The sequence below is a fragment of the Corvus moneduloides genome, chromosome 2 (genome assembly GCF_009650955.1).
Source record: "Corvus moneduloides isolate bCorMon1 chromosome 2, bCorMon1.pri, whole genome shotgun sequence".
In the NCBI taxonomy this organism is placed as follows: Eukaryota; Metazoa; Chordata; class Aves; order Passeriformes; family Corvidae; genus Corvus; species Corvus moneduloides.
Window position 1 is genome coordinate 95,974,814 of NC_045477.1, and position 128,459 is coordinate 96,103,272.

Genomic DNA, 128,459 nt, shown 5'->3' on the forward strand with positions numbered 1-128,459 from the left:
GGGCAATTCTGTATTTCAATAAGTTTTGTAACTTAAAAATATTACTAGAGACCTTTTTATTTTTCTGCCTGATAATTCCCTTAAGAGAACTTGTACGTTTGAAAATTTTGCGTTCTCTTGAACTCAGTGTGATTTTTATGCTTCTTAGAGGAGAATCTCTTCAGCTCTACAATACTTATCCTTTCAGGGACACATTTTCCTCCACACTGACGGCACATTAAATTTATTGGAAGCTGCACATCTCAGAGAAAACCGACATGATAAATCTGACTGTGCCGCTGCCCTTTCTGAGAATCTAGAATTTTTTTGCTTATAAGCTCTATTATTTTATAAAAAGTGAGAGGAAGAAAAAGGTATTACTGTATTTTAACCCATTACATTTCCAGAAACTGAAATCTCGTTTCATGCTTTCCTGAAAGAGTAAGAGTCACAGAATAATCTTCCCAGCTGGGCTGGCTTTCAGCAATGAACTTGGCTGACCTTAGAAGAAAAACAAAATTGCATTATGCCAGACAGAGTCCAGATGCCCTGCCTTTTTCCACAACAGCTCTTGTACATAGAAGCTTAAGGACATGAGGCTGTTGAAGGAAATCCTTATGACATATGACATATGATCCTAGGTAAAACCTTAAAATACAGAGGGGGAATGAAGCCACTGCAATTTTTTTTTCACAAGCATATCTTCTGCTCGGTTGATATTGCTATAGTTCATCTTAAATTGCTACCATTAATTTAGTGAATTAGTCATCAACTATTTACAGCTAGACACAGAAGCATTTGTCATAAACATCAGAAGAAGAGAAGAAAAATAGCTTTTCCTAACACTATTGTGTGTTTAATTTTGCCACATAATGTGTCTGAAGTCATTAGTCACTGGTGTATTTCTTTCTGGAAAGGGCAAAAGATCAGTTATAAAGTTACCCAACAAAATTATAAAGTATACATATTTTCTGCTGCATAACACAAGACAGTCACAACAGGAGATACTGTCTCACATCCTGAATCTGTAAATTTTATCAGAAGACCAGAAAAGTCTGCTTCCTCTAATGTAGTCCTTTTCCCTCTCTTCTGCCTTGTCTTCTTCAGGATGAACATTCCCAGGTGTCTCAGTTTCTCATCACAGAAATGATGCTCCAATCCTTTAAACCTCTTTTTGACTCTCTGATGGACTAAGAGTATGTTCATGTCTCTGTCGTACTGAGACAGCACTCCAGGTGTGCTCAGACTAGTGCTAAGGATGCCCTCCCTCACCTACTGGCCGTGCTCTTCCTAAAGCAGCCCAGGGTGCCATTGACTTTCTTTGCCACAGGGGCACATTCCTGGATCATAGCCAACTTTTCTGCCCTGCAGGACTTCCAGGTCCTTCTCTGCAAAGCTGTTATTTTATGCTGTCTACTGTGCACCTTTTTCCTCCACACATACATGGAAGCCAACATAGAAACAAGAGAAAAATTGCCATGGGAGGCATAGGATTATTATAATATTCACAAATCTTGTAGATGCTTTAAGTCACACACAGTTTTTATACCCTCTACTGTGGAAAAAAAAACCAAATAAGTGGTTTCTCATGTATACATTTTGTTGGGACCCAAGCTCAGCACCTCTGGGTAGAGCTGGATGGGGCTCTTTCATCTCTCAGTAGGTAATTTACGATGACGCATGAGTGGTAATTTGCTATCTTAAATAAACATATAAGTGAGTGATGACTGTGGAAACAGGGTATGCAAGTTACGGTTTGCCTGGAGGGATTTAATTTCTCCACTGAACATTCTCATGCAGCATCTGAGCTCTGCAGCCTGGTGATTAATCTTCCTGAACACCAGACTGCTTGTAACAGGTTCTGGAGGTTCCTATCTGGAGTGTGCAGCACTGCTAATTGGAAAATCCACAGAACATCTGACGTGTGTGGTCCTAAATGAGCCTGGCTTATTAAGTATATTTATTAATGCCTCTTGCAGTCAGATACACAGAAATATTGTGGGTAAAGCTATTGGATGCACCTAGGAAGAATAATTAATCTTGTAAACAAGCCAGCAGAGGAGTGGGATATAAATCAAGGCATCTGCTACCTTATGTCACCTTAAGTGTAAAGGAAATTTTTGTTGTCTTTGGTTGAATGCTGTGTGATACCTTAGCAAAGCTCATCAGCATGTTTGCAGCAATGTCCAAATACTGTACAACAAAGAAGGAATTAATACCCATGTATATGAAGAAGTAAAAGTTGCAGTGATCAGATGACTGTTTTTACAGACAGATATCAAGAAAAATAGTGTATTCTATCATAATGTAGTACTAAACTATTGTCTAAGTGTATGATAGATGTTCTGCCTGTGGTATGTAGTATCTGGCCGTTGATGGACTGGATTTACCCCTGCTTTTAATCCAAAGAACTACAGAAGGACTCATCTATGCTAAAGGGTATGAGAATAATGCCTCTGACTGCAAAAAAAAAGTAGAACTGAATAAGAACATGGTTTGATGTGAGACCATTAACATATTGTAAACAGATTAGGCAGATAAACATAATGATAAAAGTGTACAGAACATGAAAGACACAACTCTGAGTGTCTCCCTTATTGCACTGATGAAATTTAAGCAGGAACCAAGGAGACACTTCGGATTTCTTCCTGTACAAGCTTCCCAGAATACACCCCGACAAACCTTGAATTAGGCTCTGGTCAAGTTCCAAGGCATGCTCTGATTCTGATGGAAGGCAAAGTATTTCAGCTTTCCTGTTCAGACAAAACCAGCTGGCATCTGTTGGCTAGTTGAGGCCATAAAGGACTAAGCTACCGGTCATCAGTGCAAGATGGCTGTCAATGACAGTGTTCATATTCAAGCTATATAAAAAACCCCACTGTGATGCTTTTCAGAAATACTCTGAAAAGTCCCTGAATTCTCACTGTCAGTGTGACAGTGAGCTTTGCTTTAAAGTGCAAAGAGCATTTGCTATCTGCTGAAAGCTGAGAAGCACAGAGGCTGCCAGTGCCACTCCTGCCCCTTGCAAGGAGACCATACAGCTCCATACCATTATTTAAAAGACTCTTGTTTACTTTGGCTGCTTTAAACCACTAAGCTTTCCTCGCACCCTGTGCGGGGACAGAGTGCAAGGAGACCACATGCTGCTCTGTGCTTCTTCTCACAGCAGCATAACTCAAGCTGTGTTCTTAAGCAGCTCATATCATAATCTTACAAGCTTTATTATCTTTGGCACAGCTATAGAAGAATAAGACAATCTTCAGGAAAAATTCTAAGCCCTCTCCACCTCCAGTCAAATCCATTAGGACTAAACTGCACTAACCTCTAGACTGGCATTAAGACTGGATGAGAATTTCAAGTGTGATTTAGGTATTGCTTTCTGGGAACTTTTTCTTTATTCTTACTATCTGTCAAACCTTATATAATTCATGGATTTTTTTTAATATAGTGAGCTGAAATGGATGTTATGCATTAATATTTTATCTTGAAATCAAGACAGTAACTGTTTATTATTAAGGTCGTGACATAGGCTAAAAGCATTAAATAATATCTGTGAAGTTATTTTAAATTTTGAAACAATTCTTCACAGAGTTAAGCATTATAAGAATTGTTAGAATCTGCAGGCTTTGGAAGAGAGGAATGATTTGTTAATCCAACTCAGCAGATGATTTCTAGAACTTTACAGTGGCAGGATGTACTTTCTCCTTCACAGTCTGGGCCACAGCTTCTTAGTGAAATACAATGACAATTAATCTCTGCTCAGTATTCCCACAGCACATTGTGTTCATTGTCCACTACAGCTCCCATGTGTGACTAAACAGCGTCTGTAGTACCCACTGTAAATGCAAAGTTTTTTGTGATCTCTAAATAGGAATGATGGCACCAAGCCACTCACCTTCTTCCTTTTAAAGCACAAAAACTCCTTCAGAAAACACTAAGTGACAGAAACACCAACCAGCACTGCTGCAAACAATTTTGAGTAGACTGCATTTCCTTTCCATTATCCTGGACCAACACCTCCAGCTCAAATATAAAGCCTTTCTCATCTAGGCCACTCCTATGTCCAGCTCCAGCAAATCACCCTGTCATATCAACAGCTTTCTGCTTGACCACTCACTGGAGTCTCCCAGTCAGGGAAGTTCAATCTTCCAAGCTCCTCTCAGCAGGGATAGGGGCTACAGAAGCCTGAGAGGCAACAAAAATCTTGTCCCAGTAGCACCATGCAATGAGAAGTTTCTAGAAGTGCCCCCTCTTTGAGAGGTGGATTGCACTGTGTCCCAAACTTTACTTTGCTCTCCTCAATATCAGTATTTCATTTTCCATACTCTTCAGCTACTCTACATTTTGTTGATGTCATGTCAATCTGAACAAGAATTTCTCAAAGTGAGGACATAGCACACAAAGTTCACTGTAGGACTTGCCTTGAACTCAGCCTCATTTATGTTTGATTTTAAAAGCTGGCTTTCTACATTTTTAACAAACCCTGCAATACAAGTTGAAGGTTAGATCCACAGTACGAGTTTAAGCACTTCTAACTGGTGCAGTGCAACTCAGAAGAACAAGGTCAGACATCCTGGCATCCTCAGATAACTAATGGAGAGAATTAGGCACAATTCCAAAGGGTAATACAGAAATATCACATGCCCAATACAGAAAGCAGCCAAGAAATTTTAGTTAATTAATAAGTTTCACCTCCATCCTAGAGATTAGACATGGTCCTTTTGCAGTCTTGAATGAGGTACCCTCTCCTAGCAGAAAGTACCTTGAGATGCTTTCAGGAAGAGGATTTAAATCAGTCCTGAACTGTGTTAAAAATACGTGTTTCTTAGGAGTAGGTCCTCCCCATATGTCTATACAATGTTCTGAGTAAGAAAAACACCCATGAATTCTCTGCAGCTCAGCAGTCAAGATCAGAGCTTTCAAGGCTGAGAAGAGAAATGCAAATATCTTACTTTGTAGCCTGCAGATTATAACATTAACCTGAGCATGGAAGGCTTGGGCTCTGGTTTACAGGGTGACTAATTCCTAGTGGTCTTGCCAAGTAATCTCAGGGTGTCTGGACTATACACATCTGTCAGAGACTGAAATATTATAGTTTATGACTTAAATATTTCCATGAAGGACTTTTAAAACTGTATTACAAAAGCTGCAGAGAGGACTACCGAACCCTGAATGAGGCCCTGACTGAGACCTTACACCACTCACTGATGAAGATAAGATAAACAACTCAGGGCTGGGGACAGTCACGGAGCACAAGCTTAACACCTCCAAGGTGGAGACCACAGCCCCAGAGCTATCAGCTGCCAGGCTTGCACAGACCCTCCACCAAAGGGTGGGGGGAGAGAGGCTTTGGGTGTGTGTTGGAAACGCCTCTGGTCAGAGGCGCAGTGACCGCCCATCCTGCACTGTGCAGAGGAGCCCAGCTGAGGGGTCCTCACTGCGGGGGGAGAAGCTTATCCACAGCAGAAGGGGTGACATGGCCCACCACAGGGGCTGCCCTCAAAGGGGTCCCCAGACCCTGCACCAGAACACCAGAGATGATGCAACAGACCCTCAGTGTTGCAAGGGACAGTGTGTCAAGCTGGCCCCTGCAAGAGAGATGTGGGTGTTCCCACCTGGCCCAAAGCGTATATTAATCCACGGGATTCTGTACTCTCTGGCGTGTGGTGGCGTGTGGTGGCGTGTGGCAGCGTGTGGCACCATGGCACAGTGTGTGGCACCATGGCACAGCATGTGGCAGCATGTGGTGGCATGCGGTGGAGCATGGCAGCGTGTGGTGGCATGTGGTGGCGTGTGGCAGCGTGTGGTGGCATGGCACAGCGTATGGCAGCGTGTGGTGGCGTGTGGCAGTGTGTGGTGGCGTGTGGTGGTGTGTGGCACCATGGCACAGCGTGTGGCACCATGGCTCAGCGTGTGGCAGCATGTGGTGGCATGTGGTGGAGCATGGCAGTGTGTGGCACCATGGCCCAGCGTGTGGTGGCATGTGGTGGCATGGCACAGCGTGTGGCAGCGTGTGGTGGCATGTGGCAGTGTGTGGTGGCATGGCTCAGCATGTGATGGCGTGTGGCAGTGTGTGGTGGTGTGGCACAGTGTGTGGCAGCGTGTGGCAGTGCGGCCACGGTGGCGATAGGGGACCCTCACCACGAGCAGACCAGATGGAGGGGAGCAACGAGACATCGTTGGGACCCTCGGATGGGTGATCTGCTTCCACCTAACCCCTGTCACCTCTCCCTGCCCCCCCAGCCCCCCACGCACACTTCTTTTTCTATTTCTTTCTTTCTTTCTTTTCTGTTTCCTTCTCTTTGTTTGTCTACTATTAAATAAAATACATCCATTTTTTGGCATCAACATCTAACCTCGTTTCGTTTTAATCTCGTTTCTGGGAATATTTTGAACCTTCTGAGTTCTTTCCGGTTTATGCTCAGAGACTTAGCTTGCTTTCCTTTTCTGGGTTTAAACCACATCGTAACAACATCTTGTAGGGCAGAGTAAATTAAAAGGAAGTGTTCTGTAGATCTTCACAACACCAGCAGGAAAGTCTTCTGCAACTCTAAGCAACACCTGATGTTCTGAAAGTACTTTAGAATTCAATGATATCCCACAGTGGAAAAGTAAACTTCATCATTATCATGCAAATATTATGGTGTGTTGCTAAGGCTGCATAAAAATACTACCTCTACATCTCTTTTCCAAAGTAGTGATGAAATAGGTTTTACAAACTGAAATACTTGCTTGAAATATGACATAAAAAATTAAATATCTATATTACTCTCATACTTATCAGACGTAAAGAAAAAGATGGATATTTGGAAAGTGGCAATTTATTATACTGCCAGTAAGAAAATCTAAAATTGGAAAGCAATAACTGGTTTTCACAGTAGCTCCAGAATTCTTGAGTTAAATTAGCCCTTGATTAAGTCTGCTGCATTCTTTTGGTAAGCAGGATTGCAGGATTGTTCTGCTTAAATTAGAACTTCCTCATTTTATAAGCTTTCACCCAAAGCACTTAAAAAAATTTAAAAAAAAAAAGCACAATACTGTTGAAAGAGCTGATGTTCTCTTTGTTTGCAAATGCAGTGAATAACTAGTTCACGTGTAGGCTGTAGAACATGTTTTAAATTATCTCTACAGAGGTAAGTAAAGAAGCATTTTTCAGAATAAGTAAATTTACATTAATTCAAAAGCACAAAAATAATGATGCTTATTGCTTTCCTTTTCTCTGCAACCACCATTGATTTTTGATGTGTGTATTAGCAGCATCATGCAGGACACTCTTTTATCTTTTTCTGTCTGGCTTTGCAAAAGCATCTGCACTCCTTAGAGCTCTTCTTCATTCCAGTGCACTCTTCTCTAAGGCAAAAAAATGGCCTATAAAATGTTTTGGAAGTTAATTTTGAACCAGTACCAGAATGGCTCTTAAAAGCAAGCCTTTACTATAAAATCCTGCTTCCAGCTACAATTTGCTGAGGTCTAATGGCCATCTGACAATTAAACACTCTGTACCCAGATATGAAAGAAAGCAGATACACAAAGAACTCTCAGTATTTCTATATCCCAGCTAGCAAAAGCTCCAATTCAAAATGTAGCTCTCCGAGCATATGCCAAAGAATGGAGAGGACAGGTCAGAGGGCCAGTTGTTTGCGTCACCAGAGGTTTCACAAGACAGAATGCATTAAGAATATTTATGAGTTGGATGAGCAGAGTTGCCCGTAATGCAATTGCAGCTCATTTAATTGAGAAAAGGGAATGAAAAATGCTTACCTCAACATGTCTGCTTAAGCCGTCATCTGATTTACTCCATTTGTATCAATACAGGAAGTCAAAGAAGCAAATTGAATTTATGGACCAGTGGAAGATAAACCAATTTTCTCAGAGAAACCCAAGTATCATTGCTCATACCTCAGTCTCCTCTTCTGTTTTCACATCAGTCATTGTACACAGCACTTTTACACAGCAGTAAACCAATTTAAATGATCCATACATGCCAGCTATTGTACTGCTCACACACCATACCTCCAGTGCAACTTTGCTCTCTGTAGGGCAGCTGAAGCAGCACAAATCACCATGCAGCACCCTGACAAGGGTGAGGGTCCTGGCACAGACATCCCCACTCCCCTCAGCTCTTGGTGGCCTCAGAAGGGAAGTGCCAAGATGCTAGATCCTCATGCTCCCCTCTTCTCATGTAAGTCTGTTCACTTGCAATGAGGTGTCCAGCTGTCAGGACTCAAAAGTGCTCCCATTATACTGCTTAGTACCAATTTAATGACAATCTTGCCCTCCCACCAGCCCAAGTCCTTTTTTTATGGTTGACATAAACATGTGTGCCTTTCAAGGCTACTTGTTTTAAGCAGCTTTTTCAAATATCTCAGTTAATTCCAACTGAAAAGCAACAGTGTGTCAAAGACAAAGCTTTAATGTAAATAGGCATGGATTTGAAAATGCAGCTGACATGCCAGACATTTTTCTAGACTTGGCATTTCTCTGACAGAAAATGCCAGACTTATCAGAACTGAAATGTTCTAGAGAATATGTTGGCAAAACATCCAACTGACTCAGGGATGTTCCCATGGAAATCTGCTTTGTCGCTGGCCCATGTGACCTCACCTCTTTTGTCCCCTCATGTCTCCAATGACCAACATGATGGGGAGCCAGGGAGCCAGGAATGAATCAGTAAGCACCTCCAGAGCAAAGGAGTTCTATTTCTAGGGAGCCTATGAAGTGGGTTTTGCTTTTTGAAAGACAGTGTTTCACAGTGGTCCATGATGGGAATCTAACCCAGGACCTTCATACCCACAGAAGCTTCCTCCCTTTTGAGCCGGATGCAGGGAACTTTGGGATGCTCAGCTTCTACTACATTTACTGAAAACATGATCTTCTCTGGTGTATCTTCCCATGCTTCTCAGTATAATTTGTTTCATAGTAGGCTTTTGGCTGAAATCCCCCACTATTTGAAATAAATGGACCCAGACAACAAGCACCTCCTTTTGTAGGCAGGGAAGGTTGTCTTGATGACAAGGTCATCAAACAGCCATCTGCTGTAGCCAAAACAAAAGTAATCATGAAGTTGCCTCAGGGACTGGAAAACTTACAAGATCCAGGCTATTTCCTCTTGTTTTGGCCTCTTTTCCCTAGAAAGGGAAATAATGCAGGGATAAAGAGCAGCAGAGTGCACTGCAACTCATATGCTAGTAGGAAGGACATCTGTGAATCTGGGCCAGTCCCTTGTGTTTTCACTCTTGGAAGGAGTTGCTAAAGCAGAGTGTGGGCCAAGTTCCCTAAGAGGTGCTTGGAGAGTTAGAAAAGCCTAATTTGACAAGGTCACCACAAAGCAGACTGACCTAAGCTACTTTGCAGAGGTAGTGTAGACTTTCTAACTGGGGTTCAGCTGACCTTTGGCTGCCAGATGACATCCTGGTTCAGGATGCAGATCCCTATGCTGCCTGCATCTGAAGTTAGACAGAGTGCACCCCACCCACAGCGCTGAGCACTTCAGTATGCATTTTCAAACACATCAAAAGTGGGTTTTCTCCACATGGACATAAGGTCATTCTGTCCTTGGTATGTCGTGGAGGAGTTCCACCAAAATCATTATAGAGGTATGATTACATGCAATTCTCACTGCTCATTCTCCATTTTTTTCTTAGTCAAGATCAGGTATGCAGGATAGTTATTTTCCTGTTTGACAAAGTGCTTTCAGATCACTCTGGGAGGAGAGCTAGATGCCATCTCCTTGCCCTCAGGAGATTGTGCCTGCCTTCCCCACACAATAATGATACACAGGAATCTTGAGCAGCACTAGTCTGGTCAACAATGGCCACAGATTGGAAAATGTGTATTTGTGCACTCAATTCTAATCCTTTAAGCACAAAACAGCAAATTGCAAAGGGCACACGATTATTTTTGGTGCTCACGTCTTAGTTCCAGGATAAATTACTAAATCACTGAAGTTTACCACCATCAAAACATAAGCTTACAAATGGCAGAAAGTGCTAATACACATGGCTTTCTGGAGTTCATGATTAATGTTGAAGCAGAAAAGCTCCAGGCTGATTTAAATTGGTCCTCATCTTGACAGACATTAACAAAGAAGGGGCTTTCTTTTCTGATTTTTTTTGAGGGAGTGGTGGTATAATTATATAAAGTTTTAATTCAATAACTAGAACTGCCAAACTCAGCGGGAGAAATAACACATAATGACTAGACGTTAGAGAAGAATGATGCAAAAACCATCAAGGCTGTAGCTGTATCATTTATAAGGACAACACAGCCTGGAGAAAGACTGTGTACATTTTAATACAGTGACCCCAGAAAGTAGACTTATATAGAATTAACAAACAAGCAAGTATAATCTATTGTTTATGACAGGCAACAAATACACAGCCTTGGCAACAGAGTTATTTATCCGTGGACGATGGATAGCATGGAAAACACCACCAGCAATAAATGATTTCCCAGTTCAAACAGAGATGTCCACAACCCTAATGTGAAAGGATCACATTTGAAAACAGGTAACATGACTCTGTCTCTATGGCCCTTCTTTCCTGGACATTTATTTACTGATGATCAATCTTACTAATTCAAAATTATAGTTTCTCCACTCATTCTCCATTGCCATCAATGTTCAAATCTGGACTTAAGTGATCTTATTCTTCTGTCCTTAAGTTCACCAGTAAATGTTTGGATTCATCATTTGGGAAATTCAAAATTGGCAGGAAAAAATACCAACACAGCTTCTGTATCATAAGCAGTGATACATATACTCCGTCTGTGATGGTCGTCTTCTTTCAGCAGATCCCATAGCTGTCCCATCTTTGAGGTCTCCTTTGCTTAGAGCTGCCTTTTTAATAGATGAGCCAAACTTTTGTCCTCCCCACACCCTTCTTTATGACTTTCTTCTTGAAACTGGTGTCTTTTATTTGCTATTTAGCAGCTCCACAGACACTTTTCATGTACTTCTTTGTAAGGAAGTCCTGTCCATGGCCAGGTGATAACTGGGGGGCTCTTTATCAGGAAAACAGAGAGACAGTAGATCTGTAAAGAGTTATTTTGTTCAACAAAACAGCCCTTGAGAAAAAAAATAGTAAATTGCTGCTCTATTCCCACATCTCCCATAGTGTGTCCCAAACATGCCAAAATAAGTAAGAAACACATGCTGCTCTCATTCTGCAGAGTAATCAAGGTAGGGCTCTTGAACCTCTGAGTGGACACAGTCACAGAGCAGATACACATAGAAACATTTCTAACCAAGTTAAACTAACTCCAGCAAGTTCTCAGTTTCTCTTGTGCTTCCTTCAAAGTAGGTTGACCCACTACAGGAAACTTTAGTCACATAAACTGATAGACGGCAAATTGAATCAAAACCAGACCACCCTTAACTTGTTACCACTCCAAAGTGCTCCCACTGATAACAACTTCTCATTTTTTAACAGACTCTGGCTTTTGTTTATTTTTGGGTCACATTTACAAGCAGTCTCAATATTTCTGAACAACTGCCAGTCCAAAATTTTCTTTTCCCTTCTATTTTGGTTGTGTAAGAGTATTTCATATGTTTGGCTCATTAACTTTATGCTCTCTTGGAAGTGAAGGCAAAAGCTCTGCTTCAAGGCATAATTTGCATGTAGCTGACAGCAGCAATTCATCAGGTTCTTGGACCTTAATATATATAAGAATCTGGGCTTCAGCTTAATTTCTAAATCAAGTAAATCTTCAAAGCCTTTTCAGACAGCATTTTCTAAAAAAAAAAAATCTTATTAGTTAAAATATTGTAATTGTCAAGGCATCACTGCATTATGTAGGCTATAAACAGGGCTATATGCATTTAAAATCATAAAAGCTTCATTGCTGTAAGGTAACACATGGCAGAATAATATGTATTGCTTCATACACACATATTCACCCTTTGATATCAGACCTCAAGGTCTACCTGGGGGAAAGTCTGGGAATTCTCATTTGTAAGATATTTCTAAGAAGACTATTAAAAAATTCTATACTTTATGAACATTTAAAATTACATGTGTTGGTTTATTAAATTTATGCTATTACTTTGTATTTTATTTAGGCAACCTTTCTTTTCCAAGAGGTTGAAATCACCTCAAAGATTATTAACCTTTCTAGATAGAACATTAAACATACTAAAAAACCCAAACACCTGAATTGTTCTCCCAGATGAAGTTAGTGGAGGGGTTACCCTTGATTTTGATTGAGGTATATTTTAACTGTTTAGAGCCAAATGCAGCCCAGAGCTGAAGAGGAATATGGAAAACAGAGAACACCACTGTAGAAAAGCAGTCCAGAGACATCTGAGAGTGCTAGGAACTCTTTAACTGTGCAGCTGTCACAACTGCATTTGTGCTTTTGTCCTGTACCAAAGGGGTGCTGATTTCCAAAGTCTCAGTTCAGGCTTAATCCTATTCTGGCAGATTGATTCCGGTCTCAGACCGAGATCCCTCCGCAGCTCAGCTCTGAAGCACTCCCACACCTCCATTCTGTCAGCCCACCAGTTCAGAACACACCGATAGGTTCAGATTTTCCCTGAGGTCAGTGGAGTCAAGACCGCTTTTTGTCCAAGAGTGGTCCTGGTTTCTCCAAAACTCAAAAATTTTACTTTGCTTGATTGTTTATTTTTTTCCTAAATACAGCTTATGCATTGAAGCCTAAGATTTGTGGGACCTGCATTCTTTATTTACCTGAAGTGGTTCAAAATCACCTCAGCTATCAATGAAGGCGTGTTGAAGCTGCGTCTCTATGCTGTGGCCAGACTGACTCTAGCCAGGGCTGTCCTAGGACACTCAACCAGAAAGGGGGCAATCCTAAACACCAGTCACAGCAGCCAGTATCTATCTATTAAAATACACAAACTGTGTCTGGAGCAAGGACTGGAGTCAGCTTTTCATGCCTGCCTGCAGCAGTTGTCACCACATTACCAAGTGTTTTGTTCCTCCTAACCTTATTCTCCTTTCAGCTCATTTTTAAAGTACACACAGGCCCTTCTCCAGAGAGCAAGCTGAGAACATCCCCACACAAAACAGCCTCCTAGCTGTGGACGTGGCACTTCTGGAAAGTTTTAGCTTGCTACCAGCTCAGCATAGGCTTAGCTGTACTTGTGGGCAAGGGCTTTGGTCCTGGCCCACATCTTGCAGTTGCAACAGGCCCCAGGACATTTCTGTGATTTCACCGTATACCAAGGACTATCATGGCAAATTACAATTATGCCAGTTAGCTGAGGTTCAAGCTTGTGGTCTGAGATGCACAGTGTACATGGCCATGCCTGGATTGATTATGCTAAATTTTAAGAAAACTGTAATCCAAATGTCATTGTTAATCAAACTTTCCCTTTAAAAACATCAAAACAGGACAACTCAATGTTGTAATCAATACACATTTACAATACACTGTTTTATGGACCATTTGCTTGACTGACAGATGCAAAAAGAAAAATTAGGCTGTCTGCTAGTTAATTCAATCCTTGACTAAGTTTTGTGTTGGCTATTTTTCCCCTTATGCAGACATAAACATTGCATTTGTAATGGCCAGTTACAAACCCCATTGTTAAAATTATTAGTACTCTCATGTTTCACCTGTTGCTTTATTTTATCTAAAGAAAACAATATAAATGACAAATAAGGTACTAATAAATTTCAGTTTGAAAGAAGATGAAACTAATATTTGTAGAATTTTTATGTTCTGTAAGGCCTTTTTACTAAGCAATTAGAAAGCCTGAAACCACTGATTTACAGATATTCTTTTCATCAAACATACATTTAGAAAATGTTTGCATCACTTTTATAAGTTTATTTATTTTATGCAATCTAGAACAGGAATTTATCTATCTTGCAGTTTATTCTTTACTTTAGTCTATAATCTGAAAATACATTAATCTTCTTTGGTAATTTGCTTAAAAGGAAACAAACTGAACTTGCAGGAACCAGTATCACAGCTCCTTGGGAGGACAAAAGTAAAAAGAGATGGAGATGCAGCTTAAGGCACCATAATTAGTTGCTGTTATGAAATTAATTAACATCTGGCTGGCATTGGCAACTACTGACATTATTGTGGTGTCATGTTACATGATGAGTAAGGGGAGAAGAAAATTTCTAGAAGAATGAAGATCTATTTTTCTGGGCCTGTTCCTACCAACTAGAAACATAGGAAGAAAACCACACAATGTATCCCTTGCCCAGTTTATAAATGTTTCTATCTTCGATGATATCTACCTTTTTTTTCCTTACTGTTTTTCTGAGAGTATAAAAACTCCTAAAACTAAACCAAATTTACTCTGTAGTCATGTTTTTGTTTGCACTATACATTCCTTTGCACATCCAATAACACTAGTGCAATTAAAGTTTTACTTGCTGCTCAAATCAGCAGTGATTGTATGTATTTTCCCTGCTAGTTCATACACTAACCTTTCAGAAGTCTAGACTCAGCAATGAAAACAAAAGAAGGAAAAAGCTAACCTGATGGAAGGAATCTGTTTTTCACAGAAGCACATTTTTCTGTTTTACTGATTCAAACCAGTCCTTAAAGCCATTCAGATGTTACAGTTTCAGAGGAGCACTAAAGCAGAAACACTCCAGAGCATTTAAAGTCCAAGAGTAATTAAATGTAAAGGAGGTGGAGCATTTATCAGTAGAATTAGTTCAGTTTTTTTAAACATGAACAGGTCAAACTGAACCATACCAAGCTGTGCTTTTGTATTCCTGTTTTTCCTTAAGTAGCTGCACTATGGTTATAAGTTCATTCTAATTATGCTTTCTGCTTGGTAGCATGCCAAAAGGGCCCTTCTTCATCTACTCTGAAATGTTCCTGTTTCCTTCTGTTCTGCCTCAGTAGCTTCTGAACCTGCCACCTAGGTACACACACAACAGCAGATACATATAACTACACCCTTTACAGAAAAACTTCTGTCTCCAAGGCAAAAATAGAACAGATTGATGGGATCAGTATTAAACTGGTTCCCTCTAATGAGTTAAAGACTCCCATCTGTTCCATATACTAATGTGGTTGAAGTCTGCAAGGAGAAAAAAAAGATCAATACAAATTTATGGGCTCTTCATAAGCATTAAATTAGCAGCAGAAAAATGCAGGGTTGTGTGAAAGGAATGCTCATGATCCTCCACTGAGGCTTGTAAAGCTAACTGAGCACAAAATTATGTAATTATGGTGTTAAATAAGACTTCTAGGGTAAAATATCTAGAGGATTAAAAAAAAAATATATGCTCGCTACAGCTTTGACAATTAAAAAAGCCTTTTCAAAAGGAAGTCTGCGCCATCCATCAATCTGTTTACTATCAGCTACCCCCTCACTCTCTCCCTTTCTGCTTTTCCAGTTTATCATTTTAATCTTCAGCATTTCCAACTCCCCCATCTAATTCCCTGCTGCTGTGTAATTCCCCAGATCTTTACTTCATCAAGGTATAATTTTTTGGTACACAGAGTCAAAGGTTTGTTACATTTCCCCTTTGGACTTTTGACCCCTTTCAAAGATTTTTTTTTTAAAGTCCTAATGATTTACTGTCTCCTCCAGCTGTTAAGCCAGACAGTTCCTTCCAAACTGCAACGTACAAATGGTAGGTATTGAGTCTATTGACATGTAAAAAAAAAAAAAAAAATCAAACAGAAAAACTAAAAAAGTCTTCAGTTCCTGCTGAAGTCAACCAAAATACAGGTAAGCAGTCATGCTGGCCCAGATCCCCCCCCAAAATCTAAGTCCTCATTCTTTGCTGTTTCATCCAAGTCTAAGAGCTCTCTACCCAATCTGGTGGTTGTCCTAGACACAGCCACAGAGCCTCTTTCTCTTCATACAGTGGATCTCGCAGAGGGTTTTTTGTGAAGTGACCGGTTTCCAATAGGTGAAGAGTCAATGATGCCATGACCTAGCCTAATCTTTTAATCAGAGCTTCTCCTAGGAGATAGGATACATAGGTCTGAACCTTCTTTGCCTTGAAGGGGAAGTGCTCAAAAGGCAGAAATCCTCCCATCTGTTAGCAAATGCTTCAATCACTGGCGATTTAATCAAAAAGGAACACCATACCTACTTCTTGTATGTTATAAAAAGAAAAAATTGTAGTCATGGCTGCATTTTAAAAAATGTCTGGGAAAACGTGCTATGAATTTAATTAAAAAGCTTATGAAATCAAGCCCTTTGGAGGGATACAGGCAGAAAAAGACCCTTTTCCATCTTCCCGATGGTGACCTGTGAAGTCTCTTTCCTGCTGAGGCCAGGCAGTAAAACAGATGTGAAGAATTGTCAGTCAGCACAGGAGCCATGGCAGATGATTAGGTAGGGGAGCAGGATTTTCTGGATCTAAATGCCTTCTCAGTGTCCCTCTACTCAGCAAAAAGGAAAGGTTGCTGTACTGCAATAGTCTTTCTTGGTAATGAGTCAAAAGTACTTTTATGAATATAGCTTCAAGTACTGCTCCGAGGTGTCAGGGGCATAAATAGAATTTTATATCATAATACTATAATTAGAATGTTTTCAGGAGTCAGTATGTTCCCTGTTTTTACAGAACTACATAATTCTCAACACAAAGGACTACTTTCCATGTGCAGCTACAGCAACAAACGTGAACAAAAACATTGCTTTTTGGGGATCATGTAAGTTTAGTGACAGGCTTTATTTTCTGTTTGTTAGTAAGTTGCTGATAAATAGTGCTAGCCTTTACTGTAGTCTAGTTAGCATTGGCACTGTAGACCAACATACAGATTAAAATCAACACTGAGAGTAAACATCAACTATGCATCTACAACTTGGAAGTTAAGGAAGGCAGCTTCTCTAAATTAGAAACAAAGCAGTGTTTAGTTGTCATTGTTTGAAATTTGGTCAATTTTAAAGTTGGTTCTGCCTACAGAGGTGGCAGAATGGCTGCGGCTTGATTTGTAACAAGACCTTTTTTAGGTTTGGGGCTTTTCAACTGAATCCATTTCTTTTCTCCTTCTCTGCTTTGCAAGAAAGTACTAGGGACCTTTATCCATTCTTCCAGGTTTTCAGATTGCAGAGAAAAAAAATTATATGTACAGCTCCAGTGAGATCCCCGCTAACAATCTGCATTACCTGCGGAGAAGTTAGAGTAGGAATTCAGAGAATAAGTAAAACAAAACCTATAAGGTCATCAGAAAAACACTGCTGAAAAGCCTCAGTGTTCAGAAGCCTTTCATCCTTTCAGATACTCGACATGAGAGAAGTTCAGTCTGGCTAAGAATCACCATTACTTGTATAAGAACTTTATCAACATTTCCCAGATGCACACTAATACCCCATGGCTATAAGCAGTCTAAAGTTTTCTGCTGCTAAAAGACGAGTAAGTGAATGAGTCCTGGTGAGCAGAGGCAGAGGGAAGAGTGGAAAGCTTCCACATTCTGTTTTGAGCCACTACATGTGTCAGTATTTCTATTATGAGTAATGACTCAGAGCCAAAGGAGATAACTGCAAAACATATCATCAAAATCAAATTACAAGGTGAACATAATTTGTTTCTGAGTACGGACATAATTCCCATGTTCTGGTTTGCTGGGAAGCTCTTTGAATCAAGACATTCAGACTCTGTATTGAAATGTATTTAAAACCTTGAGTTGATGCTTAGAGATCTCTGACCAAGTTCAGAAACATTTGTCCATGTGTTTAATTAACTCTATAAAACTCAGGGAACTACTGTCATTCTCCTTGCAACCATTGCACATCAGTTCTGACCGAGCTGTTCCCATAGCTGAGATCCTAGGTCCCTGTCCCTGTTCAGGTCTTCCCAACTGGGCCAAGATCTGAGCTAAGACCTTCAGGCAGGTTAGCAGGCTGCACACCAACCCAGCAGAGAAGCTCTGCTGAGTTGCCGCATCCAAGCAGGCTCTTCCTGAAAGCACCACAGCTCATTCCAACCTGATTTAAAGGTCTTCCTCCCTCCAGACTGTTTCATATGCATGCATCTTCCTTCATGTCCTGTTGAGGTTTAGGAATGTTCCAACTCCTTTTGTTAGGTCTTGTCACCCCATTAAAATTACTGGATAATAACAGAGTTACAAGGTGCTGAACAAGCTGGTTTGCATGCAAGCTCCAGGAGTGCTGCACAGACTAGCCCAGGCCTTGGCTACCTGGTTCTCTTGTGCCTCCACCTGTGCTTCCTCCCCATTCGCCCTCACCAGAGCTGGACTAAGCCCTCTGCCCAGTCTTTTCACTACAGTTTTCTTCTTTTCCCCTTCCCAGCCTCAAGTGGCAGCAATCTTCCTTTTCCTCATGAAGCCATCAGAGCAGAGTTGGTGAACAAGCAGGGTCACGTGGGAATGGGTGGGTGGATGAGGGGGACAGCCAGTGCAGATGCAGCAATTCCCATACTTCAGGGAAGGTGGACAAACTCCTGCTGTCATTCTGCTCCACCATGGGGTGAAGCTTCTATCAGGAAATATCTACGGCCCCTCTTGCCATCCAAATGAGATAGAGGAGTGACAGAGACCCAAAAAAGGGGAGAGGTTCATGTCCCAAGTCATGTATCTGAAAATGTGCAGATTCCTTGACTAAAAGGTCTAATAATATTGAAATACTAACTAGTGTGTGATAACACCATTATCAGCACAGTCAATGCTGCTGACAGTATCCTTGTTCACTAAAACAGGACATCTTTAAATATCTCATCAATCCTTGATTCAGAAGGAACCATTGACCTTTTAGTTTAAACCTTGGAACTAGAATTTCACCTATTGTACTCCATATTATCCCCAAACTTTGGCTGAATCTGAATCAAGTATTTCAGAAATATGTCCAGCCAAGTTTCTTAAAGTTCCAAAGTTCTAGCAGTGGGAATACATCACATCTACCTTGAATTGCTTCAGGAGATAGGCATATTCACCATTTAAAACATCTGCAACTTGTTTAAAATTTTTATTTCCTAGCAAAGATCCCAGTCCTGAGTTTTCTGTTGTTGCATTAAAGAGCTGTTGCTTTTCTGAAGCTTTTCCTCCATGTAGGAAGTATTTCCTATCTGTAGGCAATGAGGAAATCACATCTGCAACTTGAATAATTTAAGGTCATTTGTTCAGGTTTCTACCTGTTCTCCAGACTACAGCTTAGACTCTTTCAAAACTTTTTCAGCTTTTCAGAAGAATTCTTAAAATTAGGACTTCAAAGCTGAAGCGTTCCCGTGATGGCCTTGCCATCACACAGATGCCCTGCCTCGCCTCCTACCTGTGCCTTTGCTGATACCTCCCAGGTCACATTAGCTCTTTGGCTAACTACCTCAATGGAAATGCCTATCCTGTTAGTTCTACCTTCCTCTTAAGACCTTTTCAATGTCAGCACAGCAGTGTCCCATCTCAAAAGCAGGACCTACATTCTTTGTTTCAAAATCCAGTCTACAGTTGTCTTCAAAGGCCCATAACTCAGATCAACCCACTTACAGAATAATCCAACTCATTCCATATGACTAGCTTGTCCCTCTCTTTATTTACTTACCCAGTAGGTTGAGATCATCTGCAAATCTTGCGAGTGATAATTTTCTATTGTCTCCCAGTTGATTGATAGACATATTAAGAATCCCTTTAATTTACTCACGAGGTACATGTTTGATAAGAAAAAGCACATTTACAGGGAAGATTAGCAGGAAGAAAGACTGACATCTGCCATCCAAACAAGTATTTTGATGTTTAGTGCACAAGAGAGAGGACCAACATAGAATAAAGACAACAAAATATTTTAAATTCCAAGTCCCTCCACCCACCATGCATAACTCCTCTACATCAGTTCCTCATTCAGAAAAAGCTTTTTGTCTTCACAAGCTACATATTCTTATTCTTTATTTGAGACAATGCCAATTTCAAAGCAGCAGCTCCATTCCATCTTCTTTAAACACAATGGAAACTTTCCAGGTCATGCATTAGATGCAGGATGAGATTCATGAGATCCTTTACTCTTTATTGTAGTTTTCCAACTGTATATTTATAAAGCATGTAATAAATTTCAAAGTTGATTGTTTAAGCAGGACAATTTTGATATCTCTGGTCCCAGACAGAGGTCCTGAGACTTTCAAAAATTTAAAGCAGGAAATATATACAGGCAAATTCAAAGGCAGCTAATCTGCCTTTGTCATTTTTATTGTTGTGTTCAGCTAGTACACAGAAAGCTTGAAAAGCAGTTGATTAGATCAAACACATCAGCCCTGGAAGCAACAGGCAATTGCCACTGTCCCAGACACACAGCTAACCATGCTGACCATTGAAAGTCTAAAAGTGATAAGCCCTTGAAAAAATCATTTTTCAGTCTTCCACCCTCCACATTTCTCCATGGGGCAAGCCAGCCTCTATGAGGTTACCCTGAAAGTAAAACAAAAACATGGCAATGATTCAGGGATGCTGATGCAGAAACACATGATTCATGCCTGAAGGGAAAAATCAGACTCCAAGCTTATAAAACAAGCAAGCTGCTTCTCTCATGGGCTTGCAAAAAGAGAAATAGGGGGATCAAAAGAAACCTCAGATGTTCAGTGCCACTAAGGGATAATTCATGAGACCTTAGGACTATATTCTGCTAGGAGAATATACTCTACACTACACAGCAGAATCACAGTACGCTACTACTCACATGGAAAGAAATCAGCTAGTCAATCAAAAGCCAGCATGGTTATGTATTTTATTCCCCTTCCCTGAGCTGAAAGTATTCAAAACACTTTCTTTTCCCCATCTGAGTTTTGTATCAATATTCGCAAATGACCTGAGGAAAAATAAGTGAAGTTATAGAAATGTTTTAAGTAAATAAAATAGTGAAATGAATCCTTGCAGTGAGTGGCAGGGAAGTTAGAATGAATACAGAATGCAAAAGTTACTAGAATACTGGCAAACAGAAGGAAATAATTATGATCAAACAGTGAAAAAGACTCCCAGTAGCACACATAGTAATAAAACCATTTACAGATTACTAAGAAAACATTCCCTGACCATAATTGAGGGCATCTATCATTTTGTGGGTGCAAAATTTGGAATATCTGCAGCAAAACCTTAAGGGGGCAGAGTTCAATCTCTTTCTAGTTGAATGCGGTCTCAAAGTACTACCTGTTCCTGTTAGAAGCTGCTGGGAAAGCAAAAACACATTGCAAGCTTTCTCTTTTCCAAGAGAATGTTTCAATCATGGTTGGTAGCTCTCTATTTTGAAATTCTATATTTAAAGTAAACCATTAATTTACATTGTCTTATATTTCTGCTCTCCTGGCATTTATTATAGATTTGTGTTTGGAGTGAAAAGTGGGAATTGGGTTTGCATATTTTTATGCTTGTTACTTTACACAGGCTTCTCTCTGTAATACATGATAGCTCTGGTCCTCAGTGGCCTTATGTTGCTCTCACACGTGTGCCCAGAAGTGCTAGAGAATTGCCACGTTGTGTGTGAGAAAGATGGTTAAATCTACTCATTGCCCTACAGAGCAGGAGATATAATTTATCATCTGGAGTACAGTTGAGTTGCTAGGATCACTATCTGTTCTAAACATAAAGCACATAGCTTCACCCTTGGCACACATTCCTCCATCTCTCCTGGAGATAATGTTTTTTTACAAATCAGAGTGGGAATGGTGGGAACTCCATTTGTATATCAAGCATAGGATTCAGTCAGCCAACCTCATGTCCCTTGCTCAACTTTGAGAAATCACCAGTGATTAAGAACCATTTTTGCACAGACATGTGGGAGTAGCTGTTTACAATCTCACTCTGAAGCAACTCAGTTTCCAGTCTGGGTTTCTTTCTCAAAGGCATTATAGAAATTGCAAGTGTCAGAGGTTTGAACTGGCACAGAAAAAAAAATTCATTAAGTAATTTTTTCATTTATTATTCTGTCATAGATGAGAATAGCAGTAACACATTTGTTGCATAATATATAGTTGAGACACTCTTCTGTCAACTGTTTTACTACAAACAGTTTGAAAGCAAGTTAAAGAACGAAATGCATACTAACAGAGAAATGCTTTAATCGGAGATTGTAAAACAAAACAGAATAGCGGATGAACCAGGTCCTGTTCATCTGTAAGGGCAGCAGTTATGCCATCAGCTGTACCTCACTAGAATTTGTTCAGGGCAATGGGGAGTTTCATGTGAAAAATCAATGGTTCAATCTTCTCCTGTAAACATCAGGTAGCATAGCTGTCTGCAGCATTCTGGCAGATTCAGGACAAGATGGATGAGATTCTTTCTCTGAAATTTTCTCTCTGAAAGCAGAAAAATGACCAGAGGGTGGCATATTAAAAACAGCACAGTCTTTAAAAAAAAACTGTCTAGAACAATTAGAAAAGCCAAGTACATTGTTTACTTTTTTCCTAATGCAAACTGATAGCCACTCCCCAGTGTGATTTGTCTCATCCAAGCTCAAAAAACTATCAAGTAAAGCAGCAACAAACACAAGCTCCAGCAGAGATGAGCTGCCTCATAATAACATACCACTAAGGCAGCTCTTTGCAAGCAAGTATCAACCCTCTGGCTTCCACGGCAAAGGAGGTAACCCTGGCCCTTCCTAAGGAACTGGGGCAGATCATCATACGAGCAGGTATAGACTGCTGGGTACAAAGAGAGACAGTGGCATTGATTTGAGTGTTCAAGCACTGACTATCACTCCATTCCTACCGAAAGGTGGAAACCCCTGAAGAAGTCACTGACTGCTCTAGGGGCACTGTGAGAGCTCTGGACATCACATGGTCTCACAGGTTCCCTGTGTGTGACATCCTTTGGTACTAGTAACAAGGTGCAGGAAGTGTTAAGTCTCAGTTAAACTCCCATGTAGGTGGAAAAGAGGGTGATGACCCCAGCTCTAGCCATAGTCAAGCAGATGAAGTGGTCAGTGCTGTGACTGACTTATCAAATCTTCTCAAAGAGATATCCTTTTTAGACTGTGACCCTTCCCTTGCAGCATAAAGATGATAGATGGTCATCTGCCTGTTACATCCTCTTTGTCTAAGATGTGCTATATAATTACTTCAGATTGATTCATATACAGGTAATGGATTACAACTCTGGAGCCACTCTTCCCCTTCTATTTCTATTTAATGTCTAAACATTTCTTACAGTATGTTTCCAATTTAATTGAGAAAAAAAAAAGGCAGGAAGAAAGTTACTTTTGCTCAAACTTTATAGTACATTACTGCATAATTTAGATGCAAACTGGAGATTTATTTATAAATTGCAGGCACAACAGCACCTTTCTTCAGTCTATACAAAACTACAAGGTATGACTCACGATTAAGTCATGGCTCACAGACATAAGAGAAATGCTTAAATGCCTTATCTTGTGCTCAGAAACGTTCTACAGTCATTGTGCTCAGTGCACCAGCAAGGTCATATACTTTGCAGCCAGACAAGAGTATTGCAGACTGCCTGAAACATCATCTGTACCCTCTTCTCACTCTGGGAAATGGAAAGGGAGTCTTCCGAAATAGCATTGCCCTCCAGGCTGTATGCAGAGGTCAATACACAACAATGAACTTAAAGACATTGCATCTTTTAATTTGGCCATTGAATACTTCATAAAGGTATTGCCCAAAAAGTCTTGTGTCTCAAAACCATATGTGGTTTAGATGCCCATGAGAATTCTGTGTAGGGGATAAATAAGAAGTGGAGATTTGACCCTTTATGGAGCAGCAGAGTGTAGCAGAGATGACTCAGCCTGTAAGGAACTGATACAACTCTGCATTCAAGGTCGACATAATGAAATTACAGAGTACATTTGAAAGTAATCAGAAGGCAACTCCAATGTTCATTTGGCACAAGATACTCTCTTATCAAAAGAATCAAACTTTGAGAGCCCTAAATAGACTTCTCACATTTCTGTGCAGCCTCAGTTTAATACTCTAAATTGCCCTACAATGGCAATGTAATCAAATAAATAAAGCTTATTCTCTAATGCAATTTACCAAAAAACAAGTTCCAAAACAGCTTCTGCACTACAAGAGTATCCAAGTACATGGCTCATCTTCTGAACCTGCATGTGACTTTGAGTCACTGTCTTCATGTCAAAAATGGAGAAAGGAAATTCATACTGACTTGCAAATTAGAAAAAAATTAGTACCAAAAGCATAATGCCTGCGTATCTATGGAAGCCTTTCACCAAACAATATTAATATACATGTAAGTGTATAGGGGCAGAAAACACACAGGTGGCTGGGAATTTTTTTACAAAGAGGCAATTCAGTACAAGGTAACTTGAACCTGCTAAGTTTCTTTATTTCTCATGGTGCAAACATAGGAATTGTCATACCACTAATAACTATAGACCCATTTAGCACACAGCTTTTAAGTTCAGCCTAAGCAGTTTGTATTACTTTCCAACCAGCTGCTGATATGCTGTATGCTTTCAAGGCACCATCCACACCAGGCTATACATACACAACATATTCAACACAAGCAATTGAACTTACTTCTTATGCTTCACATCCTGGCTAAACAAGTGACAAGGGACTTTTCAAGTAATCTGAAGACAGCATTATGGACAGCGTGACCTAATTCCACAAGAGCCTGATATGATAAAAATGAAATGCTCTCTCTAGCAGGGGCTAAGAAACTGTTCCAGTTTTCTACCCTGCACCTCAGTACCACCAGCATCAATATCAATATCTGAGCTGCTCTCCTCTCATAGCCAGCGGAAAAAAGCAGAAGCTCAGGATTCATCTCTTCTTAAAGACATCTCCTCAGGCTTTTCTGAGGTGAGCAGTGCTCAGCAAGAGGTTGGACTAACTGACTTCCACAAGTGCCTACCAACCCAATTTTTTCTACTACTCCACCTAAAACCCAGATGCCTATTTTTCATCACAAAAGCATTTTGTTCCTGAACTAATGCAGCTCCTCACCAAAACTAATGAAAGATGCAATGTCCTGATAAGAAAATGAGATAAAACCTCTTTTTCCTGCTAGTAGGAGACAGTATATAAGAAGCCATTAAATCTTTCACAGTAGTAAAGAGTTGAATTACTCCATCTATTGTGGAACATAACTTAGAAGAATTATCTTGTTCTACAGAAGGATATCCATACAGTGTCAACACTCTTCTGGTCTGGACATTTAATGAGGAATCAGGTGAGGAACATAGAAGTTACATGCACATGCTGTAACCCTTATTGTCCTAAGCATTCCATCTGGTACTTTCTTTGGAAGGCCCAATCTCTTTTCCTCCATAGGAGTTGTAAAAATTAAGCCTGTAGATTTGAACTAGAACTGCATAAGGTAAACATCTGCCTGTTTCTTCTTAAATATAAGATAGATGATTTATTTCATCTAAACCTTAACTATGTACATCTACGTGAGTTGTCCTGAGCTCCTTATGCTTTAATTAACAAGAGAGGCACAAGGCAATGGTGGCTTACCACACTTTTGTTATTTGCTGTTTAAGCCCAGACAGCAGGTCAGCCCCCAGCCCCACAGTGGGTTGTGTGAAAGAATCAGAAGGTAAAAGAGGGAAAAATCATGAGTTGAGATACAACATGAGTTGAGAACAGGGAAAGCAAAAGCTGCACATGTCAGCAAAGCAGAACAAGGAATTTAACCACCACTTCCCATGAGCAGGCAGGTGTTCAGCCATCTCCAGGAAAGCCTGGCTCCATCACATGCAACAGTGACTTGGGAAGCAAACACCATTATTCCAAATGTTCTACCCTTCCTTCTTCTTCCCACAGCTTTATATGCTGAGCACAACATCATATGGTATGGAATGTCCCTCTGGTCACTTGGGGCCAGCTCCCTTCCTGTGTCTCCTTCCAACTCCTTGTGCACCCCCAGCCCCTGCACTGGTGGGGTGAGAGGCAGAAAAGGCCTTGACATTGTGAAACCCTGCTCAGCCATAGCTAAAACATGCTTTCTGCTATCAACACTGTTTCCAGCAGGAATCTAAAACACAGCCCCTTTGTACCTACTATGAAGAAAATTAACTCTGCCCCAAGGAAAACAAACACACACCTAGTTTGGAAAGGAGTCTTCTCTACAGAAGAAGTTTGTTTCTTTCCATTTACAGGAGTCAGAGTTTCCTTGGGTAGTGAAAAGATAAAGAAAAAGCTGTACATCTAAATAGAGTACAAAGGAACACCAGCTGATGAGCCTGGACATGTCCTGCACACACTAACTGCCACAGCAGGGACAGTCACTATTAAAGTGCCTTCCTTGCAAAGGCCGTCACTGAAAAAGCAAATTCCCTCTTCAAGGGAATATAAATTTAGTAATGTTTGATTTCTGGTTTAGGCTGGAGTTCTGTGTGCAGATGTGGAAAGAATAAGATTACTGTTACTTTAAAAAGCCATAATTTTTACTAAAGACTAGGTAGTTTTAAGGTGCATTTAAGCCTCAGTTTACCATTGCTTATCAAGTTGTTGCCCAGAACATATTTACATAAAGAAGTGGAGTTTTCAGGGGTTTTTTTAAATGCATTAATGCTGCTTTGACTTTCCATGTTCCATGCTGGCACTTTATTTCATAAAATGACACTTAATTTTCACTGATGTCTTTTTATAAGCATGGCAATAAAACAAACAATTTGGTGTTGGACTTGAGTCACAAATGTGTATTATGTCTCAAATACATCCTTGTGACTTTCTTGTCTGGAGAAAAGAAGTCCTGGGGGGAACCTAATAGCAATTTTCCTATAGTTAAGAGAAGATGAGAGACAGAGTGAGGCTCATTAATGAGGGAATGTAGGAGAACAAATGACAGTAATCACAAATTGAAGCAGAGGAAGACCTAACTGGATATAAGGAAAAAAATAATACAATGACATTTCAAGCTTTCAGTCACTACACAGAATACCATTTTTGAATGCCCTAATGACAAAGAGGTCTTGAAATTCCTACATGGGAGGAGTTGTTTTCTGGCTCACCAGTACCTGAAAACCATGTATTCCCTTTCTCCATCCATGGAATTTCTCTTAGGAAGGTTCAAAATGCATCACAAGAATTTATTATTATATTTACAAATGTGCTGTGTCTTTTTTCTGCTAAGAAGAAGAAGAAAACCACAGTTTCCACAATAAAATTATTCCTCTTTGAAAGGGAAAATCCCATATAAAATAAAGTCTGTTCTGTAATCCAGGTAATTTGATGATAAAAATGCCTTCACTCCACGAGTAAATGTCTAAAGGAGAGCAGCAGACTTTCTGCTGCTTTTATTGATTTTGGGCTTTGCTGTGCACTGTCTAGTTGTACACAGTGTCAGCTTTTCATTTTATCTTTTCCCTGTGCTAATCTAGTGGAAGACATTGTACAAGTTAGAATTGAGATCCTTAAGATTAAGATTCATAGTTATGGGCTTTTCCAGTGTCTTTAAGTAATTTAATAAAGCAGTGTATCTGTCAGATTGATGGACGTTGTTCAGATAAGCTCAGCTTTTGAAGATACACCAGACTAATTTCTCCAAGTGAAGACTACATGCTGCACAGAAGAAGAAGAAGAAAAAGAAAAAAGAAAGTAATATTCATAGATATTTCAGGAAGGCAAAAATTTGACTGTGAGAGGACATTACAGTGAGGGAAATTTATTTTCTCTTCCATATCTCTAAAAAGTCCTCATAATTGAAAGATAAATTTCCGTTTTTTTTCTTTCTTTGTTTCTTTTTTTTCCCTAATATATCTCTTCCACTTACCTGAAAGCACACAATATTTCTTTTGTATTGCTTTACTGGCAGCAGAGAGTAAAGGAGGACAGATGGAGCACTCAGCACTATCCCTCAGCACAGTTCATAGAAAGCTTTGCTACACCAAGACTGGCCCAAGAGAAGAATCTTAACTTGGGGGTCCAGCATTCCAATAGTAGGACTTGGACCTTTCACGTCTTCCACCCCTTTGGTAAGGAACAATATAGAAAAAATTGTCAAAAAGTGTATGGAAAGATCCCTTACCACATGCACAGCTGCCTTTTGCTTAACCAAGATTCTGCTTTCCTTATGACAACCCCACTGGTTCAGAAAATTAAGAAGCATTCATATTAACAGTTATTATGAGCACTGCAAAGAAAGGATTTAAGTCAAAATAGGGGGTGAAAACTAAATTAACCATAGCTTGTGGGCAAAGGCATTTGTGGATAAATGCATCAGTAATCATTTAACCACTCACTCAGTGTGTTCAGATGGCTGGAGCATTCAAAGCAATCAAAAGTTTTCACTAATTAGACTGTTTATCCACAGGTATCCAAAGCATTTTGTAAAGTCATGAAGTAAAGAAACAAATGACCCTGTGTTAGATAACTGTCTCTTGCATTTTTGGGGCCAAGCAGTGAAGTTTCCAAATATTTTATACTTGTGTATTGCTTCACACATTGTTTTGAACAACCATGCCCATGATTCTCCACCTACAGAGCCAGAAAAGCTCATGGCTAAGAGTGTGGGAATTATCAGTCTTTCACCTTGGTGGCTCTAATCTTCTGCTTTATAAATCAGAAATAACAATGCCACCATTTTTTTCTGAAGCATTTTAAATATTATGGGCCTTATCTACAAGCAACTAATTCTACAAGCCACATATTGTAGCCTGGCCCCACTGAGGTCCATGGGAAAGTGCCTGTCTATTTCAGAAAGGACAGATTTTTCACTCACTGACTTGAACAACAGATCAGACCTTATTGCTAAGACAGAATTAAAAAATTATTACTATTTTTAAATCTGTTGGCATTTACTTGAAGTACAAAACAACTTGCCATGTCAATTCTATCTCAGCAGTGGATAAGCATAGGCTTAACACTTACAGTGGTTGGCAGAGTGTCATGTTTCAGGTGGATCTGTAGGTGAGTGTCTGTTGGAGCAGCAATCACACATCCTAGTAGAGATGTAATAGGCAGCAGACAGTGGGTTTTTGAACTGACATATTATAGTTGTATGCATGCAGTTACTGCTTACATTAAACCCTCAGAAAAACTTCTCTTCCAGAAAGTTTTGTCAATGTTTTAATATCTTTTTAGACGGTGGTATAGGTTCAGCACCAGCATGTGGGAAAACTCTTTCAGCAATTAAAAGGATCTTGCACAATCACTGAATAGGTATTATTAGATTCCTGTATATCCACTGAGGTTTCACAAAGTTCTGTGTGGTGTCACACAACTTCATTTTAGATGACTGAAAGTAGCCCATTCTGACATTAACACCATATGGCATCTAGCAGCTTACCATAAATGATGAGTTGGCCTCTGTCAGGCTAGAACAAATATAAAGAATGACATTGCTCACTGTTTATCAGCATGAGAAATATTATACTTGATAGAAACTATTTTGATAATGATTCATCGTGTTAATTTAATAATTATTCCCTCTTCCTTTTACAAGGAGAAAATATCATTCTGGCAACGAACAGAGAAACAATAAATTGGGGCAATAATTCGAATAAGAAGAACACACTAAAATCTTGACCAGCATATCTAAGTCCAGATACCAGCAACTGGATAAAGTCGTATCCAACACCTCTGCAGAGGTACAGATAGAACCTGCACTTCCTCTTTACTCAATTGGCTTTTGGTAACAAATCATCATGCTTGAAAATTAGGCCTTTTGTCATGCAAGTATTGTCTCAGATATAAATGACTGATTTTAAGAATATGGTTATAGCATATTTCTTCTCATTTCACTGGAAGACAAGATTTAAACAGGTTAGAGTTTGGCACAGTACATAAATGTATTTTGAGTGCCAAAGAAGATTAAAGTGGGAGCAATAATGGTTGAACCAGTTCAGGGAAGATTAATCCACAGCGAGATTTTAAATACAAACACCCTTCAGACCAAGAAGTCCCACTACTACCTATGCTCAGAATGTGAAAGAGATACTACAAGAATCATAGAATCCTAGAATATTCTGAGTTGGAAGGGACCCCCAATGATCCTTGAGTCCAACTCCTGGGCAGGGCCAGAAGTCACACCATTTGTCTGGGAGCATTGTTCAAATGCTTCTTGAACTCTTGTCAGGCTGGTGCTGTGACTACTTCCCTGGGGAGCCTGTTCCAGTGCCCAAACACTGTCTGGTGAAGAAATTTTTCCTAATATCCAACCTAAACCTCCCCTGACTCAGCTTCATGCCTTTTCCTTGGGTCCCATTAATGGTCACCACAGAGAAGATATCAGTGTCTTTCCCCTGCACTTTCCCTCATGAGGATATTGAAGACTGCGGTGAGGTCTCCCCTCAGTCTTCTCTTCTCCAGGCTGAACAGACCAAGTGACCTCAGCTGGTCCTCATATGGCTTCTCCTCAAGGCCCTTCACCATCTTTATTCCCTCCTTTGGTCACACTCTAACAGTTCAATATCTTTTTTGTATTGTGGCACCCAAAGCTGCCCCCAGCACTCGAGGTGAGGCCGCCCCAGTGCAGAGCAGAGCAGGACAATCCCCTCCCTTGCCCGGCTGGCGATGCTGTGCCTGATGCCCCCCAGGACACGCTTGGCCCTCCTGGCTGCCAGGGCACCGCTGACTCAGGTTCAACTTGACATTGACCAAGAAAGTATGCTGCTCCCCATCACATTTTCCTGATCATTTTTGAATAAATATAATGGTGGCAATTTAATAATGGGATATTTCGTCTGACCCAATTCTTTTATTCAATCTTGAGATCAAGAGAGTAAAAAAAGGAAAAATGGCTAAACAAATGAAAGTGCCAGTAGTCGCAGCCTTCAGTGCTCGGTGACCTCCTCATGGCCCTGAACTTTGTCCTGATTTATATGCGCTATTTTTTCATCTGAAATTTTGCTAAATGTTTCAGAATTAAATTCAATTACTTTAAAAGGATCGATAATGTTGTAAGACATCTCAGAGTAAAGACTGTGCCTGAAATAAATTCTTAACTTCTTTTTTGGAGGGAAAGATATTTGGAATACGCTTGCATGTATGTTCGAAAAATATTAAAGATGTCCCTGAATCAGATTAAGTGCTAGCTCTTTGGGTCCTAATATCTTGGCATGCTGCCAGACAGCAATCTCAGTGATTGAGTCATTTTGTATAGGGAGACGTTCTTCAGATAATGCCCGAGTGAGTCACGAGATCTAATTCCATTAAAAAGAGTCATGAGGCCGACAATCTTAATTACATTTATGCTACTAAGCAGAGGAATGCTTAATGGAAAAGGAAAAGAATAACTCATTTTGAGTCCCTTCCAATGGAATCAGAATAGAAGGAGCATTGCCCATACCTGAAATATTAATTTCTGCAGTCTTCCAGCTGTGAGCTCCACAAGAGCTGGAATGGTCACAATACCATTAGTGAGATTAGAAATGTGGGGTGTGGGGTGGAAGATGCTAGAAGTGATGGTCTGGTGCTTTCCAGAGATTGTAACCTCTGCCTATCTCACTGTGAATGAAATTCTCTTAGATAAGTTCACATGACAAAATAAAACAATTTAATGACTGCTAAGTCTAGATAAACATAGAGTCAGGCACCCCTTCCATTACTCATACAGGCAGAATCCACATTTTACTGTGCTAATCAAAGAGTAGCCTTGTTTTCTGTGTCAGCTGGATGTAACAGAGATGGGGTTTTACTCAGACAACATAAGTAAGGAAAGAATTGTATTTTACACTGTGTTAAACAGCAATTATTTAGAAGATCTGTCTCATAATTTCATGGTTTCTTTAAGACTTAAGAGCTATTCAGAGATTGGCATTTTTTGAAGTCAAAATAAAAATAAATTCCCAAATAATTTTGCTATATTTTCTACTATCCAAAAGGCCCAAAAAGGAGGATAATTAATCTGCATATTTTTTAATAATCCAGTCTTTACACTGGGGTTCTTGAGTTTCATATAAGACAGGGAGATTTCATTCTGCATCCTTCCTTTTTACCTTCATTTGTGAGTACCCCAAAGGAAGCATAAAAAACGGCACCAGGACAGTGTACACCACATGAGGGTGAAACCACAGTAACCTGCCTCACTTGTAGCAAGCCAAGCCACCCGTCACATGTGGCAGGAGCTCTGCTCCATCTGCACCAGCAAGCAGCACAGCACAGCACAGCACCAGGGCTGCAGAGAGGCTGCTGAGGAGCCCCTGCCCACACCGTTTGTGTGTCAGGGCATTGCTTTGGGCTGCTGCAGCTCCAGGACCCAAAAGCCCACGGGCAGCCAGAGCTCACTGGGTGTGTCCCTGCAGCACAGCTGACAGAGACAGGCCAGCAAAAGGACTGCAACATTCATAGACCCTTGAAAATTAGTGACATAGGGGACAAAGGTTCAGTTAGCACTTCCATTAGTCATGAAATTAATATTTTAATCTCTGAACTCCTCAACTACAACGTTTAACGTAATTACTTGACTGCATGTTCCTGCAACTAATTAAAAATAGTCATCATTAAAATCTGGTAAAACAAACTTAATTTACTACTTCATACCTGGTCTTGACTGAAAAGGTGGTTTAATGCCTTGACATAACTAAATTGGTTGTATGCTCCAGACTGCTGAAGCAAGTCTCATATAACAAGATGATCTGTCTTCAAGTCATTTTTGTCTTGACAGTTGCAGACAATGATTTCATCAAGTCTAGCACCAAAATGCCCTATTTTCTTCTCAAACAAATCCTAATCTTGTAATCTCAGGGGAAAATAATAAAGTGTGAAAAGGTAGCACTTCAATCAGTGAATTTTAAAAGCCTTCATCATACAGTGTTTATTTTGTGTCAGAGCAATTAGGTTGTAAAAAATCATAGCAAATAATGAGAGTGTTACTTTAGTCACTGATGTCATCTGAAAAATCACCTTTAGTACCTTTAGTTTCTTCAAATCAGATTTAATTTCTTCATACCACTCTGGAAATAATTCACAGATTCATATTTTATTTTCATTGTGCCTCCTGATATTGAGAAGACAATGATACTGAGCCATAGGCATCTCGGGTTGAGACTATGAACAGAGAGGGACAGGAGGAATGAGTCTTCAGTGTGTTTGGTGTCCCAAAGGACATCTATTCTAGAGGACATATCTTGCAAGAGCCATGCAGGATGATTTGCCCACCTTGCCGAAGACAGCCTGCAGTAGAGCCAGGTATGGAGCCTGTTTCTCAGTCTCACTCCAGGGTTTTAATACCATCCTTCTGATCCAGTTTTTGCACAATCACAATTTACTATTTGTGAAAAAATTATGGGATATAGATGCAAAATCAAATTAAATCACAGGTTATACTAATATCAACAGAGATGTCTGCCTTTGTTCCAGCAATGGGTTATAACCCCTTCTTGTTATCCGAAAGCTTGTATCCAGCATGCTAACAGAAATGAGAGCAACATAAAAGCAAATAGTAATTCAAACTACTGATGTCAAGAGGTGTCTCCTTTTATTGATACTTGATCACTTGATACTTATTTGTACAGCTGACTGAAACATAAACCTTTCCTAAGAATACCTAAATATATCTCTTACCTCATGCAATTAACTACAGTTGTTTGAAAAATACTCACAGAAATAATTAGGAATATTTACATACTATGGTATTTCTTAAATTCTTGGAGTAGAATTTTAGTTCTGTCTTTTCAGATAGATATTCTAGTGGAACAGAGAGGTCAGAAAGTCCTGCAAGAAAACAATAGTAAACACAATCTAAAAACCTTAAGAAGAGTCCACCAATTCCACCCTCACTTGTGTGCCACAGAGCTCCTGCCAAAATGGTGAGCTCTGTCACACTCCTCCACTATGACCTTTGCAGGACATCAGAACAGTGACAGGAGAACTGGCACAAACACAGACACAATGTGCTTAAAAAGCAAGGTAGAGGCAGCAATTGAAAATTCGTAAAAGCATCCTACAAAAACACAATCCTAAAGCTGCAGTGCTGTTTTGTTCTCTCCTCCAACACAATGTTTGCTGAACAGTAACTCGTCCTAATGAATTCATAAGATAAATGGTCATTGGTCAATCAAAGTACAACCCAATCCTTCATGGCAATTCACAGGAAAAATGTAACAAGAATGTGAAGGGCTTAAAGATTAATAACAATTAAAAAATTAATTAAAATGCTTGTAAGAAAAATCTCCCTAAAGCAATCTTCAGTTTGGTCTGCTCCAGCAAATTCATTTTTTAAACTAGCTATTAAAATATAAACTGCCCTGTGAAATATTTTCATCATCTTCTCACAGCCCCTTCCTGAATTTGTTCCAGCAGAGCTATTAGCAGTGATTGAAGGTGAGACAGACAAGACTAAGCTCTCCAGAGAACAAGGCGAGAGACACCTTTCTGCCCTCAACCCATCAACTATAATGAATGATAGGCACAGTGCATGACAGGGACTGAAATAGGAGACTGTGACAAAGACAGGCTTCAGAGTGCTTCAGAATAATTCATTCAGTTGCATTTGGCAGCAGAAGACCATAATATTTTTTGTGTAGCTACACTGTCAATGCAAAAAAATAAAAACATGGGGTGGCATTTGCATGCTGATTCTGTTACAGTCAGAAAGAAAGGAAGAGTGAGTTAATCAGATGTTTTGTTTACATTCTCCCTCCTGTTTCCTGCTGCCCATAAGCACATGGAGCAGTATGAGACAGACACATGAGGCTGACTGGGGAGCAAAGTCTAATTCGTGATATGTTGATTACAGATACTTCTCCTCTCTCCCTCACAAGACAGTCCATGCTAGAAAAACCCACACATTTATTCATCAGCTGTGTTTGGAGTCTGTAATTGTCCCTTTGCTGAAAGAAGAGTTGGAAACATGACATCACTCTTTGAGAGAGGAAAGAGAGCAGGGAGAAGAAACTCAGAGAGATCCAGACCTGATTTGGAAATCAGATTTCAAGAAGACAAGTTGCAACCCAGCCACCAACCCACAGCTGCTATCACATCACATCACAGTGAGTCTGTCTGTGCTTTACCTGCTGAAATCAGTGCCCCCAGGACCCCAATGCCTGTCTGTCCACACAGGCTCACAGGCAGCATCTTGTCACAGCCAGGCAGAGCTCCATTGAAGCAGCGTGTAGCCCAGACTGAATTCAAGAAAGCCATGTCACTTGCTTGGTAGAAGATTTCTGCAAGGGTCTGCCACAGGGGGTGGTGAGGCCAGACAGTATTGTGTGTTTGAAAGAAATGAGATCCAAAAATGGACCCTGAGAGCAGGGGTACTCTCTAACATCCCTAACACAGGCCACTCTGGACAGCCGGGAGCCTGGGGAGATGGAAATATAAGAGACCAAGCTCCCAGGCAAGCCCTGGGCCTCATGACTCCTATCACATCCGTCAGGGCATTTCCTATGTTCAGGTTCTTCTCCATCTCTGATGGGTTTGAGCTAAAAGGAATACATCAAAACCACGAGTTTCATGACACCCAGTGCAGACACAAATTCCTTTCAATATTAGTAACAAAAGCATTCATCTAGGATATAGAAAAATAAATACAATCATTTATTCAATGACTTAAGCAGGTTCAAACTTTCATTCCTCATTCCTTGCGCATCGCTAACATAGAAGCCATTTCAGAAGACAGACAATTTTACCACTTCCCATTGGAAAAACCAGCACAGAGAAAAGAAACAAGCATTATGCTAAACAGAGCACTCACCCTCCTCTGAGGCTTGTTTCGGCACATCTTGGTATTATAATGAATAGTATTTATACAAGAGGTACAAAATGTTTTTCATGGCAGAACTGGTACAGCCAATGGGCTATGCGGGGACTTTCCTTAAAAATGGAAGATGTGGTTTTGAATTCTCATCAGACAGGAGAGGGGACTGAAATTCTGTCTATCACATCACAGATGACTGCCCTGAACACTGAGCTTATTGCTAGGGAGGAGGAAAGATACTTCTTCTGGTGGCATTATACAACCATGATCCCCCACTGTACTTAGACTGAAAATGAGCACAGCTTTCATGAGTTTTGCTCAAGGAGTCCCCAGGGGAGAAAGGCACTTTTCTCAGGCAGAGGACAGACTGGCTCAGCAGGCTGCTTGCCAGGCTCCTCCATGTGGGGTTATTCAGCATCCCCATCTTCTGCACAGAGGTGGTCACTATTCAAACTGAGGGCTGATGACCATTTTAGGAGCTCAGCAGCTAATGCTCCCCTAGGACAACCTTCCCAGTCCAATTTGTGACCTCCTGACAGAGACGGCTAACAATAAATCCTTCCTTCTGCATACTAACACACTGACTGGGACAATCTGCAACCCTCTTCCTTTGATCTAAGCAAAAAGATAAAAGATGATGGATGACAACAGGTAATTTATGAGCTCTTTCAGCATGTTTGGTTCTGTCTAGCAATTTGAATTGTATTTCCCACACAGTTTGCTACCAAAAAGCACTAATGAATTTAAGCAAATAGAACACAATCTCCTGAACATGAAAATACAGCAAGTATGGCTTCACAATGTATGCACAAAAAAAGATTTGGATATTTGCTAGGCAAAAATATCCCCACAACAGCAATAAATATGGTTCAACAAAGCTAATTTCAATATGTTAAATTCTTTTACTGAAGAATTTAAAAAAAACCCAGCATGCCAGTGAAATACCTTTGGCTTTCAATGTACCTACATGGGATGAAACAGAGACCATCTAACAAATGCGCATTTATCAGTAAGTGCCACTGTTTGCCTGTCCATTACAGTTACCAAATCCCACCACTGCCTTTCATTGGAGACACAGTATAGTTGTCAGTAGGAGCTAGAGCTGAAGTACATCTGTAAAAACAGAGTATCTCTCTCATAGTAATTGTTTCATATAATTGGCCAAGGAAATCTTTCTAAATGGCACAACAAAAACATTGCTGCTATTGGCCATTTAGTTTGGAAATGCTGTACAGAGCCATCATTTCTATTCAAACATGGGGATACTGCAAGGGGTTTGACTCAGGGTCTCAATGTGGATGGGAAAGTTCAGTATGTGCTTTCCCCACACTGAAAGCCATGAATGAGAAAAGATGAGTGGTCACCTGATGTTATGTGATGAGTATTTGGAATTTCCAAGGCTACTTCAACCACAAATTCTTTAGGTTCACTCATTAGTAAGAAAAAGTATTCTTCAGATTTTTGTATTACCAGAAATTTGACACTTTATATACACCCAAAAAGGAAAATTGAAATCTCCTAGGGATCCAATTGGAGCAGCAGATCCCATACAACTTCAGGGCTGACTGGGAGTTTATCATTGCCACAGCCATGGTCCTCCAGCTCAGGGCCCTGTGATCTCCTTAGCCCATCATCAGTGTGGAAGACAGAGACAAAGAAAGCATGGAACACCTCTGCCTTGTCTATGTCCCTGTTTATTAGGTGACCATCCTCATTCTGTAATGGGCTGATGTTATTTCTGCACTACCTCTTGCTATTAACATACATATTTAGATTTATATATGTGTGTGTGTGTATATTTAAATATATTAAATACAACTACATTTTATGAAGTTGCAATCCAATGCCTTTCAAACTGTTACCTTTGAATCAAATTATAGGTTTTCAGCAAACTAATAAACCAATTAATTTTATGTCATTCTGTTCTCAAATTCTGTTCAGCCTTAAACCAGGTATGAGTGCTTTACTTGAAAAGGTCATCCTGTGCTTGCTTATGAAACTCATCTGAACCCATGCATAAACTCAAAACCAGCTCCTCCATTTACACTCCCTTGGCCGGGAACAAGTGGCACAGGCTGCCTGGGCTCACAGTGGCTCCTAATTCAAAAGCAGGGTAGGTAGAACATGAATATGTGGAAATGCTTAATAAATATTTACCTGTCTGAAGCATCTACTGCTCTTTCCAATGAGCCAAAATCCCTCACACAGCTGGTACTTCCCAGGAAACAGGTAACAAACTTTTCTGAACCTGGAGGGGTGTCTCCTCCTGCAAGTTTTACTGAATTCAGGGGAAATATTTGCAGAGGAGGGAGCTGCCTAGCATTAGGAAGAAAGTCATGTGGTCCTGAACAAAATGGAGACAGAAGTTTCCAAGCATGTTTGTAACACAGTGAAGTGAGATATAGCAGCTGCTGTGACTGGCTACCCAAAGAGCTTGGCCAAGTTAGCTCACCTGGAGCCAGACTAGGGGTAGAGCTCATTTTAAGATGCACCTAATATAAGTATTTGCACGTAAATGTATTCATATGAGCAAGGATTTGAAGCAGGTACTCTTTGAGTAGGTGGAGACCTTGAGCTTAATTCAGCTGCCCGAACACCATGCCTGTTACAAAGCCTTGCTGTTGAGATCTCCCTGGGAGGGCTGGCAAATACAGCAGGCACAGGACCTGCCAGAGGCCCACGCCCCTCCAGGGCAGCCACCAGAGGCCAGCAGAATAACTAGGGCATCTCACCACACTTAGACTACCATGCCCTTGGTTCATGTGGAAAACTGCTTGCCTGTACCTAAATGTAGGTGTTTTAGTCTGAAGCTGATTAAGGCTCATGAGGATCTACCCATGGTACCTCTGCACTGGAGGTACACTCCTGCCCTGCCTTTTTCTGTGTCCATAGGGGATCCAAAACATGAAAAGCAACACTGTTCCTGTGTCCACAGGTGCTGATATCTATGCATGCAATATGACACATCTCTGTCACTATTTTAGCATTCACAGGAATACTAACTGTGCACAGAAGAAAAAACAGTCCCAATTCAAGAAACCTAACAATAATGACAGTCTCTTCTATATATACATCCCTCTTTTTTTCCATAAAATACATTTACAGGTATCCACAACAAGTATGCAAGCTACTCATTTCCCTATAGAACACTTCCTTTTATTTTTCAATACCTAGCATTTTGAAAGGTTTGACCAGTCTAACAGCATTTTTACAGGCAGAAAAAATATAAAACTTTTTAGTATACAAAACTGAAACAAGCATCTCGTTTTGTGTATTGATTCCTCTCAAAACACTTTGAGGCCTGCAGAGAGCTTGAATAAGAAATTCTGATGAATGCTTTTTCTCATTTCCCTCTCAGAAACTAAACAGCATAAATAAAATAAATAGCAAAGCAGTCTCTTTCTTCTGCATGACACACAAGCAAAAATGGCATAAATCATCTTTAAGATTTCCATGGGCAAAGTTTGCTCAGAGCTGTTTGCCTATCAGTTTACAAATGAGGGTTTAATCTTTTACATGTCAAAGGTAACAAGTAGGAAAAGGGAAAGGTTTATTAAAAGTCATTATTAGTTTGCTTCAGATCCAAACAGAACCTGCTTCTTGGAAACCTGTGGAATAAATACCCAGCTGTTCATTTCAGCCCTAAATGGAGTCACCCTGAACACAGCCTAATTGGCTCCTCCATTTACACTCAATGCATTTGCATCTTGCTGTTGCAGTAGGGTAGAGCCAACATTCCCAGGCTTACCACACCCAGATGTTTTTTATTTATAAACCGAAATCTGAATTTTATCTGTGTCTAATACTCAATTTCAAGACTATTACACCATCTAATGTCTTTTTTCCCCTAAATTACTGCTTGGTATCCTCAACCTTAACAGCATGCTGATATGATTTGTATTTTGTAAACTGTCAGAGACTGTATTTTTATTGCGGGTGCAATGACTGCAATGAATGTGTGACTCATCACCACATCTTTTATTGATGGGGCTGGGGGTTACACTGCAGGACATTAGCAGAGAAAGAAAGATAATTTGCAAATTAAACTCTGTGGAAAAAACAGCATCTTGCAGGAGACTGTGGCCAGAAATTAGGTGCCTCCTAGAGATGTTGATCTTTTACAATCATATTCTCATTGGTTTAGCATTTTCAGCCTTTGGTCTGATTTTATTTCTTAGTCACAGTCAGTTCTCTTTCTCTTAGCCCAGCCATGTTGTCATTGCTTTACATCAAAATAAAACAACTTAAATACCAAACACACAGTGACAGGCAATTCACTATTTTTATCTTCTTGAAAGCCTTTTCACATACAGTTAATCAATGCAGAAGTAAATCACTGCTCCTGAATCTCTCTTCTCCAAACACCTAGGCACCCTGATTTGCTCACCTATTTTGTTTTTGTTCTCCAGATTTCTAAACCAAACCAACATCCAGGCACTACCTGTGGCCATATTCTCACGGAATATATACTACTTCCTTTCTGTAAAATTGCAGTAAACAAACCCAGAGCCTGATGAAGACCAAGTGTTTGACAAAGACTGTGCACTTCTCATGAAGTAACAAGATCTTTCTCAGCTCCCCATTAAAACACTCTCCCCAAAACTTCCACAGGCCAGACAGCAATGAATTAACGGAGCCATGTAGACCTACCATTTAAGCTGGCAACCTACAGTTATCTCAGGTGAGGCAGACTCTATAAGAGGAGAAAGGGCTGCAGGTAATTGTAAAATACTCATGTCCCCTCCCAGTGACAAGCTGGTTCAGGAACAGTGGGATACTTATTAGTCAAATAGAGAAGTTGCTGGTTTGGCCTTTGCTAAAAAGACTTATTCATGAGAGGTTTTGTCAGGAGCTGTTTTAGCAGTGTGTGAGAGATAGAAAGTGAATTGGAGAGGATCAAGGATGGGACAGAATCACAGAATCAGTGAGGCTGGAAAGGATCTCTGAGATCATTGACTCCAGCCTATGACTGAACACCACCATGCCAACAAGACCATGGCACTGAGTGCTACATCCAGACATTCCTTAAACACCTCCAGGGACAGCGACTGCACCACCTCTCTGGGCAGCCAATTCCAATGTCTAATCACCCTTTCTGTGAAGAACTTCTTCCTAAAGTCCAACCTAAACCCCTCCTGGTGCAGCTTAAGTCTACATCCTCTTGTCCTGTAGCTGGTTGCCTGGGAGAAAAGGCCAGGTTTGGATAGTTGGCGACTACAGGGGTGGCTTCTGTAAGAAGCTTTTAGAAGCTTCCTCCATGTCCAGTGGAGCCAGTGCCAGCCAGCTCCAGGACAGACTCACCACTGGCCAAGGCCAAGCCAATCAGCGACAGCAACACCTCTAGGATAACAGATTTTAAGAAAGGTGAAAGTTACAGCACAACACCAACTGCAGACAGAGAGAGGAGTGAGTGTATGTGGGAGCAGCAGCCCTGCAGACACCAAGGTCAGTGCAGAAGGAAGGGGAGGAGGTGCTCCAGGAACCAGAGCAGAGATTCCCCTGCAGCCCGTGGTGCAGCTCATGGTGAGGCAGCTGTGCCCCTGCAGCCCATGGAAGTCCACAGCGAAGTAGAGATCCACCTGCAACCTCTGGAGCACCCCATGATGGTAAGTGGTGAGTGATAGCTCCCTGTTCCTTATCTCGACCCACAAGCCTTTCGTTGTATTTTCTCTTGTCTGCCCAGCTGAGGAGGGAAGTGATAGAGGAGTTTTGGTGGGTACCTGGCATCCAGCCAGGGTCAAAACACCACAGGGGAAAGTAATACTAAATTTGTGGCAAATTACTTGGGACTGAAACTTAAACATAATATAAATCTACTTAATTCTTCTGGCCATTTAAATTAGACATTAAATAACAAATTTCAGTGTGATGAGTATTCTGAGACCAGATAAGAATCCAGAGATCAAATAGGCAAAAAAAGCTCACGTAGAGCCCAAGGCAATTTTCAGGATTCTTTGGAGCCATCACATACACTAACTGCTTTGGAAAGACCAGACACAACTTGACCTTAACTAGGAATTCTTCTTTCACTTACAGAAAATGATCCCACAGGTCCCATCTTGCAAGCACTTTAACCTGAATAAGTTATACTACTTAAACCCAAACACACTGTCCTCAGCTTGACTCAGTGTTCACAAAGCAATGAATACTGTCTTGCTGCCAGACACACAGCTCTTTAAAAATGACAGTATTGAATTTTGCCATTTCTTTGTTTGTTGATTATTTGATTGTGCATTTCATTAGCATATTTTTGAAAAGTTTTGAATAGCTCTGTGCAGCTGTCCTTTCAATTCATAGGTGGAGTCTAGATAAATTCATAAATACTTTTCCAAATATAGTAGTGTCCAGGAAAGATCATAAACCACTACAACTAAATAATAAACATACTGGATGTCTCACAAGTTGCTAGCGATCCAAAGGCTATATTTAAAAGGTGGAATGAGCAAGTTTAAGGCAGAGGTACTTAAATTAAAAAAAAAAAAAGGAAGAAGGAGAAGAAAGCAACATGATTTAACATGAATTATTTTGGCTATGCCTGAGTGAGCACACAAGGCTAACCACCCAAGGCCACCACCAGTTTTAAGCATGTGCTGACATCACCACTCAACCTGTTCAATGCAGTGCTACAGTTGGCTTGATTTTTGAAAAAAAAAGGTTTGCAGGGTACCTTTAGCAGCAGTGGCCTAGTAACCAGCTCATCAAAGTAGTGGCACAATATAGACTGTCTTCCAGGACAATGAGGTACTATCCATGACTTCTGTAAAATTGAAAACAAAACTGAAAAATGCAGCTCTGTTGAATATCTAAGGCATTTCCCTTGAAACAGCTATTCTAATGAAGTCTATCTTGCTATCAGTTGAGGGTATGTATGTGGCAGATTAAACACATGTTTCTGGAGCACTCTGGGAGCCCACTGAAACCCAACCAGCCTATAAATGACAGGCAACCTTCTTTTTTTTCTAATGCAGCCCATGTACTTCTCTTTGAATGCTTTTTAAAGAACTATTATTTTAACCTACAAAGGGTTTTTGCTACTGTTAGCTTCCACAAATACTGCACAAAGAAAGAATAAACCCATTACACCAATTTTTTTCTGCTTTTATCCTTTGATGAGCTTGGGGAGGGAAAAATGAGAAAGAAAAATCTCCCAACAGGCAGAAAGTATTTCTAATAGCCATGCTCAATGTGCCTCTAACAGGAACAATTCACTCTCATTTTTAATGTGCCCTGTTATATTCACAACTTTATAATAGATTTCAATGCTTATCACAATGAAACCTCATGTCCTTACCAGTATACAAAATCCATGTGTGCAAAAATTTAAGTTATTCCACAGCTTCCCTTGCTGAATGGCATCACATTGAGCCATGTTTTATTCATCAACCACAAGCCTGACTTTTTAAAAAAATTCTTCCCAGCTGTTTAAAACAGCAAAAAGACCCTTTATGTCAAAACACTGTAGCTCACAGGAAGGACCTTGGCTTCGATAAGCGCATCTTCATGGAAGTCTGTGTAGACATTGTATCAGAAAGCTGCTGCAAACCTGTGCTCAGAAACAGGATGACAATGGCAAGGCTCTCTGCCACAGAGGATGCAGCTTTTCTCACCAGACTAGAAATCTTTTCTGTAAACATGCTCTGATTTTTGGTTTATGTGCCCCACACCCACATTCATTTCATCTTGTACCCTACAGTCTCGTAGGGCTGTGTACACTTGGGTTTCCTTTTCTTATGAATGTGTCCAAAGGCTTCTGTGGAAAAGGCATCATTGGAAAATAACTCCCTTTCAGCATCATCACTACGAGTTGCTTTGTTAAGTGTAGTGTGGTGGGTCAAACAAAAAATATGGACTTTATACAATTTTGCAATAAACACCAAGAAATGCAGCAGTGAGAGAGGGAACAGCTCATCTCTACTGGGCTGAATAGTCAAGAATGGATCTCTGATCTGAAGATGAAGCTAAACACCTAAGAAAGGTGTCTTAAGTAGTCACAGCTCCATCTGGCTTGTGTCTCAAGACTCACTGATGGCATATTGGTATTTTGGTTGTTGCTATCCAATGTGTGCAATAAATCCATAGCTTTGCAATTACCCCTGACATACTTTCTCAGTTGTGTAGGCAAAGACTAAAGAAGGCAGACACAGGATGTGCTTCTGATGTATCTGCATGACAAATAACTGCGTCAAAGGGTAAGAAGACAGGGAAGGCAGGAAGACTTACTCTGATCCTTTGTTGTTTCTGTGTGCGTGGGCTGTGTGCAAGCCACAATCTATTGGTTATAAACTATGAGAAGAACTGACATTTAAGGATGAAAAATTTTTCTATGCAAATTTTAATACTTACCACTAAGGATGTATCTAGGACAAAAATAAATTGTGCCTAATTACTACCTGTGGAGCCATGGCAGTGACTCTTGTCTAAGTTAATAGCAGCCACAGATGGACAATCAAGAATAACATTTGGCCAGCAATCAGGATGAGAACCTGTGAAGAAGTTATTTTTACCACATCACAGGCAATACACTAGGGTTAAAAACAACAACCTTCATCAATAATTCAGCCACCAGACAGATTCACTTCTGCATCAGAAAGCTCCTGCAGGACAAATCAAATTCATATTCTTTACTCTGCCATTCAACAATGTTTACTGCTTTATTAGAGATGGCAATAGGAAAGTGTTTTCCCTCTCTCATCTCACACGCAGGAATACGTCTTTCATAACGAATAAACAGGAACAGCCACCAGCTAGTTGCAAATAACTGGTCATTAGTGCTGACTAGGACCGACTTTGAAACCACAAAGTTCCTAAGCTCCTTCAGTTCCAAAATCATTTTGCAACAGTCCCTGCATCATATGCAGGAAGCTGAGAGTGTGTAGTTCTCTTGGCTGTAATGTTTAGGGGGTTGTTTATTTCTCATAGCTCTACTAACAAAGTAGCAAAGTGCTTTGGTCTCCTGAGGAAAACCAAACTCCCTTATCAGCTCTTTTCAGAATATCTCAGCCAAGTACCTGGTAAATTGCTCAAAGAAACATGAGTCACATAGCCACCAGCTGCTGGTGCATCGTCCTGCATGGGGATACACAGACAGTGCATCTCATGGAGACCATATGAGCCTGGTGACCTTTGGAGCACCTGCACAGAGCTGGCATGGTTCTGGAAATATTAAAGAGAACAGAATAGAGATGCCAAGTTAGCTCCACTGCAGCAAGACTTCATTCACTTTTTAATGGCATTTCACCTTTTTTCTTTCCCCTTATGCAGGCAGTTACATCTTCTGGCCTCTTGTGCGACAAACCAAGAGTTGGGGTTTTATAAGTGATTCCAGTAAAGAGAAGCCAGTAGAATGGTTAGTCATCATTGATACAACGATTTGTTTAGAAGAATTCCCAGACAAAAAGAAGAAGTTTAAGTTTCTGGTTTTGTTTTTCCACCCTTACATAAGTAACATGGAGGTGACTCTATTACACCGTAAATACTCTTCCCTTATAATTCATACTGCTACTTATATCCTGCTCTTGTTTTACCTTTCCCATTTCAAGGTCCAAAGCAGATGACATAAAATGTTTCCACTCTGTTGGCTGCAAGAACAAGGAAAACTAATTCAACTTCTTCCTTCTGAGAATTACCAGCCAGCAGTGCACGATTCAAGGACCTTATCCTTGCAGAGAGGCAAAATCTGTGGAAAGACTTCCACTGAACCTGATTAGAGCCCTTCTTGGGCTACTCAACTATTCATTACTCAAGAATGAATAATGTGCAACAGTCAAGCTGCACAGTAGCAGCTTCAGAGGACAATCCATCCTCAAACACCTTCCCTGATGCTGGTTATCCCAGATTAGGCAACTCACTGATTCAGCCTCAGGACAGGGTCTCTCTCTCCCTCTCCACCCCTGAACTTCAGGATGCTGTTGCCAGGGTAACTTCTGAAGATGTTTTAGGTTCAAATTCCAACATTTGCCTATTCAGTGTTTATCTCTCCCTTCACTCCTCCTTCAGTAAAATTCTCTCTGCACATTCATCTGCTAAGTATTTACCAAACACCCAGGTGAAAGGGACATGGCCATGGGTGAGCAGACTTTTTTCCTAAAGCAGAAGAGAGCTGTGCAAGATAAGCTCAGCCAGCCACAAAGATTCAGCCTGCTCATCTCATGTGTGGTGCTTCATACCCTCAAACCCCATCACTCCCACCCTTACAGCCGGTCTTAATCATGCTGGGTTATTTTTTGCTTTTCTGGGACCACGGCAATTTGGATACACACTGAATATTAACATAGACATGGACATTACATGCATGCAAAACTGAGCTACAAAAAGTGTACAGGTTAGAAAAAGGCATTTGAGCCCTGGACAAAAAGGGCCAAGGTCACCAGGATCCTGTTAAACAGATGTGATGTTTTACTCCGTGCAAAACTTGGTGATCACATCAGGGAACTCTGGGATATTTTGTGATTTTGTACATTCACAGTGATGTACAACATCAAGCTTCTACGAAAGTCAGGCAGACTGAACACTGAAGGTTTTTTCTCACTCCTTCAATCCAATACCTCAGCACTGTACACTCTTGTCATGACCACACACAGATGTTATACAATATTCACTGTGATTTTTTCCTTTATCCTTTAGTGTTATTCTCTCATCCAAATACCCTATACTGCCAAAATAATAGATAGACCCAGCTCATCCACACATATCACTTACATTTCCAAGCTGCCTTGACTGCCTCCCCTTGAGGCTGAAATGTATGCCCATGATCTTCATAAACCTATCTTAAATGAAAGATCTACTCGTTTCAACAAAATTTAATCCAATCCATAATGAGATAACCTACTCTGTCAAGCAATTAACACATTTTGAACGGCCAAACTGCACCTGAAACCTGCTTATTCTAAGGAAGACTGGTTTCTGACTTCAACTAAATAATACACATGTGCTAACACAACTATAATTGCAGCCTAGTAACTCTGAAAATGCTTGTTCCAAAATTAATATCTGAGGCTTATGTCAAGCCCAGAGGCAAACACATTTATTACATTTTGCAATTGGCAAACATAGACACAAGAATTAGAATCTTCTTTGAAGAAAAACCCTTTTGAGCTTCACCTGTTTGTGTGGGCAATAAAATTTCTAAAGAGGAAGGAAGAGAAACGACAAAAGAAAGACATCTGTGTTGGGCATGTTCCAGAACCACAGTGAACGAGCAGTTAAAAATGTACCCTGCTGTTCAATTAAGGAGCAGAAGAAAAGAAAGTACCCACAGGTTTTAAAATGTCATGACATTCTTGTACAGAAAAAAAAGTAAGAACAGGGTGCCCAGAAAGGTCTGTTTTCACATTCAGGCAAAATTGCAGCAGACCTTACAAATTTAGACAACTAAATATATTATTAAATTAATGATCAAAGTTTCTACCAAAGGCTGAAAAGGACTGGATGGTGAGTTTTGCATCATCCCTTATGATGCATAAATTTCAGCCCTGCATCAAATACATTTTAAAAAGAGCATTACATTGTGAGCCTGGTCAATGGAGGCTGTGTCTTGGTTGGTAGAGCACTCTATTCCCCAGTGGCAGTCTTTTCATATTTAATTTCTAAGCCATCCTTTATTGCTGCATATATCTATGAAAGCACTCAGTCGTGCAAACAATAACAAAACACAAAGGGTGTTTGTGTTTTAAGCCATACATTGTAAATACAGAAAAGATGACCTCAAACTACTTACCTCAGTAGGAAATGGCAATGGACAATATTCATATTTACTTGTCTGAAAATTTGGTTTTAGGGAATTGTTTGCCTGGGGTAAGAGATGGGGGAGAATTCAGTGTTTCCTAGTCTCTGGCTGGTCTTATTTTGGTTTTTTGAAGAGTGACACACAGCACAGTAAGCCAGCTGTTGTATGCACTTGGAAAACACCAGCTCAGATTCCCACTGAAAGTTTTAGAAATAGAAATGTTGCAGGAACAAAGACTGCTCAGTGAAAGCTGTTTTTCTTGAGCCTTTAGAAAGTGATAAAAAAGTGCCTAAGTTTTCATTTTCATCTGCTAATGTCTGTGCTTTACCCAATTCTGGTTATGCAGTCACCCCGAGCACAGCTGGTGAAGCCAACACTCGCCCCACCTCCATGTCTGGCCAGCACCAACAAGATGGAACACAATTCACAAATAGCTGAATAAGGTTGTGTCAAAGAAATAATGGACATGGTTGCCAGGTTTCTCCTGTTAGGGATATTATCCCCAGAACCTCACAATCAGGGGATGAATCCTTCCAAGAGTCTGGCCTTTGAGTGTCTATTAAAGAGATGTTTCACTCCACTTTATTTTTCCTAGCACTCAAACTGATGAGGAGAAAAAAAAAATGGTGTTTCCTTCAAGAGCCTGAGGACTTGCACAGCACATTACCAGCAAGTTGCCCCTGGGGTTTGCTGACAGAAGATGACAAAAAAGGGGGAAAAACGGGGAAACTGGGATTTCTAAGTCTTTCATTCAAGAACAGAAACAAAACCAGATAATGGCAAGAAGAAAGAAAAAAAAAATTAAAAAAAGAAAAAAGGACAATGGATACAATGAAGGCTGGGACCTGCAGAAGAAGAGAGCTGGATCTTACACAGGGCTAAAAGTAGGAACTATGAAAACCTGCATACTGAGCAGGGAGCTGCCTGAACTGCACAACAAGGGCTTGATGGAGAAAGGTAGGGCTGACATCTAGTCTACTGCCAGCAGCCTTGCTCTCTCCTGAAAGGGTCTATCAACCTACAAGGGAGGGGACTACCCTCACCTCCAAACATATTCTCCTTCCGCTTTCTTGGAGCACCAAATCCTGGGAAGATTTCTTCCTCCTTTTCCAACCATGTAATGGTAATTTCAACAAGGCTGTATGATTGTGATCCTCCCAGTCTACTCATTCCACTTTATGTAATTTGTCTTAGTAGATGTTGAGAGAATAATCTGTGCAATAGGCTAGTGATTACACCAGTTACTCAGGTCCAGTTTTTAGTCAACGGGTCAATGACTACCTCAGGAAAAAAAACCACTTTAAAACAGCACTTGTTTCCCAGCTGAGGAAGACCGGATCCAAAAGAAGAGAACAAAGACAAGGACTCGTCATGCTGTTCTCAGACTGGAGAGAATGATCTACCCCGTAGAGAGAGTTCATCCCAGATGATTGTGGCAACTTGCAGAAAAATTGCAGGTCCTTCCAGCACAAGGACCCAGAATGTCTGTGGTTTACTATACCCAGGGGAACAAGAAAGAAGGGGTCTATTTTCAGAGTTCTCATCTGCTTGATAACAAGAACTAATTAAAAGTCAGGTCCCTCAAATTACAGAATCCTAGGAAAGATGTGTACTCCCTTCAGCAGTTCATATCAAAGCCATTCCTTATATTATTGTCTACTTCCCCTACAGCTCAGAGGTACTGAGGGCACTCACAGTTCCCCACCCAAGAAATCAGAGTAATAGCCAAAGCCAGCAGTCAAAAACTGCTCCCAGATCCAAAAAATGTCCCTGATTATTAACCTGAAAAGAGTGGTGTGATTTAAGCACCAAACTTGAGAAGGGAATTCACCAATAAAAATAGGAAACAAAACCAGAAAAGGAACTCTGTGCACCCCAAACGTGAACACCAAGTCCAGTCTAACACCAAAGTCCTCTCATTCAAGGAAGCCTGAGCTTCCGTGACGAAGGATTTTTCTAGGCACTAAGGTATCTGAAAGTTAAATTTTCCAGTCCCTGAGGGCCTTTGTAGAGGGAACATTTAGGTCCCTGCTTCCCTTTGTGGAAGTAAATCAGCAGCACACACACATACGACAGCAAACTCACCCCTCAGCAGAGACAAAATCTCTCAAAGCAACCCACACGCTATCAGGAAAGGACATTTCCTATCGCTGACACCACCACCAGTAACTTGACAGAATGAAGGCTGAGTTTGCTGATAAACCAAAACGGGGAGAAGGAAGAGTTATCATGAAGTGAAGCGGAGGAAGAGTTATTATGAAGTGGAGCAACAGGTACAAGCAACAGCCAGCAAATCACGATTACAGCAGTGGGTACAATTATTTTTTTCTCGCTAGCAACAAACTCTTGATTACGCTAACAAAATATAGCAAAAATCTCTCAGGAGAATGCAAACGCCTTCTCCCGCCGGCGTGACGGCGGCTGCAGGCGGTTCGGCGCTGCTGCTCAGGTGCCGGCCAGGAGCATCCTGCAGAAATCGCTGGTTCCTGCTCAAATTATTCAGAGCAGTGCCATCTACCGGAGCCAGCTGCCGAAGGCCGGATCCTTGCTTTTCTTGGGTTTTGTTCCTGCTTTTAATTAACTTGGGTGTTTTGATAGACGAGACAACGGCTGATGAATGCTAAGGGTTTTAGAAGTACCCTTTGCATTTCACTAGATTTTAGAAGTACCCTTTGCATGGTCTCACAAAATGTTTTCTAAAGGTTAAACTTCTCTGTATGGTGCTCAGTTCCTTTAGATGTTTTGAATCATGAGGGAAGCACGGGACTTTTTTTTTTTTTTTTTTAATTGGTACTCTCCAGCACAATAAAAGCTCAATCAGTAAAGCACTTAAGCCTTTAAGCACCTAAGTGATTTCTCTGATGGTGGTGAAAATAAATGCAGGTCCTCAAAGTCCTGTAGAGCAAGCAGTGAGATCAGGGGAAAAAAAAAAACCAAAACCATACTTCTAAAAGTACCTGCCTCTTATCTGTCAAAGAAAAAGTATCTGTCTGTTATTTACCAAGGAATTACCCAGAATTAATTCAGAATCATGCATGGGGGTGGGGGGGAAGCAATGAAAAGAGCATGTGAAGTAAAAGTTTAATTCTTATATGGAAAAAATATATATATTGCAAAATCACTCTACTGCTTGAACTGGAACAAATAGACAATGGAGCATTTAAATTCATTAACAAGTTAGTATTGAGAAATCCAAAAATTATTTTCTTATGTTTTAAAATTATTTATAGATTTTGTAGAACTGATGCTGATAACCTCAAATTCTTTCTGGACTTTTTAATACACTAAAAATCTTTCTCTACTTGTGTGTTTAAGAGCACCAGGAACAATGATAATGCAAATTTTACAACCTGTATACAAGCTCTAGCTTTACACTTGAGAAACTCAAGACACAGAAAGTGTCTAAAGCTGGAACTTAAGATGTGCTAATCAATCTTGGGTTATCAATCTGAGTTATCAGATTGTTACCTGTAGCAAATATAGAAGGTGTTTGCCTTTCCACTTTACGGACTGCACAAAGAAGCTGATAAGGAAATAATTTTCAAAAGAAAAATAAAGGACCTCTAGTGAAAGTATTCTGCTTATATTTTTAAAGAAATAAATTCTTAGAACAACTTGTAATTGATTTGTGGACTTCCATGTAACGTTTTGGTAAGGATATCAAAAGTATAGAAATATGCTCCAAAAGTATTATCTTAATTTATGGATTATAACTACATCAAAGAGTTATAGTACCCCATTCCTGTTTCTCAAAACTGACTTTTTATAGTCTTAGGTCTATTTAAAGCACATTTGCAATCAGCTCCTGATCAGTTGTGAGTGTGCCCAGCACCACCTCCAATCTATCCCTAAGTCTTTCCCACTGTTCTCCAGACAATGTGACACATGTCATTAGTGGCCAGCTGTGATCGTTTTGCCTTGCAGCTTACTGCCACATCTACAGAAAAGTTTTGAGCACTCGTGTAGTGTGATGGCCCCTGTTGGCCGCCAGGGAGTCTCTGAAGAGCCACGCAGCTCCTTCAGAGCAGTGGAAGTTGCTTAAATCCCTGGTATGAAATTTTAGCCAGCACATTTGGCTAAACCTCACTAGGATGGGATTTCCTCAGGTGCTGGTGATCTCTCCAACATTTAATCCAACAGAGAGCATCAGAGCACTCTGCTAGGAGAAGCTTCATGCTTCAAAGAGGAGCTATTGTTTTGGAAGAAAAAAACCTTCTGAAATTAGGCTGGTTGCTTTAGGACCTGATGAGTGGCTACAGCTGGCACAGGAAGCTGTACAAAGTGAGAGAAATAAGAAGCATCTAATACCTGTCCTGGCTGTGAGCAGGCCCACAAACACCTATTCCCAGCCATGCTAGAGTCAACCAGCAATGCTTGCTGTCTGTAGCAGATCCATCAGGGCCTGGTACAGCATTGCAGTTTTTGGGATTGAAAGTCTTCATCTCATATGAAGTTCCTATATCAATTCTCCCAGCATCCAGTGTCATGATTCAAGAGCTTTTTAAAGATAAAAGTAAACAAAAAAGACTAAATTTCATTATGAAATAATAAGGCATTGAAAGTATCTCCATGGTTATGAAGGTATCTGCACTGATCTAAGAACAGAGGAAGAGTGCAAGCAGGAGAAGACTGGCAGAGAAGCAGATAGAGACAGACAAGCTCTGAAGATCAGCCAGTCTTTCTTATTGGAACAAAAATTATCTCGCTTCAATCTTGGAGGATGTGATTACTCCTGTGGCTTGCCACCCCTGTCGAGAGACAATAAGAGAGCTGGATGAGTGACCAGTTGACATGGGAGGTAATACAAAATTAGGTTTTGAGTGAGAGAAGTGAACATGCAGTGAGGACAGTAGTCCACCAGCTGGAACACTTCTGAGCACTCACAGAGCCCTGCTCAAAGGACATTTTTGCTGCTTGTTCCCCAAGCAAACTGCACAGGCTTGAATCATTTAGTTGCTGAAGCACAGTGGTTTTTTACCAAGAAAGGGAAAACCAAGTCCATTTGACAAAATACCAAGAAATTTAGAGGGAAAAATTGCACTTATCATTCCTTTCCTCTCATTTTGTATTTTACATGTAAAGTGCATGATATTGTGCTTTATCTCATTCTGAACTACAACACAGATCTGACGGGAATATCTTTGTCTGGAATGTAAGCACAATGGGAGTCCTGAGATATCCTTCAGTCATACACCACATACACACACACATGTTCATAGTCATATAAATGACTATACACATACAGGTATATGCCTATATTTTGAGCTGCATAAATACATATGACAGTATCTCTTAGCATTAATGGATTGACTCTAGTGCAAAAAGGTAAGATTTTAATTTATTTGTAACATTAATTTTTTGCAATGTGCAACATGGTTGCAACAGACTTTTTAACACAAGGAAAATCACACTACTGTACAGTTACACTCTCCATGCAGAATTTAATCGCATGTAATTTTTATGCCTGCCACAAATTGATAGGATTATTACGGGGAGACATCTACAGGTGAGAATTGAATGCGTTATTATATCTTCAAAACGAGTGAGCCTGTCACTGATGTCCTAAGGTTTTGTGCTGAACGCAATGCCTGGTTAGCTCCCTACCAGCTCTCCATTGCTCCACTCCCAAGGCAGAGTATTGTGACGCTAAGAATAATTTTTAGATCCCTGGGGTCAAGAAAATCCTGAACAATCCACATTATGATGCTGAGGGACAGTCAGTCTGAATGGATCTTAGGGAGCACAGCCAAGGACCAAGGACAAACACTCCCTGGTGCAGCCTTGCTGGTCCAGCTCTGGTATGAAGGCAGGATGGATGATGGGATCCAGGGCACGTGGAGGTTCCTGGGTTACTGCAGACCTGCCTTCCTCGATGAGTATAATTCAGGCTTTGAGTGCAGGCTTGTATTTGCTGGGCCAGGAATCTCTCTCTCATTCTCTTTTACTTTATTCTGTACTCCCTCGGCACTGGATTTTAAATAAGCCTACAATCAAAATACAACATAAAGGTTGCAAGAAAATCTGCTTATGGATTTAGTATCACATATCCAGCTGTGATATCTTACAGAATTCTAGTTCTTTCAGCAGCCCACAACTGGGTTAGCTTCTTGCAGATACCAGGGACAGGACAAGGCAGCTGGTGGGTGCTCAGGTCACTGTAGATGACGTCAGGTGAGATGGAGTCCTTGGATTTAATTTAGACAGAATGCTTCTTTCTGCAACAGTCCTCATGATAGTGCTCCAACCCACTTCTGACATGTGGGAGATCTAGAGACACACTAGGAATGTTCATAAGGTAGTGCTGTTGCCTTTTACACGCTGGAAAAGGAAACGAATAGTATATAGTACACAATCCTACTGTATAACAACGAAGTCCACATATTGATCCCTATAAAAATGCTGGTGGAAGGCTTGACAACGCCAGCTGCTTAAATAGAGGTGATCACTTGGCTTCAAAATTTGCGTGAGCATTAACATTAAAATAAATGTTCATTTATTACCTACTTCTTCATTTGTATCATGAAATGCCCACACTTCTGACAAGTGTGAGAAGGCTCCTCATATGAGTGTTTCCTGACCTTACTTTCTGAAATAGGTTTGCTAAATGTTGGCTGCCAGCTGACAAGTGAAACCAGTCATCTGCTCCTGCACTGCCTGTTCTGGGACAGCAGCTTCAGGTGCTAAGTCTTGAAATTGGCTCCGTGCAGTTTTAGAAGATAATTGAGGGGGTTTGTTACATTTTCTGTCTATAACTATCACACATAATTGCATTTCCTACATGCATTGGGACGTATCCACTGCCTTTGCACACTAAGGGATCGCTGAGTTCCATATACAGAGTCCTTCAAGAAAGTCAGATGCTAATTTAGCATATTTCCCAGCTGTTTGCCTATGTCTGACAGGAATGATCCACAGATTTCCTTACCTGTGGAGAAGGAACCAGGGGTCAGATTGGGGTGTCCAAGGGGATTAGACCCCTATCACTTAGGCAGTTAAATTCACATAACCCTTATGCTATTTTTGTCTCAGATTAGCCCATCCCTACACCCTGGGAACAGCCTCTCCACAGTTTCATCACCAACCACAAAACTCCCTGGAGCCAGCAGCAGCTGCCATCTTCACACAGTATTGCAACCCTCAGTGAATCACAAGAAATTCCTGTAAATTAAACTCAGAATCTTCCAGTTTGTTACAAGGTTTACAGCAGAGACCAAACTAGGAGAGCACAATGAGCAAAAAAAGTCATTCAAGTGACGAGAAACAAGTAGCTTCAGTTACCAAGAGGTATGTCTTTGTGGTTTACAAAAATGAATACTTTTTAATAGAAAGGTGTGATTATTGGTCATGTTGTGCAGGCTATTTACAATAACTGTTATATTAAAACTCACTGGCTATGCAAGAAAAAAAAATAGTATCTTCTTTGAGAAAAAAAAAAGGAGTTTTATTTTCAAACTTTTGACCCCCCCAAACAACAAAACAATTATGCAAATGCCTGGCTTCAATCATATGCTGAAGGCACCATAATCAGTGACATAAAACTTAATGGGACTTCAGAGTGTTTTGAATCAGCTACAAACCTAATTTCCCATTGAATTCTGTTTCAGTTATGTTTCATCACAAAATAAGAAGGTCATGGGAAGGGAATTTTTAACTGCTTTTGGTATTTCTAAATAAATTTATTGAATCAGCCAATTTGTAAAATATGGGTTTTCAGAATTCCCTAAACTGACTGGTCACTAAAAGTCACAAATCTCTTGGTATGATAAAACCACAATTTAGCATGTTGGCAAAATCCAGGTCCAGTTTATGGAGAACAGTGTTACCAGTACTATTTAGATTACGGTTTCTTAATAGTTTAGTTGAGCTAAAAGATTCTGTTTTCCCTCAGTTAATTTAGGAAATCTGTGTAGTAGCTGACTGTATGGAAAGGGTGCAAAGCACAGAGTCATATATAAAACCTGGAAATAAGCATAGATACAGGTACAGAGAAGCAGATTATTTCACTATTTTAATTTGCCAAATTTTAAATTTGGCATATATGTCAGTATTTATCTTGTAACTACTAGCTAGTGTTACAGCAGAAAGAATAAAATGAATGATCAGCCTGAAGAAAATCACCTTCATACAGTGGCCATTTAGCCACCAAAACACAGGCTCAGTCATGGCTCATTGGTTGAATGCCATGTCATTTAGGTATAACTCAAAAACATTTAGAGGTTTTCTTACATGTGAAAACACCACGTCTGAAGAAGCAGTGCTGTCAGGTAGGTCACAGAGCAGTTAAATATTCAGAACGTGGAGAAGGGGCAGGAACTCCAATCTCAGCACTCCACAATCACATGATAAAAATGATTGATATTCCAGAAGTTGAACTCTGAACATCAAGTGCAAAGATGGCCTCAAGAATTCAAAGCTTAGACAAGAGTCTTTGCATGTTGATTGATGGCCCTGTGTCACTCTGGTTTATGGGTTATGACCATTGGAGACTTCAAAATGAACTAAGCCAAACATAACAGCATCCTTGCTCAGTGAAGCAAGAAACCAAACTGTTCTGTCAAAAAAGAAAATACTTAGCTCAAAAAATCTGTCAGACTTTCAACACTTTTGACAGCTTCCATACTCAATGCATACAAAAGAGACTAAGATGAATGCAGTCAAAGCATCCAAAATATTTCTTTGACATTAAAAATCCCTAATTTGGCATAATAGCCTTAAATAGTTCACACATCTCTTTTATGTAGGTCTCCCTGTCTTTAGAAGAAACATCTTCATTAAAGTAAACAAAAATAAACTATTCTTATACTGGATAGCATTAGAAACTGTCCTTACATACAGTACAAAAGTATGATAGCACTTTAATGACACTGATGAACAGCATATTTTAAAATATGCTGAAAAATAGCTATTTTTTAAGCACACAAATATTAAGTGTGTTCATCCTGTATTAGGACTGTCATTTCTTGTGACAGAAGGAATTTTTCTCAGCATCTAAAATGAAGTTTATATTAATGGTCATAATTACCCAATTCTTGAAATTCAGCCATAGTTGTTTATAAGGACATTGCTTTGTAAGATATTTGCTGTTAATCTGCAATCTTCTGTTCTTTAATTTCATTATGAACCCTCATGTCTGACATCATTCTTTTTGAAAAAGAAAAATCACATGAAACTGGATTATTAATATGTTGCTGAATCTCTTTACCATTTGGAAAGTTGCAAACAGCAGAGTTTATGAACTCTCACCAAATTTAACAGAAGAGTTTTAGATCAGATATAAGCAATCTAAGGAAAGACACCTATCCAAATTTATAAAAGAATAAGAGGCCACAGTTTCTTGATTTTGTACTGAAGGTACACTTAAAAGATTTGAACTGAGATCTAATCATCAGTAGTGACTTTCCAGAAGACATTTTTCAAGACAACTAGAAAAATGAAGAATGAGCATTGTTAAAAGGTAAGAAATTTCTAATAACTCAGAAACCATCCTGTCACACTTTTGTCATTCATACAGTTTAGATCAAAGCACAAATACCTGACTGGTCTTTTTTTAAATTATTATTCCTATAGCATTCTTGCTTCATATCTGTTTTGACTTTAAACTCTACTTTTCTTGTTGGGAAAAACTGACAGCTGGATCCTGTCTTTCTGTCTTGCAGACGACATGTGCAACCATGTATCCCAAGGAACAAGGCTGGACCTACAGGAACAGAAAGTATGACACAAAGTACACAGAGAGCCAGAACCTCACGTACCTCCTTTACAATCTCTGGACAAGAGGATTGTTCTCTACGAGATATGCTGTTAAGCACAGTTGAAAAAGTATCTTGTTTATTGCAGAATTTTCAGATGCCAGTAAGACTTTTTAAAGCCTTACACATTACAATAGTTTTTAATCCCCCACCAAGCTAGTATTCCAAACTAGCTCTTCTCTCTTTAAATTCATAGATACATTACTCTACATTTTTCTGGAAGCAGGACTCCAGCACACGCTTTAGAAATTATGCTGTTTGTACAGAGCTTTTTTTCAGACCTTCTGTTCAGCATTTGGTTGGACAACAAAGATGTAGACTAAAGAATTTTGTTTATTTCTAGATAGACATTTGCTTTTATATAGGTTACTATTCCTCATATATCGACTTATAGGTGCGATCACTTAATATGTGCAGTTCTGAATCCATTTTATTGATAGCCATAGTTGAGTCTGGATTTAGTTTGCCTACCTTCAGGAACTCAAAATGGTGCCTACATTAGAATTCTAGTTGCTTTAGCTGGCCCACTTGTCAATGAAGAGAGGTAGACATCCACCAAGGCAATTCAGCTGCATCTGAGTGATGATACACTGCATGTGGAGTTTTACACACACAGAGTAAAACCTTACACCTGACAAAACAACCAGTTGCTACTAATACAGGGAGAAAGTCCTGTCCAGCATGTCTCAATCAGTTAGTGCAAACTTTACCTGTGTAGTAATCCATCCTGACAGTCCGTGATTGATGTCTCACATCTATAGTACCCTGATGTGAAAAGACAGCTTGTCAGACTCTACCAATAAACTGGCTGTTCAGAAAAGACTTTTCTAATCATCTTTTCACTATACAAGAGTTACACTAGAACAGAAGAAATGCACCCATAGGCTGTGTAAATACAGCATGCAGCACCTCAGCATTTGTTTTTGTTGCCATTGCATCTTCAGGGAAAGGTAACAGACATTTTAAGCCCAAAAGTTACATCTTAAAAGCAAGAGAGTTTCTTCGCCCTTAAAGCTGCCACAAGGAATAGCATAGTCCTTAGCCTACAGTGTAACACTGAAACATGGGTCATTTGTTTCAGAACAGTGTTAATTTTTCAGAAAATGTGAACACTGCTATTTGTTTCTATGCCAGTGGCCTGAAGGAAACAGGTTAACTGTTTTGTTGACCTTTGGGAAGAAAAATACTTGGCAACCTCAACAGACTTTATGAATCCTAGATCTACTCCTCTCCTCCTAGTTATATACTGGAGCAATTCTATTGATACGAATGGTATAGTCCCCAAAAGAATGTCCAAATGAGAGGTGAAACACATCCACTAAACTCTGAGCAGATTTTTATCTGTAAGAAGAAAAAATCAAGAGGAATATTTAAAAAGAGAGAGAACAAATTTCCCACTTAAATATTTCCACCAGAATCAGCTCCACTCACATCACAACAGACAAGCTCAGTAGGACAGTGAGGCATCTGAATTCCAGCTGTTGCTAACACCAGGTAGCTTCATCCTGGTATTCATCCACAGCTGTTGAAGTGCTCTTTTGATATAGGACTGGGAAGGGGTGCAGATTTCAATCTGTTTCAAACCACGTTCCAGGAATCTTCAACCACACAAATTTTTTTGTGATTGAAAATATGAACAGACTTTCCAAAATAAATACATAAACTATCTTTAAAATGCCAACCTTTAAGGATGCACCCTTGTAAATTAAAGCTGGATTCCTGTATCAGAAGACAGAGCCAAGTGAGACGCATAGACTTTACTTCTGAAGAGTATCAGATTTTATGTTGATAATGAATATTCCTGATAAAATGTTGGTGGCAAGAACTTAATTTTTATACTCACAAGAAAACCTACTAATAATTTTTACAGCTTTGCTTTTCCTCACTGCACTGTGTTTAACCGAGAAAGATCTTTTTACAACTGTGCATCAAGACAGACACTGCCAAGAGAGAAATTTTTATAAGCCTTATAAACAGGAGTTTCTTATACCTCAAGTATTTAGTATGTAATGTTCTTTCTGCTACTTAATAAGAATCGTGACACAGAGAGCTATTGTACTGGAAAAAAAAGAATGTATGTTCTATTTTTTCTTCTTTGTAGCATCTGGATTCCATTCTTTAAGTTATGAAGTACACATTTAAGGATTTACCAGAACCAAGCAGGACTAGTGGCACTGCCCAAATATTGCTCCCTTAACACTTCTCTGCTTGGTACCACCCATGAGCTGGGCACCTCAGCCTCAGCAAAAGGCTGCTTTTACCACTCTGCTTAGGGTTAGGCTTAGGCTTAGGGTTAGGGTTGAGAAAACCACAAAGCCCAGACCTCCAGAGACACAGCAACTGCAAAAGGCATGCCAAGGGGAGCACGGCACTGCCCCAACATTCATCAGCTTTCTGATTGGCACCACTCATGTGCTTGGCACCTCAGCAAAAGGCAGCTTTTACTGCTCCCCTTAGGGTTAGGGTTGAGAAAATTCTCGGTTTTAGGCTTGAGAAAACCACAAAGCCTGGAGGTCCAGGGACTGTGCAACTATAAAAGGCATGCCAAGGGGAGCACTTCACGTCATCTCACTTCATTTGATTACAATCACTTCATTTCAGAATTTTCTTTAATTTCTTTCCATTGAATTTCATTTCATTATAAATCCACCCCTCGTTTTGTTTCCTTTTCTTTTCTGACTTTGAGAGTTTATTTCCTTTTATGAATTGAAATCTTGGGATTCCAATGCTTATCAATCCACCAAGTTTCAGTCTGTTTCCCTGAGCTTCATGTCATCCCATGACATTTTATTTTTTTTTCACAATGTTTCAGAACTTTCTCTTTTTTTTTTTAGCATTTCATTAGTTTCTTCTCCTGTCTCTTCATTTCACTTCAAAAAAAGAACACCCCACTGCCTTCATATGAAAAGGCTACATCATGTTCTCTCTGAGGCTATATCTTCTTATGAAAATAAGAAGGTAGGTTACAGTAAAACACAGTCAGACTTGCACAATGATTTTTTCAATATTTCCCTTGAAGAAACATTCAGTTCATTACAGCTGAAGACTGAAAATTGAAAATTTACTTCTTGCACAACTGGTGATATAGCAGGATGCTCAAGTGCTACCCTCTGCTACCTTAGGAACTGAAACATCTTGACCTTTCATGTGGAACAGTTAAATGGAGTTTGTTTAAGTGGCACATCTGCTCTTCAAGCTGGGATTTCATTGCATAAAGACTGCCTTTTCCAGCTCAGAAAACATTTGTTTATCCAACGAAATTATAACTCCAGTTTCCTTTTTACAGACATCTGTTTGTAGACAGGAAAATCTCTTTGGATGTGAAGCTTCAGAAAGCAGCTTCAGAAATTTTTATGTGATCTTGAAATTGTGATCATTAGCCAAATTCCTCTCTAAATTTCTGTGAGACCAAGAATTTTACTTCTTCAGACTAGTCCCTTGGCATGCCTTTTGCAGTTTCATTGTCACTGGAGCTCTGGACATTGGGGTTTTCTCAAACCTAACCCTAAGCATAACCCTAACCCTAAGCTGAGCAGTAAAAGCTGCATTCTTGTGAGGGTGGTGCCAAGGAGATAAGTGTGGAGGGAGCAATGTTGGGGCAGTGCTGTGCTCCCCTTGGCATGCCTTTTGTAGTTGTAGTGTCCCTGGAGCTCTGGGCTTTGTGGTTTTCTTAACCCTAAGCCTAACCCTAACCCTAAGTGGAGCAGTAAAAGCTGCATTCTTGTGAGTCTGGTGCCAAGGAGAAAGCTGTGGAGAGTGCAATCTTTGGGCAGTGGGGTGTTCTTTTTTTGAAGTGAAATGGACCAAACCTTGCTGAAATGATACTCACTGAAATCCCAGAATCAGCGAACCAAGTGAAACAAAGACGCAGAAGAAGAAATTGACAAAAGGAAATGCTAAAAAAAAAATAAGAGAAAATTCTGAAACAAAGTGAAAACAATAAAATAGCATGGGATGACATGAAGTGCATGGAAATGGACGAAACCTTGCCAAATGGATCATCATTGAAATCGCAAGACTTCATTCCTCTCATGAAATGAAGAATTTCCTTTCATAAAAGGAAATAAAATCTCGAAGTCAGAGAACAAAGCCAAACAAACTGATGGGTGGACTTCAAATGAAATGAAATTCAATGGAAAGAAATAAAAGAAAATTCTGAAGTGAAATGATTGTAACCAAATGGAATGAGATGACGTGAAGTGCTCTCTCTTGAGCGCCTTTTGTAGTTGCAATGTCCCTGGAGCTCTAGGTTTTGTGGTTTTCTCAAGCCTAACCTTAAGCATAAGTTTTGGTACACCCATGTTTAAGCCTGAGAACTTGAACAGCTTCTATCTCATCTCTGTTGAGCAATGCTGCCTGTATTAACATTGCCCACACTGAGCTTGCTAGTGGAGTCTAAAGCTAACTGAATCATGTACTGACGTGAATTAATGCTTTTAACTACATCCCATCATTTAATATACAAAGGGTACCACACTCTGTAACTCTTTATTACAAATTTCTGGTTTTCTCCCCATGGCTTTGAACCAAATCTCATGTACAAGTGGGAATGTGTTATTCTGCGTAATGAATACCTGACCTTCTATTTCTACAAAATAATTTCCAGAAACAATGCCAAAGCACGTAGTGCCACTGATAGGATGACACTTCAGCACTTTATATGGATATTTTACTGGGAAAAGTACTTTAAAAAGCTGCAGGATTCCAATTAAACTTTATCACTTGACTATGCATGCCCACAATAACAAGATTTTATATTAATGTGACTGTGACCCCAACACATGTGGAGCTGGTCAGAGTTATACACACTGTAGGCTCCAACACTTCCCCTAGCAGGAAACTCTGCTGAAGAGAGGATACTTGAAGCAAAGAAATTTCTGGAATGTGATGGTAATGGAACATAAATGCTTTACTGATAGGGATTGCACTTAGGTATTGTGCTTAAATGGGTTGCTTAATTAAAGCCTTAGGACTTTTCATTCCATGTTTACACTTAAAATATCCTTTAGTACTTACTTTGTTATTGCATAAATATATCTGTGATGATTATTTCACCTGTATCTGGCTGCAAGCCAGACATCAAATAACCATCACAAGATTGGGAGTAGTATTCCTATTTTACGGACACCTGCAGGATTGTTCTCCACAGCATATGGAGGTAGCCAGGAGCCTATGACAGGAAATATTTGTGATTGACTCTAAATGCATCCCATAGTACCAAAAGCTTTTGTTGCCTAAAGTTGCTCACTGACTCACAGCCAGATCAAGCTTAATTCAGTCACAAAGAGATGAATGCAGTTTTAAAATTCAAGAAGCCTCAAAGTGACACCTTGGTCTGTGCAGGGTGTTCTTTCATTTCTCCAAATTATGCATTTTTCTGAATGAGGAATACACGTGGGTATCTAAAGATACCAATACCTATCAAATGTAATTTTAAGCTCAAAATATTTTAACATCTTTTGGAATAAAGAGACTGTGTTTTGTCCAGCAGAGGGAGACCAGAGTTTTAGAGAAATGTAATACAAACATTAAGCATAACACAGAAACACATTCTTTCACTCAAATGTATCATACACAGATTTTAATTGATAAGACATAGTACCTTAATTGATAAGACATAGTACCCTATATTTAATTTATAAGACATAGTACCCTGTATTATATACACCATTAAATGTAGGCAACATATGAAGTAAATCAGACCTAAAACCATATCATAGTGCTCAATACTGATGTAGGATTTGTAGCCTTCATCCCACTTCAAGTCTGATACTATGGAAATAATAAAAAAAACCACAGCCAAGCAAAAATAAAATCAAATTCAATAATAAAATAAAATAAACTCAGTGTGTTTTGCATGAGAAAACACCTTCCACCAGTTTGCACGCAGAAAAAGGTCAATGGAAACCTGGAAGAAGCTCTCTGTAGAGACTGCCTGGTCTTTTTTTTGGAGTGGCTCTGTAAATCATGATTTCAGACAAGAAATCCAGTCCCTGGACCAGCCAGTTCTACCATCATCTCCCTGTTTCACAACCAGAGAAATTCATCACTCATTGCCTACTTCAAAAGCAGTTTTAAAGCTACACAGAGTGACTTTTGACCTCACTGCAGCTTATCTGGCACAGTGCATTGTTCAAAGGCTACTCAGATTCACAGCTGCAATAAAAAAGAGCCACTCAATAAGCAGTTCTTGGGTTTTCTTTGTCATATACACAGCTGATATGCTTTGGGGATTACTGCATTATCAGGATGGTTGCATAACTGAAAGAGTGGGGAATAACATTACAAACCAGTAAATGAACTGCCAGGTTGAGAAGAACAAGCAGAACCAGTACAGGCTTAACAGAGAGAGGAATATGGCAAATCCTCCCATGAGAGAACTTGAAAGTAAAAAGAAAAATATTGTATCTTACCCATATATTCTCTGCTTGTTGTGTTTTAATTATTTGTTCTGGTGTTGTCAGCCTTCAGAAGAAAAACCTGGTGTAAGAGCCAGAAAAAATCAAGTGGTTGACCAAAGACTAGAGGGATATTCCATAACATGATGTCTGCTCAGCAACAAAAGCTAAGAGAAAGGAGGAGGAAGAGAGGGCATTCCTAATTTACAGTGCTTGCCTTTCAGAGCAACCACTGTGTGTTCTGAAGTCCTGATTCCCAGGAAGTGCCGTACAACACCTGCTGATGGGAAGTAGAGAATAAAATCTTTTGATTTTCGCTTACATGACCTTTGCTTTTGATTTAGCAAACTGCATTATCTCAACACAGAAGCCATTTTTCCCTCTTATTTTCTTCCCCACTGTCCTGTTGAGTAGGGGAGTGATAGAGCAACTTGGTGGACACCTGGTATCCAGAAAAAATCAACTCACCACAGTCACTTTTGGCACCCAGCATGGGGCTCACGGTAACAGCAGTTTTGTATTAAGTGTCCTGTAGCTATAGCAGATAGTAAGTGGCAAGCTCCTGTGCAGGTCAGAGCTTGGTGGCTGCACTGATTCTCTCTCTATTTTGCAAATGTGTTAATACAAATAATGTCTCTGTGTTTTCCCCGGGAATTGCTGGCCTTGCTGTGCTGTATCTGCTTTGTGGAGAAGATGAAGGAATACATCTCTCTCTCCTATCTGGGATTGATGTGGATGGTTTATTAGTCAGGCTCACAAGGTCCCTGTTCACCCTCATTGAACTTTCATACTAATAATTAACACTGTTAGCATATTGTGGAGCTTGAGGAATCTGGTGTCATCCTGGGATCAGAGAAGAAAAATTTTGGTTGAGGCAAAACTCTGATGCGCCCTAAAGTAGTCAGTCAGTCCTTGCATGGCAGGGTGTGTGCAAGGATTTGGGCAGATTCTCTGGACAGATATCACCTCCCATAACCTGGGACTTTACACCTGAACAGACAAACGACCCTAGCAGACTGAGAATCAGCAATCTCTAGCACTGTACTGGAGCCTGACATGTGCCCATTGAGCCACAGGTCAGTACTGTCACAGGATTGTGACAGGCAGGGACACAAAATGTGTTGGAGAGCACCATGGTTGAGACAGGGATCCAACAACGACAGTAATTGTGGAAAAGTTGACAAGGAGAATAATGGATCTGTATTATCAATTAGAAAGGGGGCAAGGAAAGCACAAAGGGTTTTATCAAGAAGCTGGTTTTTCAACAAAGAAATTGGAGGAAAGAGTGAGAGAATTCAAAAAGAACGAGGAAGCAACGCAGTCTCTGGCCTCATCAGAACTTCGAGACATGCAGAAAGATTACAGCCACAGGCCAGGTCAGTGGATTTCTGTCTGGCTGCTTCAGTGCTTGAGTGCTTCAAGCTAGGGAATAGACAACCCTACAAGAGGGGATGTGACACTGCATCTGGTGGTCATCAACATAAACAAGCTAATCAGAGACACCAAGATCAGTTGCCTCAGTCTCTTGCCTCAGTCTCCAATGGCGACCTCTCTTCCCACACCTCTTGAGTCGATGGACAGCAGGATTGGAACTGAGGTAACAGAGTCCCTCCCACTGTAAGGAAAAATTAGGTTCATGACTATCTTAGGATCCTGAACACACAAAAGTCCATGGGACCCAAAGAGATACATCCCAGAATCCTAACAGAATTGGCTGATGCAGTTGACAAGCCACTCTCCATGGCAGTCAGGTGAAGTCCCAGGCGACTGGGAAAAGGACAAAATTGTACCTGTCTTTAAAAAGTGTAGAAAGGAGGATCCTGGGAACTACTGACCTGTCAGCCTCACCTCTGTGAAGCTTCCCCCCCAGAAGCTGTGCTCAGGCACATGGAGGACAGGGAGGTGCTTAGGGACAGCCAGTATTACTTCACCAAGGGCAAGCCCTGCCTGACCAACATGGTGGCCTTCTAAGACAGAGTGACCATATCAGTGGAAAAGAGAAAGGTTACAGACGTCATTTATCCAGACTTATGTAAAGCCTTTGACACAGTCCCCCCAAAATCCTTGTCTCTAAATTGGAGCGAGTTGGATTTTATGGGTGAACTGTTAGATGGATAAGAAAGTGCTTGGACAGTAGCATCCAGAGGATAGTGGTCAATGGCTCGGAGTCCTGATGGATAGCTGGAGAGTAGCCCTGGGGAGAAGGACTTGGGGGTGCTGATGGATGAGAGCCTGGACATGACACAGCAATGTGCACCTGCAGCCCAGAAAGCCAAACGTGTCCTGGGCTGCATCCAATGGAGGCTGGGAAGCGCGTTCAGGGAGATGACTCTGCCCCTCTACTCTGCACTGGTGAGACCCCACCAGGAGTGCTGCATCCACCTCTGGGGTCCTCAGCACAGGAAGGACATCAACCTGATGGAGCGAGTCCAGAGGATGCCACCAAGACAATTAGAGGGATGGAGCACCTCTCCTATAAGGAAAGGCTGAGGGAATTGGAATTGCTCTGCCTGGAGAAGAGAAGGGTTCAGGGTGACCTAATTGTGGCCCTGCAGTACCTTGAAAGGAGTCTACAAGAAAGATGGAGAGAGACTTTTGACGACGGCATGTAGCAACATGACAAGGGGGAATGACTTCAAACTGTACGAGAGTAGGTTTAGATTAGTTGTTAGGAAGAAATTCTTTACTGTGAGGGTAGTGAGACAGTGGAACAGGTTGCCCAGAGAAACTGGGGATGCCCCATTCACAAGATGGATTTCATTCTCCCCATAGCACCCTCATAGTGCTAGTAAGTATAAGTGCAGTAGGCTTACATACAGCAACCACCTGTGGGCTGAAGCCCTGCTTCCTGGGAGGTGGCTGGATCACCTGCTGATGGGAAGTAGAGAATAACATTTTTGGGATGAGGAAAAACTCTGATGCGCCCTAAAGTAGTCAGTCCTTGCACGGCAGGGTGTGTGCAAGGATTTGGGCAGATTCCCTGGACAGATACCACCTCCCATAACCTGGGACTTTACACCTGAACAGACAAATGACCCTAGCAGACTGAGAATAAGCAATCTCTAGCACTGTACTGGAGCCTGACTTGTGCCCATTGAGCCACAGTTCAGTGCAGAGTTTCTCTGCACACACGGGATCTTTGCAATTTAGATTATATATTAGTAAGAAAATGAATTATCCCAAGACTGTTGACAATGACAGAGACAAATTAAAATAATCTTGCTGGAGCTATTGACTGACATTTTTTGTTGTTGCCAGTAAAGAATCTGAGAGATTCTAGATGAGAATTCCAAGTGTTTTTCTTTCACAGGATTAGAAAGGATTCATAAACCTTGCCACAAAAACTGCTCAGCCGTTGGCTGCTGCTGCACTTCCTCCTTTACTCTCCTCACACAGATAGGAAGAATGGAATCTCCACCCACACAAGTTTTCAGCCTACTTATGCCTGAAGATTTACATTCCTGTGTAGTTATCAATACAGCCAAGGACTGAAGACATTTAAGCAGGAAAAATTCTCTGGCAAGTTTCTTTTTCCTACTTTTTTAAAATTTCTCGAGTGACTGCTCAGCCACCAATCCAACATCTCATTCCTCTCAACTGAATCTGTATAAAATTGCTGTGAGTAAACAAGAAAACTAAAGAAAATATTCTAGCAATGTTTGCTGTCGGGATCGAAATGTCTTTTTTTCTGGCTGATATTTTTAATTGGGATTATTTCTGTAGCCTTCCATTAAGCAGATCTTTCCTCTAACCAGACTCTGGAGCTCTGAAAGTTATGCCTAAGAGGTCTCCTTGGGAGAAATCCAGAAATCAATAACTAGTTATTGTAAAACAGATTGATTTACATAATTGAAGTCTAACAACCTTTAGTTAATTATCAATCTAGTTCAGGTTATTTATGTGCAACATATTTCAAAATACAGCAAAGAGTTCCGCAAGTGAAAAGATCCAGGAACCAAACTCAGAAAAGGTCTGCAAATATTTTTGTGAGTATAAGGCACAAAGGGTGGTAGCAGGCATTTCTGTTTACTTTCTTCACAGAGGAAGGGTTGGGTCCTGTATGATGATTTCATTGCCAGCTATTATTCTCTGCCTTCTTTTGAATCACACCTCTGAATACTTTTTCTTGCCTTTAGAAGGCCTCATACCAACCATCAGAATTTTACATAAATGTGTTTGATATGAGAATAATGACTTTTTTCTCCTTTTTTACCTGAGTAAACAGAGTGATTTTTAGAGACACAGAGAACTACTACTAGCAATACACCAAGCATTTCTGAAAATGAGATCCAGGAGTCTATATATGGATCCAGATAGGCCAAATCATGGCCAAAGAAATCAGAGGACATGGAATTTAGTCAATAAGAGAGACGTCAAGATGAGGAAATTCAGATTTTTTTTTTGGAGCAGCCATATTAATTCTAAGCCTTTCTTCATGCAGTGCTCATTGGCCATGGATAAAATGAAAGATTTGAGTCTGAAAGAGACAGTGATTCGACCTGAATTATTTGAAGTGGAAGGTGTTCCACTCACACAGCCAATTGGCAGCACGTGGGACCAAGTGTGGAAGTTCAAAGCCAGACCTGACGATGTGCTCATCGCAACCTATGCAAAAGCAGGTTGGTGTGGGTAGGAAACAGAATAGAAAAGTTTGGCATAGTGGTTATTGTTGGCATTGAAATCTATGTTTTTCTATTGTGATTGACATTTGTTTAACTCCAAACTAGACATATTTTAAAGACATGAAGCTGTGTCAGCTGTGACTAGTAACTTCTGACTTCTTTGGCAGATGCAACAACCATCTGTTACTACTGAAGTGCAAATGGCCAAAGTCTAATGACCTATAATTGTTTCCCTTAACTGAGATTATATGCATTTATATTAATGGTGTCAATAGAAGTTTTCCACCAATATGCAGCGATTTAACAATGCCTAGAAAGAACTGATCATTACTAAGAAATAATAGAAACTGACTGTATGACTATGGAATATATCATGTATTTGGGGAATGATTTGTTGTGTAAGCTTGTAGTGATTTCTGAAAATTGATTAATTCTTTAAAATAACCAAATTAATTTAGTAATTTTGGCCAATAAAAAAAAATTACCATTAATATTAGCTATCTGGTATTTTTCTCAGTGACTGGACAATATTTCTCCTCATCAGACCATTTATACTTACTACACAAGAAAACAGCAAATAACAAGCATCAATATTAATTCTGTATGAATAAAAACATGTACCGTTTTGGAGATTCAGGAACAGATATGGGAGAATTTGATCATCATAAAAAAATAATTACTTGAATTAGCAACAATTTTTAAGGGCTTTCTTTTTTGTCAGTAGGGGGAAAAAAAATGTTTTTAACAAAAAACCCCACCATAAGTTTTGTAAAACTTGAAAGCTTTTGATTTGCTCTCTGTATACTGAAGGCAAAACCACATTATTTTATCCAGCTGGGATTAAAACCTTCTAGCCACTTGTCCTAGAGTGAATGTATGATACTGTATTCCCTACCAACTGCCCTGTGCCAGACATGAATCCTGTGCCTTTCTGTGTCTTTAAGATGGGTCCGAGAGAAAGAAAAAAACCCTGAAAATAATTAAAGTTAGGATTCCATTTGACATTATGTCATGCCTGTCTGAGATGAACAACACAAGCATCTTAAGAAGGGCTGAATCTCCTGCCCAAATTGCTTTCCAATTTATCCCTTAGCCTGTTCTCTAGCTGACCTGCCACAGTACCTCAGAGCAGGTGCAGTTAACACAGTGTTGACAGCCATAAAAGGAAAGAAACACACAAGATACACTATGCTGTAACTCTTATAAAATGTTGAAGCCGCTCGGGCAGATGAAATGTTGTTCAGACTTTCATAAACATGTTTCAAATGGAAACTTTGCAAATACTGCCACTTTTTTTATATTTTCAAGCTGTATGAAATTTTTACTCACTTGAAGTTCAGGTATTGCATTTTTTTGCTCAAATTCAGTATGAAAACAAAATTGAAATACATGACTTTTTGTGAGGGATAAAAGAAGGGAGTTTTATTCCTCTCTGCAAACAATAGTGAGCTTATCCTAGTGTTTTTTTCAGTACTGGTGTGGGGGCTATTTCTTTAAGCAAGAAGAAGTCTGTCTAAAATGGAATTCCTTAAATTGTGCTTTGGGAATTACCTTTGTATGCTTAATTAGGCATTTTGCCTCTATTACACTCTCTTTCCATTTTGTCTATTATTTTCTATGCTATTCTTTCCCCCATTAGCACAGAGTCCATCCTTCTGGCTTTCAGTTCCATGGAAGAAGAAACACTTGACTATCCTGGAGGGAAACCTCTAAACATTTGACATTTTCAGGTACCACGTGGACACAGGAGATAGTGGATATGGTTCAACAAAATGGAGACACTGAGAAGTGTAAACGTGAGACTACTTACAAACGCCAGCCTTTCCTTGAGTGGTTTATCCCAGAGCCTCCATCTCTACGTTACTCAGGTGACTATTATTTCTTTTTTAGACAAAATGAAACAAAAAAAGCACTTAGTGCTGATGCCACAAATTTCCTGGGAAAGGTCCTACTTGCTCTGTTCTTGAACTAAGCACCATTTTGGCTACTAAGGACCAGTTCAGTTGCTTTAACATAAACAACTAGTGCTACTCAAAGTGCTGCAAGGCTGGCAGATGTGATAGCTTCAGGTGCTACTGAAGACCATTATGTTTTGGAGTGGTATCTGAAGCTGTGTTTGATACTCCACAGTACCTAAACCAGCAGCAGATACCTATAAAATGGCAACATGGGGGCAATTGAATGCCATTCTGTGATTACAGCCTGTATGGAAGAGAAAACTATGTCATGGACGTATTTCCAAAAGGTTGATTAAAGCAGCCAGGACGGGGTCTGTGGCTCAGACCCAGGAAACAGACAGCTCCAGAGAGAGCGTCCTGCAAGGAACAGTCCCTCAGAGGTCTGCGGCGATCCCTTGGCCGCCGGGGTGCCTTCACAGGGGGTGCCTGTCTCAGCAGGCTGTCAGCTCTTCAATGATTCAGCAGGAGCGATTTCAGCTCTTGTCCTGCGAGGCAAACCCCAGGCCAGACCAGGAGGAGAGAGACGAGAGACCCATACAGCAGTTCCGCATGGGGCAGCTTTATCAGTCCACACCCTGCGAAGGAGAGGGTAGGGACAAGCTCTCTGATCCCACAGGGGCAGAGGGCTATATCTTATAGGGATACAGGGGTGGGTGTGAGAGGGTAAAAGCCAATGGGTTACAAAGGATCTGCATAGGTCTCCAAGAGGATCATGGGTCTGTGTCCTCTCTCGCTATAGGTGTAGGGTGGCTGCCTTTTCCAGCGGGATTCTGCTGGGAGGTTGTGCAATCTCCCTATCTCAGCAGGCGTCCCCTCCAGGGCAGAGGATGGGCATACCGTACAATGGATAATGTTTTCAGTGGTTTTGCTACTGTTTCAAGTAACCGCTGCTCAGTTCTAGGGTCTAGTCATCTAAACAAGCTGTGGGACATTCAGGCAACCAGCAGGCTTCACTGGTTTGCAGTTTCTTACAAAAGTCTCCCCCAGCAAGGCCTCCATTTCCACACAAATCTTTAAGTCAGACTCTCAGGTTTGAAACTGAAAAGCTTGACTAGCTCTGCAGAAGTGCTACTTTTGGTCTTATAAGCTAGAATGTGTTGACACGGAGAGAGACAAAAAAATGATAGATGACAGAGGATGATAGATGATGACCGAAAAAAATTATGGAGGTCATGACAGATGTTTAAAAAGGAGAAGGGAGGAGATAGCACATCTCCAAATATCACCAGATATTCCCAAGTAGTCCCATATACCCATAGCTACTGAAAATCCACTGTCATTCTCTTAGTTTCTCTTTATGTGCTATTCACAAAGTCTAGTCAGCCGGTCATATTCTTGTATCCTAGAAAGAAACAAAAATTTCTTACCTGTAAGGTGGAAGGAGATCACTAAATACTGCAAAGGACAAACTTTGGTTGGATAAATATAAATCAGTATTCATCACTATCCGTTGGAGAGCAGGAGTTAGGTATGGGCCCAAGAAAGCACGAAGATATAAATCAGTGTTTCCCCTTTTCTACTTGAATACATACATAAAACTTTCTCTAGAAACACTGAAGATGCTTATGTAATGTTGTATATGTTACACTGCTATGTAAGTGGATATGAATGATCAATGCAAGGTGAACTGCTGAAAAGTCAGTCACAATCACATGTATAAGCACAGGAAAGAAGTGCTAGTGCAATTTAGAGAACAACTCACATCTTATAATTAACATCCCACAGGTCTGGAGTTAGCTGAAGCCATGCCATCTCCACGAACAATAAAAACTCATCTGCCTGTGCAGCTGCTGCCTCCATCCTTCTGGGAACAAAACTGTAAGGTAAGGCTGAAGAGGCATACTCTACTTCAAGGGCAAAGAAAGTGACATAAACCAGGGCAGAATATGTTTTCCAGAATCTCTGTGAAAACAAAAGGTCTCCAAAAATATTTTCCCTTTAATGTGCAAAGTCCATGCAAATCTAAAGTCATGACTAAGTTACCTGAGCTGGATTTTAGAAAATGGCAGCTTCAAAGCAAAATCTCTTAAACCTCTACCAGCAGGCTCCAAGAGAAAACTCCAGGAGATGCTCAATATCTATATAAGTATGTGCAAGTTAATTTCTCTCTCTCTCTTTTCATATCAATAAAGATAATCTATGTGGCAAGAAATGCAAAAGACAACCTGGTGTCATACTACCATTTCCACAGAATGAATAAAGGATTGCCTGATCCAGGAACCTGGGAGGAGTTTGTGGAGAAATTCATGACTGGAAAAGGTGATTAACTGCAATCAGTTGTATAAGAGATTTTGATCATTTTAAGAATGCATGGCATTGATTTATTAATTTCAGTTATGGTTTGAAATCCAGTTCTGACACTGTGGAAGGATATATGCTGAAGGTGTTTCAGTCACAATTTTTCTTCATTCACAGGTTTTTATTATTGCCCAAAGGATTAAATCTACCTTTATGCTCCCATTTTGAGAAAAAAAACCAACTACTCTTTATTCTGTTATCATTCAGAAAAATGTACGGCAATTTTCAGTCTTAATCTCTTGTCTCTGAGATTAAAAGAAGCCAGTTGAAAAGGAACAATGGTTTAATTGGTTTTACTCTAGACTGATAAAATTAGAAATTTTAAAAAGAAATTGAGGGTTAATTTTGCTAGAAATGTGCAGTGTGAATTTGAGATAAGGGAGTCTTTGTACCTAAATTAATGTATCTAAAAATCAGGCATCTGAACAAAGACAGTTATCTAACTAAGGGCAGGCAACCCCAGAAGCTGATTCATCTGTTTCTAAAAGAGGTGCTGATATCACAGGATATCCAAGCAACAAAACCTGGTCAAGTGTGTGTCAGTTTACAGTTTGGGTCATTAAAGCTTCCTTTGGTCATTAATATTTTTACCACCATGTAGGCCTAGAAATACCAGTGGCTGGGCCAGGGCCAGCATAAGAATCTCACGTCCAAAGGAGGCCTTATGTCTTGTGTTTGACCAGATCAGCTTGGGAGCCATCCGTCCCAGTGCAGACATCTAGAACATATCTACTTCTGTCTTAGCTAATCATTTTGACACTTGCTGGAGAGAAGCAGGCACTTCTGACAGCATAGCAAATATTTAAACCAGGTAGAATCATAGAATAACACAATGGAATTTTGTTGTCTGTATGGTTCTAACCCCTGCCCTGCTCAAAGCAGGGACAATTAAGACAAGCCTTGTCCAGGTGATCAAATGAATACTGGAAATGTGTGTTTCCATTGACCATAATGCATTTGCATTTGTTGCCCTCTAAAACTACACATGAATCCTGCTCTGAGCATCCATACACCTGAGTGATTAATAGCAAAAATGCTGTAATAAGCACAGTGCACAGCAGTGCTTATCACAGCCATAGTGATTCAAAACCAGCTTGGAAATTCACAGGTACTGGTTAAGAGGGAAACATGAGTGCTACGTGTTAAAGACAGTTGGGGCATTTATAGCTGCTGCTGCTATTACTTCTTTTTCAGTCCTCTGGGGTTCCTGGTATGACCACGTAAAAGGATGGTGGAAGGCAAAAGATAAGCACCGTATTCTCTATCTCTTCTATGAAGATATGAAGGAGGTAAAAGGCAGAACATATGTTTATAGAGCTCTGAAGTATGTAAGTCTAGTAGATACTACTACAAGCAACAGTTTTGTATTACCTGATCTTCTTATCAGACCTGATCTTCTCTGTTTGAGAACTGCAGCTCTAACACTATGTTTGATTTCTTTGCCTTTCCTAGCTCTCCATCTTATCCCATTGTAATTGTCTCTGCAGAATCCAAAGCAAGAAATTCAGAAGATTGCCAAATTCCTTGAGAAGGATCTGAGCCAGGAGGTTCTAAACAAAATAGTCCATAGCACCTCATTTGAGGTAATGAAGAACAATCCCATGGCAAACTACACTAAAGACTTTCAAGGAATAATGGATCACTCCATTTCCCCATTCATGAGAAAAGGTACTGAGGTCTGTTAGTGACATCAACTCTGGTTGTCATTCTGTTTTGAAATAAGCATTGAAGTGAAAGTATCTGATAAGTTATGGATAATGAGCTTCAGGAAATACTGGGAAATTAATCTTTTCTCTTTTTTTGCTTTTCTGTTTCTTAGGGACTGTTGCAGACTGGAAGAATCATTTCACTGTGGCTCAGAATGAGAAATTTGATGAAGATTATAAGAAGAAAATGTCTGATACCTCTCTTGTTTTTCGCATGGAACTGTAATTACTTGCAATGGAACTTAATGATCTTCAGCCTTTTCCATGTCATATATTTTGCTTTTCCTTCACAAAATGTCAGTGTCCCTAAGAATCCAAGATCTCTCTTTCACACATCACTGATTTTTCATTACTGAGAGAGTGCCCAAATTATGCCAAAGTTTAGTAATTCCACTGAACACTTCTGAAATAATTCCACTGAACACTTCTCAGTCACCCCTACCACAGCAACTTTCAGCATTAATAAAAATATTTCAGACATGCTGTGAGTTTTGGTCTCTGTAAAGCTGCAGTTGATATTGCTGGCATTTTCAAATCAAACTCTTAACAGAAACTAGGAACCAACAGGAAAAAAGGTGTTAAAGGAGTGCAACAGGTCATAATCAATAAATAACAATAAACAAATTTAAAGGTGGTCAAGTATAAAGAGACCAACAGAAGTCCACAAAGTAGAATAAATTTAATTTGGTCTCATTTTAAGTTGGACATTATAAATGCTGTTGAGATGAAAGCAGTATTTCCAAGAATACTGAATACCCATTACTTCCTTTGGTAAAATTTGCTGAAGGGCTGAACAGAGGCATTTATCTACAGTCTAGCTGTGGACACAGTAGTCCTTATTGCATCTCACACTTGCCTCCTGAACTGGATATCACAGTGTTCTGCTAACATTTGGAAAATTCTGAAAGTTGGTGTGAACCAGGTGGGGAGACAGTGCTGCAACCTCTTCACTGTTGTAAAAGTGTTCATCAGATGCCTCACTCCATTGCCTTCTCCTTCATCTCACTCTTAATCAAATATATAAACATCTCATTGAGGGCTCTTAGTTGCAACAGGGCCTGGTAGGTACAGGAAAATAAAAACCAGTTCTGCTTCAGCATTAGTACCATAACTACAGCCATGCTTTGAGCTTGCACAAAATTAAGTAAAGTAATTCATAACCCATTTAATTATAGGCAACTGTTACCAATCCACTTTTGGATTTCAAGTGCCATCATTGAGCTTGGCACACAAAAAAGGCCATAAAGACTTCCTGCTTAACTGAGTTTTCACTCTGGATGTCAGAGGGAACAGAATGTAGATTACAGCAGCTAAAGGAAAATACCGTTTCAGTCTCATTTAGTCTCATTTAATCTAGCTTAGTCTAGTTTAATACAAAAAAATGTTTGCTGGGGATATTTTCTCTTTGGCTCATGGAGAGTTAAAAGTGAGCTAAAAATCTGTAGCAATATGAGCAGCTGTCAAATGCAAAGTTCAATTCAGGCTACCTATTTAATTCACATATCTAAAATGAATACAGTCATAAAGGGCAGCATATATCTAAAGTGAATGCAATCATAAAGGGCAGGAATACCTTGCATCAATTTGAAAACAAACAAAAAGCTGCCTGTTAAATGTATGAGTTACATTGTCCTGGCCCATTGAGTTTTCCCCAAAAATGCAGGAATCACTGAAACTGGAAACACATATTTATTACATTAGTGCAACTTTTTTTTTTTTAAGACTTCAGGCCAACAGATTCCTGTCCACAAACAAAGGATGACTCAGTAAAATGACTACCTGATAAAAAATTATCTGTCACAGGCACGGCTGTTCATCACAGTAAGGCTAAATACCAGCTTGAGGAGCTTTTCGCTACTTGTTTGGTTTTTGTTTATGATTAACTTGATTTACTGTCTCACTACTGCAAGTATAAGGAATAGGTGCTGCCTGCTCTCTCAGATATTCCATTCTCTTGCATTGCTCTATGAAACCACGAGTCAGCACAGCTTGTCAATCTAATCCTCATTCAGTGCCACAAGAGGTATCACTAAATGGAAAACATGCTTAACTCAGTAGCTTGGTGACATTTTATGAGCAAGGCTGTACAAAAGGTCACACAAATGACCTGTTTACTTCTCCCTTGAAATCTCTGAACTATCAGAAAAGCAAAATGCTGACAGTGGCTGAAGCCTGATTTGAAAAGGGAGTTGCATAGCAACTGCAAGGATAGAGGAACCATATAATAAGGGACTTGTATCCCATTGAAAAGCCACCTTTGCTCTCACTTCCTTAGGTAACTTTTCACCCAGCTGCAACTAAGCTGCTACAAACAACAGATAAAAAGGACCACAGGTCAGACTGCAATCACAGAAAAAAAAAGGGGAGAAACAAACACTTGATGTGTGGCTACATAAAAACTGGCTTCTCTTATGCTATTGATATTATCCTTCGATATATTCAAAGACAAAAATCTTAACTTTTTTGAAAAAATGTAGCTGGCAGAAGGATAGAAAAGTGGGGAGTTTCTGCTTTTTATTCCTTCTCAAGCCACCATAGCTGAGAGATCAACTTATGGATTCAATCATGATTTGCAGAATGTTCATATTGTACTAGTGTAAAACCACAAGGAATAGTTTATTGTTACCAGTGAAAATTATTTGATCTGTAGTTACGAAGAAAATTTGGGAAATAGTTTAATGGGCTGTAAGCATCCCGCAATGGACCCAGATTCTACAATGGTTTGATGTTTATTTTGAATGTATGTCAACAGAGATGTGCATATGCTTCTGGGCAGATGACTGGAGGGTGCCCTCATCTAGACTGCCTTTAACTTCCATATCTTTAGGTCTGTCAGTTGTTATGTACAGGAGAGCTTTAAATGATGTGTTTGTATATGGAGATTTTTTACTAATACCAACAGAAGTTGGTAAGAGACTTAATATATTTTTACATAAGATACTGTAAATCAATGAGCAACTGCAGAAGGAGATTGTATGTGTTCAGCCAAATTATTTCAAGTAATTTAAACTATTGTCACACTTCTGATGCAAACACATGACTCTATTTACCATGGAGATAAAACTGTACAGAACTGTATTAGACATAAATTCTGAATATATGCCCATGCTTTATTTTCATCCAGTTATCTAGATGCACAGTTTTACTAACCTTCTCAGGTGCAACATCTTCAATGTCAGCTTAACAAGGACTTGTGTCAGTTTAGCTAATGCAATCCCACAGCAACTTCTTCGATGCTGCTTGTTTCTTCTTTTGCAAGAGAGTGTGCCTGCTGGGTTCTGATAGTGGCGAAACTTTGTTATTCATCTCTAAAAAATGTTTCAAGGTCAGTGTTGATTAATACATGTTAGCTGTTCACATGGTTTTGTTTTGCACCTCTGCATAACGACTACGAAAACAAATCCTCCCATGGGAATGAGTGAAGATTCCTGCTTCGATACAGACTGTTTAAAGGACATGGCTGTATTAATCCTAGAGTAGTCATAATCCCCCTTGAGCCTGGCTGTCAATAGCAGCTAGGGGAGACATTTTACTTTCACATGGAATGCAACCATTTCTGAAAGAGAATGAAAGAAGCACAGAGCTTCAAAAAAATTAAAGAAAGAAACAGAGAAGTGAGCTGTTCTATCTTCCTAGCTAGCATTCAAAGGCAGAGGGACACTGCTTTCCCTTCCACTAAACTAACTGCAGATGATCTGCTTCATACTTGAACTGAAAGTCTCTGTTTCTCCAGTTAGGAAAAAAACCACATGCAGAGGAAGAAGATTTTATTTAATTTGTCCTATCCATATAGGATATGGACATCTTACTCTATATAAGTTTTTTATAATGGTTTATGTAAACATGTTCACAAAGAGCCTTATCTTTACAACCAGGTTAATCATTAATTCTGGCATTTTTCAGAAGTGCATTAACATATTTTAAGCCTGGATGGAAGCTTTCATTTCCCTCACATCCTCAGTGTCTCAATGGAGGCTGTAGGTGAGCCTAGAGGCACATTGAGAGTGAGAGTTAAGTCCTTCATACTTCTAAGATGCAACCAAACTGTGCTGCTGGACTGAAAGTAATGGGCTTAGGCTGGATAACAAGGCTCTGCCTGCCCTCCAGACCAAGCACTGTCTAGGTAGATCAGGAAAGTTGTCATTCAACAGTGTTCCATGGTTAATGTCAAAGAGGCAAATTACTCATTGATTGTTTTGCAGAAGGGCTTTGGCATCGCCTGCTGCAAGGGCAGTTGGTATCTATCAGCTGTGTGAGCTCAGACTGCGTTTTGAACTGTCTGAAGGCTCACAGTCTAATTATATCCATCTACCATGACTGTGGAGACAGAGGCATCATGTCAAAAGCAAGCTACACTGGGTCCTGCTCTGGTACAGGCAATGTAAGTACAGGTAGACTCTTAGGTCAGGCACCTAAAAATTAAGGTAACTAATTTTTTTTATTTGTTAAAATTGGGCCTTTTCATTCACAGTAATTTTTTATTGTACCAATAACACTCACTCAGCTACATTTGTTACTATCTCTGTGTGCAATTAGAGGATCTCCACGTTCTGTTAACAATGGAAGTCTTTTGTAGCCAGACCTCATCCCAGGTGTGAAAAGAAAATGGTTCCTCCTGTGAGTTTTACACTAATCTGTCAACAGGCTTGTTGGCCTTTGCTGGTGAGAATATCAAATTACTCACCTCTCTTTCCTGTTGCAGCTTAAGACCAGAATTGAGGACTATATATACAGTCTATTTTTTTAACACCTAACCAATCCTTCACACACAAAATGGTACTGAGATAAATAACTCTCTTTTTCACTGTATCATTCCACTCTTGTGGGAACATACTGAATTTCAACCCAACATAGTCAGCCAAATAATTTGCAGTTCATTTGCACAGGGCAGGGGCTGTACTTTAAGTTTCCAAACAGAGGAAAATAGTTAACATACCATAAATTCATATGCCATTTTCCCTTATATTAACCTGGCATGTAAAAAAGGTATAGAAGCAGCTCAAAGCAAGAACTCTGACTGGCCTGGCATAGGTCACAACTGAGAGTCTGCAATCCTCAGAATTTGTTGCAAAGACAGATTCTACAGTGGTAAGTATTTAAAGCATCTGCTCCTTTATGTCAAAAACACATTCCTCAGTAGCAAAACTACAGGCGTTTTCTCATTCTGTGCTCTTCAGAAAATTCTTGCAGGTCTAATAATTCCAATGCTAGTGAACAAGCATTTGTGCCCTGCCTTGATGTAAGGGCTAATTACAGCCCTGTGGGACTTGGCTTCTCAATGAAAGCAGGATAGAAAATTTGTTATGCTCTTTTATTGTTTATCTTGTTATCTTGTTTTACATAGACAATGCTATTTTTAAATATGAATTAATTATCTTTTACAAAGATAATAAAATCGTGGGATATATGGACTATGTAAATTATTCTTGTTTTTCTCACTTATCTTGTCTCAACTTAGCTGCATTCATTATTATGTATCAGCTTACTGTTTCCTTCTAGATAGGTAAGACAGTTCTTAAATTGTTTAAGAAAATTCTATCAGTCTATTGCAGGTACAAATTTTTCAACAATTTTCCCCACAAAATTCAGAGCAACTTGTGCTTTATTGTAACAAACTGAAATAATCAACAGTCAAAATCCTCAATTGTTTTTCTTTTAGTTATTCTATAAACTTTTTAAAATTCTTCTACCATTCCCTAACCAAGATTCTTTACAATTGCTGTTGCAATTCAGGACCAGAATAAAAGACTGTTAAGACAAATGTACAATATACCTAAGTTCTGTTGCATAAAATGGAGGAGGGTGGGAGCGGAGATTTGGCCTGTCTCTGTCAAATATTTGATTTGGCTCTATTCCTGTCTCACAGGAACATGGAGCTCAGGGAGGGGCGGCTGAATCAGCCAGAATCAGTTTCAGAAAGCCTGCCATGAGTGAGCCAGTAGCTCATTGCCTTCAGTACAAACACCTCTGAAAACTCTTCTGTGTCTGCCTTGGACAAGCTCCAAAATCAATTCCCTCGTAGGCTAAATCATGAGATGACCCAAGAATTGGTACATAATACATATTGTCTGAAGATAGGCAGAGGAACAAATTTACATGAAACATTGTTTTCTCTGTGGTTTTCCAAAAGAGAAGGTTAGTTTCCTACAATGTTCTTCTCAAATATCAAAATTCAGTTGGAGGCTGACCTTGAAGCACAGAGCCGTGCAGCATGGCATAGTTTGGGGTAAAAGCTTTTGCTAAGGAATGGTTTTGGAAAGACTCTTTCTTGAGAGGCTCTTCTTGAAATTGTGTGAAATCCCCATGTTAGATCACAGCAGCACAGGAATAGGTAAACAGTTCAGAGTATCCCAAGGTGAAAGGGGAAAGAAAGAATTATCTGTTTAATGCCCTCTGAGGCTTCTAAAAAGTATAACACAAGTTATGAAGAAACAACACCTTCATGCTGTTTGGTTAGGGACATCTGTTCCTTGACAGCAACCTTTGTGAGCATGGAACCGTATGTTCCTGCTATAGCTGTGTACCTGCATAAATAAATATACATGAATATATACATAATGGCCTGTGAATGCATTTCAGGGGGGAAAAAAATAAACACTTTCTTAGGTATATGTGAAGAACCTTTCTGCCTTTTGTCAATATTTGCCATTTGAATTTTACAAGAAGAATGACGGTAAGTGCACTTGAAAAAATGCAATTATTCTTCCGAGATGAGCGTTTCAACTAATGCGACTTTTTATTAAAATACATATTCTCTCATGGCATTATAATTAATTTGGTGGTATTCATCCAGTGAACCATAAACAGAATAATATGCCTAAATTGTTTTTCCCAGGCAACTTCTCATTAAAAATGAATTACTTATCAGAAAATGTGAAAAATTATTCAGGCACTACCAAAGTGCACGCATGGTTACGATGAAAAATGTGTGCCCTTTAAAGTAGGCATTGCTCCCCTCAAACCGGCATAAAAGCGTCTCTTACAAAACACGTAATTACAAGCCATAACACCTGGGTTCTTCTATTAGCTCTGGTAGTCCTTCACATCCATTTTTGAATTTACTTTATCATGGAATTGTTAGGGTTGGAAGGGGGATCATCTCATCCAACCCCCCTGCCAAGGCAGGGTCACCTAGAGCAGGTGACAAAGGAATGTATCCAGGTGGGGTTTGAATGTCTCTAGAGAGGGAGACTCCACAACCCCTCTGGGCAGCCTGTTCAGTGCTCTGACGCCCTCAATGTAAAGAAGTTCTCCCTAGTGCTGGAGTGAAACTTCTTGTGATTTTGTTTAAGGCCATTGCTCCTCGTCCCTGGGCTCTGATGAAAAGTCTGGCACCATCCTATTGGCACGCGCTGCATTTATTCGATAAATAACTTAATCACTTTGTGTTTCCATCGAAGTATTAAAAACAGGGTCTTAAATCGTTAAGCTTCTGCCCTAGCACGTTACTCTTCACCTCACGCTCTCCTTATGGTGGCAGTGAGACACCCGCGCTGACGGCACTGCGTTGCCCGCAAGAGCCCTTCAGGAACAGGGAATAACAGGGTGCAACCGTGTTGCAGCCATACCCTTTCCCCTTTTTAGAAGGCGGAAAACACGAGCTCAGCAGCGACACCTGGGACCAACACCGCGGCCCAGCTACACCCTGCCGCCGAGGCAGCAGGCCCTCAGCACAGCCCCGCCCGCCCCCGGGGCGGTGCTCAGGGACGGACAGGCCGAGCCCGGCGTGCCGGGATGACGGAGGCGGAAGCGGGTCGGGGAGGATGTAGCGGCGCTGGCAGCGGCTGCGGCGCCGCGATCTCCCCGCCCCTGCAGCCGACCGGCCCCGCCATGGAGGTAACGCGGCGGGCGGCGCGGCGGGGGGAGAGGGGCCGCGGAGCCCTGGGGGTCACCGCAGCTGGGGAGGGGCGGTGCGTGACCTTGGCATGCAGCATGGGGGACCGGGGAAGGTACGGAGCAGCCCCTCACACGCCGCGGGTTCCCTTCCCGCGGTGCCGGGCGGAGAAGCCCGCGGGCCGCTGGGCGCCCTTCGCCGCCGCCTCGCAGCGGGTGGCGCAGCCCTGGCGGACGGCAGCTGTAAGGGAGGCCGGGGGCCGGGGTGGGAAGGGAAGGGAGGCCCTGCCGCTGCCTCTGCCCCGCGGAAATACGAGCGCCGGTGAGGGCTACAAGAGAGGTTGCTTAGTGCCCCGCCTGCTTAGAAGGTGGGGACGTTGCCCTGCTGGCCCGGGCTGGGGAGAGCAGGCGCTGCTGACTCGATGGGAGCGACACCCGGGTGACACACGGCGGGGGCGTCGAGTGGTTACTGTGTGGAAGCACCCACGGGCGAACAAGGGCTCCTTTTCCGCCGAGGTGACCCGATGTGTTAGCAGTACGTCAACTGTGAAACACCTACCAACACAAGCAAATAAACCCACTGAAGTGTCTGTATCTAGTGTCGCTTTCATAAACACCAAGGCAAATCCAAAGGCAACATTGAAGAGTTTTAAGTTCACACATTAAATTAACTCTCCTGGTAGTGTCTGTGCTGCTCACGTGACACATTCTAATAGCGGTTCAGTGCCACTGGTTGTTGAAGCGATCACGATTCAAAATGCGTTTGGATGGGACTTGGTACACTTAGAGTTGGTGATGTCTAATAGTTGCACACTGCTCAGAAAATTGCTGTTTGTGATGGCCATTACTGCCACAGTTCACAGCAAAGGCTGCTGTTATTGCATTTATGCATTGGTTAGGCTTTCTAAGAGTATGTTAGGCTACTGCAAAAGTAAGGGATAGATAGCAGTTAAAATACATAGGTCATCTCGAAGTGTGTTATGGAAACCCCTTAGTGTAGGGGCTAAAGTAGGCTTGAAACAAAACCAAAAAAAAAAGATTGTGTGTGTATATATATATACGTATATCGGTATACTATGGAAGCATCCTGATTTCAGAATGGTGGACTAGAAACCATGCAGGATTGTGTTGGGCTTAAAAGCATACTTAGTAGCTGCAGGCTCGCAGCTTGGATGCACCTAACCAATAAAAATTCAGGGTGTTTTGGTAGCTCATCTTCCTCATTTTTCTTCTAACTCAAGTAGGTGAAGCCCTCTACATGAGCTGCTTCTGGTTTCTGTTACCAGAACAGCAAAACTGGATGCATTGTTTCACACGGTATGTGGTTCTGCCTCTCTGTGATTAGCTTAAAAGAGTTAAAAGTATTGTGAGAAGAAAATTCATCTGATCTTACTGTAGTATGAAGAGTGGTGAGCTGTCATTTTCTGAACAGTACATGCAGTTTGTTGTAATTCATTATGCTGTCCAAGTGCTAAAATATTAGGAGTGTAAATGTTGACAAAGTTTTACATGCTAAGAAAATCTGAAACTTTATAGCTTTTTTTTCCTAATGCTGTACCAGCACATTATTTTCTAATAAGTTTGCTTTTGCCATCTTAAAAAAAAACCCCAAACACATAGATAACTATAACTGCCTTTGTCCTTTGTCTGTACTTGACCTCATGTTTCTAAAGGTGATGCTTTTTCTTATCTGTATCACCTGTTCTCTCTAAATTCTTAGTGATTGTCCATTCTCTTAGTGTTTAGATCTAGTTTGGTTCTTCCTTAGTTTCTACCATAAGGGTTTTGATTTCTTTGGCAGAATGAAGAGAGTAGCAAAATAAAAGTGAAGGTATGTGTGTATACATACATACACACACACACACACAAACATCTAGATATATAAAAGTACAAAGATTTCTATATACACGTCTCCACTTTTATACCTATGCACATATGATAGTATGAAGGAAAAAGCAGGGTAAAGGTTGAGGCTTGGAAATGCTATTCCTAATATATTGGAAGTGTCTGTTCCCTTTTCCTTCACAGCATTCTGGCTGTATATGTTTCTTTGTGTTCCTGATGATACATAAGCATATCCCATATAAACCACTGTAAAGCAACAGTCTCCCAGATTAGATCTGTGGAAGTTTACAGTCGAACGCATTTTATGTGTATGTGAGGAATAGGAAACCCAGAATTTGCAGAGCCTTTTCAGATATGTTTGTCAGGCCAGCAATCTTAGTGGGAACTAGTATGTGTAAGGAAAAAAGAAAGAAGAGTGGGTTTATAATTTGTTCAAATGAGCCCTGACTTTGCTGAGTCTTTTGGAATATATTTGATATGCTAACAATTGTAGTGATAAACCGGTGTGTTTAAGAAGGAAACAAAAAAAGATTAGGAGTTTATGTGGTTCAGAAGTTCCCAAGGTTTGATTTAACTGCAACTCCTCTACAAGTTTTTTTTTTTTTGTTGTCTTTTTTTTTAAATGGTTCTTTTAAGAACAAGATAGTGAGTCATGCTTTTGAAACGGCTTGTAAATAAAATTAATTTGCAATACTGTATCAGTTCTAGATGTCAATTCAGTAATGGAATCATAAGATCATATTGGTTTGGACATTGGGAGCTTTCTATTCTGCTGTTCTAATAATCACAGTAGATGTTTTTCCATTATGCTTCTGACTAATCCTACAAATATTTGTTGTTTTAAAATTTTATTTTAATTTTTTTCTTGTTCTCTTGCTATATTCAGTTAGTCTCAGTGTTTGAAGACTTTCAAATAGTTCCTTTGGTAGTCTTATACTGAAAAGTTAGTTACTGCAAATTGTACTTTATCTTGTGCTAGGTTCAAGATGCTGGGCAGGAGATGGTGGCGTCTTCTGGCACACCAGGACCAGGCAAATCAAAGGTAATCAGTCCTCACAAACCTAATTTATTTGGATACCAGTAGCTGCAAGGGTTACAGCTTAGCCTGCGAGCCATGACTAATAGGAAGACAAAGATATTTTTAACATTCCTTCTAGACAGGAAAAATTAACTTATAAACATTAAGATAAAGTGTTTTGGAAACCATGAGGAAAAAAATCTTTTTGGTATGTTCACTTCCTGTTATATTTGATAAATTAATAGCATGCAGTTTTGGCAGCATGTTTCATAATGGACACAGACATCTTTGCATATGTTGGAAGTAAATTTAAACAATGACAATGTTAGGTCAACATGCTATTTTCGAAATGTTGTTCAAATTGTATTATTGAATTGCCATTCTTGCCAAATGAATTTTCCTAACTGATGCTGCCCAGTTGTCTGCTCCAGAGTTGTTTCAGAAAAGTACAGAATTAGGAGTAGTTTCTGTTACTGTACTTGAAATAACAGAATTGGATAACAAAATAGCAGTAACTTGTACTGTTATTCTTCTTTGAAATGTTGTTCTTCTTGCAAATGTATGGCAAGAGTTTCTTGTCCTAAAATTCAGCTTCTTGGAAGTGAGATGCTAAAATGCCTTGTCTCTATTTCTCTCCGGGTTAAAGGAAACCAGTTTCTCTGATACATACTTTTTTTTGCAGCTGGACACATTGCCCAAAGAAGACCTCATCAAATTTGCAAAAAAGCAAATGATGCTAATACAGAAAGTGAAGTCAAGATGTGCAGGTATCTTTCTGGAAAGAACAATGTCTGGCTAAATGCTTGACACTACCTGACCTTCTCAAATATCACTGTGTGGTTTTGATAAGTAGATCTAAATTCTAGGTAAAAATCCTAGATTTTATTTTTGTTCAATTTTGCTGTTTATGGTGGGAGGATAAGGGCTGAAGTAATTTGATTAAGAAAGAGAGGAAAAGAAGTATTGCTTTTGCCAGGTATTACATTAATTTTGGTCTGACAGTATGGCATGATGGAACAGTGTAGCTTGTGTAAAAGTTTTAGTGTGATTTGTCATTGTCTGTTCCCCGTGCAGGTTGCTTTTCAGGCAGCAGATGGGAGGAAGAATGTCTGATATTTTTTTTCATGAATAGTACTGTTGTAGAGTACAATGGCTTCTTTAAGATAGTTTGCTACTTTATATTTGAACATTTGTTGCTTTAACAAGAAATTGTAAAATATATCAAACAAAATTTTATGCTTAACAACAAAAAGTATGTGTAAACCTGTGCTCTCACATGCTGTCCTTCTCTCTGCTGTCCCTTTTCCTCCAGTGGCCCACTACTTGGACTGGTGTCACTTCCCCTTGTTTGAAATGACAATTATGCTGACTGCTGGGAGCTGCCCAGTGAAACAATAAGGATATAGGGATGGGCTATACCAGGCTTTTCCTCAGTGTGGTTATTCATAAGATCTTGTTCTTCTGCTTGCTGCCTATTTTTAGAGAACCAGTAGAAACTGAGTATCTTTCCTCTGATTTAAATTGACCATGAAATAGAAGGTAAGATGATCATCAAAAGAATTTCTATCTGTTGTCCCTCTATCCAAAGAAGGAAGTTTTGCTTCCTCAGGGAACCATGCTCAGTGTCAGGACTGGAGAAGTAGTACTGAATATTTGGTCTCTATCTGTGTCTCGGTTTTGAAAGACAGGTGTCTGCTAGGGAAGGCAGAAGCCCCCCCTTGAAGTGGCAGATATAACCCCTTTTCCCTCCAAGTTATTATATTTTGAAATCAAGAGCCTTTAGGCGAAGATGTGGGAAATAGGAATAACAGTTCTTTACTATATATATATATATGTATATAACCAGTCAAACAAAACAACAACAACTATGGCAGTAACAGCAATCACAAACCCAGTGCCAGCCTTCTCGGCTGTCAGGCTATTTTCCCTCGGGTGCAGTTCCGCTCGCAGCCGGCAGGGGCGCTGGCGGCTCCCGGAGAGCAGGGCAGGTGCGATGGTTCCCCCGCGGCTGCAGGGGGCGCTCCGGAGCGAGCTCGGGAAACCCGCGGCTCTGGTGCCCTGGGATCCCGGGAAGGGATGGAACAAAGGCTTCACAAACCGCTGGGCAGTTGATCCCGGGCTCTCAGGGACAGCAGGCTGGAACGGCAGGGACGAACGCAAATCCCGGGTGGCAGACGAGATGTATCCAGATGGGAAAAACCCACGGAGGCCCAGGCAGGCAGGGCGAGCAGGGCTACAGCGTAGCGAAAGCTCGAAGCAGCAGCGGAGCAGGGCAGCCACAGCTCGGTCTCCAGCAGGGCAGGGAAAGCGGCTTTTGGGGTCCCGGCGTTGTTTCCAGCAGGAAGAAAGAACGGCCAAAAAGAAAGAAGCAGCAGCTCCTTTCTCTGCAGCTTCTCTCCCCGGACGCTCAGAGCGAACTGACCCCACACCCAGGTGTAGACAAAGGAGTAGCCAGGTCCGCCCCACTCCCCTTTTGTCTTTCTTAAGTACAGCTATTTGTCCCCTAGCAACATGCATATGGGAGAAAATTCCTTTAACAGAGAAAAAACAGACTAAACTAAAACCCCAACATTATCCACCCCGAATTTTTTCCCATACTAACATGTTACATGAAACTTAACTTTTTTAACCACATAAATCTATGCATTACCCAAATTATATACAAATATACATGCTGATACTGATACAAGTACAGAGCCATGGGTAGTTCACCCTAAAACAAGGTCCCCTTGAGGTAAGCATCGGGTCTCTCCATCCTTTTGCATCACCCACCAGGTGCAGCCTGGTCCCTGAGCAAAAACAACCCCACGGATGGGTTTGTCTTTGCTCAAGGCAGACTTTACCCAAACAGTTTTTCCAAGCATACCTCTCATGTGCACCACTGGAACCTTATCCCCGTCTGTTGTTTGTAGGGGTTCAGATTGGGCAGGGCCTGCTCGGCTGGTGGAACCTCGAGTGTTAACTAACCAGGTGGCTCTTGCTAAATGCATCTCCCAGTTTTTGAAAGTCCCCCCACCCAGTGCCTTCAAGGTGGTTTTAAGCAGTCCATTACACCGCTCAACCTTCCCAGCTGCTGGTGCATGGTAAGGGATGTGGTACACCCACTCTATGCCATGTTCTCTAGCCCAGGTGTTTATAAGGCTGTTCTTGAAATGAGTCCCATTGTCAGACTCGATTCTCTCAGGGGTGCCATGCCTCCAAAGGACTTGCTTTTCCAGGCCCAGGATGGTGTTCCGGGCAGTAGCGTGAGGCACAGGGTAGGTCTCCAGCCACCCAGTGGTGGCTTCTACCATTGTGAGCACATAGCGCTTGCCTTGGCGGGTTTGAGGCAGTGTGATGTAATCAATCTGCCAGGCCTCCCCATACTTGTATTTGGACCATCGCCCGCCATACCACAGAGGCTTCACCCGCTTGGCCTGCTTGATCGCAGCGCATGTCTCACAATCATGGATAACCTGGGAGATACTGTCCATGGTTAGATCCACCCCTCGGTCTCGTGCCCACTTATAGGTGGCATCTCTGCCCTGATGACCTGAGGCATCATGGGCCCATCGAGCTAGGAACAGTTCTCCTTTATGTTGCCAATCCAAGTCTATCTGGGACACCTCTATTTTCGCAGCCTGATCTACCTGTTTGTTGTTACGATGTTCTTCATTAGCCCGGCTCTTGGGGATGTGAGCATCTACATGACGGACCTTCACGGATAGCTTCTCTACCCGAGTGGCAATGTCTTTCCACTCTTCAGCAGCCCAGATTGGTTTTCCTCTGCGCTGCCAGTTTGCCTTATTCCACCTTTCCAGCCAACCCCACAGAGCATTGGCTACCATCCATGAATCAGTGTAGAGGTAGAGCTTTGGCCACTTCTCTCTTTCAGCTATGTCCAGAGCTAATTGGACAGCTTTGAGCTCAGCAAATTGGCTCGATCCACCTTCTCCTTCAGTAGCCTGTGCAACTTGTCGTGTGGGGCTCCATACAGCGGCTTTCCATTTCCGGCTAGCGCCTACAATTCGGCAGGAACCATCGGTGAAGAGGGCGTATTGTCTTTCACTCTCTGGTAGCTCGTTATATGGTGGGGCTTCTTCGGCACGTGTCACCTGCTCCTCTTCTTCTTCAGAAGATAACCCAAAAGTCTCACCTTCCGGCCAGTTCGTAATTATTTCCAAGATCCCAGGGCGACTTGGGTTTCCAATTCGGGCGCGCTGCGTGATGAGGGCAATCCATTTGCTCCAAGTAGCGTCGGTGGCGTGATGCGTGGAGGGAATCTTTCCTTTGAACATCCACCCCAGCACCGGTAGTCGGGGTGCCAGGAGGAGTTGTGCCTCTGTGCCGATTACTTCTGAGGCAGCCTGGACTCCTTCATAAGCTGCCAGGATTTCCTTCTCTGTGGGAGTGTAGTTGGCTTCAGATCCTCTGTAGCTTCGGCTCCAGAATCCCAGTGGTCGGCCCCGAGTCTCACCAGGCACCTTCTGCCAGAGGCTCCAGGATAGACCCTTGTTCCCGGCTGCAGAGTAGAGCACGTTCTTCACCTCTGGTCCTGTCCTGACTGGGCCAAGGGCTACGGCGTGAGCAATTTCCTGTTTGATCTGGGCGAAGGCCTGCTGCTGTTCAGGGCCCCAGTGGAAATCATTCTTCTTGCGGGTAACCAGGTAGAGAGGACTCACGATCTGGCTGTACTCGGGAATGTGCATCCTCCAGAAACCTATAGCACCTAGGAAAGCTTGTGTTTCCTTCTTGTTGGTCGGCGGAGACATTGCTGTGATCTTATTGATGACCTCAATGGGAATCTGACGTCGTCCATCTTGCCACTTTACTCCCAGGAACTGGATCTCTCGGGCAGGTCCCTTGACCTTGCTCTTCTTGATGGCAAAACCAGCTTGCAGGAGAATTTGAATTATTCTCTCTCCTTTCTCAAACACTTCGGTTGCGGTGTTCCCCCACACAATGATGTCATCAATGTACTGCAGATGTTCTGGAGCCTCACCCTTTTCTAGTGCAGTCTGGATCAGTCCATGACAGATGGTGGGACTGTGCTTCCACCCCTGGGGCAGTCGATTCCAGGTGTACTGCACGCCCCTCCAGGTGAAGGCAAACTGAGGCCTGCACTCTGCTGCCAGAGGAATGGAGAAGAATGCATTGGCAATGTCAATAGTGGCGTACCACTTTGCTGCTTTGGACTCCAGCTCGTACTGGAGCTCCAACATGTCTGGCACGGCAGCGCTCAACGGTGGAGTCACTTCATTCAGGGCACGATAGTCCACAGTCAATCTCCATTCCCCGTCAGACTTGCGCACAGGCCAGATGGGGCTGTTGAAGGGTGAGTGGGTCTTGCTGACCACCCCTTGACTCTCCAGCTCGCGGATCATCTTGTGGATGGGGATCACAGCATCTCGATTTGTCCGATACTGCCGGCGGTGCACTGTCGAGGTGGCAATTGGCACTCGTTGCTCTTCCACTTTCAGGAGCCCAACTGCAGAAGGATTCTCAGATAGTCCAGGCAAGGTGTTCAATTGCCTAATGCCCTCTGCCTCCACAGCAGCAATCCCAAATGCCCATCTGAGTCCTTTTGGATCTTTGTAGTAGCCATTCCGGAGGAAGTCTATGCCCAGAATACACGGGGCCTCTGGGCCGGTCACAATTGGATGCTTTTGCCACTCCTTCCCAGTCAGGCTCACCTCAGCTTCCAAAAGGGTCAACTGCTGTGATCCCCCAGTCACCCCAGCGATGGATACAGGTTCTGCCCCCACATGTCCCGATGGCATTAAAGTACACTGTGCCCCAGTATCAACCAATGCATCATATTTTTGTGGCTCTGATGTGCCAGGCCATCGGATCCACACCGTCCAGAAAACTCGGTTCTCCCGTGCCTCTTCCTGGCTAGAGGCAGGGCCCCTCTAGCCCTGGTTATCATTCTTTCCCTGGGTGTACATGCTCGAGGTACCTTCAAGGGGATCCGACATATCATCCTCCCTTCTGTAATGCCTGGCAGCTCGGTCACGGGAGGCTGGGGCTACTTTCACCTTAGCGGAACCCCCTCGGTTAGTGCCTCCCTCCTTGAGTTCACGCACCCGCGCTGCCAGGGCAGAGGTGGGTTTCCCATCCCACCTTCTCATGTCTTCCCCATGCTCACACAGGAAAAACCACAGCTCAGCTCGTGGGGTGTACCCTCTCTCTCTAGCAGGGGGATGACGGGCTCTGACTTGGGGGCCTGTGACTCGCACTGGTGCCACACTGACCCTCCTCATCTCCTCCCTCATCTCCTCCATCTTCTCCTTCATCTCCTCTTTGAGGTCCTGGACCACAGCAGAGACATGAGCTTTTAGCGGGCCATTGATCATGCTGTCATAATGCCTGAGCCTGTTGGCAACAGAGCCCACTGTTTCTCGGGTATTGTCAGCATCAATCGTTGCAATGAAGGTGGTGTATTGTGATGGCCCTAGCCTTGCCAGGTTCCACATCATCTGTCCTGTGCACCTGACCTTATCGGGGTCATTATCATGCTGTCCATCCTTCCCAAAGAGTACCTCTAATATTGCCACCTCTCTTAGCTGTTGGATCCCTTGCTCGAGTGTCTTCCACTGCATTCTATGATGATACTCCTGCATTCTTTCTTTGTGAATGAACCTTTCTCTCACACTCATTAAGAGCCGCTCCCAAAGAGAGAGAGGCCCTGGCTCCCTCACAAATATCTGGTCCACACCTGGGTCCTGGGTCAACGATCCCAGATACCTTGCCTCACCACTATCCAGTTGCACACTTGTGCCCATAAGGTCCCAAACCCGAAGCAGCCAGGTGGTATAAGGCTCACGCCCCCTTCGCACAATGTCGTTTCGCATAGCACGGAGACTGTCGTGCGACAGGGACTCAGTGATGACTTCTGGCTCTGGCTCTCCTGCTGGTTGTGAGGGCCCTGGTTGCCCATCATCATTAACTGGTCGTACTGATTTGGTCTTATACTTCCTCCTTTGCACAGGGGCGACTGCTGCTGGCTGTGGTTGTCCTTGTGGTTCAGCTGAAGCCTGGATGGTTGTAACATCCGTGGGTTCCACTGCTGCACCATCGGACTCACCCTCTTTGGGGCAGGGAGAGGGTTTTTCACTAGCTGAGGAGGTGTATTCCCTTAGCAATTGGCATATCTCCTGGCGCACCTGGCCCATCTCCTGGCACATCTCCTTGCGCACCTGGCCCATCTCCTGGCATATCTCCTGGCGCACCTGACCCATCTCCTGGCATATCCCCTGGCGCACCTGACCCATCTCTTGGCACATCTCCTGCATCCCTTTTGCCAGTACCCCCACCCAGTTTGGGTAGTCCATTTCTGAGGTGGACTGTTGGGCAGTATCAGTCTGTGGGGCGGGATCTCTAGTGTCTGGGGCTGTGGCAGGCTCTGGCTCTGGGGTAGGATCTCTAGTGTCTGGGGCCGTGTCAGGCTCTGGGGCAGGATCAGGCTCTGGGGTAGGAACTCTACTCTCTGGGGCCATGTCAGGCTCTGGGGCAGGATCAGGCTCTGGGGTAGGATCTCTAGTCTCTGGGGCTGGTGTCCGGATAGATATCCAAGCCAATCTCAACTTATCCTTGAATGCTAAATAGAGTAGGCCTATCAGCAGCAGATGGTTAGTATTCAGAGGGAATTTAAACCCTTCGAAAATTGATGGGGTGGGCCCAAAGAACTGGTTGAGGGGTTGGGAGAAAACTTCTCCTGGTGTCATTTCCTCACAGAAGGTACCATTGTTAACATAACCCCAAAAACATGTGCTCAGTGTGTGATAGCTGTTTATCCATGTGCCCACATTCCGGAGGAAGTTAAAAACCCATGAATTCCTCACCTTCTCGACCCATAACGCAAGCTGGATAACAGCAATGGTAGCCTTAGTCAGAGGACCCATATTCAAGTAAGGAGCTGCAAAGGGGAAGAATATAGCCACGGCTACATGCCACCCGAACCAGGGTAAACTAGACCACATAGTGCTGCCTAACAAGGTTCCAATATCCAGCACACAAAATAAAGTTATCCAGGAACTGTTATTCCTTTTTCACCTCTATCTCTTAATGCCCTCGGGCCCCACGTTGGGCGCCAAGATCTGTCTCGGTTTTGAAAGACAGGTGTCTGCTAGGGAAGGCAGAAGCCCCCCCTTGAAGTGGCAGATATAACCCCTTTTCCCTCCAAGTTATTATATTTTGAAATCAAGAGCCTTTAGGCGAAGATGTGGGAAATAGGAATAACAGTTCTTTACTATATATATATATATGTATATAACCAGTCAAACAAAACAACAACAACTATGGCAGTAACAGCAATCACAAACCCAGTGCCAGCCTTCTCGGCTGTCAGGCTATTTTCCCTCGGGTGCAGTTCCGCTCGCAGCCGGCAGGGGCGCTGGCGGCTCCCGGAGAGCAGGGCAGGTGCGATGGTTCCCCCGCGGCTGCAGGGGGCGCTCCGGAGCGAGCTCGGGAAACCCGCGGCTCTGGTGCCCTGGGATCCCGGGAAGGGATGGAACAAAGGCTTCACAAACCGCTGGGCAGTTGATCCCGGGCTCTCAGGGACAGCAGGCTGGAACGGCAGGGACGAACGCAAATCCCGGGTGGCAGACGAGATGTATCCAGATGGGAAAAACCCACGGAGGCCCAGGCAGGCAGGGCGAGCAGGGCTACAGCGTAGCGAAAGCTCGAAGCAGCAGCGGAGCAGGGCAGCCACAGCTCGGTCTCCAGCAGGGCAGGGAAAGCGGCTTTTGGGGTCCCGGCGTTGTTTCCAGCAGGAAGAAAGAACGGCCAAAAAGAAAGAAGCAGCAGCTCCTTTCTCTGCAGCTTCTCTCCCCGGACGCTCAGAGCGAACTGACCCCACACCCAGGTGTAGACAAAGGAGTAGCCAGGTCCGCCCCACTCCCCTTTTGTCTTTCTTAAGTACAGCTATTTGTCCCCTAGCAACATGCATATGGGAGAAAATTCCTTTAACAGAGAAAAAACAGACTAAACTAAAACCCCAACAATCTGTTAGTCCTGTCTATCACTCAGTAACAAACAAAAACTGATGAAGTTAAAGACATCTCTGATTTGAACAAAAGTGTTGTCAGGCACTGGATTTACTAGAAATTTGCTACTGTGATGCAGCATCAATTCATACTGTGAAATTTCTTTACATTTTAAGAACTGGAGAAAGAAATTGAAGAACTCAGATCTAAAGCAGCTACTGCAGGAGCTGATGATATTATTCAGGTAGGAATACATAATGGGTTTCTACTGTATTACATAAAGTTAGCTTACATACCTCCACAGAAATAATTTGGTAAATAGTAAATAGCTTGAAAACTGTTATTCAAATTGAATGGAATCAATCTGCAGGAATCCAAGACACTTCCTAAAACCTTTTTTATTCCTTCTCCCCTCATGTCCTTACTCCACTTGCCAGCAAACACTATTGATTCTGTGAGGAATAGTACAGAGTAGTACACTTTCCAGGCAGAACTTATCACAGCACTTCAGTGCTTGAAGGGGGCTTATAAGATGTGGACAAACTTTTCAGCAGGACCTGTTGTGATAAAACAAGGGGTAATGGTTTTAAACAAAAAGCTGGTCAATTTAGATTAGATGTAAGGAAGATGTTTTTTTACACAGAGGGTGGTGAAATATTGGAAAAGGTTGCTCAGAGAGGTGGTAGATTCCCCACCCCTGGAAATATTCAAGATCAGGTTGAATAGGGCTGTCAGCAACCTGATGGAGTTGAAGATGTCCCTGCTTGCTACAGGGCAGTTGGACTAGATGGCCTTTAAAGGTCCCTGCCCACCCAAACTATTTTATGACTCTGTGAATGTCCCCACCAAGACTTTTCCTTGTGTGGCTGGTTAGACCAGTTTTTGTTTATTTTGGAGTGACCATTGCAGAAAGACTTCAGCTATTTACAAAAGTTCTGACAGTCATTTGATGAGATTAAAAACACATAATTCAAGTTGCATGTCACAAGAAGTGTTTTTGGGATCTGTCTTTCTCAAGGTAAGGATCATAGCATACGAAAGTGAAAATTGGTAGTGACGAGGAATTTCTCAACTGTAGAATTGTTTTGAATAATTTGGGTAGAGATTTCTTTTCTACAGAAAGGGAACTTCACCACCACCACCTGATAATAAAAATTAGCTGATCACAAGTACAGTTTTTAAAAGAACCCAAAGTCATTGTTTTAGTCTACTTATTTCATATCAGTTTTATTGGGGCTGAAAGCAGTTTTTAAAACCAGACTGATGTGTTTATTTGACAAAAAGGGTCATAATCAGTATGTGAGTTCCTACATTTTGCAGAAATCATTGTTTCCATTGTTAAGAAACCCTTCTTTCAATGATCTTTCTCATTTAATATTAGGCTCTCACAGAAAGGCTGGATGCTGTGCTTCTGGAAAAAGCTGAAAGTCAGCAGCAGTGCATAGCTCTGAAAAAAGAAAATATTCAAATAAAGCAAGAAGCAGAGGTACTGAAACGAGCCACAGAACATTACTGAAATATTTCAGAATTATATTTATTTTCTAGGTTTACTTGTTGTATATCTAATTTTAATCTTTTTCTTCACTTACCTTTGTTCTATCTTTTAAAAAAATCTAAAAAAATCTAAAGGCTTTATATATTAAAGCATATTTCTCTGTACCCCCTAGTCCATAGTAATAAATATAAAATTCTTACATACATTGTCTAGATCCACAGCTGTGAGAAGAATTCAGTGTGTACATTAAAAGCCTACGTAGGCTTCAATCCATCAGCTCTGCCTTTCCATGGGAGATACGAGATTTACCTTTAGATATTCGTAAGAAGGAGCCTGTCAGCCAAGGCACCTATATTATATCAATAATCTCAATTAATAATAAAGTGAAGACTGAATTGCTTGCAATTGATGGGCATTGTTATATTCCAGATACCTGAATTTGTTGTACTAAAACTAATCTGATATTTAATACATTATCAGAATAGTTGCTAAAGCTGAAGTCTATCATGACCGTTTTGTGAAATTATGCTGGTAAACATGATTTAGGATTTAGTTTTCCTTTCTCATTTTGCAAATGTTCTTGTACTCTGTGCAGTGTCTTCTGAATTTATTTGTCTTAATACAGTTAGATATCTAAAAGCTATAACAGTTTTTAAAAAACATTTTCTCATTCATTTTTGTAAACAGTTCACTTGGAAATTCTGTGTGCTAAATTACCAGTATTTAATAATGTTCTTGTTTGTTTAGGCTGCAGTGGCTAAAACAGAAGAATTGCAAAAACAACTGGAACAATCAAGTATTGACTCTCTGGAAGAAATAAAAGCTCTGAAGAGCGAATTAGCAAATGCACAATGCAAGCACAATGAGGATTTAAAAAAGCTGAAGTTGGAATTAGATGAACAAGTGAAGAAACAAATTGAGCTGGTGGAGCAGGTTGAATGTCACAGTGATAGTCAAAAAGAAGTTAAAAGATTACAAGATGATGTCCAAAGAATTAAATCTACTTATGAGGAGCAAATTCTGTGTCTGAACAAGCAGTTGGAAACTGTGAATGAAGACAAAAACAAAGAAGTGACAAATCTGCAAGAAACTATTAAAAGCAACTCTCAGTGTTACCATAATGAAATAAAAAATCTGAATGAAGAGCTTAAAAAATTAAAAAATGCCCATCAGGAAGAGGTGTCAGAATTGATGCATCGGATTGAAGTATCATCTAAAGAAAACAAAGAAAAGCAAAATCAAATAAATCAGTTACAGCACAATTTGGCAGAGAAAAATGCCAAGGATGAAATGCATGCTCATACTGACCAGCGTGAATATGACTTGGAGCAGCTGAGAGAAGTCTTAAATAAAAATTTAGAAAACAAGATAGATGTTGCAGATACACAAGAAGAACCTTGTGTAGAAGCAAGAATGGAAGAAAAGGTTAGGTACCTGGAACATAGTTTAGAAGAACTCCAGTCTCAACATAGTATATTAAAAGATGAGTTAACTTACATGAGCAATGTCAAGATAAAACTGGAAGAGGAAATCCATCGTATGAAGGATGAGTACTTTCATGAGCGGGAAGACTTGGAGTTTAAGATAAATGAATTGCAGCTTACTAAAGAAGATTACTGTTGTGTAATTGAAAAACTAAAACTGGAGCTTCAAGGAGCAGGACAGCACTATGAAACTGCTGCAAAAGAGCACAAATTAGAGATTCAGACTCTGAGAGATCAACACAAGAGAGAAATTTCTGAACTAAATGAAACTTTGTTATCTGGTTCTGAAAAAGAACAGATGGCATTAATTTTTGAAATGCAGGAACTTAGAGAACAACTTGAAAAGCTAACTCAGGAGAAAGAAGAAGCTGTGTCCAGTTACAACAGCCTGAGAGAAACAATGGAAACTCTACAGGCTGAGCTAGGTGAATCTGCTGGAAAGATCAGCCAGGAGTTTGAATCAATGAAACAACAGCAAGCTTCTGATGTCAGTCAACTGCAACAGAAACTCCGGGCTGCTTTCAATGAAAAGGATGTTCTTCTTGAAACTGTAAATCACCTACAGGAAGAAGTAGAAAAATTGTCATCTAATCAGTTAGAGATAGAAGAACTTAAATCTAAAATTGTTAGTCTTGAGGAGGACAATAACGCAATGACAAGCTCCATTGACCAAAAAGAGATTACTGTAAGAGAACTGGAAGAGAAGATCATTGCTCTTACTGATCAAAACAGGGATATTTTAAATGATGTGAAATGCTTGGGTGAAGAGAGAGAAACCCTTCAGGAAAGGTGCAAGCAAGAACAAGTTAAAATTCAGGAACTTCAGCAAGAAGTAGATGTTGCTAACCAATACAATAATGACCTGAAGGAAAAGGTAGAGGAATTAACAGAGAAACTGAATGAAGTTTTAACTTCAAAGGGTGAAAATGCTCAAATGCTAGAGCAACTAGAAAAACAGATTGAATGTCTTGTGCGTGATAAAGAGCAGCTTTCATCTGAAGTATACGCTCTTCATGAGGAAAACAAGAAACTCATTCAGGAAAAAGGTGAATTAAGTGAAGAGCTGGGAAAGACTACATCTGAAAAAGATGGTTGTTTAGTATTGAAAGAGCTGTCTGAAAACTTAGAAAAGAAACTACAAATGATGACTGCAGAAAAAGACCATATAGCAACATTACTTGAAAATGAACAAGTGCACACATCCCATGTAAGAACTCAGCTGTACCACCTACTTGAGCAAGTGGGGTTCAGCATTTCAGATTCTAATGAAGAATATGATTCTCTTAACTTGATAAAAATTGCAAATGAATGCTTGTCAAAAATTAAAGAAGAGCAGTGCCTTGCTCTACAAAAGGAGGAGGAAGTAGTTCATTTGCAGCAGGAAGTTGAGAGATTAGAGGAAGAAAATGCAGCTCAACATAGAGAACATAGATCCCTGATTAAGGATTTTGAAAAAGAAAAGAATCTCTTGAGAGAAGAACTGGAAGGAGTGTTGTCTGAAAAAGAGGCGCTTCAACATGATATCCAGGAGCTGAGGAATGTCAGTGAAAAAACAAGGATTGAAAATCAAGATCTTTTAGCTAATATTGAAGAGATCAGTCAAAAACTTGCTCTTTATGAAAATCAAATACAAGAACAGCAAAAAGGATCTGAAAAACAAGACGACTTAAATTTCATTCTGGAACAAAAGGAAACTGAGCTTAGAAATGTGAAAGACGAACTGAGTTCTCTAAAGGTTATATTTTGTTATTGAAGTATAAAGACTAAACCTCTAAAGTCTTCAGAATTAAGGTTCAAAAAATACTTTCAATTCTCTCTTCTTTTTTTTTCTTTTTTTTTTCCCTTGGCCTGAAAGTGAGTTTCCCTTCTAGAAAGCACGTGTTTCTGAGTTTTCTAGCACCTCAAAATTCCCTTCTTTCCCCCAGGAAAAAAAAATGGAACAAAACCAATCATAAAGCTTTTTTGACAAAAGTTGTTTGTAGTTGAACCTCTCTTCCTATCAATATCCCTCAAAGCAATCAATTGACTAGATGGACTAACTGACCTCATAATCTTTCACCTCTAACTTTCTGTGGTTCCATCTCAAACAAAACTGCTTGATCTGCATTAACTTCAGGTCTTGGGAATTGCTGGTTATGTAAAGCTGACAGCTCCAGAATGAGGGTGTCTCCCCTTTTTTTGTGCTTTGACAGGATGGAAAGCAGCTCTTAAAAGGTTGGAGTGTTCTGCTTTCAACATAACTACTTTCACCAAGCTGATACGAAGTTGCTCATAAAGGCTTTCTTGGTAGTAAGAACGTAGACAGTTTTAGCTGCAGCTAAAACTTCTGGTGGCTTTTTAGGGAAAATACAGGTACCACAAAGAAATTTTTGTAATACTTCTTATATCTATTTTTATAATACAGAATGTAATGGAGACAATGACTGAGAAAACTGATCAACAGTCTTCAGTAGCAGAGCTTCAAGAAAGAATTGGTATCTTTCTCACTTTTTTTTTTATATAAATGGTTTGGCTTCTTTGGATTGTTACTTTTTCTTTCTTTGCATAATTGTCCTGTATTTCCACAAGTCGAGGAAGATGGGGAAGTAGGTATTAATGCAGCTTCCTGCAATATTTCTTCCATTGGGAATTTTAAATGTTAGCAATTTTAAGTTGAATATGATTTGATACTTTTTAAGGCTTTTTCTTCCTCTGTACATCTGTCGATAAACAGTGTAGTGGATTTAATATTTATTTATTAAATGTGGGTAACTTGTCAGTAAGAATCCTTGAGGCTACCAGAAGGAAAGGGAAGCAACACTGCCAAAACTACTGTTGCTTTATTGCAGTTATCCCAACACAATTAGCAGGAAAATGCTTCTGAGTTGTTAAATTTATGTAGAAGTAGACAGGAATATGGCTCTTAACTGTGATGGAAGCTTCTGAAACAGGGAAAGATTGTCCAGGGAAGGATTGCCCCTAAGCTCTCTGTGTGTCTAGATGTTTTAGCTTCAAATTAAATGCTTAACTGAATGAAACACTTGAACATCCCCCCCCTGCTTTATATTTTGTTTGGTTTTAAAATCATGCGGATGTTTGTGTTCTAATTGAATTTCATTTCATTTCACTTCTTGGGAAGAAATGGAAAGATGTAATTTTTAATTTTCTTATGTATTTATTTTAGGGATGCTCGAAAAAGAATCTGCTGAAAAAGGAGAGAAGCTAAATAAAATTAAAGTGGTTGCTGTGAAAGCAAAGAAAGAATTAGATGCCAGCCGAAAAGAGGTACCCTGACTACTTCCTAATATGAAGAAGATTCTGCATGAGGGGTTTTGTTTTAATGACACACACTTCTTTTTATTAAGATGCAGACTCTGAAGGAAGAGTTGGAGTTGGTTCGATCAGAAAAAGATCAGTTGTCTGCATCAGTGAAAGATGTAATTCAAGGAGCCGAAAGCTATAAGGTAGGTGTAGTGCTGCATTCACAAAAGACAGTAAACTGTCAGAAAATACTTCAGGTTTGAAGCCTAGCCTGGATATACATTGCTATTTACTTGCACAACTATATTTGGCAAAAAAATTTGTGTCAGTGCAGTTGAATACCAGAATCCAGAAATGTAAGGTTCACTTAATGGAACCGTGCAGCTGCTGTCAGAAGAAAATGAGGCACTTCCTTTCTACTGGAATGTTATTTTTAAACCTTTTGAATCTAGCATCATACATACCAAGCAATGTGTTGCTGAGGCAAAACATAAATCCCTGTGAATTCTTCAAAGTTGAAGGTCCATTTGAAAATCCTTAAATGATGAAGACAAACTTGGAATTCCTTGGGAGCAAGTCTTTTTGGAGTACACCTCTGGGCACATGAAGGCAGAAGCAGATGACAAGTCAGCATTGCTTCCCAAAGAGAAAGCTGTTCCCCATAAGACTTATGAGGAGAGGCTGAGGGAACTTGGGTTGTGTAGTCTGGAGAAATGCAGGCACTGGGGGAGGCTCTATTGCTCTCTTACAACCACCCAAAAGGAGGATGTAGCCAGGTGGGGATCAGTCTTTTCTCCCAAGCAACAAGTGATAGGACAGAGGGAAATGGCCTTAAGTTCCACCAGGGAAGGTTTAGATTGGATGTTAGGAACAACTTCTTCACAAGAAGGGTGCTCAGGCGTTACAACAGGGGGACAACGGAGTCACCATCCCTGGTGGTATTTAAAGTATAATAAGTAAACACAGCAAGCACTTTATATACATGTATATAAAGTAAACACAGCACTTAAGCACGTGGGTTAGTGGTGGATTTGGCAGTGCTGGGTTTACTGTTGGACTCAGTCGTCTTAAAGGTCATTTCCCATCTAAATGATTCTGTGGCATCATTGAGAGTATTGCATCCAGTCTTGTCCTTCCTTCTACCCCCAAATACAAGAAAGACATTGATAACTTGAAGCGATTTCAGTGGAGGGATGGCCGGGTTGGTCAAGAGACTGGAATAAGCGATGAGAAGTTGCTCAGCCTGGAGAAGACTTCAAAGGAACCTAATACGAGTCTTCCAGTACCTACAAAGACATTATGATGGGAATAGAGCCAGGTTGTTAATGGGGGTGCAAGGTAAGAGAGTAGTCCTCAGTTGAAATGAGAGGTTCCAACTGGATACCTGGATTTTTATGCTATGAGAATGGTTGAGCTTTGGAATAGGTTGTCCAGTGGAGTAGCCATCTCCACCCTTGGAGACAGGTCCTTGGAAAGACCTGATTGGACAAAACTCTGAGTAACCTGGGCTCATCTCACTGCTGACCCTACTTTAAGCAGTAGGATGACACCTACTGAGCTGTCTTCCAACCTGAATTATTCTAGAATTTCATGAACTGGAAGGGGTTTCTCCCAGAGCCTGTAGTGGAATCATAGCTTTAATTTCATTCTGGTATTTCTGATGTGCAGTAAGACAACTCCTATACTGAAATATTAGGTAAGCACACCTCAGAGGTGTAGAATGTGCTTATGCAATACATCTTGCAAAAAATTATGCCTTTGTGTTTGTATGTGTTAAGAATCTTTTGATGGAATATGACAAGCAAGGAGAACAGCTGGATTCTGAAAAAGGCAGAGCAAATAATCTTGAACATCAGGTAGATGACCTCACAAGACAGCTACAGATGTCATCCGAGCAGGTCAGTTCTGTATGTGGGTCTGATCTATTGATAAGTACCATAAAAATTAATTCTGCCTGTTGGATGCAAGTTTTAATCGTGTAATTGTTACTATAGTTTCATAACCTAAGTGTATTTTGAATAGTGACTTGAAATTCAGAGTGGTTTGTTTGTTCCTTTTCAACATCTGATATCTTACCTGGGCTGTGAGAAGGATAAATATATCTAGAATGTCTGGCTTTGTCAATAGAAGGAGTTTAGTTTATCCCAGGTCAACTCACAGAAAAGAGCAGATCATCTCTGACTTGATTTTGGACCTACGGCTCTGCTGCAAGTATCAAACTTGCAAACAAAATGTGCGTTTGGGTTTTTTTAATTTTTTGTTTAACCAACGGAGTGTTTAAATATACTAAATGAATTATGGAGTTTGCATTTTTCACAAGGATGAGAGTTTAAGATGTATTGTAGAGTACTGTAGTGGCATTCAGAGGGATCTGAGATGGTAATTAAGGAGCTGTAAGACACATTTTTGCAAAGCTAGCTGCAATGAGTTTGGTATTTAGGATTTAAACTCCTGGGCCCCACGCACCAAAGATCCACCTAGGCCACTGTTTCCTTACAAACACAAGCCAGTAGTGAATATCATAGGAAGAAATAAGAAATAATGGTATATATTCTGCTGATTATGCAGGCATTGCATTTTTCAAGTTTGTTACAAAGAATTTGTAAATAAAACACTGGTTAGGTAATTGACATCTTTCATTTATACTGCATTCTTAATAGGCAAAATAAAGACTAAGATACATCACTGAAAATGTCAAAATTTAATCTGTTACAGTCACTGCAGAAGTATTCCAGATGCAGTAGAGTTCTTACTATGTGCTGGTGGAAGACTTGGTGGTTCAGTCAAAGCTTGCAGTTCAGCCTTTTTTAGGAGTTAATACTATGATCATTTGTTTATAAATACAGCACCTGTATTTGAAGTGTGGCAATAAGTATTGAAGTATTGTATTGTTGCAAGGGGAAGGTGATTCTTGCAGAAAGCATAAGTTTTGAGGGTTTTTTTTCAGATTTCTTTTAATTCTTGCCATTTTACAGAAAGCTGGGCAAATTAACTGAACAAAATAACCAAAATGTGCTAATGGCTTTAATTTCACCTGTTTATTAATCTGATTTAAAAGAATTAAACTAGAAAAGACTCATCTGTAGGAGTGGTGTTTGTTAGGGATTTGGATAGAAATCAATGTTGGGAATTTTTTTAAATATAGAAAATATTTTATCTGTTAACATTGCACATGAATTCAGCTTATGTTTTTTATCATTCCACTGTGCTAATTTCAGCATGATCAGTTACACTCTGCGCATGAAGACCTCCTGGCTCGTGTTGAAACACTGCAAAATAATACTAAGCTGCTGGAAACTCAGATACTAGAAATACAAAGAGCCAAGGCAAAGGTTGACAAAGAACTAGAAGCTGAAAAGCTTCTAAAAGAACAGAAAACAAAGGTAATACTTTGTAGAGATGGTGAATGGGTTGAAGCATTGCTTTCACTGGATGTGATTTCTGTTAGACCTTTGTAAACTGTGTTTTCATAGATCAGGTTCTGTGCTTTCTCTCCTTGTTACTTGACTGTCCTTTTTGAAAACTTGGTCTGTTCATTGAAAGAACTTTGCAAGGCTGTCAATTCAAGTAGGTTGGGGGTAGTTACAGAATGTGAAAACCACTTTGTAGGATTGTTGGTTTTTCTCCTGTTTGCAGTGATTTCCCAAAAAAGAAGTCAGCTATCTGTACAACCCAAGTGTGTGTGTGTCTAAGTATAAAAAGATGCTGACATCTGTTTTGAAATTGGACTGCATAATTGACAACTATTTGAATTTCAGGAACATAGTGGTGCTCTCCGAGAAATGGAGGAGCTTCAGATGCAACTTCAGAAGGAAAAGAAGCACCTGCAGAAAACTATGCAAGAACTAGAGCTGGCCAGAAAGGTAGGGTTGCTGTCCATGTTAGTGCTTAATGGACTACCAAAGATTTTGGCCCATCTGGCTGTGTAGAGTGCCTTCCTTTCTGGTCTGAGGATTTTAAAGCTGGAGGGTTGCAGAAGGGAAAATGTGAGGGCTTTTACCCCTGCTTGTGTGCTTGGAGAGCTGAAATGTTCTTTTAGGGTTGGTTTTGGTTTTATTTTTTGTTTGTTTGTTTAGCTTGGGTTATGTGGCCTTTCATGAGTAGAAATAGGAATAGAATTCAGATGTCTGGAATACGTGTATAGTGCACTGTTAAGAAATTGCCTTGGTTGTAAGGACTGAAGATGACAGAAACTAATACATACAAAACACCTACTGATAAAACTAGCAACAGGTTTTTCAAAGCTTTTGGTTCTTGTTTGAAAACAGATTATTTACTGAGGATATGGAAACCAAATGGATGGGTGGTATTTGCGGATATGGATAGAGACAAAATTTTTGTCTGATGAGCAGTATAGTTTTTTACAGAATTACAAAAGTCATAGCGGCCAAGACAAATTGTAAGCTCTAACTTCATTTTGTGTACCTTGCAGGATGCTCAAAAGAGTACACTGATGGATATGGAAATAGCTGATTATGAAAGGCTAGTAAAAGAACTTAATCAGAAGATTACTGATAAAGACAGCAGAATAGAAGATCTTGAGCAAGAAACAGGGATTCAGAAACAGAAACAAGAGACCCTACAGGAAGAAATAAGTGAGTAAACTATAAACAGCAAGAGTCACAATGGTATAGTTAGCAGTGGTAAAAAATACAATTCAGAAGCAACTTCTTAAGTCAGCGAGTGAGAGTAAGCTTTGCAGGGAATACTAAACAGTTGCATCAGGAAAGCAATTTTTGTCTTAGAGGAGCCTTTACTAGGTTATGTATCACTTAATCCAGAATTCAGCGCTTAAAAGCGAATTCGCCTGCCTGACATACTGTGTTTCTTACCTGATTAAGTTATTCATAAGTTCTAAATTTTGGTGACTGACAAGGGTTTTATATACCACACTCATAAAAACTTTATTGATTACCATGTGGTTAAAAATTCCATTTCTTCCTATCCTCAAGTGTAAATCTTAAAACCATTTCACTTATTTGAAGATCTTTGGGATAACTTTGAAAAAGGATGCTAACGTTACTATAAGCTACTTGTTTGCAGCTCTTAAGGAATCTGTTAGAATTTGTTTAAATATTTTCCAGCGTTTTTAAGGAAATACAAGTGGGGAGGTTTCCTTTGCATATAATTGTTGTTTTCTGCATTAGAGTCACTTCAGTCAACTATGCAACAGGATGAGGAAAGAAATGCCAAGATAAAACAACTCCTGGTAAAAACCAAAAAAGAACTGGCTGATTCAAAACAAGCTGTAAGTCCATATGCTAATGACTGTGTATTCTATTTTTAAACTAAATTTTAAAAAACAGATGGTAGGTGAATTTTTAGGTTGCTGAGGTTTGGGGGTTTTTTTTAATATCCAGGTAATTTTATCTTGCAGGAAAATGACCATCTAATGTTGCAGGCCTCATTGAAAGGGGAACTGGAAGCCAGTCAACAGCAAGTGGAAGCCTATAAGGCAAGAAACTTCACTGTTTTGTTAGTACAAGTTTTCTCATTTAAGTACTAAGGGTGTGATTTATACTGGGCACATGAAGAATAGAGGTGCTATTTTTACTTCTAGGTTACTGGTTGTTTTTCTTAAATGAGTTTTTTCTGTGTGCTGCTTTCCCCAAATATTTTTTCCAGTGATTTTTTTTAAGTGGATTTACTCTGTCTTTTTCCTCTTTCCCTTTCCAGCAGAGGAGAGGACTGTGGAGTTTGAAGCTTGTAATGGGAATATATTTTTAAATGATTCTTTAAAAATGGAAGTTGCTCTGTTTTAAAACAGAAGAGCACAACATTGTCCGCAAAAGTCTTAAGTGTTGTCCATCTGTATGTGGAAAAGGAATGGAATAGGAATGGAATGGAATGGAATAAGCAGGGAAGGGAGAGGGGTTGGCTTTCTTAAATGCTGCCACACCAGCACTGTAATTTTATCTTCAATTCTTTCTTTAAAACATCATCACTTTTTAAAAATGAATACATAGTAACCCGTGTCTATTTTTTTAAATTCTATTTTTATTGGATTTAATTTGGTATTTACCAGTTCTGTGCAGGAATTACTGTAGTAGAGTCCTAGGTGGCATGGTCCCTTGGAGAAGGAAGAAAAGTTTTTGTAATAGTGAAGTTTTCAACTGACTTTTTCAGATTCAAGTGGCTGTACTGACATCAGAAAAGCATAAAGTTCAGGAACAACTGCGAACATCTTCAGAACAGCACCAGCGTATGATGAGTACTTGCCAGCAAAAAATTGCAACCTTGCAAGAAGAGTGCAGAGCAGCCCAGGTATTCCAGTGGAAGAAGTCTTAGAGACTTACGAAGGGAGATTTACTGCACTCTCTGCTTCTTCAAAAATATTTTGCAGATGTTTCACTCTTCTCTTTTTGTCTGTCAAGAATTAAGAATTACCCCCGTAATTGAGTGGTGGTATAAAGGACAAGCCAGACTGTCCTGGTTGACGTGTATCACTTGGGGTGACACATCTGGATTTGCATACTTCTGTTTCCAGTAGGGAAAAACTTGTGGTAGTGGGGAGCCGGGGTTTATTTAAGATGATCAGTAAGTATACACTCAGGGAAAAAAAAAGTCTTGAAAGAAAAGAGCACAAACAAAATAAAGGAATAGAACTTGCTTCATTTAAAACGAATTAACACAGATACCACTTTAAAGAAAAAAAGCTGTGAGAAATATATTTGCAAGCACCTTTTCATATGCTGAAATATGAGCAGCTTCTTAATTGGCAGCTGAACTACATGCAAAACTGACACTATTGCTGAAGTTTATTATTATTTCTGGGATTTTTTTGCTCATATAACACTGTTTGATGGTCCTGGACTGCAGTGTTTGCATTGGAGACAAACAGATTAAGAATATAGTAGGACTGTTATGTTCAAACCACCTTTATGGTGATTACTACACTACTCTATGGCCACTGTTGTATGGTAGGTGTGCATCCTGCAGGTAAGTAACAGCTGAATGCAGCCTCTCAAAAAAACCTCTACATTTTAAAAAGGTGAACTGACATGGACAAACTTTGTGGTTGCTGCTTCAGGAGGTTTGCCTTAGTTGTGCTGGTACACGTAGATCGTGGTTTTACAAATATATTCTTCATACCTGGGTGCTTACCATACCTGTCTGTGGTGGCTTGGTCTGTGATGCTGTGATATCAGCAAGGTTGTAGATCTTCCATATTGGCATGGCTTGAACCTCTTGGAAGATTAGCTTTCCTATTCAGATGCCCTACATCTGGAAAACAGATATTATTACAAGGTTATTAGCAAAGGAAAACTCCCTCTAAAGGAAAGGTGGACACCAAAGCAGATGGTAGAGAACAAAGTCATGCTGACATTTAAGGCTGTGTACCTGAGGACTTAGGAATATTCTAGCTCACATAATATGACAGGATGAAAAGCAAAGGATTAATTTAAAGAAATGACCACAAATTTATAGACTCTGAAAATCTGGAGCAGTGGCTAATCAGAGTCAGTTCTGTAGAATTTCACTCACCAGTTCAGCTGAAGGGAAAGTTTCCAAAATCCTTCTCTTAGGAGTGAGAGCATTTTAGTTACCTGTAAATGGGAGTGACTAATGAATCCATGAGCTTGTCCTAAGACCCAAGAAAGAAAACCTGCATCAGTGTTTTGGGTTGTTTTAGAGAAATGTACAACATGAGTACTGTAAGGATGGAATAATATTTGCTGTATAGTGTGCAGTCAAGGATGAAGCTTCTACGATGTGAGGCAATTTTCTGTATGTCCACAGGAACTCATGTAACAGCTGCATTTAGAAGAAAAGACACACTAAACACCTTTACAGTCAACTACAATATTATATCTTGTGCTGTGTAATACCACTGCAAGACTGACTTAACTCCTCAGAATTATGCATAACTTTATGGCACATTAGAATTTTTGTCACCTTTGTAATACTGGAGAGAAACAGAATTATACCTCCTTTTGTATTTTCTGTCACCTTTGCCTTCATTTAAAGATGTTGATAGAAACCCTGGCTTGTGAATCTCTCAGTTGAATGCAGTTTTTGAATTTTCAAGTATTCTTTCATTTCTTGAACACTGGAATGTTGAAAATCAATGTCTCAAGTTTCACATGTTATGATACACAGTTAAAATCTAAAGAAACATTATCTGTTATGGTGGTCACTGTTTTAATTATCTATTTAAAAGAAGGAAATGCAGCAGGTGGTTTTCATTTTTTTCAGTGTAAGATGTGTTTCATTATCAAGAAATAAGGGAGTAATAATCAATAGTAAAACTTACGGGTTTGTTTTGTGTGTGATAGGCTGAACAAGCATCTGTTACATCTGAATTTGAGAGCTACAAAGTCCGTGTTCATAATGTTCTAAAACAGCAAAAGAATAAATCTGCTGCTCGGACAGAATCTGAAGGAGCCAAACAAGAAAGGTAAAACTAACGTTTTTACTTGACCTGTAATCTGCCTGTGGCACTGCCTAACTGAACAGAAGAAATGCCAGTTTCTACTGTTGTGGTGCTGTATTAGTTCTAGCTGGGTTTGTCTTTCTAACCATTATTTTAGTGTAGATTACCTATTGTTACAGTTAGAAGGAAAAGTAAGGTCTTAAGAAGTTTTTAATGACTCTAATGAGCAGAAATTAGCCAGCACATTCTGTGTAGACTTGACATGATGTTTCTCTGATGTGAAGTAGCCAACTGCCATTTGCAATTAAGAAGAAAAGAGCAGATTGGTTCGGTTCAGCTGAGTTCACTTCGAACTTTTTCAGGAATTAGTGGTTTAGTATAGGTAAAGCTCTGGATGCCAGTTCAGTCATCAGTTCCAGTAGATTTACAAAATCCTCTATGTTGTATCATATGAGGAAAGACTTGGAAGAAAAAAGTTACACTACCGAAAGTTCCCTGAAAATCCTTTAAGTACGGTCATAAGCCAGGTGAATTCAGATTCGCTTCAGAAAATGTCTCAACTCACTGCAAAAATCAACCAGTTCCTGCAAGTTATTTTTATAAGTCGTTGATGGCTGCCCTTGGTGACAGACTGGGTGTTTATGTGTGGAATGTCAGGATTCATTTCTGATAGACCTTCAGTCGGTACCAACAACTGCAGGCAAAAATCCACCAGAGGGCGACTTGTGCTTTGTTAGAGACCTGGGTTTAGGGTTGGTTTGGGGTTTTTTAAACATTCTTGCCTTTGAAGCAACAAAGCTGCAAGAGTTACATTTCTTTGTCTCTCCTTTTTGCAGAATTTTAAGAAGTTCTGGTATTGTTTTTCGTTGTTTTTGTGAGAGAGACCTATCTTAGGAACAAATTGGATAAGCAATAAGCAGATGACAAATGTTTTCCAAAGAAATTATTTACAAGTATCAACCCTAAGGATTAGTGAGATGTGCAGTTCATGAGATAATGGAGGTGTCTGCATATATAAATACAGAAATCAGTAAAAATAGAATGTGTGTGACTTAAGATTTTTTTCTTCCTGATATATCTGATTTTGATTTGTTTCTGACCAACTGTGTTTATCTGTTACAGACTTGATGTTGCTTTCTAGTTCTTTGCTCAGAATCTACTCCAACCATTTGTCTCCTGTATTTGGTCTTATTGAACTGATGTGCATTTACTAAACATACAAAAAAAAGCCTCACTATTTTCAAGAAGAAATTTTTTTGTGCCATCTGAATCCCATATATTATTTCCTTCTGTCTTGGCCTTCCTTGAAGTAGAAAGTGCTATCAGTCATGCTTTCTACACCAATAGTTGCATTCCCAGCAGTTCAGATGGGATGTGGCAAACCTATTTGTATCTACATTGAAATAGGATCTGGTTGTTTCTGCTTGTACCCACATTCTAAGATTATTTTGGTCTTAGTGCTGTGTTGATTTAATTAATAAATATGCAATTTGGATCAGCTATCCAAAAAGTTGTGGATATCATATAGGTTCTGAAATAATTAATTATTTTAAATGCATGTTGCATATTACTTTTTCTTCCATGTGCAGGGAACAGTTGGAAATGGTGATAGATCAACTTAAAGTGAAGCTGCAGGATGCTCAGCATAATTCACAAATGAATGCATCTGAACTCCAGGCATTGCAGTCTGAACATGACACCCTGCTGGAAAGACACAATAAGATTCTGCAAGAGACTGTTGCAAAAGAAGCAGAACTCCGTGAAAAGTATGGTCCGCTGATGAATAGATACAGATATTTTATTTTGTTTGAACTTTAAGATCTTGGCATGTAGAAGCCTGTAAATGTACTTAACAAAGAAGAGGCATGTTCTTGAGAAAGTTAAAGGAATTTTCAAAAGAATTGTTGGCTATTTTTCATGAGTCATCAGAAGTCTCAACAATGGCAATGAAATAGTAGCTGATGAGGGAATTTGAGATTTCTGCAAGCTTTCTACCTCTTAACTAAATCTAAATTAATCTAATCTCATTAAATCTAATTAAACTAATCTAAAAATTAACATTTTTAAAGCATATTGACTATTTTTAAGTCTAATGCCCAGCACTACATTTGTGTTGTACTGCTCTACTAAATTTTATGGATGTTTCCTATTAAAAAAAAAATAAGATACTTATTTGCAAAGCAAACAAGTTCACTGAAAAAATACCGAGTTCTTGTCCACCAAGTGCCTTTCTTACAGAAAGTACTGTATTTTCAGTTTGTGCTTGCCACAGTCTTAATTTTCTGTTTCTTTCAAAATGAAAGGAATCTGTTTAATCTGTATCACATCTTGAAAAATCACATGAGTACCTGATGCTTGAACTCCTCAAAAAGAGTCTGTCCTCATCTTTTCTTCTCCATTTAGGTACAAAGAAGTTCACATGAGGTATTAATTAGAAATTACAGATTGGTATTAGGAACTGTTGACTTCTTGTCACTGTCTTTGTACAGTTTTATCTGTTCCTCATAGCTACGTAATGGTTCACTGTAGTCAACCAAATTATGTTCTGCATTTTCCTGGAAACAAACCATTCACAATAGGTTCCCTTTATACCTAGACACTGGTATTTGCTATTCTGGCTCTGTTTAAGTCTGTGTGCTTATAAAGGCAAGTCCTGGGCTTAGTCTTTCCATTAATGCACTTGTTTAACTGCATATATTTAATTGTTTAATATTATATATTATTATTTAATATATTTAATTGCTTGTGACAGTTTTGTCATGCTTCTGGAGTACCTCCACACTAGGTACAACTGATGAGTTACTGACATTTTTCTTGCTAACAGCTACACTCTTCTGCACTGGAAGTTGAGGTTTAAAAAAATTAAACTTACCTTCTTAGAAACCTGTGTTTTTAGAAGTCCTGCATAAGTGTTTGGTAAGCAGATGTTATAGGAAGTGGACTATAAGTGGCATGCCCTGTATGACACTATAAAGAGTCATGATGCAGTTTTAGAATTTAAAAATGTTTAGACCACAATGTCTGTTAAGTCTTTCATTATTTCCCAAAGACATCTGAATTTTTTGTTCTGAAATAGAAGTCGAGTTTATATAGCACAGTGCATTCATATGATAGGAAATAAGTGTAACTTTTTCAGTCTCAGATTTTCCCTGTAAAAAGAGGACTTTAAGTGAAAAACAGTTGCACACAGTCATTCTAAGATAATCATACACATGAAAATGGAAAACTGCCTCAAACTGTAAAAATTTTGATATGTAAAATGACATTGGTTTGCTGTTTGTGTCTTACTGTTTGTGCATGCACTGTTTTCAGACTCTGCACAGTACAGTCTGAGAACATGTTCATCAAAACAGAGCACGCCCAGGCGTTGAGTCAGCTGACAGCCCAGAATGAAGCTCTCCGGAACAATTTCAGAGATCAGGTCAGGAACCTGCAAGAGGAGCACAGGAAGACAGTAGAGACACTTCAGCAGCAACTCGCCAGAGTAGAAGCTCAGCTCTTCCAACTCAAAAGTGAACCAAGCACTAGAGGTAACTTCCAGGCAGAATACCAGTTTTTCATGGGTTGGTTACAGATTTGTGTACCCCAGTCTGAAGCTAAAACATGCTTACAGTGTTTGATTCTGTAAAATCACCAGAAACTTTTTCTGGAAAATCTGCAGCATGCTGTATCAGTCCACAGATACCAAGTCAGGAATGTGTCTTTGTTATTATTTACTGTCACTTAAGAATCCCAAGGTCCTTGAATACATGCAGAGGAGGGCAACAAAGGTGGTGGAAGGGCTGGAAGGACTGTCCTGTGAGGAGCAGCTGAGGACTCTGGGTTGGTCTAGTTTGGAGGAAAGCAGGATGAGGGCAACCTCATTGCTGTCTTACAGATTCCTGAGGAGATGAAGTGAAGAGGGAAGTGCTGAGCTCTTCTCCCTGGTACCCATATAGGACATATGGGAATGGTTCAGAGCTGCCATGAGGAGGTTCAGACTGGATATTAGGAAGCATTTTCTTACTGAAAGAGTGGTCAAACTCTGGGACAGGCTTCTTAAAGAGCTGATTGATGCCTCAAACCTGTCAGTGTTTTAAGAGGCATTTGGACAATGCCCTTGATAATGTTTTAACATTTGATCAGCTGTGACATGGTCAGGCAGTTGGACTAGATACTTGTAGGTCACTTCCAAGTGGAACTATTCTGTTCTAGAATCTGCATCACTGTTATCTATTCTGCAGTATCTGCATTGTCAGACAGATGGAGGGAAATTATTTTGTAAATATTTGGTGTTCTTATCAGGTTGTCTCAGGTTTTGGAGCATGCTGTACATCTGCCTCAAGTACAAGGTGTAAAGCTAAAGAAAAGTGTATTGAAAGCTGTTTTAAGAATGTTTGTTATTTGTATACATGCTATTTATTAGTGTACTTGCTGTTTGATCCTTCTTCGAATTTAAGATTTTACTGTCTTCAAGCTCAAGTGCTATTTTTGTATCTGTAAAGTTACTAATAAGGAGGTAGCTGGACATTTGCCAAGCAGCAGTAACAGTTTAAGAAGTTCCTATGTTACTACTGAAGCAGAAGAATTTACACTTTCCCACAGGACTGGTGGAAATAAAAGTGAATTCTATTATGCATTAAAAGTATTTGTTACCGTAGCTAAAACACATCTTCAGGGAGATGAGCATGAAGGTTTCATAGTCATTGAAATAAAAATTGCCAGTCAAGTTTGGGTTTAGAACCAGACTTTGATTGGAATGTTCATTTAGAGGTGAAAGGCTGTATTTTGCTATTATAACTGTTACGTGTGTATCTAGCTTTCTCTTTTTGCTTCACTTTCCCCTGCATTTTGAAAACTGTTTTATGTACTGCTCTCAATCCAAGACAGTCACAGACATAGCCCTCCCAATTTCATTCTGATACGAACATCAGTAAGTGTCTTCCAGGTCCAGGTGTTTCAAATCTGGCAACGAAGAACTTGAGAGAACGGCGGAGCACTGACCTTCCTGTCCTCGATGTGCATACTGTCGCTAGGGAAGAGGGAGAAGGTATGGAAACAACAGACACAGAGTCTGTCTCCTCAGCCAGCACCTATGTTCAATCCTTGGAGCAGCTTCTGAACTCGTCAGAAGCAAAGCCTGGTAAGTAGATCGTGGCTTTCAGAAGCGCTTGCCTACATGGGTTGCAGAAGTTTGTGCCCTCAAACTATTTTAGAGCATTGTGTTTCATGCTTTTAGGTGCAAGACACAATTGACTTGACAAGTCTAGTCAAGTGCCACTGAGTTTACACAGTTCTGAACTTTTGTAGGAGTTTTGTCATTGAGTAAGGACTAACAGTAGAACATTCCTACAGGATTTAGTGATTTAAAGATGTCATATTTCTGAGCTTTTAAATGGAAAAGACTGGGTGAGCAAGTCAGTGAATAGTTACAGAAATTTTTGTATTCTGGATGAGTCTCTACTAGGGACAATTAAGTGCAGATTTAAGCTTATTAATGAAAAGATAAAACTTCTGTTCATCTTAATGAGGCTTATTAGAACAGGTCTTTATTCATAGGATTTCTTCTAGGAAACTGAAATCCAGCATGAAGAAGAATGTTTTAAGAGTCACCCAAAAACCAGTAAAATACGTGGTAGCATATAATCTCGTTTTAAAAGTCTACTGATGACTTTGTGGATAACTATTGAAAATCTCTGTTTATGGGTAGGAAATAAGGTATCTTGCTGTATTCTAGAACTGTTTTGTCAGCCCCCATCTAATATATAAACAAAAATAGATCAGAAAATTAAGAATGCAGCAGCAGCGTTGATGCCTGTTAAGTCTGCAGTCTGGCTTTGCATGAATTGTTCATAAGAAACTACATTATTCAAGTCCTGATGTTAAGTAAGTATGAATTAGATGCAAGTGCTTTTTCCTTCTCTTAGTTTTCTTTTCCAATTAATTACAGAACCATCTCAGTGGCAAGCAGATCTCACCAAGGATGAACTGATTCAGAAACTAAACACAACAACTAAGAGTGCTGATCACTTGAATGAATTACTTCGTGAATCAGAAGCAACCAATGCAATCCTAATGGAACAAATCAAGGTTAGCCAACATACAAGAGATATGAGGACGGCTCTCATTTCCATGGCCTGTTTGTTAGACCAAATATCTTTCAGAAAATACCAGTCTATAAAATTTTGGTGATATGAAACCTAATTTTGGAGGGACTTTTATTCCACAGGTCTAATTAGTGCTTCCAGTGTCTACTTCAGTTTTGGGCTTCTTTTTCACTACAGTCTGTAGTTGGGTAGGCATGTGGGGGAGGCGGAGAGCAGTGTGGAGTAAAAGCTTCTACAAAAAAACCTCAGGAGTTTGGAAATTTAATGTTTACTAAAGGGTCTATACTATTTTCACTTAGATAAAAGCAGTAAATCCCAAGAGGAGTATTGTCTGGTTTCTCTTTCTGTAACCCGTTTTAGCTGCCTTAAGTTAAAAGAAGATACATGAACTAATGTATGAGTGAGCTTTCTGAAGAGATTTCTAAATGTACTAAGCTTTGTCTTATAAAATGCTTTTAAATGAATATCATCAGATTTCTGAATTATATAACTGTTCCACTGTTATCTACTCTTTGATCACTGATATTCTCTCTACTGCACAAATTTTAGCAAAAAAGGTTATTTTTAGGCAATAAGAAGTTATTTCTTACAACATTATCACATACTTAATTTTCACTGGATTTTTGTCCTGAATACATTGCTATACACGCATTATTCCTTTTGAAGCAAGCTGTGCAATTCATTTTTTAGCTCTTCAAAAGACCTTTGTTCGATTACTCATTAAATGAAACAAACAGCATTACATATTTTTTCCCTCATCTGCAGCTTCTTAAGAATGAAATAAGAAGATTGGAAAGAAATCAAGAGAGAGAAAAGTCTGTGGCTAATCTAGAATACTTGAAGAATGTTCTGTTGCAGTTCATATTTCTGAAATCCGGAAGCGAGAAAGAACGGCTGCTCCCAGTAATAGACACCATGTTGCAGCTCAGCCCTGAAGAGAAGGGGAAGCTGGTTGCAATTGCCCAAGGTAGGTGGTGTTCAAAATACTGTCACAAAAAGAAGGAGAATTGAAAAAGGAAAAGGACAGTTCTGTGCTGTCTGTTGTGAGAAAAAACAAAACTTAGCAACATAATGCCAGTGAGCTAGTCATAAAATGATTTTGCTTTGTTGGGAAGTTACTATTCAATTTTCAGTAAACAGAACAAATACCATAAAATTAAGATAAAATATCATTTCTTCTGAAACATTCACATTTTAGGAAGACAATGGTAAGTTGTAAAAATTTAATGTGTTCATGTTTTGAGTAGAGTTTAAAAAATTTTTGTCAAAATAGAGGTTAATATAATTTAATTACTTTCTTTGCAGATGTTCTAAACATATAACTGAAGTGGTCCTCTCAAGGCAGTACTGCAGATCTAATATTAGTTTCAATACAGTACCTTTAAAAATATCTGAAAGAAAATATGCTCTTTGTTGAAGAAATAAAGAAACTAGGGAAGGAAATAAAAAGAGTTAGGCATTTGCAAGAAATTAACACAGGATTTACATGTACAATAATTTTCTGTTTCTGGTTCAAATACTCTGAGCATTTGTTCCCTTGAAATACTTTTTAAGGTATTGTTTGTCATTTCTCAGTAACAGTAGCTTCTTGTACTTCATTAGGAACTGACCTATACTTTATTTTTAAATTAATATAAACAATAAGCAACACATGTACATATAAGAACTTAAAACTTGTGAACAAAATTACATTAAAAAGGGAAGTGTTCAAGTACTGCATTCCATGATAGGCTGTGCATTTGAACAAAGATGTAAGTCAAGTCCATAGCATGTTGATGTTGTTCTGGCCCTCTAATGAAGACTGATTGGATTTTTCTGGAGAATGGTGATAAATTACCTTTTTCAGACATTCTCAAGTACCCAAAGTAAAGTGGACTTGGTGGTACAATCTATGTCTATGTCAGCCCAAGAGTGAGTTCCTTTCTCAGCAAGCTTGAGGACAGCATTTGAAAAAGGATAAAGGAAAGGAGTGGGACAGGATCATGTAACCAAGTGATGCAATGTCTAACGTAATACAAAGTATGTTTTTGTTCCTCCTTCAGGTGAAGAAGAGAGTACCTCACGGCCCTCTGGGTGGGCTTCGTACCTCCACAGCTGGTCAGGACTTCGATAGAACAGTGGAAGCACTGAATCTTTAAAAACATTCCACAACTGCAAAACCAAGAAATCTTACTGTAGAAGATCTGTTGGTGTTGTAGCATTGAACTACAGGGTTTTATTTTTGTGTGTTATTTTCAGCTTTTTAGGCTCTTCTAAGAAAGAAGCCTGCAGTAGCTCTGAAAGATGGTCCTATTTTATGCTCTGGCAGCAGTGAACTGTTTGTCTTGTAAATGTTAAAGCTGATAATAAGAACTATGAGAACTGACAAATTAATTGCAGATTGCCTGGAAGCAGAATTTGTTAAAACTGTGATAGCTCTTTTGATAGTTAAAAAGTTTGATCTGATATATTAACTGGAATAACTAGACTTTAGATTTAAAGCATTTTAAAGTGTTTACAGTTGCTTTCACATATCATTGTCAGCTGGCTAATCTATATGGTTAGTGTTATCCTCTGCACGTTTAAGAAACTTAAAATTTTTTCCTCTCTTGTGATGGCTACAAAATGTAAGATAATTAAGAAACAGGGCATTTTCTGCTTTAAGGTTGTAGTCTTTCTTAATTTTTTTTTTTTTTTTTGCAAACCATGAAGGCAACAGTTCACAAAATGTAGAGGGTGCAAAAATCTATATGAATTACAGTGCTTGTCACATCCGGGCATGGTACTGTAGCAGTGATTAATGGCATCTATGGAAGCCTTAGGAGAGTACTCCAAGACTCAGAGGTCTTAAGTCCTAAGTGAGCTGAAGCTTTGAGAGAAAGGACTTAAGCTAGGGCTTTTTAACCTGAGGTTGGAAGTTTGTAGAAAAGACCAGGAAGAAATGTTTCATTACTGTAGTGATGTCTGTACTGGGATGACAAGGCTACTCATACTGACTTAATCATATTGAAGACACTAAGAAAGAATCTGAGCCCACAGGTCAGACTCCTATCATTAATTTCTGAGAGAAAAGAATGAAGCTTTTGTCAGTAGATGCATCTTTTAAGTGTTCTAATGATTGAAGATCTTACACCATTCTCTCACATACCTGTGTGTGTGCACATCGTTTGCACAGATCTTTTGCACAGATGAGATGATCTCTGTTCCACATTCCTCAACAGAATGTTGGTTTTTTTCCTAGAAAAATGAATTTCTACCATCTCTGCTTCTATTATCAACACAGCACCTTTTTTTATCTTCAATTGTCTTCTCCCATAATGCCTTTCACCATCTTAATTTATTTGTAAGGTTTTAAAAAGCATACACCTGGGTTTGAATCCTGCTTATGTTTAAACCGGAAGTTTCTGTCTTTTTCACTCACCTTTTCATGTCCTCTGTGTTGTTTTACAGAGAGTCTTTCCTTGGTACACATACAAATACTAAATAGGGTTCCTCTCTATCTACCTTAGCTCAGGCTCTGAGGAAGTGATGCTTGTTCCTTTAATATTGCCTTATTTCAGGCTGAGATTAATCTAAACATATGAACAGCAGAATGGCAACATGTTGAGAATAAACTGTTCAGTAAGTGTGCTTTTGGTTTAATTTTTTGCTTGTTGTATATATTTCAGTACACAATCAACAAAGCCAACAGGCTTTATTTAGGTATTTTAATTCTTTTCCTCCACCTTAGGTACTCTTTTTTTCTTCCCCTCCAATATGTGTTTTAACTGGAACCTTTATGGTTTGTGCTACTGGGGAAAACATTCTCTGTGAATATTCAGAACATAGAACTGATCAACGGTAGTATGACAGTAGGGATGAGTCTTTAGGTGTCTGTAGGTGGCAAGCAGGAGGCTCTGTTTAAGCTTTCTTTCATTTGCTTCTGGAGTGGTTTAGCCTATCTTCAGCATTCACGATTTGGACCAGATCTTGGATGTTGAGTTCTAACTCCTTATTCAGCTGGGTTTGGTTATTGTCACTCAAAAGAATGCCGTAACACAGCAACAGGAGAGATTTGAAGTATGTATAAAACTAAGTGCTAGTCATCCTCCTGCTGTGATTTTAACAATGGAAACATGAGTGGAAGGGTATGGCTTTGTCTTAGTTCGCACTCCGTTTGCAGCTGACCCGATTTAGTCTCCGCTGTTGCTAAAGAGCTGTGACAAGTTCCTCTTAAAATGCACATATTTCAGAACTGTAAATTATTTAACATTGTAAGCTGTGAATAAAGGTATGCAAGTAACATATATCACTGGCTGTATTAAATACCAGTTGCTTATTGACTTCTTTCAAGTCTGAGTTGCATGCTCACTGTTTTTAGTAAAACTTGAGTACCATACTTATGAATGTAGTGAACAACTTGCATTAATATATTTTTTTTTACAATGGAAGATTGAGATCTTAATTAATGTAAAAATATTTTAGTAACTGCTACCAAACTGTTTTCTGTTGGTAGGATTGCCAGAACTTACCTATGTGGCAATAAACTGACTGTAAGCAAATATATCAGAGTTTAATAGACACTTGCAGTAAATGGCATAGAAGAATGTGAACTGGAAACGGGATTATTTTGCAAAGAGAACTTTTTATATGTCATATATTTGCATTTGTAATGTACAGCACTGTAGCTGTGATTTGCTTTCAAAAAGCAGTTTAAAGTTTTAACTAGTACTGCTGCTTCTTGATATACTGTGGTGCTCTTTTTTGGAAGAGCACTGTGCTGACTTTGCTTTCTGGTTCTTTTTGTTTTCTTTACAGTGCCACATTTGTTAGAATGTTTCACAGAAAATGTCACCCTTGCCCAAAATGTTTATAAGCTTAGGACCAATTTTTATCTTTTAACAGCCTGGCTTCAGCCCAAGCCTAAGCAGGGCATAATAATAATAATAATAGTAGTAGTAATAATAATTCTACTGTCACTATGCAGAGTATATATTAATTAAAAACCAAAAATGGGAGTGATTCAACATTCCCAGACCTGCATGTGCACTGTGGCTGAATCTTTAGTTACCTAATGCTGACTTAGAAATGGGTTATATATCTTTTGTGTTCCTTTTATCCGGAAGGGAGGCTCATCTGTGCAAGCAAAAAGTGCTCCAGATGAAAGACAGGAAGATGAGAGCTTGTCAGGCTGTTGTATAGATGTGGCCAGTTGAATCTGGGGTTCAGGATGGCCAATGGGAACCGTGTTAGAAATTATACACGAGAGTAAAGTTGCTTTTTTTCTTTCATGATCCTCCTTCCCAAAGTATAGCTCTGAGAATACAGGGTTAGATTATTTTCTAAATTTAAATCCTCCTTTGTGTATCTCTCTCCATCCTTTTGCTGTGATAACAGATGATAATATTGTGAAATTGTGGAGGTATGCCTAAAAACTCTCCTTAGTTTGTACTAAGTGACTTCGAAGGCAGCTTAAAAATACATGCTTCATTTGGCTTATGCCTTGGCTTCACCCAGTGCACCAATACTTCCTAAACTACCTGCTAGTTCTGCTATTGTTGGCACTGTGAAAATATCTCCCTTAGAAACCTTGCAAATAGCAGTCACCACTCACAAGATGAGAAACCAAATGTATGAAGAGGTAAAAATATATTTGTTGTAGTAATTTCAGAATTTCTAGTCTGGATAGATAAGTATTTTGTTTGGAAATGATGTCTTTGATGGCCTTTTCATGTGGCCGTCGCTTCAATAAAATTCACCTTAACTCAACAGAGTGCCTTTTTTTTTTTCCCTGAATGCCTTTTCTTACCTGAGAAAATGCTACTCAGGTGCAAGGTAGAAAACAAGGAATGTCTGCCATTGTATTGAAGAGATTTTATGGATCTGGTATAGTATCTACAGCCTTTACTTTGGAAGACAGCTACGGCAATGGATTCTTCTGGATGAACAGAAGAGAAATTGGTTTGTTACAGGGGGTTTTAGAAAAAAAGAAAATTTAAAAAAAGCTCATTTAAATCTTCAACTTCATCTTTAAACTTCAACTGTATTACTAGATTGTCACCAGCAATCTGGCAATATGGGTCATGAGGGAGAGGAGGGATGCAGAAGCTATTAATGGCCTTGTTAGCAGGAATGTGCTGTGTATGGGTACTCCCTACCTTATAAATCAGCATGAGTTTCTAATTGCACTCAACTTTAAAATTACATCTTCCCTAATACCCTGTGATAATTTTTCTTTATCTGCATAATTGTCCTAGTGCAAAGATTACATGCTCAGTAGATGGAGCACTGTTGGGTTTGATTTAAGCGAGAGTTTGGTGTTCTTGCCAACCAGTTTTCTTAGACCATGCTTATTAGGCAAATATGTGGCCAGAGAGGGGATAATAAGCTGTGAAAAGAAGACATAATAAATGGATATAACAGTCCTATAAGAAACCCTGATACTTCCAGTCAACCACTAACAGCTTTCACATAAATGTATATGTGCTATGGGGAAGGGAAATAATATTCTGACTACTTTTTAAACTGAATTTGAGTAAAAATTTATTATATGGTTGTGAAAGGATGAGAAGATGCATCTTACTTTCAGGAGCTTCCTTCCTTTCCTTCGTGTCCTGTGTCTCTCAGGCTCGTCCTGAGGATTCAGGCTGGATTGAACAGTGAAGACTGAGAATAGTAAAACAAGTACGGAAATGCACATCAGTTACTGTTCCAACAATTCACCATGCCTTGGTATTAGCAAATTTTTTTTTTTTTTTTCTGTCAGTTGAATGCCTGAAGGCTTTTTAAGAATCCAAGGTAAATGTAATCAGTGTAAAATACAGTGTGCTCTTTTGGGCATGGGCACAATCCCAGTCCTCCACATTTAAAGTGTTTTAAATTGATAGACATTGGATAGCAGTTATTGTATGCATGTAGAATTTAAGTGGGGTTTATTGTTTCATTGCCTGAAAATCGAAGCTTGTTCTGAGAACACTCAGACTGTTTCCGGAGGGGTGGTACATATTAGCTTTTGGCTCTCTTGCTCTTTGCAGGATGCAGAGCATCTCAAAAATAAAAAGCATAGAAGCCATTACAGAGCTCCAGAAAAAGGCTGTTACCCAAATACTGTTTTACTGTTGTTACTCCCCTTTGTGGAGTTAAGTTGCTGATGCTCAGCACTATTCTTGCCAAGGGAGAAGGCCAATGACACCATTTTGGCTTTAGCAGCCAAATATTTATACAGACTGGTTAATGTTCCTTTCACTTCTAGTCACAGCATTGACTTAAACCTGCAGCTGTAGCAGTCCAGGGGAAGGCTGCCTGCCTTTGCAAGGGGACAGATGGGTGGCCCCTCTGCCACCCAGTAGATGAAGGCTACAGAGGGCCTACAGAGGATGAAGGTGGACAGAGGGCTACAGCCTCGGGAACAGTGGGGAGAAGAGCAGATGGTGATAAAAACCTGAACCATCTCCTGTTGTTGATGTGGCAGCTCCCTGTCCCTGCCCTGACTACTCACCAGCCTTTCTCTTGGAAACTGGTTAAACCAGTTGTTTGCAGTGGTGGGGATAGTAGATATCTTGCAGGAAGAAGATTTTCAGAAAACGCAGAAAAGCTAAGTATAGGGTTTTAACATTCTGGGAAAGATGGGAATTGCAGTGACAAAAAGCTTGGAATAGAAAAATTACACACTTTTACTAAAAATGTGAGAGTAGTACCATGATCTCCAAGAGTCATTATTTCTTAAAGTACCCATTTTGTGATGCTGCCATAAGTTTTTTCTTTAGCCTTTACTGTGTCTGTCCAAGTACTGATCTTGTCATGAGGCAGAAATTTATGCTGCTAAATACGGAATTTTATTGATAAATTTTGCAGAGGTTTGAGATTGATCAGTAAAAGTTATATCCTTGGTTTTGCAGAGTCTCCTTCCCTCTTCCAAGAAACAATGATGCCAAATATACTAGGTGTGTCTAAAATGCATGAAGCAGAAATCTGACTCCTTTTATATGGATGTCAGAATGATCACTAAAATAAGTCTTCCAGTATTCTGAGAATACTACATATTTTTTTTAATAATAGCCAAGTTTTTTTAGAGATATCAAATAGTGGTTGAAACTTATTTATTCAATTGGTAAGTGAATTTATTAATGCTAAGCAAAAATGCAAAGTTCATTAACAGCTTTGCCAAGAATATTTAGCTGGACACCCTGTGTTCAAAAATTATTCCTGCTTACATGGTCAAAGCTTCCTTCACTGTTGCTTTAACTTCACAGCTTTGGAGGTGTGACATGAAGAACACTGACAATTTACAATTTAAATCCATTGGTTATATTAAGGGAAACAATTACGGGGTTGCTCTGCTAACAGGCACTCTGAGTCAGAGAAGGCTTAGTTTGGATATTAGAAAGAAATTCTGCACTGTGAGGGTGGTGAGGCCCTGGAACTGTTTCCCAGAGAAGCTGTGGATGCCCCATTCCTGGAAGTGTTTAAAGGCAGGTTGGATGAGGCTCTGAGCAACCTTGTCTAATGCAAGACATCGCCTGTGGCGGGGGGGTTGGAACTACATGATCTTTAAGCTCCCTTACAACCCAGACCATTCTATGAATCTACCATCTGTAGTCACATGAAGTTCTGGTAGAAAGCAAAAGCTAGAGCAAATAACACAGTTAGAAGTTACTTACTCATGTCCCTTCATACCACTCTGGCAAAATCGTAAAATACTTTTTCATTTCCAGAAGATCTTGACGTAAAGATATTTGTGATTTGAGACAGGCAGTCAAATCCTTTGACCAAGCAGCTGCCTTCTGTCCCCAATAATCTTTCCTTTCTCACTTCTTCCTGAGGCCTACAATAATGGCCTTGTTTAATGTCAGCAAAGCTGATCATGCATTTAGCTCTAAATAGGTAAAGGCTCTGTGCTATCACTTAAGAGTGACAGAATAATTTAAGTTGGAGAAGACCTTGACTATCAAAGAGTTCAGCTGTTAACCTGGCACTGCCGAGTCCATGTCACTAAAGTGCCACTTCCAGCTGCAGTAGAGTAAGTTTGGCATTTCAACAGTGATGGAAAATGTAAAGTGCTTTGGAAACAGAACATCAGACGCCTACTTAAAACTGCATTTTACTCGGTCTTAAAGGGAGAGATGAGAGTAAAAAAAAAAACCACATTAATTTTGTGATTAATATGCTAGGCTGGAGACACAGAGTCCAAATTCCCTGCTTTGCCACATGCTTCCGTTGTAAATTTAATTTCAGTTTCTCTGCCTCTATTTCCTGACTCGCCTGCTGGGGATAATGGCACTTCTCTATCTGATGCCAAGTACATTAGCAGCAGAATATTAAACTTTGTGATGGGTTTGTAAGCAGAAATAAGTAGGTAGATTACCATATTTTTTTTAAACTGCATAGGAAGAAAATTGTCATAGCCTGCACTAACAGTGGAATGGGAGGAATGATCTTTTGAGTCTGTGGTGTGTGTTTTGTGAATCCTATTACATTACTTGCCTAAGAATATTCTGGACTGAATTTTACAAGTTAATTAGAATGCCAGCATGCTCTAATACTATGTAATGGACAATTAATAACAATTAAGATTTGTTATTTCTGTTGTACAGCAAGACAAAACAAAAATTTAAATCAGACCCCAAGGCGCAAACTTGCTGCAAAGTGCACAGAGCCTGGGGAGGCAAACTGTGAAACTGAATTCCTGGCTTTTCTTGGTACAGCGTTTCCAAAAGCTGCTAGTACTTAGTGTTTGGCATTTGTACATGTTTGGGGAAGGCTCTCCCACTCTCTATGAAAATGCTTTGCTACTTTGAGATTATATTGCTAGCAGACTAGGCTTTAGGGATTTCATCTTTAAAAGCACTGGAAAACTGCACGTGGTGCAATTCACTTGCTGTTAAATCTATTAATGTGCTCTCCAAAGGAAGCGCCACAATGGCTGCGCTTGTTGGCTGGCACTGCCTGTTAATTATTTCCAGAATTTACTGTTCTGAAGTTTGCGGCCCTGGTAGTTGCATGCCTGCCCAGCCACCTCCCTGCCGTTTCAGGCTGTGCTGGTCAGAGGGGCTGCTCTTCAGCTGGGCTCAGCAGCCAGGGACAACCACCTCCTACAGCTCCCCAGGAGAACTGGCAATGGGAGAGACCCTGAAATCCTTGCAGACAAGCTGAGGTTAATTAAAGACATTCATGAAGCTGCCTACAAGTAATGGCAGACTGCCCAAAGCAGATTAGAAAAGAACCAAAAGGGTTGTATTACCTTCAGCTGGCACAGAATGAGTACTTACTTATTTAGATGATATAAGGAAGCTTTGCTGACAGACTCATTAAAATGGGTGAGTGTTCTGGGGTTAGGTTTGGTTGTTTTGTGTTTTGCTTTTATTTTAATTGAGGGGGGTGTGATTGGTTTTCCAACATAACCACACCGTTGTTGAGGTTGGCAGGCGCCTCTGGAGGTCACTTGTCCAACCTCTCTGTTCAAGCAGGGCCACCTACAGCCAGATTCCTAAGATCACATCCAGATGGCTATGGTGTACCTTTAAGGGTGGAGACTCCACAGCCTCCACAGACAACCTCTACCAGCGTTCAGTCACTCTCACAGTGAAAACTTCTTCCCCGATGTTCAGAGGGAAGCTCCTATGTTTCAGTTTTTCTCCTGCCTCTGTTCTGTCACCGGACTCCACGGAAAAGAGACTGGCTCTGCCCTCCTTGTACCTGCCCTTCTCATATGTTTTTATTAATTGGCAAGATCTCTCTGAGCCTTCTCTTCTCCAGGCTGAGCAGTCCCAGCTCCCTGTCTCTTCTCATAGGAGAAGTGTTCCAGTCTCTAAATAATCTCAGTGGCCATTTGATGAACTCTTTCTGGGACACCCAGAACTGGACTCAGCCCTGCAGGTGTGGCTTGACCAGTGCTGAGTAAAGGGGAAGGATCCCATCCCCTTCTTCTGGCATATCATCCCTTCCCTCTTCAGCCATATACTTTATTTTCCTCTTTTCCCAGAAATGTATTCCCTGTGATGCTACAGTTTTGCTGTGTTTGATTCCTCAACCTGGCAAGCAAAACTGAATCCTGCCAAGGCGCAAAATAACAAATAAACAAACAGAAGTACTACAGACAGTCTGTGTTTCTACAGCTGTAGCTCTCTCTAGAATCATGCTTGTGGCATGTCCACCAAATACCTTCTGTGCATCATAGTCCCAAAAAATTTACGTTCTTTTCCTGGTTCTGATGGATACCAAAGTAGATGTGCTCGATGTTTGAATTCTTCTTTCTGATCTGTGCTCACTCATACATTTCTATGCTGATTTTCACTGGCTTAACATATTCCTTTGAGCTGTCTTCTTGGAACCATATAGATATTTCCTTAATCCTGGCAGGCAAATATTTGCATTTTTCATTCCAACGTGCCACTTCCTTGTTCTGATATTAAGGACGGCAATGGGTGGCAATACAGAAAGCTCAATAATCTCACCTTTTCTATTATGCTCCTTTCATTTGTCCATAGGTCTGCCTTTGAAACTTGCTTGGTTTGGAATGAGGTCGCTTCTCTCCAAGTGAAGCAGAGGTTTGACCCCAGGTTTAGCAGCGCTGAAGGTAACTTTCTTACATTTACTTTCTGCACTGCTGAGCCTGAGTGAGGTGCTAGCCTTTCCCCAAGCCATTCCTATTATTGCTGCTACATGTTTAAATAATGTTGATTAAAACCGGATTCTGGCTCCAGCAAAATTCACCAAAGCATATTTGGTGCCCAAAAGTGAGGCGACAGCTCTCTTGCTACAAATTATCCTGCAATACACAACCACGTGTAGGAAACAGTGAAAATACTTGGAATTGTTTTGAAAGCAGTTTTCTGTTCTGGGGGGGGAAAAAAAAAAAAAAAAAGCCAAAAAAACCACAAAACCAGCAACAGCCACTTCCAGGCACCTATTTCACGTAACTCTGCGGGGCGTTCCGGCCGCCGCATCTCCGCCAGGGCTGACAGAGGAGCCGAACGATCCCTCCCGCGGGCCCGGCGGGAAGCACATGGGGCCGGGGGATCCCATCTCCCGGCGGTGCCTCCCCTCTTTCCCGGCCTGAGCGATGGGATCCCATCTCCCGGCGGTGCCTCCCCTCTTTCCCGGCCGGGGGAGCGATGGGATCCCATCTCCCGGCGGTGCCTCCCCTCTTTCCCGGCCGGGGACGGGGGGCTCCCATCTCCCGGCGGTGCCTCCCCTCTTTCCCGGCCGGGGGCGGGGGGATCCCATCTCCCGGCGGTGCCTCCCCTCTTTCCCGGCCTGAGCGATGGGATCCCATCTCCCGGCGGTGCTTCCCCTCTTTCCCGGCCGGGGGAGCGATGGGATCCCATCTCCCGGCGGTGCCTCCCCTCTTTCCCTGCCGGGGGAGCGATGGGATCCCATCTCCCGGCGGTGCTTCCCCTCTTTCCCTGCCGGGGGAGCGATGGGATCCCATCTCCCGGCGGTGCCTCCCCTCTTTCCCGGCCGGGGGAGCGATGGGATCCCATCTCCCGGCGGTGCCTCCCCTCTTTCCCGGCCGGGGGAGCGATGGGATCCCATCTCCCGGCGGTGCTTCCCCTCTTTGCCCACGCGGGGGCGCAGCGGGGCGCGGCGCGGGCGGAGCGCGCCCCCCGGCGGCGGGCGGGTGCCGTCAGGGCCGCCCAGCGCCATTACCGCGGCCCGGCGAGGCCCCTCCCGCCGCCGGTGGGCAGCGCTTGGCGGGAGCGGCGGGAGCGGCGGCCGGCGGGATGCTGGGGCTGGCGGCGGCGGCGGCGGGGATCAACTGTAACAGGTAGGAGAGGAGCAGGGGCCGCCCGCGCCGTCCCGTCCCGCCTCCCGCGGCGGGCGGCTGCCGAGGGCGGCGCTTTGTCTCGGCCGGGCCGCTGTCACCGGCTGCTGCCCGGGAAAGGCGCTTTCCCGCTGCTCCCACGGGCGCCGGCGGAGTCGGGCAGGGGTCCCGCCAAGGGGACGGGCGGCCCGCGGCCGTGCAGGGTGGCCCGGCTGCTGCCCCTGTGAAGTGTCCGTTCCACGGGGAAACTTTCCCCTGTCCCCGGCAGCCCCGGCAGCGAGGGGCACTGCAGGAATCCCTTCTCCCCGCAATTCCCCCCGCGGCGTTGCGCTCGCACGGAGCGCTGGGGCGGCTCCTGTGCCCTTGTTTCAGCGATCGGGGGTAACACCCAGAACTGCGGCTCGCTCGTCCCGAGCGCGGTCTGATGCCCAGTGCATTAAAAGACGCCCTGTCCTGGGCGGGTGGTAGTTGTTTTAAAAGCATCATACTAAATAACCTCGGGTGTTGATGTGGTGAGATTCGTGATGTTTTATGCATATCCCACAATTACCGAGAAGTCCTGTCTAGTGGGGGTGGACTACGGAAAGCAAAGGCTGCTCTGCTCATTGCCCGGCGTATCAAAGCCTCATCCTGTGCAGTTGTTTCTTGGGAAGAAATGGCCCTAATTAAAGCACCTGGCAAACTATTGTGCTGATATGTCAAAACCTGGAGCTGAGGGAAGGAAAAAGAGTGATTTTGTAGCTGTCTTGGACTGCGGGTACAGGACGGTTTCTGGCACACAAACTTTAGCCTGTTTAAAAACCACCTTATATTTCCTGTGCCCAACTTCTCCTGCAGGCTCCTCCAGCTCTGCGCCATACCTTTGGAAAAAAGCTGTGGCAGCTGCAAAGTCAGGCTGAGTTTGGGCTACAGTGGTGGCATCCTGTGCCACGTGAGCCAGCTCTGCTCCCAGGGTCAGTGCCCTGATGCCCTCGTCAGGATCTCACCAGCCTTGACCAGCTTTCGCTCCAGCTGCAGTGCAGCCATATGCTTAGAAAAACATGATAATGTGATTCAGGTGTCTGTATGTATTGAGGTAACTGTTTTTTCTTCAGAAGTTCCAAAAGCCGCTTGCTTTCGTAGTGGGTGGTGGTTGCTTCTAGGTCGGGATTCTTTTCTGCATTCCTGAAAGTGGCCGAGTTGTTGGTATTTGTGCTGCCAGTGTCAGGCTGTTGTGACTGCGCGTAGCTCTGTGTCTTTCAGCCCCACACAGGTGCTCTGGCTGAGCCGCCTCTTTGGCCAGGTAAACAGAGCAATTACGTATTTGGCATCTGTTCTGCTGAAATTCTCAGGGAGCAGGCCAGCTGCCCTGCTGGTACACGCTTCCAAGGAGATGAACTAGGCTACACCCCTGGCACAGTGAGAAATTTTGGGACAAAGTCAGACTTGAGCCCACGCTTGCAGAAACTTGCAGAGATGAAGTAGCAGGGAGCTTACCTGCAGCAGGATGTGTCTGGCCAGCACATCTGGGGAAACAT

At 40.7% G+C, this 128,459-nt stretch overlaps 2 protein-coding genes and 2 long non-coding RNA genes across 7 annotated transcripts; 3 read left to right on the forward strand and 1 right to left on the reverse strand.

The window, feature by feature from the left end:
• Nucleotides 1–21,900: 21,900 nt before the first annotated feature.
• LOC116440111 lies at nt 21,901–77,493 on the reverse strand. Its single transcript, XR_004238416.1, has 2 exons — nt 77,031–77,493; nt 21,901–22,157 (listed from the first exon to the last, which is right to left on the reverse strand). It is a non-coding gene; the product is annotated as an uncharacterized LOC116440111 (long non-coding RNA).
• Nucleotides 40,909–59,106, forward strand: LOC116440110. The gene is made up of 3 exons (XR_004238415.1): nt 40,909–41,030; nt 54,179–54,433; nt 56,806–59,106. It is a non-coding gene; the product is annotated as an uncharacterized LOC116440110 (long non-coding RNA).
• SULT1C4 (sulfotransferase family 1C member 4) lies at nt 66,746–74,363 on the forward strand. Of its 4 annotated transcripts, none has more exons than XM_032100443.1 (8): nt 66,746–66,815; nt 67,738–67,915; nt 69,649–69,786; nt 71,602–71,699; nt 72,009–72,135; nt 73,369–73,463; nt 73,662–73,842; nt 73,994–74,363. In XM_032100443.1, the coding sequence occupies exons 2-8, from the start codon at nt 67,750–67,752 to the stop codon at nt 74,104–74,106; spliced, it is 918 nt and encodes a 305-aa protein (XP_031956334.1). In that variant the 5' UTR covers nt 66,746–66,815; nt 67,738–67,749; the 3' UTR covers nt 74,107–74,363. The 4 variants fall into 4 exon arrangements, with proteins under 4 accessions (XP_031956334.1, XP_031956333.1, XP_031956332.1 ...); XM_032100442.1 differs by lacking the exon at nt 66,746–66,815 and adding an exon at nt 66,822–66,914; XM_032100441.1 differs by lacking the exon at nt 66,746–66,815 and adding an exon at nt 67,216–67,282.
• Nucleotides 77,494–81,599: 4,106 nt separating the features above from the next.
• Nucleotides 81,600–119,948, forward strand: GCC2 (GRIP and coiled-coil domain containing 2). The gene is made up of 23 exons (XM_032100444.1): nt 81,600–81,716; nt 84,538–84,600; nt 85,259–85,343; nt 93,719–93,786; nt 94,924–95,028; nt 95,785–98,256; nt 98,926–98,995; nt 99,685–99,785; nt 99,866–99,964; nt 101,540–101,659; nt 102,980–103,144; nt 103,520–103,624; nt 104,194–104,356; nt 104,909–105,009; nt 105,139–105,216; nt 105,888–106,025; nt 108,038–108,159; nt 109,725–109,901; nt 111,448–111,665; nt 113,063–113,257; nt 114,065–114,204; nt 114,987–115,188; nt 116,264–119,948. Exons 1-23 carry the CDS (start codon nt 81,615–81,617, stop codon nt 116,332–116,334), a joined length of 5,160 nt encoding a protein of 1,719 aa, XP_031956335.1. The 5' UTR covers nt 81,600–81,614; the 3' UTR covers nt 116,335–119,948.
• Nucleotides 119,949–128,459: the final 8,511 nt, after the last annotated feature.

Bases quoted from the DNA above. Each gene is read 5' to 3' on its own strand.
- GCC2 (XM_032100444.1), top strand. From the start codon at position 81,615: ATGACGGAGGCGGAAGCGGGTCGGGGAGGATGTAGCGGCGCTGGCAGC. The intron at 103,145-103,519 runs GTAATACTTTGT...TTTGAATTTCAG, and splicing joins TAAAAGAACAGAAAACAAAG to GAACATAGTGGTGCTCTCCG. The intron at 109,902-111,447 runs GTATGGTCCGCT...CACTGTTTTCAG, and splicing joins GAAGCAGAACTCCGTGAAAA to ACTCTGCACAGTACAGTCTG.
- SULT1C4 (XM_032100443.1), top strand. From the start codon at position 67,750: ATGGATAAAATGAAAGATTTGAGTCTGAAAGAGACAGTGATTCGACCT. The intron at 67,916-69,648 runs GTTGGTGTGGGT...TGACATTTTCAG, and splicing joins CGCAACCTATGCAAAAGCAG to GTACCACGTGGACACAGGAG. The intron at 73,843-73,993 runs GTACTGAGGTCT...TCTGTTTCTTAG, and splicing joins TTCCCCATTCATGAGAAAAG to GGACTGTTGCAGACTGGAAG.